The following is a 138,735-nucleotide window of genomic DNA, read 5'->3' as shown; positions in this document are numbered from 1 at the left end:
CGGGGGGGGGGGAACATAAGAGACTCCTAAATATAGAAACAAACAGAGGGTTGCTGAAGGGGTTGTGGGAGGAGGGATGGGCTAAACGGGTAAGGAACATTAATGAAGATACTTGTTGGGATGAGCACTGGGTGTTATACATAGGGGATGAATCACTGGAATCTACTCCTGAAATCATTGTTGCACTATATGCTAACTTGGATGTAAAGTAAAAAATGAATGAATGAATGAATGAATTTTTAATAAAAGGATTGGATGCTTAACCACATGAGCCACCCAGGTGCCCTGTGTATGTCTTCCTTCGGACAAAGGGACAAAGACTTAATGGTTTCTCTAGAATAGATAACATCTGAGTAAGGACCAGGTGAGAATGACCTGGTGAAGGTACCATAGGCATATTCTATACCACTGGTGCTAAACATCTTAATGCCAAGATCCCTGGTTTCAGGAAGTAAGTGACTTATGATGGACTCGTCCAAAAGGACATAAGCACCAGACTACAGTCCTCAATAAAAACCCCCAGACCCAGAACAAATACGAGACCCACGCTCCTTTCCTTTCCAAGTCTCCTGGATGGTTCATCTATATCTGCTTTCTCTCTCTCTCTTTAATAAACTGCTTTCACCTCCTGCTGGCTCACGTTTGATTTCCATCCTGTGTGAAGTCAAGGACCCTCTTGGCTGGTCCTGCAGGACCCCCTCTGGGTCCTTGGACCTGGCCCGCCTACATCAAAACCTCTTTACAAGCTAAAAGGCACAGGAGTCAGGAAATTATAGTTTCCTCCAATATAGGTCAGGGTTTATAAAGGTAGGGAATAAAGTTGAAAGTAAATGGGCAAATGATTGGCATAGCCATTATCCTTATTTGCCAAGAAATAGCTCTTTAAAAGCATTTCATATTTGCTTAAAACTGCATTAGGTAGTATTCCATTCTGTTACCTTTTTTTAGCTTCCTCCTAAGCAAATTTTGGGAATACACCAACCCCCAGGGTCAGGTCCAGTGACTATCCTTAAAGAATATTGTCTTCCACCCCCACACCCACCAAGACTCAAGCCCATAATTCTCTTGAAGTGTTGTAAAGTACACTGACTCCCTTCCAGGACCATGTACATAACAGGGGCCTGATTTCCTCATGTGCTCCTGAAGACACGCACAACACATTCTTATGCATAGTGAGACTTATGTACTTCAGTTTTCCATATCTGTGGCATGGAATGCTATTACCTATCATACCTTGAAGCCCAGTTTTTGCAAAAGTACCTTAAAAACTGTGAAGTCCTTTTACATACATGACTTGTCATTATCTTTTGATTACTGTTCTTTATTGCTACCCCATGCCACTCCTCTCATCAGGGACAACTTGGTCATTCTGATGTGTTAAAAAACATCATGAATATGTGTCAAAAAAAAGTAGTCAACAAACAGAATAGCCTTTGCTAAATTTCCATGTGATCCCAAGCCAAATCAGCCTTAAGACGTCCTGATACAGAAAATGAATTTAGGGGATGCCTGGGTGGCTCAATCAGTTAAGTGTCTTGTTGAGGGAGCATAAGGCAAGCTGACAGGCCGCAAACCCCAGCCCCCTCCCAGGTAGGATATGTGTGATAGTCCTCAGGCACTCCTGGCTGCCCACAAAGGAAAGGGGGAAAACAAATGGTAAACTGATAGAGATCAGAGTCCTGCAGGACCTAAGTCTCCATCACCCCTCCAAAGAGATGTGGGGAAACAAGGCAGAAGGAAATGGCAGATAGAACTAAGTTTCCTTATACCCTGCAGCCCATTGACAAACTTGAGGCAGGCAGAGTAAAATGTCTCTCCAGGAACTCCCTACTGTCTTAATGCTAATGCTTTTGCTGGAGGGAAAAACAACCTTAGCTTGACAATAGCCAGGCCTCTAGTGTCCTGTAAGTCTTTAGCATATGAAAATCTCACTGGAAACTTCCCTTGGACTTTACCTCCCCCAACTCCATGGTTTGTATTCAGTCTCTCCTCATGGTCCTGGGGCAGCTCTTCCTGCCCACGGGTCCTGTCCCCATGCTTCAATAAAATCACCTTTTTGCACCAAAGATGTATTCAAGAATTCTTTCTTAGTGGGTGATGGGCATTGAGGAGGACACTTGTTGTGATGAGCACTGGGTGTTGTATGTAAGCCAATTTGACAATAAATTATATTTAAAAAAATAAAGTGAGGAAGGCTAAAAAAAAAAAAAGAATTATTTCTTGGCTGTCAGCTCTGGACCCCACGAACCCCATTATCACCCCCCAAAAAACCTCATCAGGACCGACTGATGATTTCAGCTCAGATCATGAATCCAGGGTTGGGGAGTCGAGCCCTGTGTTGGGCTCCGCACTGAGTTTGGAGCCTGCTTAAGATTCTTCCCCTACCCCTAGCTTGCATGCCCTTATTCTCTTTCCCTCTCTGTCTCTCTCTACAAAAAAAATAAAATAAAATAAAATAAAATAAAATAAATTAAATTAAATTAAATTAAATTAAATTAAATTAAATGAACCTGGTCACATGTTAGAGTTCTCAGCCAGCCTGACCACACAGATGCATACAAGTTGGAGTCATCTGCCAAAATATGACAATTGAGGGGTCTACAAGCATGCTTTTGTTATCTCAAAAGCACTCTTAAGCACATTTTATTTTTTTTTCAATATATGAAATTTATTGTCAAATTGGTCTTAAGCACATTTTAAAACAGACACCATTGAGCAAACAGAAAATCTAAGTCAACCCTAAAACAGAATCACAAGCACTGCCCCCTTATGGAATGTACATAGTACAGACATCATCTCATTTTATCCTCACAGTCTCCTCTGAGATAAGTTTTATTATCCCCACTTTACTGATGGGGAAACTGAGGCTCAGAGATCTATAGTATCTTTCTCAAGACCATGCAGCCAGTAAGCAGCAGAGCTAAAAGTTGGACCAATTATAATGCTCTGGCATTCTATCCACTCATGACACTGCATCCTACAATAGAATGTGTCCCCTCATGTCCCCCCATAAATATTTCTTCTCATCATTCTCTAATTTGTCCAACCCAGCCTGACATCTGCTCCTTAGAGGACCCAGACTAAACAGCATCTCTTATTTAGTTCTAGTTCTTTCTCTTGCCTTCCGGTCTCAGGTTCCAGCACTCAGGGTCCCAGCACCCAACTTCAGCATCAGCGCACCTGGGCAATGCACCCATCCCACCCACACCACTACTCCTGGGCCCCCAAATGGGGGAGGGACTAAATGTTTTCCCGATTTGCAATACCTCTCACTGCAAAGCATCAATTCAATCCTCCTTTGCTGCTTGAATGGTCCCTCATCAGAGAAGAAAAAGAATGTTATAAATCTACTGCTGCTAAGGTGTAAATATTAACAGCTTAATGTGCTCTCTCTCCAGGGAGCCTGCATTTTAAAGAGGCCAAATCGAGAGGGCAATCACTTAACCCAAAGAAATGAATAAATCTACAGATATTTCTTGAGTACGCAAGTCAGGGAGCTCAAGAGAAGCTGAATTCAAATTTAAAGAGTGTAGCTCCCAGATGGAATTTAAATAATGGTGCCCCTTGGCTGGGAGAGCTTTTCCTCTCCGAGCAACTTACCCTGCTCAACAACACTTTGAGGCCTTCTAGATAAAACCTTCTCTCCCCACAAAAGTTGCATTTTGTTTAAAGGTTGACCCAGACAAGATCTTGTTCCTGCAGGGGATAGAGGAGTTTCAATTCAGCCCGAGACCATCCAAGCTCCAGCAGGCGAGGACTGTCGGCATGATTCTCTACTCTTGTCTTCCCCTGGTTCCTTCAAGTTACAGCCTTTCAGTTACAACAAGCTGGAGAACTCTACCGTGCCATGTTTTTATCAGAGGGGACTCCATCCTCCGTCTTACAAAGCACTAGCCAGGCTCTTCACTGAGCACCTAGGGCAGGCTGTTTCATTTACATAGGCTTGCTCCCCTGAACAGAAGAAAACAAGCAATACCGTCAGCTTCCTAAAAGCTGAGTGAAGAATAAGTTAATACTTTCTAAGTACTTTAAAATATACGACAGGGTAACTGACCTCCTATTGTTGGCTGGAAGGTGTCATGGGTGCTTGAATATTAAAACAAAATAAATACCTCAAAGCACTTAACATGGTGAATAACCATGCAGTCATTCAAATGAATGCCCTCAGTGTAGAGTCTCCAAAGTCAAGCAGATTACATGCATACCGACCTCTTTTTTCACTCCCAAAAAAAGAGAACAAAAATGCTCTCACCCATGCACATACATATAAAAGCAACAACAAAATCATGTAATACGTGGGGCACCTGGGTGGCTCAATTCGTTCAGCATCCGACTTCAGCTTAGGTCATTGATAAAGTTTTGGGGGGATGCTGGGGTTCATGGGGTCTGGAGCCGACAGCCGAAAAAGAATTCTTGAAGACGTCTTTGGTGCAAAAAGGTGATTTTATTAAAGCACAGGGACAGCACCCTTGGGCAGGAAGAGGTGCACGGCAAGTGACCATTTTATGGAGTTAGGAGAAATAAAGTCAAGAGGGAGTTTCCAAAGACACTTTCACAAGCTAGAGACTTACTGGAGGCCTAGCTATTGTCACATTGAGGTTGTTTTTCCCTCTAGCAAAGTGTTAACATTAAAACAGTAGAGAATTCTTGGACTTTAGGCCATTGATGGAATTGCCTTTTTCCTGTAAAATGGGTGAAACTCTTACTTGTTTTTTGTCCTCTCCTGTTTTGGGGTAGCCAGGAGTGTCCAAGGAATACCATACGTGTCCCACCTGGGATGGGGGTGGGGGGTGCTGTTAGCCTGTACTTTCCCTCAGTATGCCTCACACTCCCTCATCAGTGATGATCTCAAGGTCTGTGGGTTCCGGCCCAACATCAGGCTCTGCATTGACAGTTCAGAGCCTGCTTGGGATTCTCTCTCTCTCCGCCCCCCCTTCTCTGCCCCTCCCCCACTTGTGTGCATGTGCTCTTTTTCTCTCTCAAAATAAATGAGTGAATTAAAAAAAAAATCCATGTAATGCAAAGTTAATGCATCATTATTTTTCTGCATTTTAAACACAAAAGTCTAGAAACTTGCAGTTATTATACGTCAAGGTCTCTGGCTCCAGGCCAGCTAGCAGCTGATGGACAATGGCCCCCAAGTTATTAATCTGCAGACCTGCTTCCACTTCAGTCATCAGCTTACCATGGGACACTAACAAAGGCATTCATCCAACCCGTGTCTGCATTTTCCCATCTATAAAAGTAAAACAATGCATTCAAATGATTTTGTGTTGGCCATTAGCTTCACAGGAAGGTTGTGAATATTCATGGGATGTGCCTCAAAATTCTTTCTTACTCTTAGAGGAAAAATCCCACTGTGAATCAAAGACATTCCAAAAACAGAGGGATGTCATGTCTCCTGAAATAACTCGCCCTGAGTTATCAGAGTGAGACTGCTGAAGAACATTGGTGGATCAGAAAGGACATTCCAACCAAGAGAGAAGGAACTGAACCAAGAAAAGGCTGAAGCTGGTGACTATGTCCCTTCCAGTGATGGGATCCAGGGCTGCAGCAGCCTGGGCATCAGACAGTTTTAAGTAGCCTTATTCAAAAGCAAATAGGCTGCACCTTCCCTCCCCCACCCCTTCTACTCTAAAGGAGAGTTACTTCAAAACACAATCTCCTCAATACCAGAAAGTTCCTCCAGAGGGCTATAGGTGTAGATCAATCATCACCTCCTCCTGAGAGTCTTCTCTGATCACAACTGTCCCTTCTCTAGTTCCCCCATTAGATGCCCCTGTCTATGATCCAGTGAGACCTTTTATATTGCACTGTAAATACTGCCCTACTCCTATGTCTTCCTGTAAACCATGTGTTCCTTGAGGCTAGAAGTTATAGGGAAGGAAAAATAATTCTCCCTCTACCTCTCTGAGTTTTTTGTCTGAAACTCTTCCAATAAAAAAAACAGGTTAATGGGGCACCAGGGTGGCTCAGTCAGTTGAGTGTCCAATTCTTGATTTTGGCTCAGGTCATGATCTCAAAGTCTGTGGGATTAAGTCTCACAACAGGTCCCATGCTGACAGGGTAGAGCCTTCTTGGGATTCTCTCTCTCTCCCTCTCTCTCTGCTCCTCTCCCAACTATTTCTTTCTCTCTCTTTCAAAATAAATAAATAAACTTAAGAGAAGATTAATAACAGAAAACAAATAGACATTGATTAAAATGTATATCCCATATTTACATGACAGATACACATAGGGAAAAATGAGTAACTCAAAGGGGAGGCTTAGAGTTCAAGCTTAAAAAAAAAAATCTTAATAAGAAAAGGGGAGGGGCACCTGGGTGGCTCAGTTGGTTAAACATCTGACTTCAGTTCAGGTCATGATCTCATGATTCATGTGTTCAAACCCTGCATCAGGCGCTCTGTTGTCAGCACAGAGCCCGCTTCGGATCCTGTCTCTCTCTCTCTCTCTCTCTCTCTCTCTCTCTGCCCCTCCCCCTCCCCCACTCTCTCCCCCACTCTGTCTCTCAAAAATAAATAAACATTTTAAAAAATAAGAAACGGGGAGAGGGTATATATAGGCAACTTAGAGGAGAGTGAATGGTTTTTAGGAAAGATGAATGGGCCCTCAGAAAAGTAGATAGGAGGTGTGATAGTTTGTGACAAAGTTTGTCTGGCTGCGGTGTTCATTTCCAGTCTCCTCTCCTGTGATAAGAGACAATCTTCCCTGGTTGATAAAACTCTTAAGAGGGTATGTATGACAACTGAGTTCTTTTTTGGAGGATCTGTCTTGGGGCAGATAAAGGATGTTCGTAGAAAGTCCCTTCCTGCATTTGCCACTTTTCAAGTACCTACAGCTTAACATACATAATCGATATGCCAAAGTAACATATTTTGGAGTGGCATATTTTGTGGTAACATAACCTTCAAGGTTATGTTATGTCTTTAACAGGGGCCTAGCACAATTCCTGGCACATAGTAAGTGCTCAGTAAATGTCTAATGGATAAGTGAATGAATGGAATTACAAAGGGAGATAAATTACAGTTATGCCCTTAAACTGCTCAAAACCTAGAAAGGTGGACAAGACTAGAAACCAAAGATTTAGGACAAAGCAGAATATTAAAAGGTGCAATTAAAACTCTATATGAATTTAAAAGAAGACGGGCACCTGGGTGGCTCAGTCAGTAAAGCATCCGACTGACTCAGGTCATGACCTCACAGTTAGTGAGTTCGAGCCCCACGTCAGGCTCTGTGCTGACAGCTCAGAGCCTGGAGCCTGCTTTGGATTCTGTTTCTCCCTATCTTGCTGCCCCTCCCTCACTCATGCTCTATCTCTCAAAGATAAATAGACATTAAAAAAATTTTTTTAAAGAAGAAACCATTCCAGGAGGAAAGGAAAAACATGAGGCTTTAAACAGGATCTTAAACAAGGAATGACATCCAAGAAGAGACAGGACCTCTGCAGTCTTTACTGGGCTCCCAAGGCCCCCAACCATATCTCCTACAAGTCCCTCACTCCCTTCACACTAGCCATACTGACCTTCACTTTTCTCTCAAGCTCACCAGCAATTCTCTACCTCAGGGCATTTGCGCCTATAATTCCTTCTGTTTGGAGTGTTCTTCCTGCAGATACTTGACTGGTGAACTTCCTCACTTCCTTCACATCTTTGCTTCAGTGTTACTTCTCTAACCACTCTGCTCTAAACTGAAACCCACCATACCCCATCCCTGCTACCAATGCTTTTATCCTTCCCTGCTTCGATTTGCCTTTTTTTTTTTTTTTTAATGATAGGTCTTATTAAGCATACGCTAAAGCAACTTTTTAAACTGACTAATTGTAAACTCGGGCCCAAGTTTTATTTCAACTCACCACAGGGAAAAGACTCCTGAGAAAGCCAATTCCCAGATTTTTTTCTTGTTAGACACGTTTCTAGCATGGGGAAAGTGGTTAGATAATATTGTTAGACTAGGTACAACAAAAGATGTCTGGTTAAAAGTTATTAGGACTGTCACAAGACAGATGATTAGCTGAGCTGAAAAATCTAACTTCCCAAAAGGGAACCTTAATCTCATTCAAGTGTAGTGACATAAGTAGCATATTTAACACTCAGAGCAGACCATTTTTTCTCTCTCCTCCTTACAGTAGAATTCGTTTTAGGAATAATCATGAAATTAGCAATAATAATGGCCAGAGGAGAATCAGAAACTGTGGACATTTTCTATCATTGATCCTTCTACACACATGCATGCCAGTAATAAAATTTAACAATGAACAAAGAAAAAAAATAAATATCACAGTACAAAAAAGGAATAAAAGCAATGGGTTGATAATTTTCATCGTATTTATTCTCTTTTTTGGAAAAAAAGAGAAATAGTATGCCTACATGATGTTTGCCTCAGAAATGAATACATTTCGGTTTAATAACAAATAATAATTTTCTAAGAATGAGACAGGTGTTGGAAATCACCCCGAATGCAGTGATGGCCAATCTGCAGGTGAGAAGCATGGCCATCAACCCTCCCCTTCTGCATGTCTGCCAGGGGACTGACCTGGGCTTTCCGTCAGTCAGTGACTAAGACCAAAGCACAGGACTCTTCCCTCAACACTTTGGGTCACCACACAATAAAGATGAAAGACGGGGGGAAAAATAAGAATTTTCTAAAAACAAATTTCTGTTTTAAAGATATTATTCAAATGCAGTAGAATATCTCATGTATGAACTGAAATTTTCACTTACCAAGCAAAAATATGCCACTTCACTATTCACACTCTGTTTCATTGTTTTAAATTGCAAACACAGATAAAATCTTCAAGTGGTCATAAGGAATGACAGAATTGCTGTTTACATCAAATCTACTATTTACATGCAAACACAGATACTAAGCTGGGGATAGAGGACATGTACTGAAGCAAACCCTAATAATAGTGCATTTACTTTGCCAGGGGCAGGGGAGAACACTTTATTTGTAGGAATTATCTACATGGATTTTCCTGTACAATGCAATATTTATTAAATAGGCAATGCACATGTGCTACTTGGTGTTTACATGTATATTGAAATTGAACAGTAACCATAACAATTGTTTAGAAATTAGATCAACAAAAGGTTTTCTCAAAGAAGAATACTCTGTTACTGGCATTGTTTAAAAGTACCAGTCTATGGTGACAATTACAAGAAGACCAACTTTGTGTCAGTTTCATCACTATTTTGTTACTCTCAAGCCCTTTTTGCTGGCACTGGGGTGGATATTCCCATTGTCTTCCCCTTGCTAGGCCTCAGCTCTCATCTAACAAAGTATTCTGGAAGCATTTTAGCAGAAATCCAAAAAGTTGGGTTTCGGATAATTCTCTTTCTCATGTAATAGGTAATTTACTTAATTATTTTGTTTATTGCTTATCTCCTCCATAAGGGCAGGGATACATGTCTGTTTTACTCATTGTTATATTCCAAACATCTAGAACAGCATCTGGCGCATGGGAAGTACCCGACATTTATTTGATTAAATTGAAAAATCTTCACTAATTCTCAGCTATCATTAATTTATGGATAGATTCTCATCTGTGTTGAATGAACTGTCTTTTTCTCCAAAGAGCAATGTCCACGACCCAACAAGCTGCTCCCTCAGTTTTTGCAGTATCACAATTAAGAATTCTTGTTCCCAATCACATAAGCCCCGTGTCCCTTCCCAGAACTGTGGAGCTGTGCCTGCTAATTCTCCAAGTTCGTTCTGAGGACACTAATTCTGGGAGGTAGTAATGCTGGTCTGCAGGAGGAGACAGGAGAAAAAGACCCTGGGATCAAATCAGTTTAGGAAGTTTTTTATTAAACAAAATTAAGGAAACATCATTTTGTTTTCGTTTTTTTCCACTGCAACACATTTCAGGGCTTATGCTATATTGTCATTGTGACTCTCCAGCATTATAAGCAGGATTTCCAAAACTTATGCGATCATAATTGTGAAAATTTCTGAAAAATTCTGTACTTTAGTAAAGTGATCTCCTGACCTCCTAGCACTGTGGACTCTTACTCCAAACATGAATATGATCAAAGTGGCTGCCCCACGGGACAGCTGTGAGAAGAAACGAATCCACAGGCAGTACATTGAACCATTGAACACTGACTGATGCATGATCAACATGCAGTGAATGTTAGCTATTGGTCATATAATTTTGTGTGCAGTTACCTTAATCTGAGGAACTCAGTATTTTTCTTACTCCATTTTATAAATGGACAAACCAAGGCAGAGAGAGAAAAAAATTGGCTTGGAAAAAAACAAAAACAAAACCACCAAAAAACCATTGCCAGTAAGATGACTTTAAGCAATAGTAAGGCAATGAAAATCACAAACAATGACAATATAGTTTGTCCTCAAATTTAACATAGTACTTTATAGTCACGTTTATCGCCCTAATATTCCCGTCAAACCCAGGGAAATATGACAGAATGCCAGGGTAAACAGGGTCATCTTCTTTGGAGTATCCATTGTGCGTCAGGATTTGGGGATAAAGATGTGAACTACTTTAATAATTTTAAATATATGTACCTTTTATTTTTTTATTTTTTTAATGTTTATTTATTTTTGAGAGAGACACAGAGCATCAGTGGAGGAGGAGCAGAGAGAGAGAAGGAGACACAGAATGCAAAGCAGCCTCCAGGCTCTGAGCTATCAGCACAGAGCCCTACTCAGGGCTCGAACCCACGAAGGGTGAGATCATGACCTGAGCCGAAGTTGGACGCTTAACCGACTGAGCCACCCAGGCGCCCCAAATATATGTACCTTTTAAATGGAACTATTTCAGAATTGAATGCAATTTAATTTAAAGAAAAGAAATTTTTTAAAAAAACATGAACATTCAAAGAAATATTTCCTGCCTGCAGGAGGCAGCATTGAGCAAAACCTCAGCGCCCTTGAGCCCTCTTTCTCCTTCCTCTGACAGGAGGGGTACTTTGACAGCCGCCCTCAGATGCACTGCCCAGTACTGAGCCCTATGTGTAAACGAAGCAAAGAGAAAAGAACATATGCTATCAAATGTGATTCACAATTCAAATACGTTTTGGTGTCTTATTCTTTTCACACTCTGAGAAACCATCTGATAATGTGCTTGTTTTGTAAAAGAGTAAAACTCTTCAGATAATATAAAGATTTTATAGCTGCTGCACAGATTTAATAAGCAAAAGACTTGCTAGCATGAACCAAGTTCAAGCCAAACCACTGTACAATTTAATTCAACACAATATCCCTCTGTTTAAAGTGCATGTAATTGCCAATTTATATAGTCACCAAGACCAAAGGTTTGCTAAATAGAGTTTTGCAAACAAACACAGTATGGAAAGTTTTATCCCCAAGTACCTTACACCAAGAATGAATGAAGCTAATCATTAATCAATCACGCATCTAATTCATTCCCAGGACTTCTTTGAACTGTACAATTATATCAATGAATAAAATCAAACCCACCTATGTTAGTATTCCTCTAGACCTTATCACCATAAAGTTTTAAAAAATCTTCACAAGCTCAACACAACATGTAAAATGAAAATGACATTATCTTAAATGGTATTAGATCATTGTTTCCCTCCTTTATAAAGATTTCCTTTATGAAGAGTTATTCTTAAATAGCACTGACCTTTCTGAAACTTTATCCAAGTGCTCTCTTATACTTAAAGAAGTTTTAATTTAATGCCTGAACAATATAGTGCTTTTTTGTGGGTGGGTGTGTATCTCAATTAAGTACATCATACTATAAAAATCCATCTGGCAACTTTCCTTTTGCATCTAGTTGTGATTTTTGAGATGCATAATGCTGCATACCGATAAATCTATTGGCACTGACTGGAAGAGAATATTCAACATTCATGACAGAGGTTTTTTCTGGGGAACTGGAGAGAAGAATGAGACAACAGGCAAGTGAACTTTGTAATTTTATTTGAAGTAAATCTGACAAAATGGCAACAATTGCTAATTGTGTATGAGGTATACCTGGGTGATTTCCTTGTGCTTTTCTGCCATTTTTTAATCTCTCAAAACTAAGTAAATATATTAAGGGTTTGAAAATATATTCCTATTCTCTCACTTAAATAAACAAAAACAAATCTTCTTTTTATAAGAAAATCTCGGTTTATTGCTAAAAAAAAAAAAAAGAAAAAAAGAAAATCTGGGTTTAAAAGATGGCAGAGTCCTTGATTTTGCTCCTTCCTTCTCTCCTTCCTTCCATTCCTTCAGAAACTACCTTTTTTTAAGGGCTTGCTCTATGGCAGGCACTGTCCTAGATGCTGGGGATATAATGGTGAAAAAAAGAAGATCCATCCTCAGCATTGACACTCATAAAAGAGTGGGTAGACAGACAATGAAGAAATTAAAGAAATAATTGCCTGGTACCTTACAAAGTGATAAATACTATGGAAAGTAATAGATACAGAGGATTAGGAGTGGGAGTAGTCAGGAAGGTGTCACTACAAAGGTAACATCTGAGTAGGCTGAAGGAAGAGATGGTGTGAGTCAGGTGGCTATCTAGGGTTCAAAACATTGCAGGCAGAAGAGAAAGCAAGTGCAAAGTCCCTGAGGTAGGATCACGCATGGAGTGCTCAAAAACTGGTGAGGAGGCCAGCATGGCTGGAGTACAGTAAGCAAGGGGTGTGTAGCAAGAAATAATATCAAATGTGTAATACAAGGGATGGGGAGAGGTGGCTAGAAGGAAGCCCAGGTGGATAGGAAATTATAAAGTTGGCTCTAATGTCTATGTCCATGCTAACTCAAAGTGTGATCAGCAGATCGGCAACAGCATCCTCACCTGGAAGCTTATAAGAAATGCAAATTCTTGGGGCACCTGGGTGGCTCTGTCGGATAAGCATCCGACTTCAGCTCAGGTCATGATCTCACAGTCCGTGAGTTCGAGCCCCGCATCGGGCTCTGTGCTGTCAGTTCAGAGCCTGGAGCCTGCTTCGGATTCTGTGTCTCCCTCTCTCTCTGCCCCTCCCCCACTCATGCTCTATCTCCCTCTATCAAAAAATGAATAAATGTTAAAAAAAAGAAAGAAATGCAAATTCTTGGAAGTCACCCAGATCTACTGAATCAAATCTGTGGGGGTATTTGAACTCTCCATGTGATTCTCATTTCCTCTAAACCTTGAGAAACATTCTGCAATAAAAAGAAGAACCCGCCAATCTTAGCTTCAAAACTCCTGAAAATTCAATTCTGTCCCTTAGGAATCATCTAACAATAGACTAATTGCACAATCTGTCCAGGCTTCAGCTTCCTCATCTGTAAAGCAGACAAATTCATGTCTGCCTCCCCTTTAATCAAGAGACTTCCTTTAAATTTTTTTTAATCAAATTTGATGGTGAATGTTAAAGAAATGTGACTGCAAATCTTTTGACAGATGTGAGTCTTTATTATTATGAACATGAGCCCCCAAGCCCATCTGCCCTCAGGGGTTTGCTCTTTCCTGTGCCCCCATCCCCATGTTGTTGAGCTAGTTAAGATGTGTGTGTGAAAGGCCTACAGTGAATCTGGCCTGGTTTTGTTCCACTTGGCAAGGAACCTCAACATTTGAGACTGCAGCTGGTGTGGTGCCATTATGATGTATATGGTACCTGGCCTCATTTTGGCAGGCAAGACCGACTCAGCCAAGCATTTCAGACTAGGATAATGGGACGACAGAGATGCTGTGGGATGCTTAGCTCAAAATGCTTCCATCACTCTCTCTACCCCAAAGTATTTGTTACGTTTTATGCAAACAACACTTGTTTGCTGAGAGTTGGTATATGCAGTGGGGAAAACCCTGGGATTTGGAGTCAAAAGAGAAGGGCTCAAGCCCCCAGTTTGACTATGCATAAGCTAGATGACCCCGAGAGCGTACATCACCATGCTAGCCTGCCTTCCTTCTCTGCCCTCCAAGTTGGTGGGAGGTTAAGCAGGATGTCGTGCATGAAACTTCTCTGTAAAAAATAAAGCAGCACTTAGGAGAATAGGACATTGTTATCATATCCAGTTTCCCAGTCAGCAAGTTGATAAACATTCAATGAATATGTACTGAGACCGGAACAAGCCTGGATCTGTGCTAGGCTCCAGGACACAATGAGTAAGACAGAATAAAATCACACCCCATGTGGCACTTACATCCTAGTATGGGAACAGAGAGAAGACAGGGCACCACAAATTAAAAAAATATAGTTTGTCAAATGGTGGTAAGTGCATTAGAGAAAACTAAAGAAGAAAAATGAGCAGAGGGAACATTGAGGGGAGGGGGTTACAATCCAGAGAAAGGGTGACTGGGAAGCCTTCCTCAGCAAGAAGGACAATTTGACCAAAACGCAAAGGAGGGGATGAAGTCCACCTGCCAACTTGTTGATACCAATTTCGGATATACTTGGTCGTTACACAACTGTGATCCAGAATATTTGCAGAATTGTCCTTATTTGTTAATATTTCTACCCTCTTATATCATTTTTGGGGCAGTTAGCCAAGTGCCACCCGTGCCACGGGTAACACAAAGGCGCAAACTCAAGCCACATGAGCACCTTATCTGAGAACACGTTGTGTACTGGGGTGTCTGGGACAGTGCCCAGTTGTTGAATGAGCTCCTCTTCGGTCAACCCCAGGATCCAGCAACCTTCCCTCAATGTTAGCATAGACATCACATACTCCATAGACTAGAGATAAATTCCATGTCTACCTTGTTTTTATTGTTAATATCATTGTTTTCATTTTATCATTAGCTTTCATTTGCATCTTGCACAGGCTTAATATTTTGCAGTTTTAATGAGTAGAGGAACAATTATTGTTTCACAGAAGAAAGGACTACAGCACTTTCATGTAGTAAAGGAGGGACAGACATTCCTTACAGAATACATGGATTCTTAGGTGCATTTTTAGATTCAACAACAGTGGACTCCAGAAACCTCATGTGAAATGGCAATATTAAATGCACTACATAATCAAGTGAGAAAATGCTTCTGCTTTCCAGTGGCAGATGTGGAGATGGGGATTAGGAGACCTGGAAATATGAGCATCTGAAAAAAGGTGGAAGGGAGTGTGGGAGTGGATCCCAAGAGATGAGGGGCTGCCAAAGTTGAAGAGGCAAGACAGCAAATGGGAATTCCCTGGGCCAGAATGGGCAGGGAGTTTAAGACCAGTGAAAATAAACATTTCATTTTATTTCTTTTAAATGTTTATTTATTTTGAGAGAGAGAGAGAGAGAGAGAGAGAAGGAGCAGGGGAGGGGCAGAGAGAGAGGGAGAGAGAACCCTAAGCAGGATTCTTGATGTCAGTGCAGAGCCTGACATAGGGCTCAATCTCACAAACCAAGAGATCATGACCTGAGCGAAAATCAAAGTCAGATGCCCGACAGACTGAGCCATGCAGGTGGCCTCCTTTTTAAAAATATTTCATTTTAAATATATTTCCTATCTCATGCTCTAGCTCTGCTCCATTATTTAAACCTTCTGTAAAATCTGAAGGCATGTGGTATTATCTTTAGGGGAAGAAGGAGAAAGGACCACATCTGCAACAGCAACTATGGAAAGCAAGATGGCAACCAAAGTCTTAGCAGGGACCAGAGTTGAAAGCCAGAGACAACCAGGCAAATGTGAGCTCCCAGTAACCACGCCCAAGAGAATCCTAGGAAACGTGAGAAAGGAGTTGGTCTTGCCTCAACCGAAAAGATGGTGGCTTAAGTCATTTTGTGTTTACCTTAAAGTTAAGGTAGGTCTCAGATAACTAGAGGTTATGGGGACTAGAATCTCACTGCACACCTCTAGAGGGCATTATTCACATCACAGTCTGCGTCCAAGATGGCAGCCTTGTTGGGGACACTCATACATCATACATCATCTCCTCTAATCTTCACAACACTCCTGGAAGAAAGGCATTATTATCCCTGCCTTAGAGATGAGGAAACTGACACCCTGAAGAAACATCATTTGTCCAAGTTATCATGTGTCTAATAATTAGGTGAAATCAGTAATGACATTCAGCTTATTCCAACCTCCAAATCCTGTCTAATTCCATATATCCCCTGCTTCCATGAAATGATGACTACCAGAGGGTCCTTTCCATACAGTGCCTTGCTGCCACTTTAGAACCACACTCCTCCACCTAAAGTAGAGCAGCAAAGACAAAACAAACAAACAAACAAACAAACAAAAACAAAAACAAAAAACACTAATTTTTAAGCACAGCACCCTGGGTAATGCAAATTTGTGCAAATGTGTGCACATAGATCTGAATAAATAACAGAAGTGCAGAAGAGTTAATACGTAAAAGGAAATTGTAGCATATGAAACACCTCACTTGCTTCTTTCGCCTTATTCCTAAATCTAAACATCATTCCACTTTAAATACATAAAGCAGTTTCCTAAGACAACTCTAAAGGATCAGCATATTCTCCTCTTTTCCTCTCCCCTGCAAATGCAACTTATTTTAAAAGTCACTGAGGCGTTAGACTGACCTTAGCCAATCAACTTCCAGCACCAGAGGAGTTCTGAAAGCACGTCAAGTCTTATTTCCCTGGAGATTTCCCCCTTTTCCATTATCTTCCTCTCTCACCAATAACATCCTGATATCTTCCATTTCACTCACAATCAGAACATCTGGCTCTGCCCACCTCCATACCAAGCCTTCTCTGCATTTCCATTTTCTTGGTTACATCTTCATTTTCATGCAGTCGTTAGACCCTTCTCTATGTGACTCAACCTTCAATCAGACAAACTTTTCTCTGCTTCTTTGATGTCGTGACTCCAGGGGAAATCAAGTGGCTACAGAGAAGTATTTTACAGTTTGTTGCTCTAATTAACCAACAAGAATTTAGGTTTGTGACAAGTTGATTTCTTAGGATAAATCATATCATGTCACTCTGCTGGACACTGTGACCCTGTTCCTGGAGAAGCTTGTCAGGAGTGAGGAGACTTCACCAAAGAAAGACAGGGGGCACTATTAGTGGTAACTGAAAAGGGGGCATCCCTTCTCCTTCCTAGGCTAGCTCCTGGTTATTCCTAGCCACTCAAATAAAAATATGAGATCTTCCAGAAACTCTGATGCCTGTTTTTTGGGGGCACGGTGGGGGGATCTGTTTTTGATGGTGTAAGCTTCCCCAGTTCATATTTACAACAACAAAAATTTTTAAGGAAGTAACTGGACAAGGATAAAAAAAGCTGTTTTTCTTTCCTTTCATACAACTGTTTTTGACAATTCAGGTATTTCTCTGCTGTAATAATCCAACCCATGAAACTCCACCTACACCATGGGGACATTTCTGCAGGGGCTGTCACCTTGATCACCTGCACAGATCTTTTCTACTTTAGTTCAAGTTGACAGAGGAGTTATTATATCCCTTCTCTGGCTATTCTTCAATGGAACTGCATAGAGAAAGATACAAGAAGCACTTTGGAGGCTGAGAGAGTTCCTGTCTCCCAAATTTACTAGCTTTCCATTCTGTGAGATGCAATGACCTTGAAGCTAAGCAGGCGTCCTGGTAGGTGGATCTGTTAGGAACCAAAATCCTTGAGACAAAAAGGAAACGTATGGGTTCATGTCAGTAAAAAGCTACAAGAAATGGCAAGGCTAAATTCAGGTGCTCCAAAACTGGAGCCTCTTGAGGCACCTGAGTGGTTCAGTCAGTTAAGCGTCTAACTCTTGATCTCAGCTCAGGTCATAATCTCATGGTTCTTGAGATCAAGCCCTCCATTGGGTGCTGCACTGACAGCGTGGAGCCTGCTTGGGATTCTCTCTCTCTCTCTCTCTCTCTCTCTCTCTCTCTCCTCAAAAGAAAGAAATAAAAACTTTAAACAAAAAGAAAAAGAAAGAAAGAAAAGAAAGCTGCCTCTTTCAATGCCATCCCCCTGCACTGCATGGCAAGCAGGCTGCCAGCAGCTCCACATCCATTTTCTATTGTCCCGTAAAGCCTACTGGAAGGCGGGATTCCTCCAAGAAGCTCACAAGCAAATCTTAGGATTGTACGTCATTGCCATGACCCTAGGGGGTAAAATAGATAGAGCACAAGCCCACTCAGGAGCTGACAGTGAGGGTATAGACAGAACCGCATAAACTGTGAGTCACGGGAGAAATGGTCGCAAATGAGATCAAGGTGTTGTTAGCAGAAAAAAAGCGAGCAAGCACTGGACAAAGACAATAATTCCCTATAGGGAGATGAACGAAGGTGGACCCTCAGCCCATCCACAAGCATTTTACTCATTTCCAGCTGACCCTAGAATTTGTCAAGTTTCCCACACTCAGTGTTTTGGAGGATCTGCACAATCAGATGGTAAAGAGAGGAAGGAAACAGTGGACGCTAACCCAGCTGTGCTAGAAAAGGATGGATTTTCCTTGTTGAGGGGTATGATCACACACCCTGGACCAAAGCCCACCGCCATCCCTAGAAAACTGAGTGAACGACTATTCTTCCTCTTCTAGCCCACCTTCCTCACCCTAAGGCTGCAGAATAGGACCTTTTTTTGCTCCTTTCTTTTCCCTCCCAAGTGGTCCTTGATGATCACCTAAATCTAACATTCTTTTAATGTAAATCCCCTCTTTACTGATGGTAGGCCAACAAGACCACAGGTAAGCTCAGCTACACCAATAGCTAACTGAATTTTAAACTCAGAACCCTATAATAAACATCCAAAACCAGTCATGTCAAAACAAATTCTTAAATACAGCACCACCGGAGCAAAGATCAAAATTCAACTGATAAGCCAGAAGTCTCTCTGCATACAACTGGGGGAAGCAGAAAGAAACACTTCAGTTTGCTCCAGATGTTATGCCTCCTTATAGATGATTTTATGTTCCACACTCTGTGGGGGACGGCCCCAATGTCCACCACTTACTCAGTAAAAAAGAACCAAAATATAATTCCAACTATATACTTGTTGAATAGTTATTAAGAGACCCAAAGCCTAGATTGACAGAAAATAGATTTGGCAATTATGGTGAATGCTTCAGGTACCTTCGACAGTCATGAAGGAAGAGATATTTTGGGGGTGCTCAAGGTGATCCAGGAAGTTCTGTCACACAATATGGGATGGATGTCAGTGTTATTAGTTATATCTGATAGGATCCATTGGTTACAAACTATTGAAATTCACTCTGGCTAGCTCAACCAAAATGGGGATTTATCGCAAAGCTACAGCGTGGCTCACAGAATTGAAAGAGTAGCTTAAAAATGGATGCAGAAGGGGCAAAAGTAAAGGTTGCTCCAGGGATCAAGGCAGCAGCAGCAAATTGATATCCTGACAGGGTACAGCTCGGATAAATCATCTCCAGCTGCTTTTCCATCCAGGTACCATTCTGCCATAGTTTAGTGTCTCAAGAGAAAAACTGGCCCAGATTGGGTCACACATCATTGCCTGGCTAGAGCAGGTGGCAGTACAGAGAAGGGGTAGAAGCCACCCTGATTGACTATTTCACCAAGGCTGCACCCAATGTGCGGAAGGTAATTCCGCATGCCATCAGGGAGCTAACTATTTAGCTACAGAAAAGGGCCATGGTGCTTAGTAGACAAAGAAGAGAGAGAGAAGAGGAGGGAGGGAGAAAGAGAAAGAGAGGAGAAAGGGAAGAAGGGAGGAGAAAAGGAGAAAATGAAAAGGGAGGGAGGGGCAGAAAGAAAAGGGACAGAGGAGAGAAGAGAGGAGAAAACAAACTCTCCACCATACTGTAGTCATTATTCCTGCATATCATCTCTCTGTGTTTTTTACACCTCTGTAACATAGTCATAATACCAACTTCCCAAAGTATTGCAGAATTAAATGAGATCATGTCTGGCATGTAGTAAGAACTCTATGAATGCTGGCTCTTTTTAGATTGTTATTATTATCCCTGACGCATGAAGTTCAATCCCCAAGTGAGCAAAGCCTTGGAGGAGGAGGGAATTGGGGAAGGCGTGTGGAAGGGAGGCACTCTGAGCAGGAGCACTGAGGCAGGAATGCACACAGAGTATATGGGGAAGCAGGGGGATGGTGAGCTGGCTTCAGGAAAGGGGTGACCAGGGGGCCAGAATCCTTTGCCCTTCAAAGTGATGGATGCTGTTGAGCATTTTTGCCTGCATCTAAACTCTCTGGGTGATCTTATGGGCTTCCAGAGCCATCAGGCCACGCATGATGAAAACGCTAGCTGAATCAGCCTTTGCCTAAAATGGCTCCATTGTGTCACGGTCAACAGAATGACTTGGGAGTCAAAGTTCCGCTTGAATCCCAGCCCCACCTCTAAATGGCTGTGCATCCTTGGGGAAATTGCCAAATCTCCTTTGTCCTCAGTTTCCTCAACTGTCAAATGGAACAGTAGGAGTACCCTTCTCATGGGTTATTGAGACAGTTAAATGGGATAATGCAGATGTTCTATTAGCCATAATGACTAGATCATCCCTCGTTATGAAGAAGCCAGGAAGCCCTGGCCAACCCTTAGAATGGAGCAAGGATAGATGAATGACACACATCTAACACCCACCCCTAGGAACTCTAAGTGCCACTGAATTTGCTGTGCTTCCACTTGTGACCCTTCAATTTGCCTTCAGGTCAGTTCACCACACATTTATTACCTTCCATAAGTCAGACGCAGGCTGGGTACTGGGGATACAAGCATGAGCAAGACATACTCTTTGCCCTCAGGTAGCTCTTATTCTTATAGAGTAGTATGTAAATGAAGAATTATAAAAGCATTCTAAGTATTCAGACAGAAATCCGGGGAAATCCAGAGGAGGGGCAAACATTAGGCCCAATTTGAGAAGCTCCACCAGAGGCAATGACCCCTGAGCTGAGTGCCAAGGTAAGAATGAAAGTTGGCCAGGAACAAACGTGGGGAAAAGATGTTCCAGGCAAGAGAAGCAAAGGTCAAGGCACAGAGGAGTGAAACTGCATGGGGTCTAGGGAATCACAAGCAGTTAAGCATTGTGTCAAGTGCAAAGCACTGCATACGGAGCCCGGGGAGATGGGACACTCATTCCTGAAGTCACTTTTATGCCACAAAGAGATATGTCCCTTAGCATCTCTGGCTCATATTTCTCATTGCTTTCCCTCCATTCAGTACACTCAGTGACCTGCTTCATGGCATTTAAACACAGCACATGTGTTCCCGCCACATGGCCTTCGCCTTTGCCATCAGCTCCTTCTTCCCACAAAATAGGCATGTCTGGCCCCTTCTCATTAAGGTCCAAGTTCAAGGGCCATCTCCTAAGAGAGACCTTCTCTAACTACCCTGTCTACTCCTTCTCTTTTCCACCAGTCACTCAAGTACCTGATCCTGGGTTTTCATACTTCCTTATTCCTATTTAAAATTCTTACTTGTTTGTTTGACATCTGACCTCCCCCGTATCATTAGAATGAAAGCTCCATGAGATATTTGACCTATTTTAGGTACAACTCTAGCACCTACATCAGAATCTAGTATACTGGAAGCATTCACTAAATACTTGTTGTGCCTGACAGATGCCATACCAAGGAACATCAGGTAGGGCTTCAGAGCCCGGACCCCAAGATCGAAATGCTTGGATTTAAATCCCTCTCTACCATTCACAGCCATGTGACTTTAGACAAGTCACTGAACCGCTCTACAGCTTAGTTTCCTTTCTGTAAATGGACGTAATTATCGCATCTACTTTATAAGAGTGCTAGGAGGACCACGTAAAATGCTCAGCCCAGCACGGTGTCTGAAACATAGTAAATGCTCAATAAAGTTTGGGCATGTATTTTATATGAAAAGCCACTTAAGGAGCTATTATCAAAAAGACATGGGAAACCATCTGCTCCTCCCAAATAACCACTAAATTCTAGATAACCTTAACTTACTTAAAATAGTCAAGCAATCAATCATCCAAGATGACAGTGAAGCAACGGAAGGAGATGCAAATGCAGTGTCTTCAAAATGGAAAAACTCAGGAGTGCCAAGGCACAGATGGGACGTAAGTTGACAGGATGCTGCCTAACCTGGAAGTGGGGTATTTATCCACAAGGTCTGAATCTGCATTTTCGGCAGGCATTGTAATGCATAGGTGAAGACTCAGGCCAGGTCCCAGATGACCGACATCCCAGATACATCCAATGAGCAGGTACACACTTCATCAGAGAGGTACAGCCTCTGTAACTGTCCATTAATATACCTTCCCCCTGCCACACCAGCACAAGCTCCCAGGTCTGTCACGCTTGGCTTCCGCCTAAGTCTGCTCCAAATGATGCCAATCACAGTCCCACACTGCCCGGCAATCCCTTCCGCCCAGGTGACCTAAAGGAAACCTCCAGCAGAGTAGAGGTATTATCAGAGTCGAAATGAGCTCTCGATTTGCTCTGTTCTTAGACACCAATTACTCACAACTCAGAGTCAATTTTGGCCAGGGGGGAAAGAAGGGATATTTGAGGGAAGAACCCTGAAATAAATACAGCTTCCAACGAAGCAAGCTGTCCTAGTAGACACTATGTCCCTATTCTGGTCCATCAGCTACACAGACTGCCAACTAGCTAGCCTATTCTACACACAAACATATGCATATACATAATAACAGTGCATTTCTGATGGGCATTTCTCGGCAAGCAAGTGTATTATTAAAAAATAGAGATTTGGGTTGCGGTGAAATGGGAAGGGGGAGGCATCCCCATCAGCCTGCTACGTTTTCATTGCTAGTATCAGCTGCTCTGTTCCATCCTAAAAGGGAACTGCTCTCTTCCCCATCATCATGTCATTTTTATTATGCCAACAAATGATAAGGCAAAAACCCATCATCACAAACCAACCTGTGAAAAACCAACTAACAATATGAAGTTGAAAATGAAGAAGAAAGTCTTGCATTTCCTTTTACCTATAGGGAGAAAAATGATGAAGCCCAAGGAAAGCCCCCATCACCATTCAGCAGTCCATCTTACTTTAAAATATACAGCACACAGACTGAACAGGAAGATTTCTGCTATGCACGGCAATTGTTCCATTTTCTGTATTTCATAACCTGCAATTTTGAAGCCATGCTTGGTACACACGCTTGTAAAATAGTCATATCAGATAAAAGCAGAGGGATGCTAAACTATTGGAAAATAAATCAAATTCTCAGCAAGCAGTTATATCCATCATGTTGCAGCAAGCACACGTATAGTTTAAGTTCTGCGCGCACAGTCTATCCATTGTAATGATTTGGGGTCAGGATCCTGCCACATGCATTTAGCATTCACTAAGAAGTAAGCCCAGGAGTGTAGCAGGAAAGAGTGCGGAGCTATAGCTCATGGTCCTGGAAGTTGCCCTCAGTGCATTTGTTTGAGTACAAACATTGTATCTAAGTAGCAAGGCAGAGAAGAATTAACACATGCATAGAACTTGACCATTTACAAGGTGCTTACATGAGCAGTATCTCACTTGATCCTTAAAAGAACCTCAGGAGACAAATGGAAAAAAGCATTCATGTGTTATAGCAGCAAAAGACATTTGGAAACATCTATAAAATGTTGAGAAAAAATTCTGAAAACCCATCCACATCCACTCCCCTTCAAAACTGGGAGGGAGGTGTGGGAAGGATATATTTCAGCAACATCTTGCCCTGGATTCAACATATTCACGTGTGACATCGATGAATATTTCATGACTTTGACTTTTCTCCTTGTAGTACAAATAGCTAGTTTATTAAATTAATTAAATAAGGCTAGTTTATTAGACAATCACACAAGAATCTGTGATGCCTCATTTAAGCACCAAATATGAAAATTACTCAGGGAGAGGAACCAAAGCTTAGAAAATACCATTAAACAAAAGAACTGCACATCACACAATGCCCTATTATGAGGTCTTGAAAACTATTTCATAGTGTTCTAATGTAAAAAGTAGAGACATTGAAAAGCCATAGGTTTACTTTCATAAAAAACGAAACATAAAGCTTCAAATTCCAAGTATGAATATCACAGTAAAGCCTCATGACCTCATCTAAACCTAAGTATTGCCCAAAGGCCCTATCTCTAAATACCATCATATTGGAGGTTAGGGCTTCAACATACAGATGGGGCGGGGGAAGGCAGGGGACACGTTGAGTCCATAGCAGCCCTATTTCCAATTCTTGATGTACATCCTCTTCAGGACCTTCAGGGCTTAACAGGAATTCTTTTACTGATACCTATCATACCTCATCTCTTAAATTTATATATAAAGCCGAAGAGTTGACCTGGTCATAGCTGAGGCTATGTAAGAATAGTGCTGCTAGTACCCTCATATAAAAAGATCAAAAAACAAAAGCTGACATATTAAAGAGCCCATATAATAAACCCTTTTAATGATCCTGAAAACCCCTTTCAGGTGTTCTTCTAAAGGTTTAAAAATTCTTTGCTACTTAAAATCATTTTTCCCAATATGTAGCAATTAATATAAATAAATATTGGTTTATTTATCTTTCAATCTTTATATTTTTAGTCTTATTTGCTATTTTAGTAATTGTTTTCTTCTCTACTTTTCAATATAAATGTACGGTATTTCAGCTGCATTACAGATGAAAAGAGTTGTATGGAAAACTCACCATATTTATGTGGGAAAAGTGCTTTCAGAGTTCCAAATAAGCATTTAAAAAATAAATACATAAATTTGTAGGGAAGAAATAATCGGTAAATTGAAGACTATCCCATAGATGACATCCCATTTACCAACATAATATGTAAGATTTGAGGCAATATAATAACATTCAGAAAAATGTATTTTCAAATTTAATGAAACACAGGAAGATAAAGCCAAGAATCAGATGATAGCAAGTACCAATGTATAACTACTGATTATCTATGAAAGTGGAAAACTTTATTGCAATACCAGGGTTGCCAAATATGAATTGAAGAATAAATCTGTCTACCTTATTAGAAAAGTTGGCACTTGCTCCAAACAACTTAAAAAAAAAAAAAGTGTTCTAGAGCCAACAGTATTTCTGTGGCATTTAGAAACCAAGAAGAACAATCAACCAAAATGAAATCAACCAGAGATATCTAGAGATGACTTTCCCCTAAAGAGTAGATGTCATCTGCTCGGAATCCCCCAGTTCTCAGTCTGAAACTGTAAGGCAATTCCAATCTCTTATAGTCGTGAGCAGAAGTTCCCCTGCCCAGAGTTAGCCAAGATATGTCATATATATCAGGTCCTGATGAAGAGGATGTTCAAATCTATTACTGTTTCCACACCCTACTCCTTCCAACCCCACCTTCAACTTCTAAAAAACTAGCGGATCTAAGGCTATCTTTGGTGGAAGTGCCCAGCATTGTTCAACAAATGCTACATGACCTACATGATCACTACCCACCATGTCTTCTATTTCTACAAAGTTCATCTCCAACCTCTCCAAAGAAGCAGACCCAGGGCATGGGCACCATGAACTGAATCTTTCCAGGATTCTGATGAATTTTTGTCTCCCATTTTGAAATCCTCTTTCCTAAAAACCTCAAGTATAAATCAAACAAGATCACTGAACTGGGAAGAAAACAAGTTAAAGGGAAACTCCTGGATATAGGACAGACAGGAGATACCTAAATCATTTGAAAGCCCCCCTGCACTTCCACCTTCCTGGAACTTTTGATCCATTATTTAAGAGGGTGAGAATCACTCATCACTGTCCTTTTTAAAAAGACATGAGAAGATGGTAAGGTTAATGACATTAATAAGGTAGTTTATATAGCAACTTTAGTCTAATGAGTTCTAGATTCATATTACAAGTGCTTGGATTCTAGAATTTTTGCTTTATTAAATGTACCCTCTTTGTAGTTTTTTTTTTCCCATTCAAATGTGAGGTATTATGCCTACACACTTAAAAATACGCCATATAAATTATGTTAAAACTCATAGTAAGTATCTGTACTGGAAGGAAAAATCTGTTCTCCGAGAATGTAATGCCTGAAACTTAGTAGAGACTCAGTATATACATCTCAAAGAAATGAATGAAACGTTACTCATTGTGAATGTACTAAACTAATGCCATGTCCATGTACATTATTCCATCACCTAGGTATTGTTCTTATTTTATGAATGAGGAAAGAGTTACTTGCCCAAGGACACAGAGCTGATAAATGGTTATAGGGAGACACTATGAGTGGCTGGGAAGTTGGCACAGGGTCAGTGTCCATGAACCTAGGTTCTCGTTCTGGCCATGCCAACAATATTCTGTGACCTTGTGTATGGTTCTTAACTCATCTTGTCCTCAGTTTCCCTAGCTACGGTTCTCTTGCAGTTCTCAAATACTACAATTCTATAAATGCATGCCATCCTGCACCTGCATTTCAGTTAAAGATCCTTTCAGACAAGTGGCTGGATGAAATTCTCCCAGATGTGATGTAAAACCACGCGGTTCTTCTATCGTGCAACACTCTTCATATTAGTCATGCCTTGAGTGCACTACCTCGATTTTCTAATCCATGCAAGTGCTTAATTTGTTGTATGTAATTTGTTCCCTTTCAAGTTAATATCCCTGTATTATAAAAATCAATAAACACACATTGAAAATAATTACAAAGATATAAACCTCTTACTTTGCAAAAATACGTGGTAATGCATGCATTTTTCTACTCAGCAACATTTACTACGTGTTAAAATGATGCTCTATGCAATCTTAGGCAGAAGAAAATGTTTCCTAGGGAAATTTCAAACATCTACACGAAAAAAGAGAATACACATAATCAACATAACGATCTTAAGAATGGAATCAACAGAAATAAAATCACCTCCTTTGGTTCTTCTGGGAGAATAGCTAGTTAAAGATAAAAATCAATGCTAGCAAGAGGGGTGGCTTCGTTAGCCAGCATCAACTTACTGCTGTTCAGTGGGCACATTTGTTTATGGCTTTGCTACAAAAGCATTGCAGGATCAATGAAGTTGTTTGGGGGCCCTGGATTTCTTACTCTGTAGGATTACTAGCGCCAACCCCATGCAGGCTAGCAAGGTAGGCAGCTGGGCAACACAGGCCCACATGGTGGAAGCTTGTGTCCTGGGCTCTGACCACCGTGTCCAAAGAAACTTTGAAGTCAGACTTCAGTGGATTCAGGCATTGGGATTCAGCTTTTTACACAGTGTGCTTCATAAGACACTCATTCAGGTCAATTAAATTTCAGGAATATTGCATCTCTATTCTCTTTTTGAAGGGTCACGAGGCACATTAGCATATTAAAGTTTCTAAGAAGTTGTAAAGATATATGCTTAAATTGGATTAGGTCACAATCTCCGAGTTTATTTGCCAATAGAAGCCCCTCCACCTCAATATCTATGAACACCTTACAGAGCATTCTAGGGAGCACATTCTCTTTAGCCACTTCTCGAGCTGCTGATTCTCTAACGTGAAGACTCAACAAGAGAAGGAAGAGGGACCCCATTCGTGGATCACCTACAGTGGGCCTAGCTTTGCTCGCTGGGCTTTGCACGCACGATTTCCTTTAATCTTCACACAATCCTATGAAATAATACTTTATTATCCCCACCTGACAAATAAGGGAACTGAAAATTATAGGTAAAACTAAGAAAGATGCTCACAAATAAGGTTAAAAAATCAGGTTATAAATATGTATTTATAAATATATACATATATTCCATATATCTAATGTAAAGATTGTTATCTAGTACTTTATAGGGATTTATTTTTAGTTAAAAAAAACATTAGGGGCACCTGGGTGTCTCAGCCAGCTAAGCATACGAGTCTTAACTTCGGCTCAGGTCACGATCTGGCATTTATGAGTTCAGCCTTGCATCAGACTTTGTGCTGATGGTGGAAGCCTGCGTGGGATTCTGTCTCCCTCTCTCTCTGCCCCTCCCCTGTTTGCTCTCTGTCTCTTTCTCTCAAAACAAATAAAAACAAACTTTAAAAAAATTAAAAATAACATTAGCTGCCAACATTTAAAACCCAAGGATATTTCAAATTTAAGAAAAAAATCAGAACTTTTAGCAATGAGAGGCTACTTCCTCTGTGTAATGTTCTGTTGATGTAAAGTAGTAGCTGCCCCTTTAGGCTGATGTAAAGAGGCCCCCAATCTCCACTTTCCTCAAATCCCACCTGCTGACTTGACTCACATATATGAGCTGTCGCACCTATACAAACATTCAAGTATGTGACACTTGGTCTAGAATGATCTACACCAAAATGTTCTTTAGTAAAAAGTACTGTGACTGGTCCTAGGTTACAACCAATCACAATAGCCCTTACCTTCTCAAAACATACTCCAGCAGGAAAGACAGACAATTAAACAAGGAATTTCATAATTGCTTGGAAAGTATTAAAAGATAAGAAAATGAAGGGGGACCTTAGGAGCTCAAGATAGGAGCACACAGAGGAAGTGGTTTTTAAGCAGAGAACTGAAAGATTAATAGGCATTGTCTAGGAAAACAAAAAGGAGGTAAAGACAATTACAGGAAGACCTCATCAGTAAACACCTACTGAGCAACTTCTATGAGCTGATAATCATGTGGGGAGATAAGGCCACCAGACCATCAAGAAAGATGAGCACATGGTTCATACAGGTTAATAATTTGAGCTGGGTCCTGAGGCAAGGAGGTGTTCTTTTTTTTTTTTTTTTTTTTTTAGTGTTTATTTATTTTTGAGAGAGAGAGAGTGAGACAGAGTGCGAACAGAGGAGGGGCAGAGAGAGAGAGAGAGAGAGAGAGAGAGAGAAAGAGACAGAATCCGAAGAAGGCTCCAGGCTCTGAGCTGTCAGCACAGAGCCGGATGTGGGGCTTGAACCCACAAAACATGAGATCATGACCTGAGTTGGAGTCGGGTGCTTAACCGACTGAGCCACCCAGGTGCCCCAGGGAGGTGTTCTTTTTAACAAAGTCACTGAGACTGGCAGGAAGAAGGCTGAGAAAACAACATGATATGGTCATAAGAGCAGAGTATCCTCAGGCACTGCAAACTCTGGTCCCCAACATGCATGGGATCCCTGTATACAAGCCCCACATCCATAGGGAGCTGGCATGAGCTGAACTTGCATAGAAGGAATGTGTTAACTGAGCATATATGGGGGAGGTCAATGGCCGTGGGAACAGGTAGACCAGGGAGGTTTGATATGTCAGCAACGGATATGTCTGTCCCACCACAGTCCTGAAAAGTTGGATCATCAGATCTGTTAGTCTTGCCAGGACTTATCTTCTCAACCAAAAATAAGGTTTGGGTCTTATGACCACTTGAAATGTTTCAGGAAATATGCCCAGCAATTTAAATTTATATATATACACACATATACATAATTTTACTTGTATATTTGTATATCTATTCAAATGCTTATATATTTGTATGTGTTCTCATTTAATCCAATTTAATTACAAAATAAGTAATTAGGTAGAAATTAGTATCTCATTTTATAGAAGACATAACTGAGACTCACTGGTTATACATTTTTTTTTTTTTTTTTTTTTTGAGAGAGAGAGAGAAGAGCGGGAGACGGGGCAGAGGGAGACAGAATCTTAAGCATGCTCCACACTCAGCATGGAGCCTGATGCAGGGCTCAATCCCACATCCCTGGGATCCTGACCAGAGCCAAAATCAACAGTCAGGAGCTCAACCGAGTAAGCCACCCAGGTGCCCCTCACTGGTAACATACATCTTACTGAATGTTACACAACAGTAGTAGTAAATGGAGGAGCCAGGACTGAACTTAGACACTCCAACCCCAAAGCTCACATCCTAAGTTGGGGTTTTGCAAACTATAGGTTAAGACCCATTACTGGGTCATAACATCTACTTAGGGGTTTGCAATAAGTGTTTTTAAGTGAAATAAAATAGAATAAACTATCATGCTTCACACTAAGTATTATTTCATGAAGTTTTTATTTCTGATTGATGTGCCTACTAGGTCCCAATGTAAAATTATTTCTTACTATATATCATGGTTGAAAGAGTTTTAAAGCCATTGTTCTAAGATCTTATAAAGGTATATAAGAAGCAAGTCAAATCTACTTTTACATTTAGTAATTGACCCTTTTTGAAAGGATAAAATTACCCAAAATGAGGTCTGCTCTGAAAAATTGGTGGATTTATGATCACTCAGTAGAGGAGGAGGGTGGAGATAAAGATTTAGGAATTATATTCATTGGAATAGGAGGTTATGGTGTGGTAACAAACACTTAGCTTAAAATCACAAAGGTTTGCTTCTCAAAATCATGACATGCCCAGGTGCTCTGTGTCATACTCACCAGGGCCTTTAGCTGAAGGAGGCTATGCCTAAAAAAGGACTTTCACAATCCCATTGTGACTGAGGAGGAAATGTGGCAATAAGGTATTGGGTTTCAAGCTTCCACACTGAAATTACACATGTCACTTCTTGCATTTTATTAGCAAACAAAGCCCTGTCATCACAGCTAATTTCAAAAGGGCAGCAAGTACATCCTGCCATATATCTGGGAAGCAGAAACCCAAAATATTGGATGACCAACACTGATGACTGCCATAGGAATCATAGTCATGTATACAACAGGTGAAGCTATGAGGATGAATGAGATCTTCTACTCCCAGGGAGGAAGAAAATTATAAAACACATTTTAATAATATCACCCCTATACTCATATTTCCAAAGCACCTACTGGTAGCTTAAACTCACGATGTCCTGGGGCTCCTGGGTGGCTCAGTCGGTTGAGCATCCGACTTTGGCTCAGGTCATGATCTCGCGGTCTGTGAGTTCGAGCCCTGCTTCGGGCTCTGTGCTGACAGCTCGGAGCCTGGAGCCTGCTTCAGATTCTGTGTCTCCCTCTCTCTCTGCCTCTCCCCTGCTCATGCTCTGTCTCTCTCTCTGTCAAAAATAAATAAAACATTAAAAATTTTTTTTAAATAAATAAACTCACGATGTCCTAAATCAAACTCATTATCCTCCTTACAAAGTGAGTTCCTTTAGGCTTCCATTTTGATTAATATCACTACTATTCACTTAGTTGCCCAAATGAGTCACCTTGGAGTCACCTTCAACTCCTCCTTCACCTTCACTCGCATAGCAAATCAATCACAGCTCTGCCTTCAATAAATATCTCACAAATCCACCCTTACTTCTCTATTCCCTCTCTATTTTTCTTTTCATTTTTTTTCTTTTTGGAATTTCCCAAATATCTTTTCTTGAAAATTCTCCCTATTGTGGAAAAACCCAGGTAAAGACACAACTAAAGAAGAAAACATTTAGAGAAACCTTAAGAAAAATGGGGAAAGAGGAACAAGTGTCAGGGATATGTATATAGCTACCCTGCCTCAAAAGAAAGTCGCCCTTTAGAGTTCTTCTCCCTGCCTCTAACTTGGAAGGTTTATACTTTTTGTTTTATTTTGTTTTTTATAAATTTATTTATTTTTGAGAGAGAGAGCACACAAGTGGGTAGGGGCAGAGACAGGGGAACAGAAAATCTGAAGTAGGCTCTGCACTGTCAGCAGAGAGCCCGATGAAAGGCTCAAACTCACACACTGTGAGATCATGACCTGAGCTGAAGTTGGACGCTTAAATGACTGAGCCGCCCCCCAGAAGGTTTATAGTTTTAGAGAGAGAGCCTGATTCCTCGCACAGAATAGTTTATAGTGTTCCAGGAGTTGAAATTGTGAGACTGCATAAAATCTCCAAGGGAGAAAATGGTGAAAAAGAACAGAAAGATAAAGAGTAAACTTTGGGATGTGCATATACTGATGAGTAAGGAATGAAAAGAAAGCAAAGTCAGAGAAAGACAGTAAAGAAATGGGCAGAAGAGTGGGAGAAGTAGGAGAATGAAGTGTGCACCAAAAGAAAGATAATCAACTGCTAAATGCAGGTACAGTCCAGGAAGAAGACCACCCCCAAGAATTTTTGACTTCGTCATTGAGTGGTTGTATCCTTAGAGTCAACAGATGCAGTGGGAGTATGAAAAGAGGAGCTCGACCCCAGGCAGCAAGAAGTAAGGGGATGGTCCTGTGGCAGCAAAGGTAGCATCCTCCACCAAAAATTTGCTAGTGAGGTCAGAGAGAAAGTTCCATGAGACGACGAAACCAAAGGAAGATGTTGTCCAAGGTAAGGAAGACATGAACATTATGATTTTTTTTGACCAAGTGGAAAGAGAGAAGAGGATAGATCGAAAAAGGTAGAGAGAAAGGATAACTAAAGGAAAAGTATCCATTTCCTCTAGTCTACCCAACCCCAACCTAACCCCATTGGTAGAATAGCAGCTAAGGAGGGATAAAGGAGTATTTTTATCACTCCATTTTTTTTTCTGCCATTGCCCTTTAAATGTACCCATTACTTCACATAAAATTTTTTCACATAATAACTTTAAAAAAAGACTCGTCCATATTGATGAGAGAATTTTCTAAGTGGTATTTTTGGTAAGGTTTCCAACCTTGCCCTCCTCCCTCCAAAAAACTCCACTCTTTTATGAAGATATAGTTTGAAGTAATATTATTAGCTAGCATTTATTTCATCCTTATCATGTGTCAAAACTCTTGCTGATTGTCAATACAAATTTATGAAGTAGTTACCACTTCCATTTCCTGAATGAGAACACTGAGGTCAGGGTAGTTAAGTAATTTGCGAGGGTAATATTTACTCCACTATCTAGGGCTTTCATCCACTCTGGTACAATGACTAAGTTAGCAATTCATCATCATACAGAAGAGCTAATAAAAACTTTGGAATTCTACCGCTTTTAAAATACTAAAAAAATCAAGAGGAAGGTATATAGTTTATTTTCTTCTTTTCCTAGCCATTGCGATGAGAATCAAATACAAGTTACAGTGTTTGTATTCATCTTCCACCAGCAATCGATGAGATTCCCTACAACTTCCTCAACACTGTGTGTCATCAAACATATGGATTTTTGCCAGTCTGTAGGTTAAAATGTGTCATCTCAGAGCAGACTTAATTTGCATTTTTCTGTGCATGAAGTCTAGGATTTTTTTTATACATTGAAAAGCCACTGGGATTTCTTTTTCTGTAATCTACATGTATCTTTTTTTCCATTTTCTGCTATATTATTGGCCTGTTTCCTATCCATTTCTTACCCGTATATATTAGAGTGATTAACCCTTTAGAAGTTGAAAATTTTGGGGACGCCTGGGTGGCTCAGTCAGTTAAAACTCTGACTCTTGATTTCACCTCAGGTCATGATCTCACAGTTCCTGAGATCGAGCCTCCGGTCATGCTCTGCGCTGACAGTGTGGAGCCTGCTTGAGACTCTATCTCTCTCCCTCTCTCTGCCTCTCCCTCACTCCCTCTCTTTCTCTCTCTCTCTCTCTTTCTCTGAAAATAAATTAAAAAAAAAAGAAGTTGAAAATGTTTGCAGTTTATATTGTCTTTTGACTTTGATTATGGTGTTTTTTACGTGCAAAAGTTTGTGTGTGTGTGTGTGTGTGTGTGTGTGTGTGTGTGTGTGTTTTAGTGTAGTTGTATTTATCATGCTCTTCTTTTAGATTTTACATTATTGTCAGAAAGATTTCCCACTCTAAGGACTTAAGGGAATTTCCTTCGCCTCCATGTTTTCTCCCAGTACTGTCAAGACTTTGTTCCTTAACTTAAATCTTTGATGCATTTGGAATATATTCTACCATAATGGTTGAGAAGATCTTTTTTTTTTCAGATGTTTATAGAGTTGGCCCAACACTAATTTTTGAATAATCTACTTTCACCATGTACTAAATTCCAATATATATTGAGGTCTATTTTTGTGTATATTTGACTACTTCTAGATTCTCTACTTTGTTTCATTAATCGGTTTCTATTCATTTACCTGGCACATGGTTTCATCTACTTAAGCTTTAAAATATGATTTGATACATGGCATTACCTGTCTCGTTTTCCTCCCACCAGGTCCACCACCATACCCTTCCTTCTCAGCATTTTGTTGGCTATTCTTAATTTTCAGTGCAAATTTCGTAATTGAACCACCTAGTTTCAAAAAACCGAATTCTTATTTTTATTAGAATTAGCTCAGAAAAAAAATGACATCTTTATGATGTTAAGCATTTCTATTGATTTGTTCAAGGTTTGCCAGTAGAATTCTTTTGTGTTCCTAGGGAGTGTTTTAAAGTTTGTTGTTACTCTTACTGTTGTTTAAATAGGTCATTTAGGGGAGCCTGGGTGGCGCAGTCGGTTAAGCGTCCGGCTTCAGCCAGGTCATGATCTCACGGTCCGTGAGTTCGAGCCCCGCGTCAGGCTCTGGGCTGATGGCTCGGAGCCTGGAGCCTGTTTCCGATTCTGTGTCTCCCTCTCTCTCTGCCCCTCCCCTGTTCATGCTTTGTCTCTCTCTGTCCCAAAAAATAAATAAAAACGTGGAAAAAAAATTAAAAAAAAATAAGTAAATAGGTCATTTAAACATGTATTCTTAGGTATTTAATATTATGAGTCACTACTATATCTAGGGTATTTTTCCCCATCCTATCTTCTGTTCGTATATGAAAGCTATCAATTTCTTTGTACTAATTTTGTTCCCACTAATTACCAAATTCTCTATTTGTAGCATTTTTTTCAACTAATTCTCTTGAGAATTTCAGGTAAAAGATTACATATTATCTACAAATAATGATGTTTTTATTTCCTTCTTTTCAGGTACCTGCTTTGGCTAGTACTTCTCAAGCAATGTTAAGTAATATTAGCAATAGCAGACATCCTTAACTTTTACTTGTCTTTAAAAGGAATGTCTCTGTTTTTGCCAGTCAACTTGATTCTGGCATTTCCATTGAGCCAAATACATTTTATCACATTAAGAAAATATTCATCTATCCCTATATTATTGGGATAAATATTTATAACGACTCTATTAGACTAAAATTTGAATCCTTTAACACTGTGGCAGATTTGAAACATGGGCACAAATTCTTTGACACTCCTTCCTCTAGAGAAGTGGGGTGTCTCTGCTTTCTGCCTTGAGTCTGTGTGGACTGGTACTTCAGCCAGTAGACCACAGCAGAAGTGATGCTACATGACTCTAGGGCTACTTCATAAAGGGCCATGCAGCTTTCTCCTTTTTTCTGGGAACACTTGCTCTTAGATTGCCAGTGTAAGAAGTCTGGTGATCCCGAAGCCACCATGCTGCGAGGAAGCCCAGGCAATATGGAGATATCACACTTTGGGGCTCTGGTTGAGTTCCAGCTGAACCCAGGCTTTAGTCGTCTCAGTCCATGCACCAACCATGTGAGTGAAGAATCTCCCAGATGTGTCTAGCCCCCAGCCATTCAGATGAGGCCCCAGATACTATGCAGCAAAGTCACCTGTGCTGTTTTCTTACTCTCCCTCTTTCTTTTTCCTACTCATTTCTCTCTCCCCTTCATCACCCACTGGCATATTATTAATTTTCTGTTATCTTTGTACTGATAAATAAACTTTTCACTTTTATTACTTTATCTCTCAGCTTTAAATAAAATAATTTGTCAGTTATTCCCCATGAGGACTCAGCAAACTTATTCTGCATTTCAGTACGTCTTTCATATTTTCCTTTGACTCCCACCTCTCTTCTGTGTTCTTCTATTTCTGCTTTGTGGTCTTCATTCATCAAGGTAATTGCTTCATTGAGTATATTTTTATTTTAATTCATGGAAAATTGTGAGGACAAGATTTTTATCTACTTAGGAGTGTTCTCCATCTGCTGGTTAGTTTTGTTGCTTTTTCCCACATTTTTTCATCACAGGATCTTTCTAGCAATGCATTTAAAAAAAAAACAAACAAACAACTTTTCATCAGTGAATGAGTTACAATTTCCCAAATCAGCCATTTTCAAGAAGTTCTTTTACTAGGGAGGGGCCAGGGTAGCCTTCCAGGCTCCATTCTCCTTCACTGCTGCCCTAGAATTAGGCTGTTCCCTGCCAATACAGCTCATCTTCAGATTCTTTATTAAGCCCTTTACTGTATTTCTCAAAGCAGGAGAGGAGCACTCCCACACCAGCCTTGCTAACCTGAATTCCTCTGCAATTTTGTTAACATTAGCACTTCGAGTGAGCCCTGCCCCTTCAGGAAGAGTACTTTTTGCTGGCACCCCCTGTGTTCCACCATCCCCGGGATGTCTCACCATCTGGGCTGCTTCTTTTTGTTTCCTCCTCTACAGCTACTACACAGTGTCAGCTTCTCTTGGCAGCTCTAACAGGTGTTGCCGAGTCTGTGGTTTATATTTGTCTCCTGGTTGAAAATGACAGGGGCTCTTCCTTTTCTGTTTTTTTTTTCTTTCTTTTCCTTTTGTATGATCCCTAAGACAAGAAGGGGGGAAGTGCTGTCATGCAGCCTCATGCATACCAGGAGTCTGACAACATTATTAGGGATATACTCTTCTCTTGAGAAGCTTTATGCTTCCCATTTTATCATGGTTGACTTTGGTTTTGTTACTCTGATTTTAATGAATTTACCCTCGATAAAAATAGTTCACTTTCTTCTCACTCACAGTGTGTATAAAACTTGTTTAGTCCATCAGAGGCTTTCTTAGCTAGAGTAAACCATCTCATCTGGGAAAGCATAAAAATAATGTAAAGGGAATGATAAGCCCAGATGCAATAGAATTCTTCCACTCAGTCAATCCTGAAATGGAAGCAGGATTATTGCAAACCAACTTATGATGCCTTACCAGCTGCTGAATTGGATCCCGCTTTAACTCTGCAAGATGACAGGATGAACTTATTTTCTTTCATGTAATGAAACCAGGATCTTTCATGGTCAGTAAGAGTGTGGAAGCATCTGGATTCATTGACTGCAACAGACCTTAATAGCGTGTAACTCGCTGGGGGAAAATTGTGTGTATCATATTGTCATTTTGCATCTGTTACTCTGATTAGGATCATTGTAATACATTCAAATTCATTAATGGTGGCTACTTTGGATCCCTAAATAATTAATGGAATCCTAGGTGTCTCCCTGAGCAACAACCCAATGGCACTGAGTATTAGGCAGTGCTGTGAGCTCTGAATAAACAGCTCTGACATGGCTGCATCTGTTTCACCAGGCACCTCCTCTTGCACCAGCTTTCTTAGCCAAGCCTGCAAAAAGGTGCAGAGCCAAGAGTAGAAATCAAAGGACAGAGTAAAGCAGTCCTCGTGCATCATTGTGGTTTTAAATGTAGGATACTAGGGGCGGCTGGTGAAGCATTTCTTGGTTTCGGCTCAAGTCATGATCTCATGGTTCATGAGTTCAAGCCCCGTGTCAGGCTCTGTGCTGACAGTGCAGAGCCTGCTTGGGATTCTCCGTCTTCCTCTGTCTCTGCCCCTCCCCCATTCACTTTCTCTCACTCTCTCTCAAAATAAAGAAATAAACATTTAAAAAATAAAAGATAAGTGCATGATGCCAGGACCCAAGTCATCCGGTGACTCAGAATCTCTGGATGGTGGTGCCTGGGAATCAGCATCTTAATAGCCACCCGAGTGATTCTTGTGTGCCCTAAAGACTAAGAAGATCTGGATAGAGACCTCTTGCTCAGGGGAAAAAAAAAAGGTTAGCAAGATGGGGAAAATATGAATTTTCCTTACCCCAATGCCTAATAGCATTTCAAGGCTTGAAGGAATTTCTCCTACTTCCTACTTACAAAAAATCTCTGCCTACTCTGCCTGATTTTGTTTGCTCTGCCCAGTTCAGCATGTACTCTGAGGATGAACATTTGACCACATGTGAAGCAAAAATGTTAATATTCTGAGATATTTCTGAGAGCAACTTTAAAGGCATAAAAAGGAAAAGCCAATTTATTAGACCACGATTAAAAACGCGCACGCAATTAACTATGAAAGTGCTTGTTTCCCAATATCCCGAGGACAACGATTCTTGGCAGATTTTTCAATTTATCTGCATTTCATCAAAGTAGAAGACTATACACATAAACGGCAGTGGCATATCCTGGGGCATTGCAGAGGTCATGAAAGATCTATAATCCACACAAATTGCAAACATTAATAAAGATAATACCCTAGTCAGGAACTGTGGAGCTAATGTGTGTTTGTAAATGTCTCAGAGACTAGATGGAAAGAGGAGGAAGACAGAGAGAAATGAAAGTAGAAAGTGAAGGGTACCTGGATGGCTCAGGTGGTTAAGCCTCCGACTTTGATTTTGGCTCAGGTCATGATCTCATGGTTCTTGAGTTCGAGTGTCACATTGGGCTCTCTGCTGTCAGTGCAGAGTCCACTTCTGATCCTCTGTCCCTGTCTCTCTGCCCCTGCCCCTGCTTGCGTGCTCTTGCTCTCCCTCTCAAAAATAAACATTAAAAAATTAAAAAAAAAAGAAAGAAAAAGAAAGAAAGTAGAAAGCAAAGGTGGGGGAGGGGAGGAGAAGAACAGATCAAGGAACTCCGAAGCAATTTACACACCAGAAATCACAGTCATCCTGTGGAAGGAAGCCAGCATAGGTCGGCCTTCTTCAAGGCTGCACTTCCAGACGCCCTCTAGAAAGTATCCATAGATGAGCTCAGTGGCCCCACTCAAGGTAACCACTAGAAAATTAAACAATTAGCAGTATATCAAAGTAGCCAAAAGGAGCCAGAAAAATTCTCGCCAACTCCAGATGTCTAAGTCACTACTCACACAGCAAAATGTCATGAGCACATGAAGCTAATACATGGCAGGCAAGAGACATCATTTGCAAATGGAAATGAGTATTGAGAGAAGAACAAATTTTAGCAAAATGGTACTCGTTAGCCACCATTTGTCAGGCCTTAATAAGTGTCACGCATTAATTTATTTAAATTTAATCCTCTCCGCAAACTTTCCAGAGTACACTCATTTTACTGAGGAGAAAACCAAATATGTGGTAAGGACATTCATCTTGTGACTAGTGGAGCCAGCTGTACAATCTACCTCCAAAGTCCATGCTTTTACCCACAATCCTACAGAGGCTGGATCCTACACAATCCTACTGAGGCTGGATCCCTTCAGTGAGTTACGCTTGAAAATTGCCCTTCTGGTAAGATACACAGGAGGGAGAGGCTCCATCTTTGGGTCTACATTCATTTTGCCTAGATGAGAGATGCTGAGAGATCTAGGGACACTAACTAGCTTTGGACATAGGCAGCACAGCTGACATTATGGATGAGAGCTGAGACAGGAAATGAAGAACTTCTGGGTCCATCAGACTGCTAACTTACATGTAGTTAGTAGATAGTCATTAAATAAATTACTTAATTTTTACTTTGCCAACCTGTATTCCCACTGTTAAACATAATATTGCCTGTCACATAGTAAATGCCCCATAAATTCATGATGAATGAATCAGTAAATACATGAACTGCTAAATGAATGAATAGGTTTATAAAGAACTAAGCATAGCCATACTTATCTGTAGGAAATCCTGGCACACAGACCAAAGCACCAGCCCTACTATCACCAGTTGTATTTGTAGACATTGGCCCCTAAGCTCTACACGAGTATAGTCACTGTCCGAGCTGCTTATGTAACAGACTGTGCCAAAAGCAGTAATAAATGAGACCAAATAAATGAGGTCATTAGCATTCCCAGGCTATGACACACACCACCAGGGTTTTTGTCCATGGACATTCTTTTTTAGCATTTCCTTGCGCTGCCCTTTTACAGAAGAATCAATCTGGACTTTTAATCATTTGCTCTTTGACCTAAAGCGTATGGATTTACAGCATCCTTTTCAGGGCCATGGGATCTTTATCTTGGATTTTCCCAGTTTAAAAATCAATCTTAACTAATCAGAGCTAATTAGAGATCAACAAAAGCTTCCAATCTCTATCTAGGACCTGTGAAAGTATTTTAAAACCTAGACAATTTCTAACTGAGTTGAAGTTCATTTTATGGGCAAGTATAGGAAGGACCCATATTTAGCAAATAGATTCTTCAGTTGTACAACTTTCAATTAACAGATGCCTTAATGACGGAAAGAAAAGGAGGAAAAGAAGTTAGACCTCCAAAGTTTGAAACATGTTTTCACCACTATTAGGTGTGACCTTGAACAAATCACTAGGTCACACTAGATCTATTTGCCCCACTGAGACATGAAGTGTTGAGCTCTCTGCTAGTTCTACAAACACCCAAGTGTCATTTATTATAGTGCCTTGTTTATCAACAAGATGGTGAATTATTTAAGGATGTGAAGTAAACTTTCTTCTTCCATCTCTCCCATTGCTTCCAGAACAGTTCAACACAAAAAGCTAATTATTTGGTCAACTGGATTGTAGTAAATCAAGGTCCCGCATGTTTGCCTAGCAAGAATATGAAAACTTTGCCAAATTTATGTAAAGAAAGCACTTCAGTAATCAGAATATACTGCAGTTGGGGGGATTTTTCTTTTTTATTTCTCACACATGTCATCGTGTGTGTGTGTGTGTGTGTATATGTGTGTGTGTGTGTGTGTGTGTGTGTGTGTGTGTGTGTGTGTGTTTAAGACAATCCATGCTTCTTTCACTCTTGGTTAAAAATTTTAAGGGTATTCATGATTTCCCCAAGTGAAATTTCCATTGAAAATGGAAAATACTCAATTTCTGTTTGCACTAAATGGTTTAAAATGCATGACAATTAACAAATGAGTCACAAGCAGCCTCTTCCTGTATCTAATGCACTGCAAGCCAGATTCATCAATTACAGCAAGGATACAATATTCACTTTAGCAAACATCCAGGTTTCTTAGGCTTCGTGCCTGTTTGTTTATTTGCCTTCTATTCTCTTTCTACGTGCTCTATTCATAAATTGTCTCCAGCAAATTATAGCAAAGGTGTCTCTCTTCTCTATTGCCACTTTGCAATCTATACCTAACTGCAGGGTAACAGCAATGGAAGCCATAACTAACAGCACCAACTCCAGCCTTCTAAATCTGCAACTACAGCTTGGGAAGAATCTTGTATCGGGGTGTTACATGCTAGATTTGATGTGGATGTTGTAGTCTGAAGCGAAAATTATTTCTACAGCTGGAATATAACATTTGCATAAGTTACAATTAAAAGGGAAAATATAATTACAAATTTTCAACTTAATTTGAATGGTTTGTAAAATGCTCATTTGGCATAGGCAACAGCTTGCAGGCAAACAGAACACAGTCTCAGAGTTGTGTCCTTTGTCTGAGTAGCAGTGGTGAACTCATTCTGAAGGGTTTGCTTTAACCCCTGAATCCCAACATAACCAGCAGTGAGAACCTAAGGTACAGGGCACTGTTTGCTTTCAAAACAGGATTGCAACATACACAGCAATTCACAAATATTTGCATCTTTTAATTGTTTCTAAAACAGAAGTGGCAAGTGGCATCGAACAGGAATGTTATTTCTCTTGTGGAGTGAATGAGCAGTGGAATTTTAACTAGTTTCATTTCCTTTCAGCTCTCAGATCTGAAATCTGTGGTCACATCTCCTGTACAATGTGTTCTTCATATCACAGTCTCTTTAATGGCTCCTGTTTCTGATTTTCTCCCCTCCTTAATTACATGTCTTTTACTTGTAGCTACTTCATGCTGAAGGCATGTCATTCTTCCCAGACGCAGACTCGGCTAGGTGTCCGTGCACTGAGTCCGTCTGTTCGTTTGTTTTCAGGGTTCCTTTCTAAGAAGCAAAGGAACCCTTTTATTATCCTCAAACGTGAGAATCAAAATTTTCATAAAATACTTTGTACAGCATGTGCACTTGAAATCCTGCGTCCCCAAAGTCATGATAACCGTGATTATTATGGAACATGCATTGTGTCGCATCAATAGTTTTGAAAAACGAGAGAAAAAGGAGAAAATTATTCCATTCAGTCTTTCTCAGGGAAAAAAAATGCATCCAAAAAGACATATGAACAGGAAAAATTGCTATTATTATGAATTACACAATTAAGTATGCTTTTCTATGTTTTTGATCCTTCTTTTCATAGCAATCTTCCAAATAATGAGACACCAGAACATACTCTTGGAAAAAAACAAATTATAAAAACCTATCCTTTGTTCTATTTGCCCTGGAAACTGAAAAAGAAATTCTATGGCAAAAAGAAAATATAAAGTAATAACATAACCTTATTTTATCTTTTTCCTGAGAAACCACAAAGGCGCCGGGTTGATTCAGAGTATTGTTAAGTAGCATGATTTTTTTTTTTAATCACAGAAACCCTGTCTATTTATGGGATAACAAATGCAGGACAGTGAGAGGGCCACCACACCACCTTCAGGACAATGCGCCGCTACTTGGAATGACTGGCTGAAACTAACAAGCAAATTACCTAAATGATGTTCTGGTGCATCATCATCTTCTGTGCCCCAGACTTGGAATAATTTTATCACTCCAAACTAGGGTACAAAATGAAAAATACATATGCATATATATTTTATTTATGTTGATTACACATATATTTTATTTATATTGAAAAAAATTCTAGGATTTTAATAAATTTTATACTGGGACCTGTAGGCTCCTGGCAATCTAGTCCAATAGCTTTCCCATTTCTTTTCTTCTTGGTGCATAAACCCTAAGTTTATATCCAAAGTCATAAGCCAGAAGCAGACCATTTACCATAATGAATGGTATTTCCCAAATGGTAGAACATTTACTGCTGGGGAGATAATTTTAGTTGCCACATATCCAAATATTTTCATTGTTACCTATTTTTTAAAAAATATAACATCACATTATACTTTTGATTTCACCAATTTTATTACTTAGAATTGCTCCCTTTTAAATTGATTTGAAGATGGGGTGCCTAGGTGGCTAAGTCGGTTAAGAGCCCGACTTCAGCTCAAATCATAATCTCATGATTCATGAGTTCCAGCCCCACGTCAAGCTCTTTGCTGACAGCTTGGAGCCTGGAGCCTGCTTTGGATTCTGTGTCTCCCTCTCTCTCCCCTGACCTCTCCTGCTCGTGCGTTGTCTCTCTCTCTGTCTCTCTCTCTCTCTCAAAAATAAATAAACATTTAAAAAAATTAAGTTGATTTAAAGAAAAATGTGGAGAAAAATATCACAGATGGTATGCAGGCATAGCAAAGTCATGAAAGAGTTATAGAAATGACTTATGTTTAAGAAACAGTATTCTAGAAAATCACTTCTCTATCAGGGCTGAGTTCTTAATTATAAAAAAAACTAATGTTTGTTTATTTTTGAGAAAGAGAGAGCATGAGCAGGGGAGAGGCAGAGAGACAGGGAGACACAGAATCTGAAGGAGGCTCCAGGCTCCGAGCTGTCAACACAGAGCTCAACATGGGGCTTGAACTCACAAGTCTCAAAATCATGACCTGAACTGCAGTTGGACTCTTAACTGACTGAGCCACCCAGGTGCCCCTGAATTCTTAGGTTTTTTTTTAAATTAAAAGGGCATTTCTCAAAAAAATTTTCAAGGAAAATGAACACCTCAAGAAAGAATAAACTATTTTAATGTTTACTTTTCTCCTGGATTCATGGAAAACACTTCTCAAAAAGAGTAAAACCACTACAGCATAGTGATTTGCCTTGAACACGGAGAGTAGATTGGGAGCAAGCACTCTCAGGAAGATTCAGGAATTTTTCCAGAAGGCATCTCACAAGAAGCCAAGAGAGGCAGGGATTAAAAAGAGTGTTGGCGAGGGGCACCTGGGTGGCTCAGTCGGTTGAGCGTCAGACTTCGGCTCAGGTCATGATCTCACAGTTCTTGAGTTCGGCCAGCACTGGACTCTGTGCTGACAGCTCAGAGCCTGCAGCCTGCTTCCGATTATGTGTTTTCCTCTCTCTCTGCCCCTCCCCTACACGCGCTCTGTTTCTGTCTGCCTCTCAAAAATAAAGAAAACTAATAAAAAAAAATTTTTTTTAAAAAGAGTGTTGGCTAAGTTGCAGACAAGGTACAGGTTATTCCTAGTAGCTCAGCAGGTGACATCAGGGCAGGATTGGGGTGATGCCACCCATGAAGGAGACCCTGGGTGGAGTCCCAGAGGCGGAAGCAAATGAAAGTGCCTGAATTGCCAGCCATCCTTCTCTCCCCATGCTCCATGCCACTCCACATCTTATGCTTTCCCTCCGGCCCTCTCCCTTCTCCTGTCTTTCATCAACTGAAATGACAATGGGGGCATGGAAATCTAGCTTTCATTATTTACTGTCTTTCTATAAAGTTTTTCATTTTTTCTTCTGAATTTTAAATGTAGATGACTTTAAAGTTTTATATTTCCAGTTCTCCAAAAAGACTAGAATTAGTCTAAAAATAGTCCTAAGTTGGTTTCCACTTATAAATGGTTCCAGGATATATATTTTATATGATTCAGTGCTCCTCCCACCCCCAACATTGAAAATAGAGCAATAATTACAGCTGAAGCAAATGGACCCTTTTCCTCCTCTTGGTGGGAAGAGTATACATGTAATATAAGAATAATTAATGGACTGGAAGAAGACAAAGACCTTCAGACGGATGCTTCTGAGAACCACTGTATTTTGGTGTTCTTTGTAGTAATTTGAAGAAGTCATGCGATTTCAAATGGTAATCAAGGGAAATCTAGAGTAATTCACTATGAAGAGAAAACAGACCATTCTTAAAATGTTTCTTTACACCATTTTCTATATGAGCTGTACCTCCTAGAGTAAATGTTAGAATGAATGGATGGGATAGAGCTGGTCTTTTCCCATCAAATTCTTCAGAGCACTGCAGTAGTTGGAGGCTGGGGTGAGGAGCTGTAGGGTAAGGAGAAAGACACTATTTGACAAGCTCTTGGGACTGCACTATCCCCTCTGACCACTGTAACTCCACTGTTACCTGTCTGATAGATGGGAATCAAAAAAAATGGTCCTTTTTTTCTTTTAAATAAAAGGGTGCCCCTGTTTTTAAAACTTGGAAAATCATGGGAATAGAAAAATTCATGTTCCCGGATTGACCCTGGAAAAACAGAACCAATTATAAGGATGGTGAATGTTTCTTCAGACTGATCATTTCTTTTTAATTCCTCAAAGGCTCATTAAGTTAGATCCTGCTCCTCTGTGACCTTAGAAATCATTTCCCACTCTCCATACCCCTTACTCTTTGTGGGGTGGAAGGGACACATAGATTAGATTGATGGGGTTATTCTCCCTACCGTTTTATGTAAATTTGCCAAAGAAATAAGATACCTGTTCTGACAAGAGTCAGGCAAGTCTAAATATTTCTTACAGACAGAGTTGACAAAATTCAAAAGTAGTTTGGTTACAAGAGACTCATTAATTTCAAATGGGCATTTGATTCCCAAAGGGAAGACAAACTTCATCAGTTGGAGCATTGTGATGTCACAGAGGAACTTCATTAGTGCACCACTTAGAAGGGAGCCATGAGAGTAAGTAAAATGAAATGTAAATAAATGCCTAATTAGGTGTCCATGAAAAACTGAAGAGTCTCCAAAGTTGTTAGAGATGACTGTACTTGGAAGGCAGCTTCTTAGACTAAGAATCAGTGCTTTCATAACCTTCACAGAGGAGGCTGGAAGATTCCGCAGAGGTCTCCAGAAGACTGGTTAACTTGGATGAAACCATTGAAGACAATCAGGTATGACATCATTCCCATGGTTGAGGTCCTCTGGAGCAGAAGTTCTAGAACTTCTTAGGGCCATTCTAGTAGAATAGAATACTCAGAAATCACCCCCACTTCTGCTGAGGGTGGGGTGGGAACAGGCACAGGGAGAGGAAACTTTATCACAAGGAATGAGCAAAATGGAACTGATTTTGATAAAGGCATTGTAAGTATTCAGTTAACAGAACCATGAAGATACGATCTTGTCTCAACCAATATTATAAAAGTCCACAGACCAAGCAGATCAAGTAGACTTTAAACCATAAATTGAAACCTTCTACTCAACAGGAACACTAGAGAGCTCTTTTCTCTAGCACTCAGGCATTAAAGCTGTTGCTACTTCTCCCGTCTTTCCACCCCATACTTGCCTACAAAATAACGTCCAAATTTCTTAGCATGCATCAAGGCCCTTTAAGATCCACCCCATTCTCCTTTCCCCAGCTTACCTCTCACCATGTCTTAACCTGTTCCCTTATACATCATGCAGTCTGTACTCGGTCTAGTTATACCCTTTTATCCAAAGTCTCTGAGTGGCAAAATCATATTCATCTTTCAGAATCCAGTTCAAATTACACTTCCTTCCCTAAAGAGTTCATGATTTCTCCTTTGTGTGTTACAGACACATTTCAAGCGTCTACTTTAGCACTTATCTGATCAAGGGTATCAGGAGGGCAGTTCTCCCTCGGCTTATGGTTAGATACATCTGCACAGATCTAGAAGACAATGGTTTGCACGCAGGAATTGTGTGCATAGGGCACTGAGAGGGCTAACTGAGTAGGTAACAAGCCCCAGGATGACAGGGGAAGGGAGAATTGGAGTAGTGTGGTGTTGGTCTCCTGTATCTGTCCCTAGCCTACCCCCACAGACATATGCCTGGGTCATATAGACTGGGATTGAGAGTGTGAATTCTAAAGCTCTGCGTCTGGATTCAAATTTCACTTCTGTTACATACTAGTTGCCTTGAATGAGTCAGTTAACCTCTCTAGCTTCAGGGGAGATGGTAATAATAGTGCTTCTGCCTCATGGTTCTGTCATGAGAATTATACAAGTTAATGAATACAAAGCTCCCCAACAGTGCTTGTCACACAATAAGCATCATATAGTAAGCATCACCTATTATACTTAGGAAGAGAGATGACAGTTAAGTAAAAAACTGAAAATCCTATAAGGCCTTAGGGCACCTGCAGCACTAACTTGGAACCACTAAGTTGAAAGAAAACAAAAATAGGTGTTCTTCCCAACTCCACCACTGGCCAGAAGCAGCATGGCGCTTTGAAGTGGTGGCATCTATTGGGACTGGCAATAGAGGGCTCCAATGCTTGACGGGGGCAGCTGTGCTCAGAGGGGTCGATTCTCAGCAGAGACAGAAGCAGTGCCCATCAGGAGCAATGGCCATCACTGTGTGGCCTTTGTCATACCCAGAGGTGATGTTGCAAGACATCCAAGGTGTCGGGTGAGTGCAGAGCAATGTAAGTGATAGAGGAGCCTGGTTCAAGTGAAGCCACCCAGTGGACACGGCAACTGTCAACAAAGACAGGGATGGCAGCATAAGAAGGGTCAGGACTCCGTGGACCCCACGAGGTGAGACATCAGACTTACCCACACGGAAATATTTTCTGGGTCACCCAAAAATACTTGGGAGGAGGGCTTTTGCCAGGGTGCAGAGGTCCTCTAGGGTGCAATGTGATCAATTCCTCAAATTATCATCGGTGTGGCTTTATTTTTACAGAAAGGGAATACTGAGACACCATTAAAAGCACAAGCTTTGGTTTCAGACAGACTTGTGCTTCAACTGAAAGTATTTACTAAGTATCTATTCTATGCCCCAGGCTCTGCTCTGGTCGGTGGAAATACCACAGTGAACAAGGCAAATAGGATTCCTCCTCACATAGAGCTACCTTAGAGAGGGGACACAGACAAATAACAAGAAAACAAATTAATGGGATCTTGCCTGTTTAGGAGCCATGAAGGCAATAAAATAGATGATATGGTGTACAGATTGGGTGGAGAGAGCTGCTTACATATGGCAGCCAAGTAAAGTCTCTCCATCACAGTGAGGGCTAATAGCCAGGAAGAGGCAGCTCAGGGAAGATCTGGGGACAGAGTGTGGGACCCTAAGATAGGGAGACTTGGCATATTAGAGGAACATAAAGAGGGATAGTAAGTCCGAGGGCGCCTGGGTGGCTCAGTCGGTTAAGCATCTGACTTTAGCTCAGGTCATGATCTCACTGCTCCTGAGTTCGAGCCCCACATGGGGCTCGGTTGCTGACAGCTCAGAGCCTGGAACCTGTTTCAGATTCTAGGTCTCCCTCTCTCTCCATCTCTCCCTGACTCGTTCTCTCTCTCTCTCTCTCAAAAAGTAACAAACATTAAAAAATTAAAAAAAAAAAAAAAAAGGATAGTAAGTCCAAAACAAGGGTCAGCAAACTACGGTGTGAGGGCCAAATCCAGCTGGCTACCTGTTTATGTAAATAAAGTTTTATTAGAACACAGCCCACACTCATTTGTTGTCTCTAGCTGTTTTTGTGCTATAATAGCAGAGTTGAGTGCTATAATAGTAGAAATGAATAGTTGCCAGAGAGGCTGAATGGCCTGCAAAACCTGTAAGATTTAATATCTGGCCCTTTACACAATGTGTGCCAATCTCTGGACTAAAGCCTAGTGAACAAGCTGGGTGAAAGCCGTAGGAACTGAAGTTTAAGGGGTGCCGGGAGGCAGCAAACTGCAGGGTACCACAGACCATGGCAGAGAAGTCAGCTTATATTCCACACATGATGGAAAGCTCCTGAAAGGGTCCAAGCAAGGGAGACATGTGATCTGATTCACGTTCTCTACTGTGGGAGCTGCCCAGAGAGGGACTGCAGGGGCAAAGTGGCAGCAGGGAAGCCAGTTATGAGGATGCTATCCGTGCAGATGGGGACTAGTAGTCAAGATGTATTGGCTCAGGTATAGAACAAGCATGAGAATCCCAACTCGGCTGTATAACCACACACAAGTTACTCCAACGCTTTCAGCCTCAGTTTCTTGTCAGTAAAACCCTCAGACTACTATTGTGTGGGTTAAATTACAAACGCACCTGAGGTATCTGTCAAAAAGTAAGTGTTCAGTGGATGTTAGCCATTATTGTTCTCTTGTTGAGTCATTGTTGTTGACTGGTGAGGCCCATGGAGCACTGGGTCCCAGCATGGGCCTCTCCGTGCTGGGTAGTGTGGCACGCTTCTCTCCCTGACTAGACCTGTAAGTACCCTGGAAACCAGGAAGCTTTTATTCATCTTTATATCCCCCAAACTGTGCCTGGCACATGGTAGATGTTTAATAAATATTTATTGATTAAACTATCAAGGCATTTTTGTTTTTTTTTGAAAAAAGGAAAGGTATTATTCATTCTGCCATTTTCACCAGACATGTTTTGTTTTCAGGGTTGAGGTGGTATATTTTGATGGCACAGACTATTCTGCAGATACAGAGGTAGTTGTCTCTATGGGGAGCTAGTACCTAGTGCCCACTCTGGTGCAAAGGGAAACTCAGATACTGCTCCCCATGAACCCCTAACACGACAAAATATGTCAATGATGGTAATTATATATGAAATCTGGACTAAAAAGTCACCATACCCAAGAAATTCACACATATCAGACACCATCTACGTATCAAAAATCTCAGCCACAAAGTGGACCCAATAAGAGTCAAAATATATTGTTCTTAGTGTCAGGTTGTTTTCAGACTTTTGCTTCAAAACAGTTGGACATTGTGATGCTTTGTCCAGCCACATCAAAGGGAGTCTCTACTTTATATCATTGTCTCGTTTCTTTTATTGATTCATTATCCTGCCTAGAAAACTAAAAGGACCGCTCCCCAAATTGAAATTTCAGAATTTTTTGTCAATTTTCTTATTCTCTGACACACCATGACCAAGAAAGACTGGAAATCTACCCTTCACAAGGAGTTAATTTTCTCATCATAAAATGATCCATACTGTCTAAACAACTGTTTCAAATGAAATTAAGTATGATAGACACATTTGCAAATGGCATATGATATCCATAAAGTAGTTGCATACTTTGTGACATTTTTATTTTTCAAAAAAGAGGTTTTAATGCAGAAGGGTTGTACAATACAGAATTATAAAACCCTGGAAGGGCCAACTCAAATGACATGTTACTAGGTGTATATCATCTGTGTATTCACAGTGCTATATGTGTCCTTCCTGTGCATTTATCACTATATCAAAAACATTAATTAGAATTTTTTTTAAATCAAAGTAAGACTGAGAAAAATGTCTCAGTAGTAGTCACCAAATCTAGCAGTCCTATGCAAACTTAGTAATTTAGCCAACAAACTCCAAAAGTACAGGAAACTTAAAAGAAGAAAAAGATTTAAAACAACACAATATTAAAGATGAGAATCCCCTACAATAGTGAAGGAAAAGGTGGAAATCCTTGAAACATCAGTGAGCAGCCATGAGGAGGTAGTTGTGTGTGTGTGTGTGTGTGTGTGTGTGTGTGTGTGTATGTGTGTGTGTGTGTGTGTGTGTGTGTGTGTGTGTTTAACAGGAAGCCTGGCACCTCACAAATAACGTATGTTGCATATTATGTGGCAGTTGCTATAGTAACAACCTTTATTTTCTGAAACAGTACACAGATGTGTACAACATACTAACTTGCTGGTTATAAATTACGGCTTTTCCCATAGTTCAATAACTTAAGAATTCTACGTTTTTGAAATCTCAGAAGTTCTGTTGTTATTCAATTTCTTTTATGAGATAATTTTCCTGGTACTTTCAAAATGAGAGCATTCTGAGACAGGCTGAGAGAAAGAAGGGATGAGAAAATGGGGGATATCAGAGAGTAACAACAGACTGAGGACTGTTTCCTATGGAGTCTGGATGGAACCCACTGACTGAAATGAGAACATTATTTTAATGAATTAGGCATCATGTACAATAGTGATGAGAAAGAAGTTGCTAGCAAAATGATGTTACAAATAAAGTTATGAATTGATTTTTTATTACAAGGTGCCATATTTATAGTTTTAAAATAAACGGAGATTATTTCTTAGAAATGTCACAAACATTAATATAATTTTATAAGCTACAACAGTGTGGGGGAGTGAATTAGCCTGGTTACCTGACTTCAAATGAAGTTTTTTTGAATCTTCATTCAAGGCCTGAGTCTGGGAAAAAATGTAGATTCCTATTTCCATAAGAGATTAGCATCCCTTTGTCAGGTTACAAAACAGAAGACAGATTTTTACTGGGTGGGATATTTTTCTTTTCATATTTTAACCTTAATCAACAAATATTTATCACGTGCTTTGTACATGCAGGGAGCTAACTATCTGTGCCTAGATGTGCATAGATACGTGTAGAAACACAAATTATAGAAAAATTGAGTTCTGTAGATGGTTCTTTTCTGATTCTAAATATTTACATATGTTTTCCATGTGCTGGATCTGAACATTTTCTTTAATAGACAGTTCACACTGTAGAGTTTTAAACCTTGTCAAACAGAGCAATCTCTGTACGATTTGTCAGGCTAAAGTTTATTACCTGGGAAACACATTTGAAAATAAGGTTATATAGTTAACATTTATAGTTAAAAGCCAACTTTCTACAATTTTAGATAGGTAAGTAGGTAGGTAGGTAGGTAGGTAGGTAGGTAGATAAATAGACAGATATAGATATAAAGAAGGGTGCAAGGATCCTCATATAGAAAGTAAAAAAAGACCCCTGATTGAGAAAGTCCAGACCTTACAATGCTACTAAATTTACCTAACAAACACCAAACACTCAGAAATGCTATTTCAAGTGACAACACAGTCACATTCAAATGAAAAATTGTCTTATAGCTGCAATGGCACAGGATGAGAAACACTGAACACAGTGCAGATAAGAACAAATCATTTTGAAAAGCTTGCACCAGTAAGTGGCTGTTAAAATTTTTGCTAATGCTTTCCACACACACACACACACACACACTCCTTCCCGTATCATTCTGAGATATATTAAAAACAGGACCATGACTAATCCATTCAAGTCCTTACGTTATCAGAGAGAAAAGAGAGAGAGAGGGAGAGTTAAGTTATCACCTGATGGGGGCTTAGAGCCTAGAACTGGGAACCCAAAAGAAAAAGAGTACTTCACTGGTAGATGCATTTTAAAAGTATTACTTAAATTACATTTAAGTCATCAGACAATTATGAACTTTCTTCTCTTTTATATTTATATGGCATATTTATTGAATTGCACAGTATGCTTTTACAATAAAGTGCTTTTTACGTTGCCGCCTTTGTTCATCCAAAATAAAACTGACAGTTATCCTTTTATAAGCTATTCCGAGAACATTTTCTCTTCTTTGAAGCTGATTGATGCACTACTTTAAATGTTCCTGCAAATATCTTTTCAATTCAAGTTTTTGCATAATGTAATAAGAAGATAAAAGAATTCTATACTTCAACGAGAGACATTACAAAGCAAGTAGAGACATTATCAAGGGCATTAACATGCTCCTAATAGCAATAAAACCTTTTAACTGTCTGATGTAGAACACGCTCCCACCAAACCACCACATATTATGGTAATTGGCTCCAATTTCTGAATCTTACATTGTAAAGTTACAAAGAGTTAGGTGGAACTGAAAAACAAATCCAGAACACTCATCTTGTTAGCGTTCCCATTATGAAATGTTTGCTTGCTACCTTGAAGGAGAACTGGTTTGGTCTGTGGAGCTGTTCTTTCCCGTGCTATCATATTTTTGCATCCTGTCTCGTTGTTATTCCTACTGACTCTGATATAAATACATATTTTTCCCCCAAATAACCCTTTTCTAACTCCAAAACACCATAGTAATATAAATAGCATTTTTCTCGGAATTTCAGTGTAACAAATGGGTTCTCTGTTCATGCCTGTGTCACATCTCATTCACTTTATGTGTTCTTTCATCACAGGAAGATACAATAGGGGAAAATATTCCATGAGGACGCTTTGATTTTTCTTTACAACACACCACTAAATTACGTGAGTAGCCTTTCCATCGTGGTGGAGAGGAAATATAATTTCAAACTAAAGTTGAGCCCAGTTTCTGTTAAATTAAATAGCAAAGAAAAAAAATAGTTCTTGGCTTTATTCTTCTTAGATGGGGAGCAGGGCAGTAGGGAATTGACACAAGTCGGTCCTTGGTGATTAACCTGCAGTTTACGGTTGTGTTTCCCGGTGACGTGCCCATCACGCAGGAAGCTTCTCGGAGGCTGTGGAGAGCAGCCTGTCTGCTTTGAGAAGTGCAGATCTATCAGGATCCAGAATCGGGCTCTGAAAAAGCTGTCATTTCATGTCTCTAAAACAGCCTCTGATTTAATGTACAAGATGTCAAGAAGTAAAGGACAATAAAATAAAAGCCAAAAAGGAGAACTATTTCAATTAAGAAGCATTTCTATAGCAATTCTTGGAAATCACGTAAAATAAAAACTGTCAGAATCAATCTGTGTTTAAAAGGTTGATTTTTGTGGCGCTTACATAGAAACTGCAAGACAGGAAAAAAATACAAATTATTAACAGAGCAATTGAACCTTAAAAAATTCCTTTCTCACTAGATAGATATTTGGTTATTAAATTTTCCTAAGGGACCTAGGGGAAGCGTTTGTACAGCAGATGCTGGGAGTTGGGAGAGAGAAGGAAAGCAATAAATCCTCATACGGAAAAAAGTAACAAATGTAAGCTGCAGTCCTGTAAGAAGAAGGAGTTTTGTGTATTTCCAAGAATTTAATATTTTGATTGCCGATAATTAGAACACTCATATAAGACTTTAGGAGTTTACCTTTCATTGCCATGATTTTCCAATGGTGTTTGAATGTCCTTTTCAGAGAAAGATAAATATTTCTTCAAGGACTGCCCTATCACCCCAGTAATCAAATATCTTAAAGGTGAACTGAGAAAAAAATCTTTGTGAAATTTGAAGCAACCTTTTAGCTAAGAGTATAATAATAATAAATAAAGAAATAAGCATTGTCAAAAATAAATAAATAAAATTCTTCCTTTGGAAGACATAAATTTTATTTTCATTTCTTTTTAAAAATATGCTATTTAAGAAACATACGTTATAACTCCAACCTACTCCTGTCCTTAGAATTTTTATGATGTTATGCTTTTTATTCCATATTTTCTGTTAGGAGAGAGATTGGGCAGGGAAAGAAGAGGTGAATATACTTGCTGTCCCCCATTGATTTGTACATTTCAGGGGTATGCCCCTTTCCATGGTCTATTTCTGGCTCCTTTATTTAAAAAAAAAAAAAGTTTCTCTGAAGGGAATACTTTACAGAAGAAAATTCACTCCCTTATCATCAAATCAAGAACTTTTCTTAAAGTAACTCTAAGCACAAGCAATAAGAGGAGCAGCCTAAGAACTGCCTCCAATCACAAGAAGAAAAATAACAAAATCAGCTCACTCGTGATTTCCTTAATATACTTAAAAGAGATACAATCCCACTGATGCCTCTAAAAATAAAATGAGGAAAGGGCAACGTTATTGATTCCCTGCAAACCCACGAACGTGTAACTTATTGATAATACTAAACACTGTCTAAGCCTTTAGTGATTTCCAACCAAAAGTCTGCCTCTGAATGAAGGTTTAAATCATCGTATTAATATATTAAGGGGGGAAATTATCATGGGAGACACTTGGAAATTAATTAAAAACTCTGCACTCAGTTTGTTTGTGAGAGGAGATAAATATCACACATGGGAAATGATGCCTGACAACCGCCATAGTTTTCAGATCCAAAATTAGACCCTGACAGCTATGTCTTTGTATGACTCTCCTTGGGGTATAATATGCAGAGATATAGAATGGGAAGATTTCTGATAGAAGTATTTATTACTGACACTTCTGAAACACTCCACGTGTGGCATCAGCAAAGCATGCTCCACCTTAGACAGAAATGTCAGGTTTTCTTCCAAGATTTTCCTTCTATTCCTCTTCCCCCCTTCCCATCCCTCCCTCCCCATCCACCACCACCCCCCCTTCTTCTCCAAAATATGATTTTTTTTTAGAAGTTCAACAGCAGCCCCTGGTGGAACTCAGCAGTTGTTTCAGCCTGAGCACAGTTGTTCAAGAAACTCCATCCCTGCTGTCAATAGACAGAAAAGTATGTCCATGTGCCTATCACCACACCTGCATGCTGTTCCTACAGGTCAGAGATCAGGATAAAACCCTGAATGTACAAAAGCTGTGCTTTGTGATGGTAATTGTAGCCAATTTCAGTAGCTGGAGTTTTGAAAAAAATATATATGTAACAATCAATAAACATCTGTCTCAAATGTCACATTCATTTTATGCATGAAGACCAATAATTAACTGCTCGTGAATAATGCTTACCACAGAGTGCGCCGAAACGAGGAGATCCCTCACACATGAGCCAGCGATCACCATTTTGTTTGGCTTATGTTGTGACAGAATCAGCTTTGTCACTTAGCAAAATGAGCTATACAAAACGACAATTCTATGCAAAGAAGGGATTTCTCTGGGTCACAGCTCCCAAAGTACCACAGAATGCCACTATCTGGCCCCCTCAAAATGGCAAGCTAGACTTAGAAGAAAGCCCACCAAAATGCTCTTCAGAAAGATCATGACTATTCATTTTCCTGCTTAGTTGGCAGCCACGGATTATCATTTGGGGACAAGGAGGAGATGGGAACATCTTTGGGGACGAAGATGGCTCTTTGCCTTAGGCAGGGTAAGTCTGTGCACTTCATAGAGTTGCCTGGTAGAGGCGCTCAAATCCAGCTTCCCTTCCTAGGGAGCCATCTGCCTAGAGGACAGGCACCTGTGTCTTAACACAAAGTCATGGTTCTGTTGCTGAGCCCTGGGCCTTTGGAGCTGCAGAGAGGTTGCCTTTTCCTCATTCACACAAAGGTGTGAGCCATATAGGCTAGAGGTAGCCTTGGTCCTAGACAAGGAAAGAAGAGAATTATATACTGACGAAGTTCACTTTCCTGATTCTCAGGTGTAACAGGGTTGGGGAACATGGTAGGCATTCACCTCCATGAGGCTCGTGTGAGGACAAAGGAACAATGGGTGATTTGCTCAAAATACCCAAAGGTTTACTTGAGTAAATTTACTCACCATCTTTCACTTGTGTGTTTCGACTTTTCACTTCTTACATGATGCAGTTTATTAAAAGGAAACGCAAAGAGAACTTCTAAAGCTTTCAATAGCTTTATGATAAATACTAGAATAGGGGCGCCTGGGTGGCTCAGTAGGTTAAGCGGCCGACTTTGGCTCAGGTCATGATCTCACGGTCCGTGGGTTCGAGCCCCACATCGGGCTCTGTGCTGACAGCTCAGAGCCTGGAGCCTGTTTCAGATTCTGTGTCTCCCTCTCTCTGACCCTGCCCCATTCATGCTCTGTCTCTCTCTGTCTCAAAAATAAATAAATGTTAAAAAAAATTTAAGGGGCGCCTGGGTGGCTCAGTAGGTTAAGCGGCCGACTTCGGCTCAGGTCATGATCTCACGGTCCGTGGGTTCGAGCCCCACATCGGGCTCTGTGCTGACAGCTCAGAGCCTGGAGCCTGTTTCAGATTCTGTGTCTCCCTCTCTCTGACCCTCCCCTGTTCATGCTCTGTCTCTCCCGGTCTCAAAAATAAATAAAATGTTAAAAAAAAAATTTTTTTTTTAAATTTAAAAAAATATTAGAATAATATTCCTATTAAAAAGTGGTTTTTAAATTTTGAAAGCATTATACTTTACATTAGCCCTTCCCTTGCCCCTGAGGCCGCTTACATCTCTTGATTAATCTCATGTGAAACCAAATCAGCGAGCTGATATGTTGAGACCAGAGATAATCCCATGACAGGCTGCCTCCTGAGAACCTCATGGGCACTGTATTTGACACTAGGGAATAAGAGGTATAAAAAGAAATAATACCAGTCTCCAATGAATTACAATCTAGTGGAGGAACTATATCTATCTAGATCATTTTAATATAATGTGGTAGTAGCATGCAGAGTCTTAACAGACAAAGTGAGACCTTTATCTTACTTTCTGTAGGGATGACACTTGCACAAATTCTTAAAGAAAGATTATAAATGAGCTACAGAAAAGAGAGGTAGAGGGCAAGATAGGAGGAGAATCACTAGGACCCAAGGGTAAGGGTGTAAAACTACACAGATCTAAAGAACTTCGGGCAGTTTGATACTGCTAGAACACCAAGTACAAGATGGTAAATAGGAATAGAATGTAGGGAAATGGGTAAGGCCAGTCATGAAGGGCCTGCGTGCCTTCCAAGGGAATTGGGATTGTCCTTTAGGCCATGGAAAGCAATGAAAAGAGTTTTTAAGGAGTTGCTTTTCTGAGAGCGGACTGAGACTGGAGGTTGGAAGACTGGTCAGGGCTTTTTGTGATTGTCCAAGAGAAAGAGGATAGAGACCTGAATCCTGGGGGTGGTAACGGGGTTGGAGAAGAAATGGTAGGTTTCAGAAATAGTCACAGGTGAAAACCGAGAGCAGTTAGTGACTTAGTGGTTATGGGCACCGAGGGGGCTGTCTTGGATAACTCCCAGGGTTTGGGTGTAAGAGACAAAGTAGATTGTGACGTCGTCAAGTGACTTAGAGACTACAGGGGCCAGAATAGGTTTGAGGGGAGAAGAGGACACTCTAAAGTAATACTTCTCAAAATATGTCCTCAAGTACTCTCTACTGACCTCCAGACAGCTGCTTGTAACACTGGTATTAACACTGCCCACAAATGCCATGGCCAGAGAGGACCTCACAGATGAAGTCCAATTGCTTTCAAACTGTGTACCGTGGGGGTGACGGGGGAGGTAGAGCCGGCCGGGATACAGTCTGCCTTCCCTGATTCAACCCAAGAGAGTCTACTCTTCCTATTGTATATATTAGAATTCTTCAGAAGATTTGGTTTGAAAAAGGAAAACCACAGTTTGGAAACCACTTCCTTTTACAGAGAGGAAACTGAGGCCCACAGAGGTTAGAATAACTTGTCTGCAGACACAAGTTTATAGCAGAGGCTGAGCTACACCTCGGGCACCTAGTTTACCCATGTCAATCCTGCTATGCTGTGGTTTCCTGCATGAAGTAATTGTTTACTTTTGCTATGTCTTAGAAAATGGGCAGAAACCTCCTCATCTCCACCATGCAGTGAGCAGTTTCCTTGGGTTTATTCTTTCAATAAACGTTTATTGAACATCTTCTGCATGCCAAGACCTCTTTTACCGAGACTACCTGAGCGTTTCTGTTTGGACCCCTGGCTGTAGTTGTTGACTCTTTGGTAGACTTCTAATGATGCCCCATTAATATTCCACCATGACTGGATACAGTAAGATCCAGGATTAGGAATACTGGGGGACTATTTTAGTCCCAAGTAAACAGTATTATTATCAAAGGCATGAGTTTCCTAATTCACTGGGGGATATAGCTAACTTATATTTTTTTAATTTAATTTTTCAAAATACATTTTTTAAAAAATCCATGAAGCTCCTAACATACAATAAAGTGCTATTCATAATTTTTTTAAGGAATTGCTTCTCAGATGTCACATTCATCTTTCCATACACAGTCCACGGCTCACTGGAAATAATGCCCCAACATTCAATAAGCTTAACTTTATGAAACTTAGAACTGATATCTGAAGTAATTACAGGATAAATTGCTTTCAAAAAGTGAGAATTCAGACCAATAAACTTGATAACCCTTCTTCCCCATCATATAACTCAACAGCTGCTTGTCCCAATAAGGTAGTTCCTAAAACAAGGAAAAGCACATCCTTATTCAACCTATAGAAACAAATAGAGACACATGTTAGCTGAGGGACAATGGTAGCCTATTGATATCTCGAGACCATTCCATCTTGGGAATCTTGTCCCAAATTCCTACAAGGGAGGAGCAGGCTGCTTGTCTGTCAGGTGTGTGAGTGAGGGTAGGAAACAGGACGCAGGTGGGGGAAGACCTCCTGCTTGAGAATTTCCAGAGTTGAGATTCGCACAGGTCTTTCTAGAAAGATTATATAACATCTGAACTACAGAAAGGAATCCATTGCTCTGTCTCTCCTGTTGGGGAATCCATTCGTCATATTTTTATTTTTTTTTAATGTTTTTTTATATTTGAAAGAGAGACACAGAGCATGAGCAGGGGAGGGGCAGAAAGACAAGACAGAATATGAAGCAGGCTCCAGGCTCCAAGCTGTCAGCACAGAGGCCAACGCGAGACTCAAACCCACAAACCACGAGATCATGACCTGAGTCCAAGTTAGATGCTTAACCAACTGAGCCACCAAGGTGCCCCCATTCTTCATCTTTTTAAATTCCTTAAAAGAAGGGACCAGGGAATTGGTCTTTCTTCAACTGTCCCTATGTTACATCACTACCACACCCCAATCAATCCTTCATTTTCTTTCTGTGCTCTATTTGCAGGTAATTTTTAAAACCAGAAACTCTGTGTATACCAACATACAGACAACCCAGTTAGTTCATAAAGGGCATTAAGAGTACACTTATCTTAATGAGCACTGAAAAATGTATACAATTGTTGAATCATTATATTGCACACCCGAAACTAATATAACACTATATGTTAATTATATTTGAATAAAAGATAAAAACAAAGAGCAGTTGAGGAATTGGGGTTTACAGGCAATCTGATAAAGGAATGATAGAGTAAAACTGTCACATTAGGTACAAAACTGGTTAATGTCCTCAGGGTAATTAATTAAATCTTTGAGATTATTTTTTTCCATCAGACAGAAATTTACAAGTTAATGGTGTGACCTCACAGTGCCTGGGCTCTACTCAAATAGTAAACGGCAAAGACAAGCATAAGTATATTCTCCTGGAGATTTTCAATATGGGGGTGAGCCTCTAAAATATAAATAAAAAATAGGGGTGCGTGGGTGGCTCAGTCGGTTGGGCGTCCAACTTCAGCTCAGGTCATGATCTCACGGTTCATGGGTTCAAGCCCCACTTCGGCTCTGTGCTGACAGCTCAGAGCCTGGAGCCTGCTTCAGATTCTGTATCTCACTCTCTCTCTGCCCCTCCCCCACCAATGCTCTGTCTTTCTGTCTCTCAAAAATGAATAAACATTAAAAAAATTTTTTTAATAAATAAAAAATAAAACCAAGTGACTGGAGGTAAGTTGCAAGTAAGATAGAAAGGGAAAGAAAGAAAAAAATCCAAGATAATAGATCAAAAAAAATTCAAGTCTCACCTGTTCAACCCCATTTCCTTAAAGATGAAAAACCCAAAGTCAAGTGACTCATCTAAGATTATCTCACCCCACTGTTTTTACATAGTAGAACGGTTGAAGGTAGGAGGCAAATAAGCAAAAACAGTTTAAAAATTCAAACAAAAGCTTAATTGGCTCCACAGGTCCCCATTTATACCAGCCTCCTTTACACTGTAAAGTGTGCTGGTGAATGGGCACACTGACTCTTGAGGGAGCAAGCATTTTTTATCACTTGTCCCCATTGCCCTGGCACTGTCCCTCTCCTTTGTACAAGTAAATCCAGAGTTAATGTTCTTTTGAGATGATCATGTTTTTGGTATTTTGTTCTAATGTCCTAAAAAAATCTTTCTTTAGAGCAAGTTCTTTCATCCACTCACCTAAAGTTAATTGGACGCTTACTATGCACCAGCCTCAGACAGTAGTGAGAGAGAAGTGACTACTTCTGCTCTCTTGTTTATCTGCCCACAGCTTTGTCACTGTGTGTCACGATGTAGGAGCCGCATGTCTTCGCCAAATCCAATAAATTTATTTATCCATGAGCTTTTTTATACTAATAGGTTTAAAATGGTTTGAAAATTCTTTGAAGCTCATCTTCTGTGTAGTAAATAGCAATATTGGCATATTACCTCTATGTTTTTCCTTTGGGTATTCTAGTATCCTCCTTTCTGTGAAATCCTTCCTCTGAAATCCTGCCCTCTAGACTGGCCTTGTCTGAATGCAATGACATTGAGTTCCTAATTAATGAAATTCCACATACCACATGGAGGCTCACTGGGAGCATTTCACAAAATGAAGTGCCTCGGTGAGCTCTCCAAATTCCTCAGAGTCCAATGACTAAAGATGTCCCAGAATGAAGAACTGAATGTGGTTTAGAGACACAAGGTAAATGGGGCACAGAATTTTTTGTCAGGTCCTTACAAGCATTTGATGAAATGCTATTAAAAGATTCAAAACCTTTAACATAACTATGAAAATTACCATAGCCTTACATACCTAGGACTAAAAGAAATTAAGCGGGGCCTAAAATACAGTTGGCCACCTTATTAAATTTAAAAAAAGGAAAATGTGACCCATCTCTGGAAGGCACTACTCCTAAAGGTTAAGAACATGGTTCATCTAAGTATTCCACAAATTTAGCTATTAATACTATTTCTTCTCTGAGCATTTCAACTTACTGCTTATTACTATGATTAAAAGTATTACACAAAGCCTCCAACAAGTCTGTGAAAATTTGCTTTAATTACAATGTTAGATATAATTTTCTTTTTGGAAATAATAATGTATTATATGTAAAAAAAGATTTTTTAATCCTATTTCTGCCTTGCTTGCTTTCCAGCCCTTTTATTAAATTTGGTTATGATGGGGTCAAAAGCCAGAGCAAACATCCTATTAGTTAGCCATATTCTACTGACACCAGGCAAGTCCAACTGGCATGAGAGGTCAACTACAAGTAAAACACTCTAAAGATTTACTTGCAACACATCTTGAAACAATCCATCCCTTTCAAAATGATCCAGCTGCTCTAGAATACCTAAGTGATAAGTATTTTTCCAAGCAATATAAATCAGTAGATTTAATCACACATTTATTGAATATAAATTTTGCACAAAATATTGTGCATGGTATTCCAAGAAAAGTTAGGATACACCATACATATCCCTGTCCTCAAGGAGCCTACTGTTATGAAGTCCATTTCCTCAGAAGATTTTGATTCCATACTTCTTCCCAGCCTAATCTGAATAAAGATGAGGAAAATCATTTTTTTTTCCTAAACTATAAGAAGCATTTGATTCAATCACTACGTCTCATACCATAGCTTAAAGACTATATTTTCCTTTGTGCATTTGATATTTGAGAATAATGAATTCAAAAATTATTGGGGAAAATAGGTCTGTAATTGATCTCCTAGGGAAACTACATGAAATCCCTTCAAAATTCCCACCTGGAGTAGAAGAGAAGTGGATTCAGTTACCCCATTCTGAAACCTTCCCAAGCTTTCTCCACTGGAATTCTAATTAGTAGACCCCTGTAAGCAATTTTAAATATGCTTCATTTAAATACAGGAAGTATTTCCTTGGGCTTTATAATACTTTGGCAGAGCTGATCCTATTTCCTGAGATTAAATAGGAGAAAATTCTTTCCTCTGGAGACTAAACTACATACAGTAAGATCATTCATTATAATTTTCATATAAATTCAAAATATACCACGGGAAGAGTAAATGTCTTCTTCCTAAAAGAGAACACCCTACAAATGCTAAGTGGAGCCATGATTGGTTTTACTCTTGAGTTTTGGCCTTTGTGGGATTAAAGTTCTCCAGGAAGAATTACTGAGGTGATAACTCATTTTGACAATGAAACCAAGTACAAGATAACTAAAACAAAAAACTTAATCCTTTTTCCTAAATAAAAAAAATCTGTCAATATTATTTGCTTCTTCAGAGTTTTGCTTCCATTCATAAAAATAAAGCTGTACCTTTTGTAATCTAATTCTTACTCTGTACCACTTAACACGTAGCAGTAGGGAAATTTCAGAAGCTTAGTATCAAAACCTGTTACTCATATGGCTGATTGGTAAGGGGAGTGGAAAAGGATATGCTTCTAATACTTTTTTATTGTCCAAGAAAACAAAGGGGAGCACTTTTCAATCTCTTGCTATCCTCTTGCAAATTTACATCACCACACTAAATTTGATAGCTAAATATTGTTCTGACAGTGTTGTTGAGACTTGTATGTCAGATTTAGAAATGTTATTGTGGAGACTTACTTTGATGGTGAGATTTTAGAAGCTTATTTTCCTCCTAAACAAATGTATTATAGAGTGATGGATAACAGAGATTCAAAGGATTACAATGAGAGATCAAGGAGTTCACCTGTAATATCTATTGCATTGACAGCCGACTTTATTGAAGTTTCACAATATTAACTGCCTCTCTGTGGACTGGCTTATCCGGCTAGGTGATTATCAATTTATCACCAGTCAAAACACAGATTGCTTCATGTACAGTGTCTGTGGCATAATCATGTACCTTGAATCCGATCAAACTGGAATGATCCAACTCGGATGATTCTTGTAAAAGTGAAGAAGAAACATTAGTTGGGAACTTCTCTAATGAAATGATATCTAATTCAAGGTTTGATAGAACATCTTTCCTGGAGCCTACATCAAGAATGCAGCACTCCAAAAGGAAGTAAAACAAAGCCCAAGTAATAGAATGGAGAGAATGTTAGAAACGATTTACTTCTTTTTGCTGAGCCTTGTTTCTCTAACCACCCTTCAGTCCCACTTCATGGATACTGAGAAGGACTTGACCAGTCTTTAAAATCACCTCCACAGTGGAAGACTTGCACCTTGAAACTCCACTTAGTATTATGAGAACTAACTGAATTACATGTAGGAAATTACCTGGAATAACAAAGGACCAGCACTGAGATGCTTACATTACATCTTTGACTTGTCAATATAGCAAAAGCTTTTAAGAGGTTTACATTTCCACCCTATTTCCTGATCCTATCCTCTAACAAGGTCTAATCTTTCTCCACATATTGAGCTGCAGCAGTAGCCACTCCAATTAATATTTGTTAAATGCAGGAATGGAGAGAGATTTTGGCCTTAGATGTCTGTCTGATCAGGGCAAGAATTAATAGGTACACTAGCAAACACTTATTGACCACTTACTATGTATCAGGTACTAATCTAAGTACTTTTCACATATGAACTCATTTAATTTTCTTAACCACCCTGTGAGGAAAGTACTACTATCTTCCCTGTACTATCAATGAAAAAAGTGATGAATAGAAGTATTAAATAACTTGCCCAAGACGACCGAGCCTACAAGTTGAACCCAGGCAGATGACTCTAGAGCCTTTCAAATTCTGAAACCCAGATTCTATTCAGTCATACACTGATTGGATTGAGTTGCTCTTCTCCTATTCCAGCTGCCTACCATTGTATAAAGTTAACTACCTCTAGAGGAAAATAGCATCATCCAGAGCCTTTACAATTTTTTAAGTGTCTGGCATTCAATAAAAAATTAGCCGATATACCAAAAAGTCAGAAAAAAAGAAAAAGAAAGAAAATAGAAACAGGGCCACAGATAATTCAGATGTTAAAGTTATCAAATACAGATAAATACATTCAAAAGTAGATGACAACATATCTTCACTAGAGAAATGGAATCTATTAAAAAAAATAAGTGGAAATTCTAGAAGTGAAAGGTACAATAATTAAAATCAAGAAGTCAACAGAAGGGTTTACGAGCAGATTAAACACAGGTAAAATGAGTATCAGTACTGTAAGATAGCTCAATAGAAAATATTCAGACCAAATAAGAAAGAAAAAAAAATGGAAATATAGAAAAAAGAGCAAGAGATACTTGGGAGATGACAAAAGTGCAATAGAAGTGCAACTGGAGCTCCAGAAGTACATTAGAGAGGAAATGGGGCCAAATCAATGTTTGAAGACATAATGTCTGAGAATTTTCTAAAATACATGAAAGATCTCAAACCCCAAGTATGATAAATAGAGTATTAGTCACATCATAGTAAAACTGCCAAAAGGCAAAGACAAAGAGTAAACCATAAGAACAGCCAGATGAAAAAGCATATTACCTTCAAAGGAGCTACAACAATGACAACTAAGTTCTGAACAGAAACCATGGAAGCCAGAAGAAAACAAAATAACATCTGGAAGTGCTGAAAGAAATGTTGACAACTTAGTAGTCTATATACAGTAAAAACATCCTTCAAACACAAAGCCATCAAAAAAATAAATAAAAATAAGAGCACTTGTTGTCAGCAGACCCACATTAAAAGAAATACTGAAGGGGTTTTTAGACAGGAGGAAAATGACCCCAGATGGAAAGACAGAAGTGCAGGAAGAAATGAAGAGCAACAGAAAGGTAAATATGAGTATAAATATAAGTGACTATTAGCTACAAAGCAATATTAATATACCTTGGAGTTTAAAATACATACATGATTAAAATGCATGACAGCAGTAATTCTAATAGCCAAAGGGGATAAATGGAATTAATGTGTTATTAAATCTTAGCATTGTCTGGGAAGTGGTAATTCATATTAGACTCTATTAAGTAAAGGATGCATGTTGTTTTACCCAGTAAATATACTCCAAAATATATCCTTACATTAATTACATTAAATGTAAATGGACTAAATACTTCAACTGAATGATAAAGTTTGTTAAAATAAATTAAAAAATCAAAATTCAACTCTACCTTGCTAAATAAGTACTCCGAAATTACAGAGAAAAAATGGAGAGATATGTAAATACTATCATTAAACATAAAAAGGGGCATTTCATAAGAATATTTAAAAGCTAATCTGCCAGATATGAAGATGAAAAAATGATAAAACTAAACAATAATTTAGGGATACTAATACTTATGATAAGACTCTTTAATTTTTTAATTTACATCCAAATTAGTTAGCATATACTGCAACAATGATTTCAGGGTAGATTCCTTAATGCCCCTTATCCATTTAGCCCATCCCCCTCCCAGAACTCCTCCAGTAACCCTCTGTTTGTTTTCCATATTTAAGAGTCTCTTATGTTTTGTCCCCCTCCCTGTTTTTATATTATTTTTGTTTCCCTTCCCTTGTGTTCATCTGTTCTGTCTCTTAAAGTCCTCATATGAGTGAAGTCATATGATATTTGTCCTTCTCTGACTAATTTCGCTTAGCATAATAGCCGCTAGTTCCATCCACATAGTTGCAAATGGCAAGATTTCATTCTTTTTGATTGCTGACTAATACCCCATTGTATATATATACCACACCTTCTTTATCCATTCATCCGTCGATGGACATTTGGGCTCTTTCCATACTTTGGCTATTGTTGATAGTGCTACTATAAACATAGGGGTGCATGTGCCCCTTCGAAACAGCATACCCACATCCCTTGGATAAAGAGTAGTGCAATTGCTGGATCATAGGGTAGTTCTATTTTTAAATTTTTGAGGAAACTCCATAGTGTTTTCCAGAGTGGCTGCACCAGTTTGCATTCCCACCAGCAGTGCAAAAGAGAGCTTCTCTCTCTGCATCCTTGCCAACATCTGTTGTTGCCTGAGTTGTTACTGTTAGCCATTCTGCCAGGTGCGAGGTGGTATCTCATTGTGGTTTTGATTTGTATTTCCCTGATGATGAGTTATGTTGAGCATTTTTTCATGTGTCAGTTGGCCACTGATAAGACTCTTTAAAAGCACAGGCAATTAAAAAATTCAGGACAGTGGCATAAGAGAGAACTAGGCAAGAACATAAATGAGGAGAACAAGGGTATCTTTAAGTCATGTTGTGGATTCACAGACTCTTATTTTTCTATTATTCTTTAAACTATATATTTGAGACATTATTTCTCTTTTGTGTGTATAATTTATCTGACAATAAGAAAACTCTTTAAATAGTAAAAAAAAACTTAATCTACTAGAAAGATGTGACCATTTTAAATTCATAGTCTTTCAAATTAACAGAACTAAATATAGAAAGAGATAAGTCCACAATTATAGTAGGAGACTTCAACAAACTTTCAAAAATTACTCACTGAACAATCAGACTAAATGATGTATTAATTGACTTAATTGATATATGCAAAATTATCTAATAAGGGAACATGAGACATTTACCAAAACTGACCATATTCTGGGACATAGAATGAGTCCCCAAGTCCCCCCATATTTCAAAATATTGAAACCATTAATGTATTCTCAGATTCAGTGGAATTAAGCAAGAAATCAGTAACCAAATGGAAACTAGAATATCGCTCAAATATTTGGAAATCAGTCAAAGAAGAAGTCAAAATAGAAGTCAGAAAATACTTTGAACTAAGAGATTATGAAAACATGACATCAAAACTTGGGAACACAGGATAAGCTTCACTTAGTGGGAAAAATCAATGACAATGGTTACTTTGAGGAGGGAAGATGACTGAGAAATAGTAGAGTAGAGCCTGGTAATATTCTATGTCTTGCTGGAGGAGGTAATTACATGAATGTTGTCCCTTTGAGAAAAATTCACCATGCTCTACACTTATGATTTGGGCATTTTTCTGTATGCATGATTATACTGCAAAATAAGATTTACTTTAAAAATATCAGAAATTATTCCTGACTCTTCTTTTTCTCACACCTCACATTCAGATCATCAACATTTCCTGTCAGTTTCAATTCAAAATTTATCCAGAATCCGGTCATTTCTCACTACCTCCAGCTGCTAATCTTGTATAAACCAACATCATCTCTTTCTTGATTCACCTCCATTTCATGTCTAGTCTTCCTGCTTCTGCCCTTGCTCCCTATTGCCACTTACCAACACAGTCATTAGGGTGAGCTGTTAAAGCCGAATCAAATACGTTACCACTCTCCACAAAATTGTCCAATTGGCTTCTCATTTCACTCACAATAAAAGCCAAATATTTGTCACGACTGTGTGCCTACATCATCTGAACTGCCATCCCATCACTTACTTCATCTCCTACCCCCACATCTTGACCACTCTGTTCTACCCTTACTGCCTCTTTGCTCTTTGCACAACTGCCAGGCACATTCCTGCTCTGCGAGATTTGTACTAATTTCTCCATCTCGCCTGGATGTTTCTTCACCTGGATCCACACAGCTCATTCCCTTACTTCTTCAGATCTCTGTATAAATATAACTTTCATCCCTGACCATTATCATTGCAATTCTTCCCATAAACAACAACTTCCAATCCCTTTTCAGTTAAATTCACCAGATATTTATCCAGTGCCAATATAAGCCAGGTACTTAGGTGCTCATGACAAATAGGCAAACAAAACAAAGATCCCTGCCTTCATGGAGCCTACATTCAAGAAGGAGGAGACAAGGAATAAACATAGATACACCAATTATACAGTGAGTTGAAAGTAAATAAATACTCTGGAAATAATACTGGGACAGGTTAAGCAATGTTTCTCAGACTGTTAAGAGGGGGTGAGAAAGGAGTTTAAATTATAAATAAGGTGTTCTGAGCAAGCTTTATTGAAAGCAATAACATCTGAGCAAAACTTTGGAAGTAAAAGGGAATTAGCTACATGGATATAGGGAGAAGATTGTTGAAAATGGAGAGTAAGTGCAGAAGCCTGAAGTAGGAATGTGCCTGGCATGTTGGCAGGACAGTAAAAAGGCACATATGGTTAGAACAGTGGGTAGGGTGAGCAACTGTCCAAGTCTGCCAGGAACTCAGAAGTTTCCTGAGATGTGTGACTTTCAGGGCATCCAGGACAAATTGAGACGGTTGGTTGGTCACCCTAAAGAGAAAGAGTTGAAAGAGGTGAGGTCAAAGAAGTAATGGGGCTAGATCATGAAGATCTATGAGGGTCATTTTAGGGACCCTGATTTTTAAAATGAGGAAAACAGCACAGCACGTGGGTGGTTCAGTCAGATGACTGATTAAGATGACTCTTGATTTTGGCTCAGATCATGATCTCTGTGTTCATGGGTTCAAGCCCTGTGCTGGGCTCTTTCCTGACAGTGTGGAGCCTGCTTGGGATTCTCTCTCTCCCTCTCTCTCTGACCCTCTCCTGCTCACACACTCTCTCTCTTTCTCTCAAAATAAATAAATAAATAGATATTTAGGGGTGCCTGGGTGGCTCAGTCAGTTAAGCACCTGACTTTTGATTTCGGCTTAGGTCACAATCTCGCAGTTCGTGTGTTCAAGCACTGCGTGGGGCTCTGTGATGACATCACAGACCCTGCTTGAGATTGTGTCTCCCTCTTTCTTTGCCCCTCCCCCACTTGCTCTCTCTATCTCTCTCTAAATAAATAAAAATAAAAATAAATTTTAAAAACAATTTAAAAAATAAATAAATAGGGCTGCCTGGGTGGCTCAGTCAGTTGAATGTCCAACTTCAGCTCAGGTCACAACCTCACAGTTCATGGGCTTGAGCTCCATATTGGGCTTTGCACTGACAGCTCAGAGCCTACTTCAGCTTCTCCGTCTCTATCTCTCTGTCTGTCTCTCTCTGCCTCTCTCTGCCCCTCCCTGCTCATGCTTACTCTCTCTCTCAAAAATAAAAATGTTAAAAAAAATTTTAATAAATAAATAAATGAGGAAAACAGGGAGCCAGTGGAATGTTTAAAAACTCTTTTTATGGTTGTGTTGAAAATGGGGCATAGAAGGACAAGTGTGAAAGAAGGAAAACCATCATGGATGCTATTGCAATAATCCAGGTGAGAGTTGATGGTGGCTTGCACCAATGATTTTTTTTTTTTAATTTTTTTTTCAACGTTTTTTTTTATTTATTTTTGGGACAGAGAGAGACAGAGCATGAACGGGGGAGGGGCAGAGAGAGAGGGAGACACAGAATCTGAAACAGGCTCCAGGCTCCGAGCCATCAGCCCAGAGCCTGATGCGGGGCTCGAACTCACGGACCGCGAGATCGTGACCTGGCTGAAGTCGGACGCTTAACCGACTGCGCCACCCAGGCGCCCCATTGATTTTTTAGTAGAGATGATAACAAGTGGTCAATTCTGGATGTACTCTTAAGGTAGAACAAGTAAAATTTCCTAAAAGATTGGATGAGGAGTGTAACAGAAAGAGGAAGGATAACTTTCCAGGGGTTTGATCCAACCAACTATAAGAACGGAGTCACTATCAGCTGAAATGAGAAAGAATGAACATAGAGCAAGTTTGAAGAGAAAAAAAAAACAGCTCTATGTTAGACATGTTATAAACCCTTTTCTGCCTCATTATCTTCCATAGTTTTTATCCACACTGACATGCTATGTACTTTATTTACTTACTTATTTATTATGTATATTTGCCCACTAGAATATAATCTCCAAGAAGGCAAAGACTTTTGTTTTGTTCACTGCTCTATCACCAGCTTCTAGAATAAATTCATCTACTACATAAGCATTTATAGAGTGCCTCCTGTATGACTGGAACTACGCTAGGCTCTAGGAACGCATCAAAACATATGACATGTTCTTAGGATTGCCAGATAAAATACAGGATGGAAGGCAACATTTGAATGGCATATAAATAATGAATCATTCTTAGTATATATATGTCCCACATTTAAATATGTATGCTCCATAGACAAAAATTCAATTATGGGAAATAGTTATCTGAAAATAAGTTTAACTGGGCATCCTGTATTTTTATTTGCTAAATCTGACAACTCTTATGCTTTCTGAGTATAAGGAACCTAAACAATAATGGGATATATAGAAAAATAAGCAGTCTGTATATAATAACTTTAGGAATCCAGGACACCATGGGAGCATACAGGAAGGGTATCACACATAGACTGTGCATATTGTAACTGAGAGTAGAGTTATCTAGTTGAAAAGTGGAAAAGCATCCCAGGAATATGGAATAATGTAGGCCAAGCTTAGAGGACAAAGAGACCTTGGGACATTTGTGAAGCTGCATGGTTGACCTAGTGTCTTAGATATACCTAGAGAACATAATTGTGTGAGATGGGAATCGGAAGAGTTAACATCTCCAAAAAGCACACGTGGCTGAGCAATTACTCTACCAGAGACCTAGGCAAAGGCCAGCAAACACAGGCACCTGCCACCAGAAGCAAGAGCAGCAAGGGAGACCATCTTCCCATCCACCAAGCAGTTGTGGCAGCAACAATACAGGGTTCTTTTTTTTTTTTTTTTTAATTTGAAAGAGAGAAAGAGAGTGCAAGTCAGAGAGGAGTAGAGGGGGAGAAAGAGAGAATCATCAGCAGGCTTCATGCTCAGCACAGAGCTCAATGCCAGGCTCAATCCCACGATGCTGAGATCATGGCCTGAGCCAAAATCAAGAGTCGGAGGCTCAACAGACTGAGCCACCCAGGCCCCCAACAATAGAGGGCTCTGACATTCACTGCCCACCAGCTGCATTTCACTGGGCTTGACCATCATGACCAAGGACAAAATGGAGGACAATTCTTTTCCAGTCCATCCTTGAGAGACTAACTGTGTTCCCAGTTTCCCCACAGGTAGAAACAGGCAGACAGAACAAAACCTACTTTCATACAAAACAGGTAAACACTCCTGAAAATCTGGAGGAGGGAAGAAATCCCATAGAAAAGGCTGGAATTTCTGTTAGCAAAATGGGCAGAGGTTGGTACCCTTCGTAATCTCTTCTGAATCCACAATCTGGCAACATTTGAGTTCTACAAGAGCATGCATTCTCAGCAGGAGCGATCCAACTCCCAGAGAGGTGAAATTAATTCTTGGAGGTAGGAATATCTTAGATATTATAATGGTATGTTACCCTGCAAAAGGCTATCGTACATAAACAGATCTATAGTATATCTGTGATTCTAAAATTACACCAGAGGATAGGGGAAGAGAGGATGAGAAGACCTTTTAAAAATATCTAAAAAGGCTACTTAGGGATGGCAAGAATGAGAAACAAATTGATAAACACGGAAGTAGAGCAAAGTTCTACCTGAGGGATGGAAACCAGGTTGGTGTGACAGATGTGTTCTTCTGGAAGAAGGGGTAGAGATAGAAAGGAGCAGGAAAGGAAGGTATTCTGGGTGGTGCAAACACCATATGCATAGACTTCCAGAAAAAGTAAAAGGTAAACAACATAAATGCAATAGCATGGTCAAGTAAGATAAGGTCTGGAAAGGCTTTATTGGATTTAGCAATTAGGAGGTCACTGATCATTTAACCTCTTTGTGCTTCAGTTTCAATACTTGTTAAATTAAATTGAAAAATAATCTCCCAGGCAACTTAAAGCTCTAAAGACTCTCATGTGGACTGGGTCTCTTTACACACAGAGACACACACAAAAGACACATCCACACACTTATACACACTCCCAACACACATGCTAATCTCTTTCCTTAATCTAATTTTCTTATCTCTCTGCAGCTGTATTTGCTTTTGAAGAATTCCAGTTCTCTTTGTTTAATGATAACAATACTTTTTAAAAATCAGTTACAAGAGTCTACAGTTCCCTGATAAGCTGAGTTGCTGGGCAATAAACGGGTTAATATTAGTTCCTATAAGCATTCCTAATGCTTTATAAATACCTTTTATAATGCAATAAATTCTTTAGAATGTGGATGCCAGATTTTTATTTCATTTTAAAAAATGATTTGAAAACCCAGATTCATTCCAATGGGGGGGAAAAATGATTTCCACCTAAACTATCATTCATTCATTAAATATTTTCTAAGTGCCTACTATGTATCAAACAGTACAATATGTGTGTGAGAAATCATCAGCGAATAAAGACAAACAGTCCATAGCTTCCAGGAACCCAGAAGGAGGAAAGTAAGGGAATAACTGAGAAGTTGGTAAAGTTAGCACCATGTACTCATGGCTACCATGTGGCCACATGGGTAACACATCCGGACCTTGGACCTGCTCCTGAAAAGAGCTCTGAGGAGAGGTAAAGTATCAATTTACCAAAGAGAAAAATGGCAGCAAAGACAACAGCCACTCTAGAAAGAGGAGTTCATCACCATTTGGAGGCCATAGACCCCTTCTCAGAATCATGTATTTAAATGTCTAACATAAGAGTACAAATGCAGCCAATTACACTGAAGTATGGTTATCATTTTTACAATTTGTGGTATGTGCATTTCTTTCTTAACACATTAAATAACCAGATCCAGCAGCTGTCCCAAGAACAACTATCATTTTGAAGCAGTGATGAGCACAAATGGCCTGCTGAGCTACTTGTAACCCTGTGTTATAAAAATATCTGTGATGTTTATTGATGACAAAGTCACAGACACTATTAATAATTCTGCAGTCTGGTGCCTACATTTATAATTGAACAGAATGTGAAATTTCAGTTAGAGCTTAAGGAAAGTAAAGAATTGTTTTACTATCTAAATCCACAGGCTCTCCTAAATTCCACCCAGGGAACCCTTGGGCTGCAGCCCCCTGTTCTAAGACATGAAGCTCAGTCAGGATTTTCTCCTTCAATAACATAGTTCTGTAGTCACTTGTAGAGCTATCATTCCCTCATTGGGATTTCCCAAAGATGTAGCTTGTCCATTATTTGGGGCACACTGCCATCCCATGGCTCCTCCTGAGGAGTTTAGCATTAATAACATTCACAACAAAGCAGCCTTTTAGGGCATTAGACCAAACCTGCAAATTAATGCACTGGCTCATCACAATTCATTAATCAAACTCAGACCGGATTTAACAACAGATTATTAAAGACTCAAAATTATACCCACAGAAGAAGAAGGGAAAAAAAAAAAAAACAGGCAGCTCCCAGAGGGTCAAATGTAATGTGAATGGTTTTGCATAAAACCATAAACCTGCTATTAAATTAAAAACAGGAAAAATTATGTCCACTGCTTATCTCCAGTCATTTTTTTTTTAAAGGAACGTTACGCTAATTTATTTCTTTGCTCTTCCTGGTTACACAGTAAAAGACTAAAAGGTTACAATGCACTGGTTATTTTGATGTTTGGTTGAGCAACTTACACTAACATGTACTGACTGAGGTAAAGAAATTAATGAAATTACTCCCATAATTCATTACTAATGGAACACTGTCAATGCTTTCAACTGACAGTTCACACACATCTTCGGCAGACAGCGAGACACCTCTTGGAAACTGTAGGGCTCACTCCTTCTGATAATGACCAACAAAGCAGAACTTGGCTGCTTTGTCCTACAATTTCACTGATCTCTCACCTCCATGTGTTTGCTCTTGATGAACAGGTCTGTTCTCTCTGGGAACAAAAGCAGGAAGGGGGGAGCAATGATTGGAATTTTTCTTTCCCTTCAGGGAAGTTAGGTAGACCAGCTGGGGATTCCCAAAGATGTATAAACATTCAGAATGCTGTAATTGGGCAGGACACAGAGCTACAACTGACTTTGCAATGAACTTTTTTAAAGGTTAATATTTTAGAGCAGCAATCATGGATAAAGAGCATAATCCTAATAAGAAGTATGAAAAAAAACTAAAGAACTGTGTGATTTTGTGACATCTTTGCTCTTTCCCCATTAGGACTGAATCATTAGTTCTTTCTGTTTTTGCAGAAACAGAAGCAAAAATTACTAGCACACATGCTGATTAAAGTAGGTAAGTGACATTTCTGGAAATACAAAATGTTTTATTCAATGTAGGTACCTGTTTGATATTTATAGAGTGTTTTGGTCTTACTGTCTGGTTTAAACTCTAAACTGCTCAAGAGAAGTGTCCATGTCTTTGTTATATACGTGAAAATAATTAATAACGTCTCTCTGAAGATAAGCTCCTATACACTGATCATACCAAGTTAGTATAAAATGACACTATGGGTGAGGCAAAATATACCACTGACCATATAATATATGCATAATACAAATTATGTATAATAGAAAAAGGTCCAAAATAGTCAACACATTCAAAACACTTTATAAATACAGGAAGATTCTTTTTTTTTTTTAAGTTTATTTATTTGAGAGAGACAGAACTATGCAAGTCGGGGGTGGGCAGAGAGAGATGAGGAGAGAGAATCCCAAGCAGGCTCCCCACAGTTAGCATGGAGCCTAATGTCGGGGCTCAAACCCATGAAACCGAGACATCATGACCTTACTGAAACCAAGAGGTGGACATTTAACTGATGGAGCCACCCATGCATCCCAATATAGGAAGATTCTAATACAACATGATTTGGGTTGGGATTCTGCTCATATTGTTGTAGTTACATTATATGCAGTAAATACATAGGCCAATTCTGTCATCCCCCTCCTTCAACCCCTGGCACTCTTTCCTGTCTGCTAGGGGTCACAATCCACCTCAACACAGCTGTAATTGTGTTACACTGCAAACAGCTTCCATCAATTGCTTAATGACTTCTTAAAAAGAAATGTATTCACTCTACCCAGACACAGTATCTGGCACATGGTGGGTATTCTCTAAATATTTCTTGAAATGAAAAAACAATACTTCCCCTCCTCTTTCCAAATGAAAACCTACTATGTTAGGACTGTCCTTCCAAAATCAACATAAACAGTACTAATTCCCACCAAGTGTTATCTTAGAGATTAACTGCAATAAGTGCCTCATAAATATCTTGGAATTTTTCATTGAACCTCCAGTCTCACGCAGATGCTTATTACCCTGTCATGTGGTCAAATAGATGCACCAAAAGAGAAAGTTATATCTATTTGGAAACACAATTGTAAAATCCATATCATAGAAACAAGGGCCATCGTAAGCCACCAAGATTAACAAAAATAAAGCCAACCTTAACTTTTGAACAGGAACACTTTGGGCAAAAGGGTACAACTGAGATCCCTTATTTCTCTAAGGTGTGATAAGTGGGTAAATTCTAACAACAGCTACTGTGGATAAAGCCCCTGCTCTGGACCAGGCATCTGTTGCGTGGGTGACATGGAACGACAAGCCCATCAAGTGGACATTAGCATCACTACTTTACTAAGCACTAAGCAGGAAATTCTGAGAGCTTCAGCAGCTCATCCGGAGGTCAAGCTAGGGTGTTGCACAGCCAATGTGTAAAGTCACATCTCTTGCTTCCAAAGTCCTATGACACAACTACTCTATTGCACCGCTCTTCTCTCAGACCCTTTCCCATGTATGCCCTCCACTAGAGCTACTTCCAACCTAAAACAATCACTGAAGGAAAGATCTGGTCTTCAGACATACCTTTATACCAATTCTAGATAACCCACAGATTATAAGTGGCAGAAGAGCAAGGTATTTAGCTGTTGGACTATGGTATCAGATTGCCTAGATTAGCTTCCCAGTCCTCTGACTTCCTTGCGTGGACAATTTTCTTTTCTTCATTGTGCCTTACTTTTCTCATAAATAAAATGGGAGTGCAAATAATGCCAACCTCATGAGGCTGTAGTGATAATTAAATAGATTAGTAAATGTGAAATGCTTTGTGCCTGACATAGAAAGTGCTGAATGGTGTCAGATGCTATCTCCAGCTCTTAACAGCTACAACAGAGTGGAGACTTGGCCACTCACAATTCACTATCTTCACTGACCAGCTTCCAATCACTAGGCTTTACTGAGCATTGAATACAATGCAACCTAGATAACGAAATAGCCTGAAAGTGGTTTTAATGTTAGACCTCAGGCTGTAGATTCTTTGCCATGAAGGACAATTGGGCAATTCCTCCGAAGTCCCAGTGGTAAAATTCAGCACTCCATCCCCCGAGGGAACATTTGGTTCAACCCGAGGACTGAGTGACCTGGATAAGTCTATCTGCATCCACTACTCATGTTCATTTTTAAATTATTTAGTGTTTTACCTCAATCATTTCATCTTTCCGGGCTTTAATTTTTCCAACTTGTGAATACTGAGGGGTAGAGATGAGCAAGTGGTGGTGCAAACAGGAATTAGAAGGGATCTTCACCACAATGCTGTCAGTGAAACCACCAGAGCTTTCAAATCAATATAACTTTTGAAAGTTAAGGAAAGTGGGAGCTGCAACTGAACAAAATTCGTACATCCCAATGTACAAACGTAGAACTTCAGACCCAAGATCACCCAGCCAGTAATTACAATTTTGAGATTTGAACTCACAGCCTACTGTCCTCAGGTGCCTATTTCCACAACTTTAACCTGCTCTTCTAAGGAAAGGAAGAATTCAAACATCCTCTTTCATTGCTATTATTTCTTAGGTATAGCTAATTTTAACATATTACCACTATTAGACTCTCTTAGCTAATTATATAATGATGATGATGATGATGATGATGATGATATATATGAACAGCATAGAAATCTGTAAATTATGAAAACAGCTTGAAACATCATCTTCCATACTGGCTCTGATATACAATAAAGCAAGAATCTGAATATTTTATAATTATTGTTAGAATTGATGCAGTGCTGAGTTAAAAATCACGAGCCATAGTGTCCACACCCACGTAACCTGAATTAGTCCTTTGATAGAAGACATTCACTGAGTGAATGCTGAATAAACATTTGCATTCCCTGCCAAGAGGAAATTGTTAAAAATTACTGTAAGCTTGAGCCAATGAGCTCTGTAGATACTGGTGACAAAGACCCTCTACATCCTTTCCTCCTGGTTGGAAAAACAAAAGGAAGTGAGGTGGTTCACAAGAGAAGATAATGAGAGGGAAGAATACACAGCAGTCTAAGGTAAACAGAATAAGGTATAAAATCCTTCTTCTCCGAGGAACATATCCTTTCATATCCTAAGGTAATCTCCAGGCAAAAATGTCTAAGTGACCGAGACTTTCACCACAAGTCAAAAATCCATATGACCACAGGTGAACTGGGCTGCTGAACCTTATTCTAAACTATATTTTATAAAATCATTCTCTCTGGATCAATAAAATGCAAATGCTGAAGTTATCTTGTTAACCATCAAAATAAAAGGAACCTTGAGAATAACGTTGTCATTCTTAATTAAAACGGGCTTTTTAATTCCTTTAACTAAAGTAGATATTAGTACTGGAAACACTTTGCTAACTAAAGAAAGACTCTACCCATACCCCCAATTAGAGAACACTTCATTTATATATGATGCAGTTTATAACTACTTAGCGGTATGGTTGGGTTAAGTCTCTTTGGCCTACTTTTTAAATGATTAAATACTCTCCATCCAAGTAAATAGATGTCTTCAGAGCCGCATTTTGCATGATAAAACATTCTTTAAATGCATAAACCTTCGCTCAAGATTTAAGAGGGCAAAAAATCTTAGTGACAGTACATTCATTATGTCTTTATTAAGGCCAGACTTTTCCATAGGGTTATGCGTAGCTGAAAATAAGGCTCAGTTTAATAACAAAGCAAGCTTTCCTAGGACTACAAAAATTGTAAAATTTTAATGTTTAATGCATTCCTTAATTATAGAAAACTCTGCAAAGAATAACATCCTTGAAATTTACTATGCAAATGCTCTTAATTTATGACAAATTGCTCTTTCAAATACAAGTATTAAATCTCTATGAGATCGTTGAGGTAATGTACTAATATGCATCACTAAGATCTTAAATTTCTAAGTGGCAATGCTGTTTGTTAGATGCAAACAAGGATTACCTTAATTAAAATATACTATCCCCAGCCTCTCAGCAGATTTAGCTCAGTTTTTATATAGGACAGATTCATTATCTACCTCAAGTTAATAAAAGTCTGACCTACTGTGGTTATTTCCTTTAAAATTTAATTTTAATTACTATTTTGTTAATGGAAATAAAGCACTAAAGAATTGTGAAGATGATCCAAAAGCAATTTTGAAAACTTAATTAAAATACCTCTTGAAAGCTTCAAAAGGAATTTAACACTTACGTGGTTTGATAACTGATGGCCTTACAAATACCGCATTAGATACCAACTCTGTAAAAAAAATCATCAGATGAAACATGCTTTAGAACTATAGCACTTCCTTAGTCTGTATCTTGAACTAATGGTCCAACTAAATAGATATAAACATCAAGCCTTTCATTCAAAATTTTAACATTAGACAAAGGTTCTTAACAAAGAAAATGAGTAACCATTACACAGCGCCTTCACAATACATAAACCTTAAATGCATTCAGAGTTTTTACATAAAACCATCCGGGCTAAATCCAGATAATTTCACAAGTGTTCAGTTTGTCTTCTGATCCTTCGGGACTCGAATATAAAATTAAAAAGGCTGGTAAGAAGTTGTATAAAATTCGGTACCAGAGTTTTATTAGGCGGCTTCCTCTCCAATCTAAATTTCAAAGGTTTACACATATATTATTGATCTTATCTGTGAAAATATTGGTTCAGTAAATAGCCTTTAAACATAACACAATCCATAGATTTTATTGAGATTCACTCCTCATGAAAAAGATAAGAATATGAGAAGCAGGGTATAACAAAGAGCATGCTCCAGGGAAGAAGCACAGACTTTGTGATATTTAAAATATATTTAGCAGCTCTTATATTACAAACCTCACAATGTTATGGTTCATAATGCAATGTGCATTTTTGTACCAGACTATTTGACTACTTCCAGTAAGTAAAATCCCTGCATTCATTAGCAATAATGAATTTTTCTTCTCATAGATCTATTTAATGAAAAAGGCATTTTGCCAGAAACCACCCCCTACCTACCACTATACCATTTCATTTAACATAAAGTCAGGGATCTATTCTTCTAAACATTAGAATTCCAACTCCAGAAATTAAAGAAATTTTACTAAAAATGAAAAATAAATATATGACTAAAATAATTGGATAACAATTAAGCTAAGGTAACACTGAATTTCTGTAATTCTATATTAACCTTGAAATGTGATTTAAATGACCCCAGGGATGCCTAGGTGGCTCAGTTGGTTCAGAGTCTGACTTCAGCTCAGGTCATGATCTCGGAGTTTGTCGAGTTTGAGCCCCACGTTGGGCTCTGTGCTGAGCCTGGAGCCTGCTTCAGATTCTGTATCTCCCTCTCTCTCTTCCCCTCCCCCACTTGCACTCTGTCTGTCTCTCTCTCTCTTAAAAATAAATAAACATGAAAAAACTTTTTTAAAAGAATAAATAAATAAATAAATAAATTCATACCCACAAAAATGGCCTAATTGAACAAGGTAAAAAAAAATCTGTAAAAATACAAATCCATCCTTTGTTATTTTTTTATTTGCCACACAGAAAATCACCAATTTTTGAGTGAGTTATTTTCTAAGAGTTTACTTACATGTCAGTTTTTTAAAACTTAAGATGAATATTACCCTAGAAGCAATAAATAAGGATCAGTTTCATCCTAAAAAAAATCTATAAAAGCCTTAATTTAGCTTTATAGCATAGCTGCAAGACTTGCAATGAAATATAGCAGAAAGCAAAACTGTTTCAATACTAGTAATTAAAGCAAATGGAAAGTTAAATTGAATAAAAGATAGTTTATTATTCTTAAATGCTCTGGGAATAATAGACTTAATTGGAAGAGAAAGCAAATGTAGATGAGACATTTATGAGAATTCTGAACAGGACTTCTGAGCTTTTTCAAGGTCTTTGGAGGTTATTGTCACCAATCCGGTATTAAGTCTTAATTTCATGTGAAAACATAACATGTATTACTTTACGTGGTAAAGGTAAGTTAAAAACAAGTGTTTCTCCCTTTTCTTGTTGCAAGTAATCTCTAATATTCACTTGATTTTCATCAACAATGATAACAGTAATTTTTAACTGATAATTGCAATGGCAAAAGAGGGATGGTGGAAGTTTTCCTGGAGACTCACGCATGCTCATGCACAAGCACACACACATACACATGTACACACACACATGCTCGCGCATGTTGGGACAAAGGTAAGGAGGCGAGAAGGAACAACAGAAAAGTATTAGAAAGAAGGGACGCAGGGTTAATAAGGAAAACTGTACAGAAGAACCTAGGTGGCTCAGTCCATTAAGTGTCTGACTCTTGATTTCAGCAAAAGTCATGATCTCAGGGTCGTGAGACCAAGTCCCACACTTGGCTCTGTGCTGACATTGCAAAGGATGCTTGGGATTCTCTCTCTTCCTCTCTCCCTGCTCCTCCTCTGTTTGCCCATGCACATGAATGCGCTCTCTCTCTCTCTCTCTCAAAATAAATAAACTTAAAAAAAAAAAAAAGGAAGCCTGCAATGAAAGAAAACGGTAACTTATGGTCTGTTGGTTGGAATGTTTTATTTGTTCGGTTTGTTGGCTGTGTGTGTGTGTGTGTGCATAAAACAGTGAAGGAAGAGAGGGAGAGAGGCCAGAGTGATTTCCTGATACCCATCTTTCTATTTAAGTTAGTTTTTTAATCTCGGTACTTTCTTTTGAGAGTAAAATGTACCAAAGTGGCCAATGATGCATATGATTCCTTACATTCAAAATACAATGGTTTTGGGGCGCCTGGGTGGCGCAGTCGGTTAAGCGTCCGACTTCAGCTCAGGTCACGATCTTACGGTCCGTGAGTTCAAGCCCCGCGTCGGGCTCTGGGCTGATGGCTCGGAGCCTGGAGCCTGCTTCCGATTCTGTGTCTCCTTCTCTCTCTGCCCCTCCCCCCTTCATGCTCTGTCTCTCTCTGTCTCAAAAATAAATGTTAAAAAAAAAAATCAAAATACAATGGTTTATAGTTTCTACACTAATAAGCATTGAGAAGCCTTAAATAAATTAAATAAGGCTTAGAAGAATTCAGAGTTTTTGCATAAAACCACAGTGCTATATTAGTACAAACATTTTGTTTGTATTTTGATCCTCTAGGACCTACTCAAATTACCAAGCTGATAATGTACTATATAAAATTCAGTACCAAAGCTATATTAGGCAAAGACCAAAAAACAAACAAACAAAAACCCAACAACAACAACTTAGAGCTTTTAACATGCTCATGTGCATTGGGACTGTCTAAGAATATGTAGTCTGAACTTTTCTCAAGGGGTATCTGCCAGTGTTTGCATTCTGTGAAACATACTCTGGGAAAAGCAGAGTTAGAGTCAGTAATAAGACAAAGATTCCCACGGACACCCCTGTTGTCCAAGACTGTTTTGGAGAATCTAGCCAGTAAAATGGGTTAGTAAAATGGGTTAAAGAAATGTGGCATGCATTAGAACGGGAGAGAGAGCATTATCATTCTTTGCAAATGATATTAGAAAATCTGAGAGAATCAATTAACATCTATTAAAACTAACAAAGAATTTAGAGGAATAACAAGATATGAAAGCAATAATTTTCACTTATACTAACAATCAGTTGGAAAATATAATGGGAAAAAATATTTTACTCATAATATGAATTTAACAGAAAGAAAGAGAGATCACCCAAAAGAAAAATGGGCAAAGAATATTAACAAGCAATTAAGAGAAATATGCAAATAGTCAATTAACATAGGAACAGATGTTCAAACTCAATAATAATCAAAAAATATAAATTAAAACCAGATACCATTTTCCCCTTATGAGCATTGAAATGATTAAAAACGTGGGCAATACCCCATGTTGACATGAAATGTGGAGGGAAAACATACCCTTCTGTGAGTGGTATTACTCAGAGTCCTGACAGGAAATTAAGAGTACACTCAAATTGGGTAATTTGGAGAGCATTTAATAAAAGGGTTATTTATTCATAAGGGTGTCAGGCTGGGTGGAGGGAACCCACAAGAAATAGGGCAGTCTCTAGGGCTAGAAGGAGAAAAACAGAGCTGAGCAGAGAAAACTGTGACCTTAGGTCTGAGAAGACAGCCAGCCCCCAGTAATCCCACAGGAGGAGCCAGGAGAAGTAGTTCCTCCTAATTCTCCTCCTTCCTTCTCATCTCCTGCCAGTGCCCCCATCCCAGACAACTCAGCCCAACCAGAAGCCCAAAGGCTAGGGACCTACACATCCAGATCAGCCTCTCAGAGCTCAATACAGGATAGAAAAGGGTAGAGGGTACACCCCAAGGTGCAACAGAAGATATCTAGCATGTAAGGGTTAGGAAAAGTACAAATTAGGAAAGCCAAATTGAATGACGGTTTGGCAACATTTACACTTACCATAATATTTGTGCAATCATTAAAAAAAAAAGATGACAAAAACAGAAAAATATCAAACCATTAGAAGAGGTTGTCTCTGAGGAAGGTTGGGAAGGAAGCTCAGGGTTGCAGGGTCAGACAGATCTGCGTTTGCATCCTGAGTCTAGCTGCTCAATTAGTATTTTTTTTTTGACTACAAAAAAAAAGGACAGAAAATCAAACTGACCTGATGAAGACAGTTCAGTCTTCATCAAGGCTCACACTGCCAAACCATGGAGAAGCTCGGGATAGGTCTGCCTTCAGAAATACCTGGATCCAGGGACTCAGACCTTATCAAATTTTTCTCTCTCTCTCTGCCTTCCATCCACTGTCCCTTTCCTCCCATAGGCTACCAGCTCTGCTCCCTCTAGTTGGCTTCATTCTCTCAGGTCAGCTGTTCCCACAAGTTCAATCCATAGCCAAATGCAGTGATAAAAGTATATTCTTCAAGCCTCAAGGCTAGAGAGAAAAGAGTTTCCCAGGTACTTCAGTTGAGATTCTTCTACAAAATGCCACTGCGTGGACAAGCGTAGATCACACGGCCAACCATGACTGAATCATATGGCAGGCCACAGGACGAGGGCATGGTGACTGGCCCTTTCTGGAACAAATGCCCCACTCTGTGACTAAAGGACATGAGAATTTTAGGGTGCCTAGCTGGCTCAGTAGTTTAAATGTCTGACTCTTGATTTCGACTCAGGTCATGATCTCACAGCCATGAGGTCAGCCCAAAGGTTCCATGATAATTGTAGAGCCTGGGATTGTCTCTCTCCCTCTCTCTCTCTGCTCCTTCCCCACTTGTGCTCTCTCTCCCTCTCTATTTCTGTCCCCCCACTCTCAAAGTAAATAAGGAAACATTAATTAAAAAAAAAAAAAAAAGGACATGAGAATTTTGATTATCTTTCACCACAACCACATGTTTGGGATAGAAGAACCACAATCTCCCTAAATGAGAAATTTTCTTCCGGACACTAGAAAAGCAAATAAATACTATATAAATGGCAACCTCGGACCCTCAGTTTCCTCATATGTAAAATAAAGGAGATGATGGTGTTCATCTTATTCTTATTTTCTTATTATTCTTTTTATCTCTGTATTTCTATATTATTTCATGTTTTAAAAGAACATTTTGCTTTTAATCATGAATAAGAAATCTGTTTCCATTTCGAGGAAAAAAGGAGAGGCCAACAACATTAATTCAGGAAGAGCTATCAGGTTAAGTTAATTACTAATTACTTAAAATTTGTATTACTTTTATATTGACTCTTCACAAAATACCTACTACTAATAATTACTTGTCTATACCTAATCAAATTTAAATCTCACAAAGACTTCATAAAATTGGTGCAGTCCCCATTTTACTGACAAAATTTAACTCAGAGAATTAAACTAATTTACCCAAGGACACAAAGCCAACAGCTAATAAAACTGCTATGTAAACTCAGATCTGTCTAAAGAAAAGGTCTGCAAACTATAACCTGTGGGCGAAATCCCACCTGCCCCCTGTTTTTTTATTGCCCACAAGCTAAGAATGGTTTTTTCACTTTTGAATTGTGGAAACAAAGGAAGAGAACACTTTATGACACCTACAAATTATGTGAAATTCAAATCTCAGTGTCCATCAGAAATGTTTTATTGGAACACAATCCTGCCCGTTTATGCCAGAGAAGATAGATTTACATCTTCTTGGTGGCTGCTTTGGCACTACGATGGCACAGTAGAGTTGGGAGAGTGATCATGTGGCCCAAGAAGACTAAAATATTCACTATCTGGTTCTTTACAGAAAAAGGTTGGCCAACTCTGGTCTAAATCCCAAACACATTGTCTGTCAAGGACCTCTTACTACCTATCCAGATACTGTCTAAAACTTATTGGATGATGCCGCTAGACGGTCTCTTGCGGCCCAAGCAAGGGTATTTCAATGCAAGAAAATAGGAGAGCATCTGCCAAGTTCATCTTGAGGGATGGAGAACAACAGAGGAGGTAAAAAATGTCTGCTGCCATACCACCCTGACTGACCTGATCTCAGAAGCTATGTAGGGTTGGGCCTGGTTAGTACTTGTATGGGAGGTGAGGTAAAAAATGCACCAAATAATGACATCTGCTTAGGACAGAGGAGGGGAAGGAAACAAGGTTATTGGTTCCCTATGGCACATGGTGTGACCATTCACTTACATAAAATGTTAAGTTGAATTCCTGAACACAGTATCACACATCATTCACAACACCTAGTAGGGTCAGAAAAAAAAATTTTTTTTGAGAGAGAGAGCATGAGTGGGGAAGGGCAGAGAGAGAGGGGGCAGAGGATGCAAAGCAGGATATGTGCCAACAGCAGTGAGCCCTACATGGGGCTTGAACTCACTGTGAGATCATGACCTAAGCCAAAGTTGAGCACTCAACCAACTGAGCCAGCAAGGTACTCCAGAAAACTTTTTTGGTATTAATAAATTTGGAAGCAAATCCTGCATGACATTTTAAGTTTATAAAACTATTCTAAAGCAAAAAAAAAAAAAAAAAAAAAAAATGGAGGACATGGAGTAAAGAATGACCTATTCAAATTCTTAAAATGGAAACTAAAAAACTTTGAATCAGTTTATAAATATCAGAAGCTAGTCTGCTAGTCTGCCTTTCACTATACATAAGCAGTATGGACTGCCAGATTCACAGCAGCCCTAAGGTGTATTCCCTGCTTCATTATACCAGTACTAGATTTATACCATCCTCGGAAAATAGTTATCTACTATTTTCTCAAAAATCTCTGAAGACTATACATATCACTGGTGTTCAGAAAATAATTTCTCATAACCTTTACACTTAAGCTATGTTTCTAATATAATCAAAATATCAACATTAAGAAGAATTTCAATCAGAGACATGGGACAGTAAATCCATGACTTCCTTTTATTTCATCACTGACTTATTGTGTAGCTTAGATGTATATGAATCTTATCTAGGCTCTGGGTTTCTTAATTTATGAATCTAAGCTAATATAGAATGTTTTAAGAACTGGACTTAGAAATTGTATTGGGGTGCCTAGGTGGCTCAGTCAGCTAAGCGTCCAACTCTTGATTTCGGCTCAGGTTATGATCTCACCTGAGAGGAGTTTGAGCCCTGCGTTGGGCTCTGAGCTGACAGCATGGAGCCTGTTTGGGATTCTCTCCTTCTTTCTCTCTTCCTCTCCCTCCTCCCACCCTCTAAAAATCAATAAACTTTTAAAAAAAAAGAAACTGTATGAATTCCCTTATGGTCTCTGACAATAGATATTAAGTAAGTACAGGAGATTCTCATCATGGAATCACTAGACTCTATTTCTCACAGTGAAAAACATGAGTCCCCCTAAGAGAACTAACGAGCCACTAGGCCACAGAAGAGAGTCGTAGGCAAGACAGAATGTGAATGCTAACCACCACTTAATGTCCTAGCGTCTGCCTTCTCTACTTCTGAGCTGTTGTGTATATTAGGTATACCGAAGCCCTTTATGAACTGCTAAGCACTGTAAGATGTGAGTTTCTACTACTGTCCTTGATAATCACCCTTAGGATCGTAAATGCAACTGATTTAGAAACACAATACATTGCCTGGACAGAGCCAGATTATCTTTAAGCAAGTTTCTGATGTCTGCTTAGGGTTAAGTAATCATGGCATATATTTCACATGCAGCATTACCAGTAGGAATTCAATAGGAAAAAGTTGATGGGTTGCAGGAAATAGAGAACATGTTGTTCTAACTAATCACAGTTTCTTTGTCTCATCGGGTTGATAAAACTATGGTGAAGTCTTGATTGGAGGTTGCATATTACCTGGCAGGTTAACCTTTCTTTCAACATGACGGGATTTGGGTTCAAAAGCTGATGACAAAACCAACATGTGTCTAAAACTGATCTTTTCATTTCTACTGTGTAAGCAGGTTGAAACGGCTGTGCCTGTTAATTAACCCCTGAATCCCGTCAAGATAATTGAAGCGTAAACTTAAGATAAGGTTTACATGGCAAAGTAAAGCACTGCGGAGCACCAGCGCTCTTGCGTCTCTCCACCCTGCGCCCTCTTCCGATCTCAGTCTGACAAAAAGCAGACTCGACAAGGCTTCACCCCGATCCACTTCAAAGGAGTGAAGTGTATGCTCCAAAATCGAGTAAAGACGTTAATGCCTCACACCGTATTGTCTAACGTATATTTTTATAGATAGCTGGTCTTACAGAATTTTTTTGCCCTCCTTGCGTGTATTTTTTGCATGGAGAAAGGATAAGCAGATTCCATTGTTGTCTTTTCTCGTTTGGTTAAATGTTGTAGTATTAGGCAAATGATAAGATATCAACCACTTTTATTTAGAAATTATTTTAGTTAGCGACAATGATCTGTTTGGCTTTGTTCAAAATCAGCTCCAGGATGATCCTTCTTACATTTCCATTAACTATGAAATTAAAGAGAGGAGGCAATTTTTAAAAGAGAAATATTGCTTTTAGCCTAAAACCCTAAGTGTTGAGTTTCTGCCTGCAGTGGGTTTTTTCAATTAAATTATAAACCATGGGTAATAGAGATTTATAATGGGAGTGCTGATACAATCTTAACTATAGGGAAACCATCCGACACGCTCTGTGCTGTATATGGCTGGATTATTTGCATTAAATTATCTTTAGGAAATGCAAACAAAACAAAGAAAAATGTAAAGCTTGTCGCATTATTAGCATAAAATCAAAGTCCTTGAATGCATAATTGTTCCATACCCAAAGCATTAACGGATTTTATTCTTCAAGTTCAAAGACCTCCTAATTAATATGCAAAATGGCCTCATTTTATAAGCAAGCTTTTTTTTTTTTTCCTTCTCAGCCAAGTGACAGTTCTTTGCTGGAGGAAAATACTATGAAGTGTAGATAACACTAATATTGAATATAAAAGCCCATTTATCAGTATAGCCAAAAACAATAATAACTATATGTTATTAGAATATTTATATTTCTTCAGTCTATGTATAGGTATAAATTGTATGTTTAACCAAATAATACCTAGATTTGGAACACTAAGCGTACAAAATATAAACAGAACACGATCTTTCTCTACAAAGGTTTACCTATTTGTATAGTTTTTTTAATTATTAAAAAGAAAGAAAATCTAATAGAAAGAAATTATGGACCTAGTAATATAAATGTAAATGATGTGACTCCAATCCAAGTTTACAAAGCAGTCCCACTCCAATTTACATAGCCCCACTAACCAGGATTTGACACAAGAAAAAAGAAGTTTATACAATTTTTTTTAAAGTGTACCAACATATGGATGATTTTCCAGAATTCTGATTTCTCCCTTATTTTTCTAAATAAACATCAGAAAACTATAATCCTTGGAAGTGATTTACTGGGTTATTTTCTTTAATAAATGTCATTCCAGTTTGGACTGTACAGAGTAACGGATTTTTAATCTGAGTATTTATGTAGTTTTAAATAATTTATGCTCTTTTTAGAGTACATGACATATGTTGCAAATCAAACTATAACCACCACAACATTGTCATGTTTTAGAAAATGTAGTAATTTCTCTTAACCAAGAAATAATGTTCCTACAAAAGAGATATGAGGTCTTAAAATACAGTGTAGTCTCTAATGTGTCTCACTCATTTGAGCGATGGGACATCAATCTACAGGACTCAACCTCCAGCTGTCACACCAGGCTCACTACCAGATTAGGAGTAATTCTTCCCTAATAGTCAGTATTCATGAGGCCAATAATGATTAAGAATGCATGTGCCAGGAAGTGTGTTGGGCCCCCCATCAATACCTTTATCCCATTTGGGTTTCACATTTATATTTTGCATTTACATTTATACACATTTATATGTACCAACTGTAACTGCTCCAGCTAGTTTTGAGATTATTCCACTTAGCAGCACATTAAACCCTTGGTCAGAATGTTCAAGATATAAATTCATGCCAAGCACTGTAGGTAAAAAGTTATTTTTCCAAAACTCTGGTAGAGTTAGTGAAGAAAGAAGGATAAACAATTTATTAATGTCTTTTTCAAGTCCTTAACACATACTCAACACTCGATAAGCAATTGAGAATGAATGGTCAGATGACAATATTAAACCATATTCCCACTTTACTCAAAATTAAAATAAGAAATGTTTAGAATTAAAGTTTAAAATTTATATTTTAAAATGGAAGAAATACAGATTACATATTTGCAACTGTACTTTAAATGTGAAAATGGTTCTGCTTACTAAATGCCTCATCAATAGGAGATTCTGCCTTTTTCTTATTAAATAAGTATGCATGGGTTAAAAATGGCATCTATCATACGCTTTTAATGCATTTATCACATGTTCCAAAAAGACTTCATTATTTAAAACTTGTTTAACCAGTACTACAACATAATGGCTGAGTTTTTAAAATTGCTTTTACACTTTTGCCAAGGAAAAAATACCAGCCTTTTTGCTAACTCTATAGACCCAAAGGTTGAAATCAATGTTGTTAATGGCAGGGAAAAATTCCTTGATTATTTTTTGTATTTTTAAATGGAATGTACCAAAGCTTTTCATTTATAAAGCACTTTACAGTTTACCAAGTGTTTTCATACAAGCCACCTTCCTTTAAGGAACTTAGGAGGCTTCCATGAGAAATTACTACCCACAGATCACTACCCATGACAGTTCTATTGGATTTCTAGCTAGTTAAACCACATCTATAATATAGAATTCAATTCCGGGTGCCACATTTTAAGAGGGACTTTGACCAATTAGAATGTAATGAAAGGCAAATGTCCAGGTGAATAGGAGAAGCTGTAATTTTTGATAAATTATTCAAGCAACTTGGGAAGGAAAGAATAAGAAAAGGTATAATATCTGCTTTCAAATATTTGAAGGGCTGTCATGGAGAGAATCGTATACTAATTCTGTGTTGCTCCAGAGGCCAGAACTAGGATAAAAAGCTGGAAGTTAAGGAAGGCAGACTCTGATGCAATGCAAGAAGGAACTTTTTATCCACTTGTGCCGTCCAGTAACAATAACAGCTGCCTCTTAAGGATGATACCAGTCTCTGGAGGTTTTCAAGCAGAAGTTGGATATCTGTCAGAGTTACAACTTTTAAAAATTCCTGCACTGGGTGGGGAGTTGAACTAAAACTCTACGTTTCTGTCCAAGTCTCAGAATTTACTTTTCTAGAGAAGGTGTAATACCCAAATTCAATGTAAAAGATTTTTATTATATGCCCATTATTGTGTGTAAGATGTTTTTAAGGTTTTTAAAAAAATAAGTGTAAGACTCTGTGATATCCAGAGTGCTTACCCCTGACTAAAAAGAATCATTTAGCTGTTTAAAACATACAGTATGTATGAAGCAAGTTTCAGGCATTGGGTCATATATGTTCTATCCATACATAAACAATTGCAATCATAGGAAAACAGCTTTCATTTGTGAAGATACTCTGTGAAGTAACTATGAGTATACATTTAGGGATAATTTTACAAATCAAGAATAAAGGAGATTCTCTCTCCTCTCGAAAGTGCCAGAACAGAATGGAGCAGATATTTCCCTGGAGACTGTAGTTACTGGACAACAATTGTTTGCTTGGCTCCTTGAGGTCTCCTTGCATTATATATTGGACTAAGGAGCTAATATAATTCTCTTCCAAATGAAGATTTACAGATCTATGTCTTAGTCCTGGTTTTGCTACCAGATGTATGAATGCTCTAAGATAAATTACTTACTTCAGTATTCTGCTTTTAAAAAGGTGTGGGGGGGGGGGCGGCAATTGGATTAAACCATCTTTGTAGGGGGAGAGGCCAAGATGGAGGAATAGCATGGAAGTTTTCTTTGTATCTCTTGTCCATGAAATACAGACAGATCAACACTAAACCTTCCTGCACACCTAGAAAACTGACTTGAGGATTAACACAACAATCTGCACAACCTGAACCACAGAACTCAGCAGGTACGCGGTGAAGAGAGGTGAACTGGGAGAGAGAGAAGCTGCGGAGGACAGGGAGCTGTTTTTACTTGCAGAGAGAGGATGGAGACAGGGGGAGAGTATGGGACCCCCCCAAAAAGCAGCTGAAGAGAAAGTGGAAAAGTGTAAACAGTCACAGGGGCTGGGGGAAAAAAAGGGAGAAAGGAGAAAGGAGAGGGTTTAAATTCCATTATGACTCTATAAACAGGGGAAGTGCAGAGTCTGAAATTCCACAGCTCAATACCTGGCAGTGCTCTGGTGGGAAGGCAAATTCCCAGGAGCAGAGAGCAAGGTCTGAGGGGTCCTCAGGCCAAACAAGGAGAGGCAGTTTTCCTGTTGGGAGGACATTTGGTAGAGGCTGTGTGGTCACCCCACAGGCAAAGGTCCCAGTGGACTCTGGAGAACAACCACATTCACTGGTGCCGGAACAAAGACATTAAGGGGGAAGCCTGGTGCCAGATGTGTGTTGTGACTTACTATAATCCCTGAAACGTTGCTACTACATGATTGCATGAATATTTTCTGGGGTGGGCTGGCACCTAGCTGCAGTCTCTGGGCATCAGCAGCAGCCCGGTCCCATGAATGTCCCTGGGGGTGGGTGGGCACTCAGCCATTGCTCAGTGAGACCCTCCCCCAGAGGATCTGGGCGGGCCAAAGCTGCAGTCCCTCAGAAGTGAGGGGTTGGGAAACACAGCTGCATCTGAGATAAAACACAGGAGGGAAGTGCCACCCAGCAACCTGACTGCTTAGTCACGGACAGTGTAAAAGTGGGGAATGAACAAAAGCCAAAGACAAAGGAGGGGTGCACAATTGCTGGTCAGGGAGGACAGAATTCTGCTACTAGAGTCTGGGTAGCTGTGTGATGCCATTTTTACCCCTCCCGCACATGCGCATACGCACCTACAAGTGCCACAACAATCGACACCAGTAAGTTAAGCAGCACCATCTAGTGAGAACAGAGCTGTTACACTAAGCCCTGCCCAACTGGGCCAAGCTCGCTCTTCAGGAACACCGCAAGTCTCTCCGCCTGCTTAATTTATGAACTATAAAGTGCTTCATAGTTTCACTTCTAGGGGAAACCGATATAATTTCAATTGTATTTCAGTTTGTTTGCTGGTCCATCTATTCATTTTTTTTTCTTTTTCTTTTTCTTTTCTTTTCTTTTTCTTGATTATAGAATGAGAAAAAAATATTTTTATTTCCAATTTTTATTACAAACAGTTTTCTTTAATGTTTTTTCTACTATATTTTTTATTTTTTTTTGTAAATTTTTCAAACGCTATTTTACTTACATCATTTCATTTTATTCTATTTCATTGTATTCATTTTTTCAAATTTTCAAACATTTTCCTTTCTTTTTCCTTTTCTTATCTTTTTTCTAGATCTTTTTTCCTTTTCTTATCTTTTTTCTAGATCTTTTTTCTCTGATCTACCAAGCTCCTTTCAACAACCAGTCCAAAACACACTTAGGATCTAGCATCATCTTTTGATTTTTTTGTGTGTATATATGTAGTTTTTAATTTTTTAATTTTATTTTTTTACCTTACTAATTCATTTTCTTCCTTCAAAATGAGGAAACAAAAGAATTCACCCCAAAAGAAAGAGCAGGGGGAAATGACAGCCAGGGAATTAATCAACACAGATACAAGCAAGATATCTGAACCAGAATTTAGAATCATGATAATAAAAATACTAGCTGGGTTGAAAATAGATTAGAATCCCTTTCTGCAGAGATAAAAGTAAAAGCAGTCAGGATGAATTAAAAAAATTCTATAACTGAGCTGCAATCTCAAATGGATGCAACAGCAACAAGGATGGATAAGGCAGAGCAGCAAATCAGTGATATAGAGGACAAACTTATGAAGAATAATGAAGCAGACAAAAAGAGGAAGACTGAGGCAAAAGAGCACGATTTAAGAATTAGAGAAATCAGTGACTCATTAAAAATGAACAACATCAGAATCATAGGGGTCCCAGAAGATGAAGAGAGAGAAAAAGGAGTAGAAGAAGGGTTATGGGAGGAAATCATAGTGGAAAACTTAGTCCTAACATGGGGAAAGATACAGACATCAAATTCCAGGCAGCACAGAGTACTCCCATTAGATTCAACAAAAACTGACCATCAAGAAGGCATATCATAGTCAAATTCACAAAATACTCAGGAAAGGAAAGAATCATGAAAGCAGCAAGGGAAAAAAGTCCTTAACCTACAAGGGAAGATAGATCAGGTTTGCAGCAGACCTATCCACAGAAACTTGGCAGGCCAGGGAAGAGTAGCAGGATATATTCAATATGCTGAATCAGAAAAATATGCAGCCAAGAATTCATTATCCAGCAGTTCTGTCATTCAAAATAGAAGGAGAGATTAAAAGTTCCCCAGACAAACAAAAATTAAAGGAGTTCATGAACACTAAACCACCCCTGTAACAAAATTTAAAGGGGACTCTCTGAAGGGAGAAAAGATGGGGGGAAAAAAAAAGACCAAAAGCAACAAAGACTAGAAAGGACCAGAGAACACCACCAGAAACTCCAACTCTACAGGCGACATAATGGCAACAAATTCATATCTTTCAATACTCACTCTAAATGTCAATGGACTAAATGCTCCAATCAAAAGACACAGGGTAACAGAATGGATAATAAAACAAGATCCATCTATATGCTGTTTACAAGAGACCCACTTTAGGCCTAAAGACACCTTCATTTTGAAGGTAAGGGGATGGAGAACCATCTATCATGTTAATGGTAGATAAGAAAGCCAGAGTAGCCATACTTATATCAGACAATCTAGACTTTAAAATAAAGACTGTAGTAAGAGATGAAGAAGGGCATTATACCATAATTAAGGGGTCTATCCACCAAGAAGACCTAACAATTGTAAATATTTATGCTCCAAATGTGGAGAAACCCAAATATATAAATCAACCTCAAACATAAAGAAACTCATTGATAATTATACCATAATAGTAGGGGACTTCAACACCCCACTTATAACAATGGACAGATCATCTAAACAGAAAATCAACAAGGAAACAATGGCTATGAATGATACATGGGACCAAATGGGCTTAACAGATATATTCAGAACATTTCATCCCAAAGCAGCGGAATACACATTCTTCTCCAGTGCACATGGAAAGTTCTCCAGAATAGATCACATACTGGGACACAAATCAGCCCTCAACAAGTACAAACAGGTCAAAATCATATTATGCATATTTCCAGACCACAATGCTATGAAACTCAAAATCAACCACAAGAAAAAAGTGTGGAAAGATAACAAATACTTGGAGACTAAAGACCTTCCTACTAAAGAATGAATGGGCTAACCAAGAAGTTAAAGAGGAAATTAAAAAGTACAGGGAAGCCAATGAAATGATAATACCACAGCCTAAAACTTCTGGGACGCAGCAAAGGCAGTCATAACAGGGAAATATATAGCAATCCAGGCCTTCCTAAAGAAGGAAGAAAGGTCTCAGATACACAACCTAACCTTACACCTTAAAGAACTGAACAAAAAACAGCAAATAAAACCCAAACCAGCAGAAGACAGAAAATAACAAAGATTAGAGCAGAAATCAATGCTACTGAAACCAAAAAACAAAACAAAACAAAAAGAAAACAAAACCAGGAGAACAGATCAATAAAACCAGAAGCTGGTTCTTTGAAAGAATTAACAAAATTGATAAACCACTATCCAGTTTGATCAAAAAGAAAAAGGAAAGGACTCAAATAAATAAAATCAAGAATGAAAGTGGAGAGATCACAACCAACACAGCAGAAATAAAAACAATGGTAAGAGAATATTATGAGCAACTATATGCCAATAAAATGGGAAGTCTGGAAGAAATGGACAAATTCCTAGAAACATATAAATTGCCAAAACTGAAACAGGAAGAAATAGAAAATGTGAACAGACCCTTAACCAGTAAAGAAATCGAATTTGTAATAAAAAATCTCCCCAAAAAACAAGAGTCCAAGGCCGGAGGGCTTTCCAGGGGTATTCTACCAAATATTTAAGTAAGAGTTAACACTTATTCTTTCAAAGCTGTTTCAAAAAATAGAAATTGAAGGAAAACTTCCAACTCATTTTATGAGGCCAGCATTACCTTGATTCCAAAACCAGACAAAGAACCCACTAAAAAAGAAAACTACAGACCAATATCCCTGATGAACATGAATGCAACAATTCTCAACAAGATACTAGCCAACCAGATCCAACAATAAATTAAAAGAATCCTTCACCTCGACCAAGTGGGATTTATACCTGGGATGCAGGGCTGGTTCAATACCTGCAAAACAATCAATGTGATACATCACATCAATAAAAGAAAGGACAAGAACCACATGATCCTCTCAATAGATGCAGAGTAAACATTTGACAAAATATAGCATCCTTTCTTGATAAAAACCCTCAAGAAAGTAGGGATAGAAGGATCATACCTCAAGATCATAAAAGCCATAAACGAGAGACCCACTGCTAATATCATCCTCAATTGGGAAAAACTGAGAGCTTTCCCCCTAAGGTCAGGAACACTACAGGGATTTGCACTCTTGCCACTGTTTTCAACACAGTACTGGAAGTCCTAACCTCAGCAATCAGACAACACAAAGGAATAAAAGGCATCCAAATCGGCAAGGAGGAAGTCAAACTTTCGGTCTTTGTGGAAGACATGATACCCTATATGGAAAACCCAAACAATTCCATCAAAAAACTGCTAGAACTGATCCATGAATTCAGCAATGTGGTAGGATATAAAATCGATACACAGAAATTGGTTGCATTTCTATACACCAATAATGAAGCAACAGAAAGAAAAATCAAGGAATTGCACCATTTATGATTGCACCACACATGATAAAATACCTAGGAATAAACCTAACCAAGGAGGTGAAAAATCTATACACTGAAAACTATAGAAAGCTTATGAAAGAAATTGAAGAAAACACACAAAAAATGGAAAAGTGTTCCATGCTTACGAATTAGAAGAATTAATATTGTTAAAATGTTGATACTACCCAAAACAATATACATATTCAATGCACTTCCTATCAAAATAACACCAGCAGTCTTCACAGAACTAGGAAAAACAATCCTAAAATTTGTATGGAACCAGAAAAGACCCCGAATAGCCAAAGCAATCTTGAAAAAGAAAACCAAAGCAGTAGGCATCACAATCCCAGACTTCAAGCTGTATTACAAAGCTGTAATCATCAAGACAGTATGGTACTGGCACAAAAAGAGACACTCAGATCAATGGAACAGAATACAGAACCTAGAAATGGACCCACAAACTTATGGCCAACTAATCTTTGACAAAGCAGGGAAGAATATCCATCCGAAGGAATAAAGACAGTCTCTTCAGCAAGTGGTGCCGGAAAAACCGGACAGCGACATGCAGAAGAATGAGCCTGGACCCCTTTCTTACACCATACACAAAAATCAACCCAAAATGGATGAAAGACCTAAACTTAACACAAGAAGCCATCAAAATCCTTGAGGAGAAAGCAGGCAAAAACCTCTTTGATCTTGGCCACAGCAACTTCTTACTCAACATGTCTCCAGAGGCAAGAGAAACAAAAGCAAAAATGAACTACAGGGACCTCATTGAGATAAACAAAACTTCTGCACAGCGATGGAAACACTCAGCAAAACTAAAAGGCAACCGACAGAATGGGAGAAGATATTTGCAAATGATATATCAGATAAAGGGTTAGTATCCAAAACCTATAAAGAACTTATCAAATGCAACACCCAAAAAACAAATAATCCACTGAAGAAATGGGCAAAAGGCATGAATACACACTTCTCCAAAGAAGGCATCCAGATGGCAAACTGACACAAGGAAAAAATGCTCAACATCATTCATCATCAGGGAAATACAAATCCAAACCACAATGAGATACCACCTTACACCTGTCAGAATAGCTAACATTAACAACTCAGGCAACAACAGATGTTGGCGAGGATGCAGAGAAAGAGGATCTCTTTTGCACTGCTGGTGGGAATGCAAGCTGGTGCAGCCACTCTGGAAAACAGTATGGTTTGAGGTTCCTCAAAAAATTAAAAATAGAGCTACCCTATGACCCAGAAATTACACTACTAGGTATCTATCCAAGGGATACAGGTATGCTGTTTTGAAGGGGCACATGCACCCCTATGTTTATAGAAGCACTATCAACAATAGCTAAAGTATGGAAAGAGCCCAAATGTCCATCGACGGATGAATGGATAAAGAAGGTGTGGTGTATATACAAAGGAGTATTACTCAGCAATCAAAAAGAGTGAAATCTTGCCATTTGCAACTATGTGGATGGAACTAGAGGGTATTATGCTAAGTGAAATTAGTCAGAGAAAGACAAATATCATAGGACTTCACTCATATGAGTGCGTTAAGACTTGGAACAGATGAACAAAAGGGAAGGGAAACAAAAATAATATAAAAACAGGGAGGGGGACAAAACATAAGAGACTCTTAAATATGGAGAACAAACAGAGGGTTACTGGAGGGGTTGTGGGAGGGGTGATGGGCTAAATGGGTAAGGGGCATTAAGGAATCTACTCCTGAAATCATTGTTGCACTATATGCTAACTAATTTGGATGTAAATTTAAAAAATAACATTAGAATTTAAAAAAAGAAAGAAATTACTTAGAAAATTACTAAGAAAATTTACTAAGAAAGAAGGTTAGAATGGAAATTAGGAAAACACCTAGTGATCTCTACCAACACTAGCTTTTCTCTCTCTCCAGAGGATATACTACTCTTGGAGGCTAGGGATGAAAGGGGCTTTGGAGGAGGTGTTTTGGGAGAGAGACAGCAGAGCCTGGAGATAAGAAGAACCAACCTGAAAGGAGCAGTGCACGAAAGCGAAGGTCATGTTCAGACCTCCTGCTCCCAGAGGGGGCCCAGGGCTACTCCAGGGAGCCCCAGAAAATGGCACAGGAACACAATCTGTGTTCTCCCATGCAAGTGAGCACCACATCTCACCAATGTGGAAGAACTGTTAGTCGCCCCACCCACTGGTTTCTGGCAAGGCCGCCCAGTGGTTGGATATTAGTGTACGTGAAAGAATGTGCCCCTCTAGGCCGTGAGGCTTGCCAAGATCCTGGGTGAGCAGTCTCCATTATAAGGCCTCTGGACATTCAGAATTCCACCGAAACAGAAATTATGACACTAAATATCAAGATGGGTCCTGCGATCATAGGTTTGATTTGGTTTTGAGTTTTTGAATGTACATTCATAGGCAAAGAAATCAGGCTGTCTAGAATCCAAAGGAGGAGTTGAAATGTCTCTAGTAACACCATTCATATTCGTTTCACATAACTCAGTAAGTGCTGAGCTTCTAATAAGCAAAGTTCTACCCTCAAAAATCTTCTGATATAGTGGGGCACCTGGGTGGCTCAGTAGTTAAGCATCCAGATCTTAGTTTCAGCTTAGGTCATGATCTCACAGTTTCATGGGTTCAAGCCCCGCATAGAGCTCTGCACTGGCAGTGTGGAACCTCCTCGGGTTTCTCTCTCTCCCATTCTCTCTGACCCTCCCCCACACACTCTGTCTCTATCTCTCTCAAAATAAATAAATGAACTTAAGAAAAAAAAAACTTCTGATCTAGTAGTGGGGAAATTAAACGTATATTTAAAACAATAACATAAACTACAGAGTATTCTTAGTAAAAGCAAGGAAGGAGGAAGAGAAGAAAAAGGACTAGCCCCAGTTGAGTTCTACAATGGGTCTCACACTGTGCTAGGTGCATTTGTGCAGGATTTAATCCAGTGACAAGTCTGAGAGGTAAGACAGTGATATTATTCTCATTTTGCACACAGGAAAACTGAAGCTTGCTACAAGAATTCAGACCAAAGATCAATTATTGATCCCAGAATGGGGATCAAACTGTTTATGGAGGGAAACATTCTGAAAACAGAGAAAAATGTCAATAGATAGTGAGTTGGCAGAAGAATGGACAAGAGGCAAGGACATTACAGGAAAAAGGATGAACCTGAGTATATGTAGAAGAAAAAATGAGAAGTATTTAGCCAGTTGAGGTAGATCAAAACAATATGTAGAAGATGAGTGGAAGATAAAAGCAGAAAATAATGGCTTGTGGTCAAATCGAGAAGGCATTTGAAATGGCAGAGTGTAGAGTTTACAACGAACCCAGCAGGAAATGGGAGTGATATGGTTACATGAGGAAGATTTACCTAGTCCAGATCTACCACGTCTTCCCCACAGTTCCAAAACCAAAAGCCCTAAAGATCAAAATGATGGGATGTTATTTTGGTTCTGTTTTGCTAGTTTACTTGGAGACAAAAGCCAGTCTTATCTAAACTCCTTTGGCATTAAAGTTTAACACGAACAATACAAAACCAGTGATACTTTTTATTTATCTTCCTTAAAGTGAATACTCATACATTTCACTGCAGAAAAACAAGGTTTGACTATAGGATGCTTCTCCAGACTCCATTAGGGAGATTTTGTAATATAAAGTATCTTCTCTATATTACCTTTCTTTTTAAAAAAAAAAATTTAATGTTTATTTTTGAGACAAAGACAGAGCATGAGCAGGGGAGAGGGAGAGAGAGGGAGACACAGAATCCAAGGCAGACCCCAGGTTCTGAGCTGTCAGCACAGAGCCCTATGCAGGGTTCGAACCCACAAACAGCAAGATCATGACCTGAGTCGAAGTCGGATGCTTAACCGACTGAGCCACCCAGACGCCCCTCCGTGTTACCTTTCTAAAACTTCAACAATCCAAAAGAAAAATCTGTGGTTCTGAAACATATCTGACCCCGAATTTTATATGAGGGAATATTAACTGTAGCAATGGATAGGATGGGACAGAGGGAGAACAGAGATGAGAATACTAGCTTGGAGACTTCCAATAGTCCTGGCCAGAAAAAAATAAGAACTTGGCATACGGTGTGCCCACGAGAATGGAAAAGATGGGAGAATATAAGAATCAGTAGAAACTAGACGTGACAGCTAACTGGATGCAAGAAAGTGAGGAAGAAGTCGATGCAAACATCCAAGGTTAATCCTAGGAGCCCAGTGACAGTTTCGGTAACAATATCAACAACAAGAAAAATGCAATCGTTTGTTTTAATCATACTAGATTTGATGCGTACAGTTGTGTAGATTGTACAATCCAAAATCTAGATTGTAATGTCAGGCAGAATTAGAAATGGGTGTGTAGAGCTCAGGAAAGAGGTCAGGACCTGAGAGGTGTAAACTTGAGCCTGGGCTACACGGAGGGGATAATGAAAGCTCTGCAAATGGATGAAATTCTCAAGTAATAAAGAAGTGAAAAACTCCATGCATAGAAATTTGGAAACCACTAGCACTTTACAACATAGCTTTCCTGGTTGCATGAAAGGTCTACTGCTGAAGATTAGCAGAGACTAACTGTCCCCCAGTGATGGAGAAGCAGGATTGTCAGACACATCAGAAAAGAACTAGGCTGGAGTTCACACAGAAGGAGCACAATTCTGGAATTTTCTCCTAATAACACTTCAGGGTGTCTGTTGCCAGCAATGTACTAAGCAAACACAAGTTTAGAGCTCTAGAAAGTTGTCCCAAAGCAAGTGAGTTCACTTTTTTAAAAAAAAATCAATACATGTCTTTGAGTCTACGTTTTTTATACTCCTGGGCTAGTAGAAGTGCAACTTTTTGTGGAATTTATTATTGTGGCCAGTTCTGACTCAAAAGGAGCCAGTCAGGCCAAAGAAAACTATAGTTTGTCAGGCTGTTAACTTGTTTTGTAAACAGTATCTTTCTTACCAGTACGACTACAGATTCATATCAGTATCTAATGTTTTGTAGCCAATGGACACGGATACAGTAAGAGACAGCAATGAGTGAAGCAGTTAGGAACTGAAAGCCACATTCCTCCCCTCTAAAAGCAAAGCTACGGATGGCAACTTCCTGAGAGGTGTGAGGGCTAACTGTGTATGTCAACTTGGCTGTGCCACTTTGCCCACATATTTGGTTAAACATCATTCTGGATGGTCCTGTGAGAGTGTTTCAGGGTGAGGTTTGCATTTTAATCGGTGGGCCCTGAGAAAGCAGACTGCCCACCAAAATGTGGGTGGACCTCACCGAATGAGTTGAAAACACAAATAGAACAAAAGCCTGACCTCCCGCAAGCAAGAGGGTATTCTACCAGCAGACTGACGGCCTTCACTGGCTTTTTCCCCGGGGCTCCACACAGGCAGCCTTGGACCTAAACTACAACATCGGCTCTTACTGAACCTCCAGCCTGCAGGCCCACTCTGTAAATGTTTGGTTTACCAGCCTCCATAATCACTTGAGCCAATTCCGTAAAATAAATAAATATATACCCTGTTGGTTCTGTTTCTCTGGAGAACCCTAACTAATAAATACAAGAGGGTATAGAAAAAATAAAGCAACATCACTTCAGGTGATCTGAAGCAATTGAAATCTATGGTCCAGCTTGTTTGGGGAAAAAAAAAAATCTAGTCAAAAACCAAATGGTGGAAAGCAAACTGAGGCATTAGAGTAGCTGAAATGACAAAGTGATCAGAGAAGAAGATTCCATTCCCCAGCTCTTCTCATCTCTTGAGAATTTTTGTACATCAATGGCAGGTTTGCAATCCTCAGACATTTTTGTCTATTTTTCATAATATGGGGGCATTGCCCCTGTTTTTAGTCTCCTTATTTCAAACTCATTTTTGTGCCCTCTGCAATCTATAGTAGTGAAACTTTAAATGTAGTTTTTCATTTATCAAATTCAGACTTGGGTGCACCAACTGACAGACAAATTAAGCTATTGTGCGACAATGCCAGAACTGTTAACATCTTCATTTTCTATCGCTGAATTTGTACAATTATTTGAATGCTACATTTTCCCATTGGTATAAAAATAAGTGGAAAACAGCAAATTGGAGGGTCAAAAATAGTGCTGACAAGCAAAAGTCTCATAAAGCTAGCATCACTGAGGGAAGACGGAGACCATTTGGCGTGCTAAGAGAGGTGGATGCATAGCTTCTGGCACAGAAACCTCAGCCAGTTGAGTCTACTTCAAACAGGCTATGTTCCTTCAGGTTCGTGTCTGCTACACTTACAGGGCCTGCTGACTGGAACTCTCCGCTGCCTACTTTTCTCTGGTTGGTCTCTTTCATTCAGGCACTGGTTCAAATGTCACCCCCTTAGAGAAGATTTCCCTAACCACTCTACTTAAAATAGCCTATTCTTCTGTGCCTCCCTTCCAATTTTTGAATGTGGCTGAGCCTTTATGATGGGAGAAGTTGCCATTCATTACAAAGATTTAAGAATCGCCTTCAATATTTTTCTTATTTACGAAATATATTGTAATAACCGGCATTTTTAAAAGCCAGGCCTACTTTCACAAGAGGAAAAAAAAAAGTAGAAATAATACATTAAATATCCAGCTTAATGAATTACTACAACTGAAATGTCTGAGAAACCAGCACCTGGTCAGGAAGTAGACCATAGCTATTGCTCTCCCTCCTCCACCCTCATCTCCACCCCCACCCCCCAAAAATAATCGCCACGTGCAACACCAACCACAACCCCATCCTTTCCCCCCACAGGTAACTGTAAGCCATATAATAAAAGCCAAGAATGCATCTGTAATTTAGTGCCACTGTGCCTGCTTTTGAACATTTAGAATCATATGGTACGTATTCTTTTGTGTTCACTTCATTTGTTCAGTGTTGCCTTTTTAAGATGAATCCATGTTGCTCTATGTGGCCATACTTCAGTCACTTAGTTTGCTTATAGGATTCCATTGCATGACTATACCACAATTTACTTGTCCGTTCCGCGTTGGTGGAGGTTTTGGGTTGCCACATTTGGGCTATGAAAAATAATACTGTTATGGACATTCTTGTATAGGTAACCTCACACATTTATGCACATGTTTCTGGACGGTACATGCCTAGCAGCAGAAATGCTGGGTTATAGGATATGCAATTGTCAGTTTTTCTAGATTAGATCAAACTCTTCGCTCAAAGTACCTGGGTGGGTTTATACTCCCACCAAAGATGCATCTGTATGGACCTTGCTCCACTTCTTAGTCAACTCTTATTATTAATCATCTTGTAAATTCTTCTAGTGGGGGGCAACTGGGTGGCTCCGTCGGTTAGGTGGCAGACTCTTGATTTCAGCTCAGGTCATGATCTCACAGTTTGTGGGATAGAGCCCTGCTACGGGTTCTGCACTGACACAGGGAAGCCTACTTGGGATTTTCTCTCTCTCTCTCTCTCACTCTGCCCCTCCCCTGCTTGGGTTTTCTCCCTCTCCCTCTCTGTCTCTCTCAAAATAAATAAAACACATTTTAAAAGTCTTTCAATATGAAACAAATAAATAAATTCTTCCAGTGGGTGGCCGGTAGTATCATCGTGGTTTTATTTGCATTCCCTCCCCGATTACCAATGGCATTGAGTACCTTTGCATACTGTTTTCGGCCATTTGGATAGTTTCAGTTGTGAAGTACCTATTCAAGATTCCTTTGCCCATTTTTCTATCCGGTTGTCTATTTTGTTATTAACATTCTGGAAATGAGACCTGTATCAATAAAATGTTAAATGCCTTTCCCCATTCTGTGGCATGCCTTTCCATTATCTTTAATGGTATCTTTTGATGAACATACGTTTTTAATTTTAGTGGAGTCCAATTTACTAATTTTTCCCGTCAAGATTTTGCTTTTGTGTCCTGTTTAACACCAGGATCTGAAGGTGAAGAAAATATGCTACTGTATTTTCTTCTAAAGTATTTTTGCCTTTCACATTTTGGCCTCTAATACATCTGGAATTCATCTTGGTTGTGAAGTAGGGGCAAAATTTAATTTTTTTTTTCCAGTGCAGACACTCAGTTGTTCCAGGACCTTGTTCTGTCCTTTCCAAGCATGATTCCTATAACATCCTCATTTAACTCAACAATTGGGCTTGGCGGAAGCAGATGGGTCTCAGAGAATGGCTGCAGAATATCAAATTTGGGTAGGTAATGACTCCAATTATAATTGTTATTCCAGATGTAGTCTTATCCTTGAGCAAATCAACATAGCCCTGGGTACGTGGTATCTAGCTCTGGATCTGGCAAATACTTTTCCTTGGTATCAATTTGTAAAGACCACTAGAAGTAGTTGGTTTTTGCCTGGCAAGTACAGCCTGACACTTTCACTTCAGGACTATATCTTACTTTAGGACTATGTCAGCTCTCTGGCTCTGTGTCATAATTCAGTATTCAAGGACTTCTTCATTCATGTTAACATCCCTCTGAACATGATGCTGATTGGACCTGGCAAACAGAAAGTAGCAAGTACTCTAAATGCCTTACCAAAAAGAGGGAGATAAAAGCCCATGAAAATTCAGAAGCTCACCAGCATGGTGAAGTTTTTAGGGGTCCAGTGTTCTGAGGCATATCCCAGAATATCCCAAGTTGCTTCACCTTACACTCCTACCGCTAACATACAATGCTTCCTAGGCATGTTTGGATTCTGGAGGCAATATATTTTATATTTTAATGTGATTTTCTGCCCCATTTGATGATTAACCCTTGGAGTTGCCTGTTTTGAGTGGGGCCCAGAGCAAGAAAAGGCTGCAGATCCTAACTGAGTATAAGCTGTCTTGCTGCATGGGCCTTGCAGCCCAGATGACACAATGGAGCCCAATGTAGTTAGAGTACAATAGAACTTAAGGTTTTATATCAAAGCCATGCTCTTTTACATATAGTTATCCTTCTCTTGAAAAAGAGCTCCTAGCTTGCTCCTGGTTCTTCATTGACACTGAACACTTGACTGTGGGACACCAACTGACTATGTGACCTGAGCTACCTGTCATGAACTGGATATTATTTCATCCATGAAGTCATAAATATGGGTATGTACAATGAAGTGATGTGTCCAAGATCAGGCTCCAGCAGATCCTGAAGGCACAGGCAAGCTGCATGACCAAGTGACTCAGATGACCACAGAAACTACTACATAGCTGCTTCTTCCAGGATCATGCCTCCAGCGTCACGGGGAGTACCCATAACTTGTTAGCCGAGGAAGAATGAACTCAGGCTTTCTGAGGATGGTTCTTCAGCATTACCATTCCAGTCTAAAGTGTCTTGGAGAGGTGAAAGTGAAGAGAAAAAAACCTTTTCAGTGGGTAAATCTCTGAGTTGTACTTGTGGTTATATACTTTACCTAGGTAAAGAAATGTCCATGGTGGGACACCTGGGTGGCTCAGTTGGTTAAGCGACCGACTTCGGATCAGGTCATGATCTCACAGTTTGTGGTTTTGAGCCCCACGTCAGGATCTGTGCTGACAGCTCAGAGCCTGGAGCCTGCTTCTGATTCTGTGTCTTCCTCTCTCTCTGCTCCTCCCCCTGCTTTCAGCCTGCCTCTCTCTCTCTCTCTCTCTCCCTCTCTCTCTCTCTCTCAAAAATAAATAAACATTAAAAAATAAAAAAAATAAAAAAAGAAATGTCCATGGTGTAGATCTATTGTATATCATGGGCAATGGCTAATGGATTAGCCAGGGAAATCAGTCACTTTGAAAGAACTAGATCAGAAGACTAATGACAGAGATCTGAGGCAGATATATGTGAATGGACCCCTCAGGATGAGCATAAAATATGAGAATATTTATGTCCCATGTGATGTTTATAAAAGGGCAACCACTGCAGAGAAAGCCTTCACTGATTAAATGGACAGGCTAACTCATTCTGCAGACTTCAGTCATCCTCTTTCCCTAGCACCCCCATGCTTGCTCAGTGGGCTCTAATACAAAGCAAATATGGCAGCAGGGATAGAAGTTATACATGGGCTCAGCAACATAAAATTTCTCTCCCCAATATTGATCTTGCTGTTATCACTGCTGAGTGCCTAACCTGCTATGAACAGAGATCAATGCTGAGCCACCAGTAGGGCCTCATATCCTGGGAGACACTACTGCCTCATGACTAGTTAATTACATTGGATCTCTTCTCTAGTGGAAGGGCCAGCAATTTGTCCTCAGAGAAATACTTATTTCACTTATAAATCAGAAGTTCCTTTCTATAATACTACCAACCACAATATTATAGACATTGTGAGAGCACAATATAATTTCAAAGTGAAAAATTCATTTCACAACAAAAGAAATGTAGCAATGGGCTCATGACTATGAAATGTATAGGCCTTCCATGTGCCAAATTGTCCAGAAGTGGCTAGCTTGATAGAATAATATAATGACCTACAAAAGAGTCAGTTATCTGGCTAGCTAGAAGACAAGACTCTGAAAGTTGACGTGCTATCATACAATATAAAGATGTACTTTGAATCTGTGATCAATATAAGATATTTCTCCCACTGCCAGAATACATGGGTCCAGAAATCAAGGAATTAAAATAAGATGGATTTCTGTATTATACTTATAATCCACTCACAAAATTTTTATTCCCAACTCTGTAAACTTGGGCTATGCTGGTTTGGAGTCTTAGTTCTCATGGAAGGAATGTTTCTACCAGCCACACAAAATGGCTCAAACGAATTAGAAGGTGAGACTGACACCTGAATATATTAGGCTCCTTAGAACACTAAATGAACAAGCAAAGAAAGAGGTTCGCAAAATGGCAGGGGTGATTGATCCAGATTACTACGGGAAAACTGGGTTACTGCTACACCATGGGGTTGACAAGAACTATGTCAAGAGCCCAGGGAATACCTCTTAATATTTTTTGTTCAATAGTCAAAGTTTAAACCCAACTCCTGAAAACGTAGATCCTTCCAAAATGAAGATTTGGCTACCCTACTAGATAGACAGCCTTAACTAGAGAAAGTGCTGACCAAGAGCAAAGAAAAATGGAGTAGAAGGAGAAGTTATAAGTATCAGCTACAGCTTCAAGATCAGTTATAGAAACAAGTATCAAAGTACTCATACAAATTTGCTTCATTGCTTGTTCTGTGTATCTTTGTATATATTAACTGTCTTTCCTTCCCACTTCCCTCAAGTTTTTTCCCTTTCCTTCTCTCAAGTTACATAAGAAAGGTTGGTGGTGGTGAACTTTACAGTTTATCTTCAGGTTACAGAACATCCAGGTGGGATTGTGATTGAACAAGAATTAACACCAGGGGCGCCTGGGTGGCTCAGTCGGTTAAGCATCTGGCTTCGGCTCAAGTCATGATCTCACGGTTTGTGAGTTCAAGCCCCACATCTCTCTCCCTCTGCCCCTCCCCCATGCTCTCTCAAAATATAGAATTAAACTTCAAAAAAAAAGAAAAAGAATTAACACCAGTGAGTCTAATAGTAACTGATGGGACCTTATTTCTCCACTTTTGGGGGGAAAGTTAAAAGTCTTCATTTGTACAGAAAAAAATAGTTAAATCTGATAGAAGCATAAACCTGTACTTGTATAGAAATTTAAATATGGGTAGGGAGTAGGTGTGAATGCTTAAAAGCTAAAAGGCAAGGTTGTGCTGGTTACTTACTATAGGCACACAGGTTTCTCCCCTCTCACTTCACACACACACACACACACACACACACATCCATCCTCCTACATTTTGTGGTTCTCCTGGGGTTGGGTTATTCAAACTACATTTCCCAGACTTCTTTACCAGGTGGATTCCTGTTGAGTTTGCTCAATAGGAGGCACTGCTGGGAACTCTGCAAGTGGTACAGGTTCCAGCACTGTGACGGCTGTTGGCATTTGCTGCAGTGGCAGCAAGTGGCAACTCCAATAGACCAGAGATAGTACCTATCAGCAGCAGTAGCTCTGGGACCAACTACAATAGTCTTTAAAGTGCAGCAGCAGGTAAATGTTTCATAATTTCTAAACGCTGAGTAGATCGCCCTCCCCTCTTTTTCTCTTCTCTGTCACCTAGCTCCACTCCCTCTCCTTTTTGCTCTTTTGGTCTTCTAACCAATTCCTGTTTTAGATTCACTGTTTGAAATACCTAGGCTGGTTTCTGGGTTCCTAACTGCACTTTAACTAATGAACCATTCTTGAATTCTTAATATTTTTCAGTTCTAGAATTTCTATTTGTTTTTTGTTTTGTTGTTTTTCAAATATAAATGTCACCTTGTCAGCATGTCACCTTTTACATTTTCTAATTCCAGTTCCAAGTTTGGCTTTTATCTCCTGGAACATATTAAGCCTGTTTCGTGATCTATGTCTAATAATTCTAGCATGTAGAGTCCCTGTGGTTCTATTTCTATTGTCTATTATTTCTGTTGTTTCTCATTAATAGTATCTTGTCTCTTCATGAGTCCAATTATCTCTGATTATTTGCTGAATACTGAATTTTAAAATTACTTATAAATTTGACACCTAGGATAATGTTATCTTATTCCAAAGAAGACTTAGAGGATATGGGGTATTAGAATCATGGACTACCCTAATCCAAATTCAAAGCTTAAGACATTCTGGACCCAACAGAATCCACAAACTTTAGCTATAGTACTAGGACAACTAGTACTTACTCTTACAGTGCAGTCTTTCAGGGGTCCCAGCCCTTGGCCCCCCATCTTCTATCTTCTGGAAGTCCTAATTAGCTTTTCAGAAGTACCTCAAGCTGAAAAGAAAGCATCAGGGTTTTAGTAAAATCTTCCTCTAGTTAAGAAAATAAAAATATAAGAAGATAAAAAAATATCTTCCTCCAGTTAAGAAAATACCAGAGACTCTTACAGACTTTTTGCACATGATTTTAAATTTTCTTTTATTCAGAGAACATCAAATTAAATTCATATAAATCTCTAACACCGTCAAGGTTAGTTTTGCATTCCAACGTGTATACATTTGTGAAAGACTTAGATGTAAACATCCACAAAAAAAAAATCAAAACCAATACTTTTAAAACATTTTAGCAAATAGAAATGTAATTAATTTGGAGAAAGTCATTACCAACATTCAATTTTGCCTGATTCAAGCTCTTCTCTAGGGGTGGAAGGTCAAATCTGAAGATGAGAGTTTGAAGGAGAACCATAAATTAAATCATGGTGTGGCAAACACTTGAGCACAGAAGAGTCAAGGCAAAATGAAGCACTCGCAGTTCTCTTGTGATAAAATTCAGACCCAGCCTCCTACTACTGCTACTGCTACAACCTTGATGGCAGTAACTTTTAATCCCCTCATTTAGTAAATCAAAGAAAGTGGTAATAACTTCCAGTCTCAAATTTTCAAGCCTATTTTCAGTTTAGCATATCAGTAGCCTAGTGTCTCCTTGCCATACCGTTCCCATAGAACAACCTAACAACATTTACCAGTTCTCCAGGAAAAAAAATCACAAATATCCTTGAATGAGATAAAATGAACTGCAAATCCCCCCTCGTTGGAACCCCATAAAATGATCATTAGGTAGGAATAACTTAATTGTAAGGGTGCCTGAAAAGTGAGACAATCAGACTGAACCACCATGATGCCAGAGCAACACTGTGAAGAAACACTACCGGCATGCTCGAACGTGCCCTCGCTTATGCCTCCCATCGGTTAGGATTTTATAATTATATCACTGTACTTCATAGATCACAGGGAGAGGGATTTGTGTGGCCTTTCCTCCATCACTTGGCCCCTTATTTCAGAAGTACAGTTGGCTTTGTGAACACAAATATCCTTTCTGAAATGTAAATGGCTCCTTACACTTGTTAGAGATTTTAACGCAAGCTTTTATTTTCTGGTGTCTTCTCTTCTTCTTTACTATATAGTAAATATATTTTATTTTATTTTATTTTTTTTTTTTTAACGTTTATTTATTTTTGAGACAGGGAAAGACAGAGCATGAACAGGGGAGGGTCAGAGAGAGGGAGACACAGAATATGAAGCAGGCTCCAGGCTCTGAGCTGTCAGCACAGAGCCCGACGCGGGGCTAGAACTCACGGACCGCAAGATCATGACCTGAGCCGAAGTCGGCCGCCCAACCGACTGAGCCACCCAGGCGCCCCTATAGTAAATATATTTTAAGATTATCATACTTTAACAGATTTCTTAAGAAATAAAATAATGGTATCTTGGGGCGCAGTCGGTGGTTCAGTCAGTTAAGCGTCTGACTTCAGCTCAGGTCATGATCTCGCTGTTTGTGAGTTCAAGCCCCGGGTACGGTTCTGTGCTGACAGCTCAGAGCTTGGAGCCTGCTTCAGATTCTCTGTCTCCCTCTCTCTCTGCCCCTTCTCTGCTCACATTCTCTCTCTCTCCCTCTAAAATGAATAAACATTAAAAAAAATTTTTTTAGTGGTATCTCTATATCATTTCCTCCATCCAACAAGTCAAGTTCATTTTGTGTGAAACAGTTTTCCCCTTGTAAAACCAGAAGGTGAATTTTTCAAAAAAGAATTTTAATTTAAATAGAGTCTGTAGTCCTGTAACTGGCAGGTACTGTGCTATCTGGTACCTCAAAGGAAGCGATCATAAATCAAGTTCTACAGAACCTCTTTGATTTTATTTAAGCTAACAATTCATGCACTTCCACAAAGAAATCAGTGTTATATTTTTCTTAACATTCAACTTAAAACATTAGATATAATAAGCTGAATAGGGGAAAATCGTGATCAAATGCTAAAAATGTAAACATGAAAAAAGTAAACACGAAAACAAACCTTTAAAAAAATTCATTTAATTACAAGAAAATTAGCCAGAAAATTGCACAGTTCCAAACAAATCTGCTATACAAACACAAGGGCTCATTTACCATCATCATCTTATATTTATCTTGCAAATAACATTCCATCTATTGAACCTAGTCTTTGCTGGCAAAAATTAGAATACATGGATGTTTTTACTGTTTAATATTCCATAAACAAAATTGGGTTTTGTTCCTGAAGTTAGAATGGTAGCTATCATTTTGCTTCAGAGAAACTTTAAAATTGTTCCCTTGTGAGGATTTCAATTAGCCATTCCCAAAACCCAATGTGAAACACGAAACAAAACAAAACAAAAAACCATTGCTATCTTACTAAAAGATTCCTGTCTTCCATTTCATTTTACCAGCCCAAGCACAAATTCGGAGAAAAGCTTCTTAAGTCCTGCAGTTTCAAATTCCTTTTGTAACTCATCCAACGATGAATACTCTTTGACTTCAAATGCCAGAAACCTGCATTATACAAGAGAAACTCATGAATATGCCTAGATTTGTCAGAGTATAATTATCGATTCAGTTACTTTTTGTTCTGCAATAGTACTAAATTATACCTTTTGTGTTCTGTCTGTACTTTTGTTTCAAACAGTACACTAATCATTTTCTCTTTGCATTTCTTTCCACTTGAGTCCACATCTACTTTGGAGGTTTTCTGAAGAATCAGGTATTCCTAAATGATAAATCAGTACATTAAAAACAGATGCTACTCTGAATCTCAAAGTCCTAGTTTCAAAGGAGCCATAAATCTGCAGGCTTATTTTCCTAAGTAAAGAGTACCCCCTTTCTGAATCAAGCAATAAGAGGGCTATGGTGTCCTTCTACACTAGGCAGCATAATATGCTGGTGGAAGGATGCAAACTACACAGGTTTAAATCTGGACCATGCAGCCTACTAGATCAGATTCCAGTCTGGCTGCCTACCCCCTCTGTGCCTCAGAGCCTGCTCCAGGACATGGTACTCATAACAGCACCTACCTCATGGGAAGCTGTGATGGTTAAATGAGTTAATACATGCAAAGCACTCAGAGAGGCTGCCACACACAGCTATGGCACAATTAATAGTACCAACTACTGCCATTAATGTCACTACTCCCATGTCTGGAGGAGGTTAACAGGCACACAGCACTTGCCATTCCAAATGGCATGGCATCTATAAATATGTACCTGTAATTCTCCACCCTGATACGCAATCTTAGAAAATTGAACAGAGATATTTACATCAAGTGGCATTTTAGGGAAAGCTAAGAAGAAGAAGAAGAAGAAGAAGAAGAAGAAGAAGAAGAAGAAGAAGAACTCTGTAAAAAGTGTAATTTCTCTACATTAGCAAAGTTCGAGTCAAATGAATAAATACTTGCTAATTGATTGATGGATCCAATCTGCAGAACATCTGCAGAACAGCTGCACTTAGACTAACGTTCCTGAGCTGGCTTAAAGAAAAATCTGAGACTTTCAGGGAAATACGAACACGGAAATTAATTTGTATTCATTTTGTCAGTCAGTAGTTTACTTGAAATATCAAGTTTTGTAGATATACTATAAATCACCTTAAAACACCTGGCTCTTTGGTCAGACCTCAAACCAAGATTTAGATTAAGCTTTAATTATTTGTGGTATCTGTATGCTATAAACCCAGCACTCATCCGGTTAACCAAATACCAATTACGTATTGTGATAAGCGCCCACCCTAAAAAAAGCTAGGTAGTTATTTTACAAATCTTTCAGATTATAGGTTGTGCAAGCTTAATCGGTTATGAATAAATTCAATTGTAAGTATTCTTGACCCAACCTATCTGAAAGCACAAAACCTATTAAGTGATTTGTAGCGCTTTCAAGATATAAAATATAATAAGCAGCTTTCCTTGTCTGGTACCACATAAAACAGGTGAGATGAGTTGAGAATTCGAACTTGGAAAATCTGAAGATGATGATTTTGAAAGCAGCTGCTGAGACAAGTCAGGTGGAAAGCAAAAGTTAGGTGGGTGGTGACAAGCTGACAGCCCTAACGATTCTACTTCCACTAACACTAAATCCTCCTTAGGAAGGACCAGCGCCTCTTTCCAGGTATTAGAGGAGCCAAATTAAAGTGTCAGAATGTGTTTTTAACTGCCAAAAAGTTTAACCTTTCACAGACTACCCACAAATAGACACCGCGCTGTGCCAAAGAATGAAATACAAACACGCACAAACTTTCCGTGCACATTTATAAAGTTAAGGCTCAAAGCTAATTACAAACATTCATGAACCACAGAGATCTTTTTTATAACCCCTTACTTTTGTTATGCGGAATGATTTTTTTTAAGTTTATTTATTTTTTTTGGGAGAGAGAGTAGGAGAGGGGCAGAAATAAAGAGGGACAGAGGACCCAAAGCGGGCTCTGTGCTGACAGCAGACAGCCTGATGCAGGGCTTGAACCCAGGAACTGTGAGATCAAGACCAGAGCCAAAGTCAGACGCTTAACTGACTGAGCTACCCAGGCGCCCCTGGAATGATTTTTCAAATATCATCTACTTATTCAAGCTTTACAAGTTTGTAGATATAATTAGAAGTTAAAGACACTCCTAAGAAGACAGAGATCCATTAACACCATTTTGGCAGAAAATAGCCAAATTCATATTCAACATTAAAATTTCTGGCACCTTGATATTGCTTCGGTCTCCTTGTAGTAAAATTAGTATTATTTTACCCATGAACATCAGTCTTCCTGTCAGTTGTAAATCAGAAGCCCACTTTTCAACAGTTTGGACATATTTGGTCTTTGCTCTCATGTGATCTAAATGCAAAAGAGTCATCCACAGTCCATCATCCACAGTCGTGCCTGTTGCAAAGGTACACTTTTCACGGCCACTTCCAGTTTCTGGTTGGTTGAGGATGTGCCTGAGATTGTGCTGAATCCAGAGAACCAGCTCATGAACCATAGGTTCCGACAAAAGGTTCTCTGCTTGCTTAAGTAACTTCTCTTTCACAGTCATGGACTGGGCCCGGGTCAAGTGTTCCGAGTGAACCGAGATGGCAGGTAGACACGACGGGTAATTTACCGGTAAGTGGAACAGCAATTCTAAAGGTACATCCTCACCCATAAGTCCTTCAGCTTTTGTGAGAATTCTGAACACGGTCCCATCTGTCTCTGGAAAGCACCCAAAAATAATTATTAGCTATACATAATGTGATTTGAATGGAACACTAAGAAGTCAAAATTTGTGTTTCCAGATCTACTTATTTTTCATGAGAAAACTTGAGTTATTTTGCGAAGAGACACATAATACCAAGAGAGCTGTGAATTACAGATGATCTCCTTCAGCCATACATATATACTCATGGATTCATGCATACCAACACCCAGGACTTCTCTGGCATTTACACCGGCTATTGCCCCATTTTTATTCAGATTTCCCAGAGGGTTTCTCATCACAAATTTTTTTCCCACCCAGACCTAGTTATAATTCTGGAAACTCGTAATAAACTCATATGAACATTCAGAGAAACAGTATTGTGTATATACAAAATCAGTAACTAATTAAAAAGTGATACAGTACGTTCAAGGAAGGTCACTTTGGGGCAAATTCAAGTCAAAGCAAACACTGGGATGCTGTGTGGTTGCAGGGGCAGAGAAACCGATGACTGTGCATGATACAGTAACTGCCCGGCCCTGCTCTTTTCTTACTTCAAATATATTAGTATCAGTGCAACATGAAGGTAGCAAGATGAACTAAAATGGGGCAGACATCAATTCAGCCCTTTCTGGCTCCAGAAGGAGGAGGGGGGAAGCACACACAGGATAGGAGATGAAACACTCTGCTCTCTTTCAGATTTGCTCCACTTCACCCCTCTGATGTGTTCCACACCACTTCACCCCACTTTTCAAAAAGTTGATAAAACGTCAGGCTGATTCATTCTGCAGGGGGCAAGCAGCACACAGATCAGAAGAGCAGAGTAGAAGAGAACTGGGTGCAGACGGATCTCTTTGAAGCCGACTTGCCTCTCTCTACCCCTACTTCTTTCTCCACACGCCCTCGTTCCATTCTCCTTCACAAGAGAGGCAGGCAAACCTTTCTCATTTTCATACCTGGACTGCTGCCCCACAGCCTCAACAACTGGAACCTGAATGTGTCTCCCTTAAGAGAACCAAACGGAACATTAAAACGGCTTTCTAGCCATCTGATCCCATTAATACAGAAGCTGTTGTGACAGACATTGATTCATACAGGACCAAACATATCTGCTGCACAGAGGTTTTTGTCGTGTTTGGTTTTTGTTTTTAATAGACTCTTCAGTATCAGCTGCAAAGCACTACTATTTTAAGATACCACCCAGAAACACGAATGGTAACCATTATAAAGATCGTATTAAAGTGATACAGCCAAAATTTGTTGACATAAGAAAAATGTGTACTGTATAAAGAAAAATTCTCTAAATTTTAGTACATTCCTCTACGATCCATCACATTTCTCAAAACCCTTGTTTCTTCCGGCCAGTTCCTCATTTTTAAAATATTTTATTATTAAATAGGGTCCGTATATGTCAGATCAGTACACTTCACTATGTGAAATGGGCATTATAAATACACCTACAGGCAACGTATAACCATTAGGGTGAATAAACTCTCAAGAAAACCTCTAGGGAGCCCAATTTTTCTCTCGAGGGGAAGCTTAACTTTTGAAGATTTTCATACATTCATCAGTCAACAAATATTCACCTAAAATCTGTCTTATGATTCCCATGGTACTGTGAACTTATTTTGTGGTACTTTCATACCAGAATTACTACAGTTGAACCAAATGAACTATTTTCTTCACACTGGAATATCTCAATTTTCTTTTTAGACAACAACCAAGAAGTAATTTTACAAGTTATAAGAAACTTTTTCATTTTACAGTTACACAGCTCTAAGCATTATGTGGCTAGCTCGTCACCATGGGTCTCACAGGTGCAGAAGTCACTGCTACCTGTGCGAGACTGAAAAATGGTCCAACGATGGATGTGTTCTGATCCCCAGAACATGGCAAAAGGGCCTTTGCAGATGTGATTAGGTTAACGACCCCGAGACAGGTGCAAAATATAACACAAGTGTCCTTATAAGAGTAAGGAAGAGGGAGATTGTACCACAGAAGGCAATATAGTCACTGAAGCCAGATGCCATGATGTCACCTTTGAAGACAGAGGAGGACCATGAGCCAAGGGGTGCAAGAAATGCAGCTATAGAAGCTGGAAGAGGCAAAGAAATGGATTCACCCTCAGAGTCCCCAGTGGGAACACAGCCCTGCTGACCACTTGATTTTAGCCCAGTGAAAGTGATTTCAGGCTTCTGACCTCTGGGACTATAAAAGCAAATATGTGTTTTAAGCCAGCACATTTTCAGAAATTTGTTACAGTTGCCACAGGAAACTAATACTATACCTGTGCCCACAAAGCAAGCTTTTCCGTTAGAGCCAGGATCTCTTTCTGACAAAACTCTGAAACCCACAGTGTTCTCCAATCCCTGTCATATAAGTACCCACCTGTTCCTCCCCAGTGCAGATAACCAATTGACAGAAACAAGCAGTCCAGGGAGAAAGTATGAAAAGGCTACTGAGCTGGCCATTCAAATCCTTACCAATTTTCATTTTCCTCTCCTAGTAATTTTCTGCTGGTCCCAGTCAGCAAAAAGAAAAGCAATGGGAGAAATCCTGACTTTTGTCTTAGAAAATTGTAAAATTATTGGGTGTATGTTTAGAAGGAAAATTGCTTTGAGTCATTCAAAAACTGGAAAGGATTAACATTCTTCCTAATTGGTCTTCTTGGTGACAGTGACTCCCTGCCCATTCCCCCCTGCCAACACACACACACACACACACACACACACACACACACACACACACACACTGGGGCTGCAAACTAAAATTACACAAAATGATATTATCGCTGCAGGAAAACGAAAAGCCCAATAACATACACCACTCTGCTGATATAATAAAAGTACATATTCTTTTAAAAACTCGTTTTCTTCCCAAAATTCTAGAAGTATGCATATTACCCCTCCATTTCATATCTGCCTTGGTTTGTACATGCAACTAAACTGGGTGTCTCTCAAGTCAGAATTTTTCATGTAACCACATGTACTGTCAATCTGATTTTTTCGTTAAAAAAAGAGATTCAAAAAACAAAGTTGTCTCTATCTGCTTTAAGATTATTAACAGCTTAGAAACAGCGATTGACAGAAAAATAATCCTGCTCTAAATCTAATGCTAAGCTCTGCCATTCCCTGGCCTCAAAAAACTCGTTATTAAGTTTAACTCACAAATTCATCATTGTCAATAAACACCTATGCCCTAGAAAACTTATGCTTGCCCTAGAAAACCAAAATTTTCCTAAGTCCCAAAACGATTTTAATCTAAAGAACCCACCAAAACATGTAGGTCTTGCCTCTGGTTGAGAATTAACAAATTCCCTAGTCTTTTTTTTTTTTTTTTAAATAAGTCACTCTGCCTTATAATAAGTGTATCAATTTCATAAGTAAAACACAAACTAAAATAGGTTTCAAACCTTATTCTTCCTTACAAATACATGAAAGAAATTATATACCTAACCACACTCCAAACAAGAGAAATTCAAACTAGAAAAACTGAACACGAAATTCCACAGCAATGTTACTTTTAAGGCTTTCCCCTACTTCATAGTCACACAAGAGAAACTTAATAAATGCTGTCCAATAACAGAAGACATCGGAAAGTGTAAACAATCTAACAGAAGTTCTTCAAGATTCATTTAGACTCATTAAGAAACCATATACAACTGGCTTTCCTTATACTTGCTTTTTATTTTTCAATTTTTAAATATCCTCAGAGTAAGACTTTGTTCAGAAAACCGATAAGAGGCCCCCAGTATCCTCTGATACTTCACTGCACAGGGTTTTCTTTCCTCTTGCTCCCAGGCAGCTCACCACAAGCATGCGTCCCCCTTGTGCTTGTTTTTATGTTACAGCTGGGTTTTTAGGTGTTTAAAATGTGGTTAGAGAAAAAAGGAAAAAGGGAAACTAAAAATAAGGGAAGCTAAAAGTGGCAATCCCATCCTTTAGAAGTAAAGTTCAAGGCTGAATTGGTTTTACAGAGGTGAGCTCAGTACTGACAAACAGCAGGAAACAGAGCTGAGCAGATTTAGAGGGGTCAGTGGGTGACAGTCATGATTCATTTTGCAAGAGGGCCCAATCCAATCTGAACATGAGTGTTAGCAGAATACAAAAATTCACTCTGAAGCTACCGTGCAAGCATATTATATGCTATTGAGTCTTACATACCTCCCATTTTACAACTTTTTGATCCGCAAGATAATTTCTAGAAATACAACTTCACATATAATGAGCACCGACTACAGCAATACAATCTGTGACCCTCAAGTATCTCATCAGGAAAATGAGGATTTATAACAGTATCACTCTCCTCTGATCGGTGTGCACGCATATACATGCACAACACTCCCCTTCAGAATCGTTCTGAACAAAAGTTGGGTCATACCCATCTCTTTTCTCTGGGTGCTCATTATTGCTCTTTCACAAGTGTTATCCTTGCTAAGAATTATCTTCCTCACGCAGCAGCCCCATTACTATCAAGGAGTATGATACAGTGCAAGGGTCCATACATTCTGGTGCCAGGTGGCTACTTAACCAGCCTGAGCATCTGTGAACTTCTCGATGCACTTGAAGTATCAGGTACATGGTAGGTGACTCCATTAAATCTGGCACCTGGCCCGACTGCACTGTACAGGGAAGGGCAGAATATTCCTGATTTGGTCTACCCACAGCCCTGCCTAGTAGACAGGAGTGTGAGGGTTTACATAATTCGTACCCGTAAGGGAACAGTTATACCTGATGCCTCTTACTATAAGCTTACTATAACCTTTGTAAAGAGGCCATGTGCTTAACTTCCCTGAAATTCCCAACACAAATTAGGCCAACTTAACTGATTCCAGTGATTCAGCCTCTTCAATCTCAAGGCCTTTTAGTTGACCCTCGGGTTGACAGCCTAACCCTTCCTGGGCTACCTCATACAGGAAGTACAATCCCACCCACAATGTCCCATGATGTTCTCCTGATTCCAGTGGCAAACAAGAAGCAGCATATTTGTGGGGAGGCCAGAAAGGAAGTGATGGTGTTAAGAATATTCTGGTATCAAGCTTATATCCTCCAACCCAAGCTAACAGTGACTATGAGAATGGCAGCCAGCAGCCCACTGTATGTTTATTGTGGTCTGTTAAAGAAGTCCTTACCTTACCCTGAATTCCCAGTTGTGAACATCAAACATCCCTATTTGAGTCATTGAATTGTTCTATTCTCCAACGAACCTTTCAGCAACAAAATGTCCTAAGTTGTTACACTGAATTCTTTTATAATTCAATTACTTATTGATGCCAGAACACTGAATTAAATTAATTAGGAGGCATGGCTTGAAAGTCATGCTCAATTTAACAGCAGATAAAGGGCCCACAGTGTTCTATTAAGAAACTGCTTTCTTTCTATGCTGACTTTTTTGGGTTTTCTCTGACCTGTCGGCAGCATCTTACGCTCAGCCCACTACCATTTCATCCTCTTGGAGGTGTGATGGGAAACCATATGTTCATTTTTCCAGGCTATTCCCAGCTGAGTCATAATGAAGGAACTTAGGAAAACTGATGATCTCTCAAATAGCCTGCCTCAGACAGAAGTAATTACCAATAAAAAGAGGCATGGAGACAGTAAGATGATGAGAAATTATGAATGCTATCCAATAAGAAATGGGATGACAAGAAAACACTACAAGTAAATTCCTTCATATGGATTATAAAGCTCCATTATCCGAATTGCTTCACAGTGTCTGGAACAGAGCAGTGGTCACATGAACACAGGTGACGCAAGGAAGAATAAACGAAAAGGCCCAGCTCTGGCTTCCTGTGTGAAGAGGCCACCAGACGATACCAGGAAACCTTAGTCCTAGATGGCTTTCTCACAACACCCAGACCATTTTTAGACTACCTACTTAAAGGTCAACCAAGTTATGGCCACAAAGGCAATTTTAATAGTTGCTGAAACATAACAGAAGGCTGAATCCCATGCCAAAAAATGTACATAATGTATTTAAAATCTAAATGAAAACTGAAAATTATCTGCGTCACTGCACTTTTTCATAATCTGCAGTTTTGGTTTTTACTTAACAGAAGTCACAGACAGGGACAGAATTAGCTTTAACTATCATCAAAAAATAGCCAAAAGAACCTTTCTAGACTGTAAGCTCCTAGAGGGCACGGGCGGTGTCTTTGAAACCTTGTCAGTGTTTACAGGGAATAAGCACACGTGAGCTGATGGTTCGAGTCCCCAAGAGCAACAGACAGCCACCTTTCAGTGGACTAGAAAAAAGCAAAAAAGCAATCAACTTGGAAACACGACCGAGAAAACGTTTGGATAGAGCACTGGGCGAATTCAAAAATTCATTTCACATTTACTGACTACCGTATGCCTGGCACTGTCCTGGGGCCCTGGAGTTTTGTGATTACGTAACACACAGGGTGCCTGCCATCCCGTAAGCTGGGACATTGAATGCCCAGATGGAGTTAAAACCATGGCGAATGCCCTGAAGGAAATAATGCAGAGCTTGCAAAGCACAAAATGCAATTTGGGGCGGCTGGGTTTAAGCAGAGGGTGTCAGGGTAGGCCTCTTTCCAAGGTGAGATCTAAAGTCGATACGGGCGGCCGGGGAAGCGCGGGGGAGCGCGCTCCGGGAGCAGGGCCCGGCGCTCGGCCGGTGCCAGTGGGGCGGGGCGGGCCGGCGAGCGCTTCGCGCCACTGTTCACGTCGGAGGCGGGGGGCTCCTCACTCTCCCGCCAGCTCCCACACATCTCCGGTCCCGAGGCGGGTCGTTCCGTCCTTCAACTAGCCGGGTCCCCCAGGGCGGGCCCCGGGGCAGGGAGCCCAGTCGTGGTGGTGGGGAGGAAGGGCGCCCGGCCCCTCCGGCGCGGGGTAGTCACCTGAGTGGCTCAGCACTTCCCACTCGCCGGGCCCGCAGAAAATCGCGGCCAGGGCCGAGAGCTCTTCCCGCGCCGACTCCGCCATGGCCACCCCGCCGCCGCTGCCGCCGCCGCCCCTCCCCTTCCGCCGCCGCCGCCGCCCCTCCCTCCATCGGCCCCGAGCGGTGCGGCTGGGCAGCCACTGGGGGGCGCCCCGCGCCTCTCCCGCGCGCTGGACCGCGAGGGGACGGCGGCGGTAGGAGTCCCGCCCACAAGCTCCTGCTAGTTGACTCCCGACGCGAGGCTCGGTCGTTCTGGGCGTACTTTTCCCGGAGGCCTGCGGCGATCGTGCAGCTCACCCGTTGCTTTCCTGACAGAGGGAGGAGGCCTCCCGGCAAAGCCCAAGATCCCCTAGCTTTAGCCCAGGCTAAAGCTTTGAACGCCCACCATTCCCTCCCAGACTTGGCCTTAGGCTGCCTGGGTAGAGAACAGTCTGGGCGAAAGGAACTTTGGCGATTAGGGAGACAAAAATAAGCAGGAAAGTGACCAGCGGGGAGGTGAGCCCTCGTCCGGCTCAGAATTGAAGTAGGTGTTGGGGATATGAGAGGTAACAGAGCAGGTGAGACTCAGTCCGATGAAGCTTGCAGTGACCCTGGCAGCATGGGACTCCCGGAAAAGGCCCCGGGGCAGTAACAACCCCAGATGCTGAGCTGTAACTGGCGCTGGGACTCTGGAACAGGGCTGGATTCCTGGGACCTCTTTCTCTCAACGCGGCAAAAGCAGAGGGCTGGACCTGCCGGTCCTGCCATTCTACGGATGTTACTGGGGTGGTCCTGGATAGGCCTCTTAACGTCTTCACCTTCCCCATTTGTCTCCTGCCTTTACAGGGGATAGCCCAGACTCCTTGGTCTTTGGGGTACAATCAAGTGTGTAAATGTAGCAATCAATGGCTTTTCAGTATTATTCATTTTGTGATATTCGATGCTTACAAAACATGTGACTCTTAAAGCTTAATAATGTAATGATCATCCTTGAATCCAGCACCTCAGTTTAAGAATTTGAGCAATACCAATAGGCTTTTAGAATTATCAATCCCTTTTGTTCCAGTTTTGATTTAGTGAACAAGAAGATTACAGTGATCCTCTGTGATAGTTCTATCAGTCAGCATGTTTGGTTTGTCCTTTTGTTTTTCCAAATAACAATTTAAAATTTTATAGGGCACCTGGGTGGCGCAGTCAGTTAAGCGTCCGGCTTCAGCCAGGTCACGATCTCGCGGTCCGTGAGTTCGAGCCCCGCGTCAGGCTCTGGGCTGATGGCTCAGAGCCTGGAGCCTGTTTCCGATTCTGTGTCTCCCTCTCTCTCTGCCCCTCCCCCGTTCATACTCTGTCTCTCTCTGTCCCAAAAATAAATAAACGTTGAAAAAAAATTAAAAAAAAAATTTTGCAACGCCAAGAAGTAGCTGGTCTAGCTCTTGGAAGTTCCACAATTTTTGTTTGTATCAGAAATAACATTTTGTAAGATAAATCAGAGAATTTAGATGGCTACACAGTGACTCCTGTCACTGACCTACAGAAGTCACAACAAAAGGGACTGGTTTTAGGATTCTTAATCCATGTTACCATCCTCAACATCATTACCACTGTTGCTAAAGAGGGATTTTAAAAAGGAAAGATGCTGACTTCCAAAAACAGAAAGGAAATCTAACCAGATAGACTGCGGGAGAAATGCATTTCACAGGATGCCCTGCCATGGGATTTCCGTGACCCCAAGTAATTAAGAGCACTACCATGCATAGTTGGAAAGACAAAGATCTATTTAAACTCACAATTATCTCTGAGGTGGCCAATTTGTTTAATAATAATTCTTTAAATTTCTGGGGGCGCCTGGGTGGCGCAGTCGGTTAAACGTCCGACTTCAGCCAGGTCACCATCTCGTGGTCCGTGGGTTCGAGCCCCGCGTCGGGCTCTGGGCTGATGGCTCAGAGCCTGGAGCCTGTTTCCGATTCTGTGTCTCCCTCTCTCTCTGCCCCTCCCCCGTTCATGCTCTGTCTCTCTCTGTCCCAAAACTAAATAAAAAACGTTGAAAAAAAAATTTAAAATAAATTTCGAGTTATTTCCAAAATAGCAGCAGTGCAGTAGGTTCATAACTAGTTTCTAAGGAGTTTGGTGAACAAAAGAATAAATTGTTAATTTAAAATATCACTAAGTTATTTAATTTTAAAGTCTAATGTCAGTATTAAAATACAAATATTAGTTATTTGACTTATTAAAAGTGGTCTATAAAAAATCAAATAGTTCGTATCTTTTTTTTTAATTTCCCAAATTCAACGTAAGTGATATGAGTGAAGTAATGTGAACAGCAAGACTCCAGTTGTCAGAAATATTAGGAGACAATCAGGAAGGCTGCTGTCAGGATTCCATGAAATTTATGTAAGAGTACATCAATCTATTCAAAATTTTCTTGTCAATAGGTTTCTTCTTTGCTCTTCCTTTCTCTGTTGATTTCTTAACCTGCTTTTCATCCTCCATTTAGCATGTTTAAATAAAAAAGAAGTCGATGTGAATGTCTTTTAAATTGACACTATCCTAAGGCCCTGAAATCCCATGAATAAGTTTCTACTCTCTGACATTTGGAAGTAATCATCACAGAGAAAGTATAATGTCAGCTTGATATTTCTCACACTATGAAAATATCAGCTACATGTCAAATATCTAAAGCCTACCTTAATGTAATAAATTTTCTTGTATTCACAGGCTACTGAAAATTCTAAATATTTAAATGTGGAATGAATGTCTAGACATGTGGATGAATGTCTAGTTAGATCACTGTCTCTTTCTCTGCCTCTCTCTCTGCCACTTCCTCTCCCTCAAACAGTGTATGGGTGGCTAGAATATTATTTATACATACAACTTTTCTAAATAGTTGTTTTCCCAAGACCATAAGGGGGAGAAGTTTTCAATCTTTCATCTCCAGTTAAAACCACTAGCCCAGGAGATAGTTCCTTTAACTTCTCTTGGAAAACACTTCTATTCACTTTATCGTGAGTAGTGTGTAGATCTAAATATTCTGTATCTGAAATTTTAAGTCAAACCCCACTTGGGCATAGAAGTGGAACACACAATTTTAAGAGTATTAGGAGAGGGGCGCCTGGGCGGTTCAGTCAGTTGAACGTCCAACTTCGGCCCAAGTCATGATCTTGTGGTTTGTGAGTTTGAGCTTTGCATCCGTCCCTCTGCTGTCCTTGTGGAATCTGCCTTGGATCCCGTCTCCCTCTCTCTCTGCCTCTCCCCACCTCTCAAAAATAAACATTAAAAAAAAAAAAGAGTATTAGGAAAGGTTGGTTAAACGTTAGTATCATGTCAAAAAAGCTAAATACTGAAGTAAGGAGACGTGGTAAGGAAAATGATCATAACTATAAGACAAGTAAAAATGCTTTTAAGAACCACCCAGAGGATTGTACACTTGAAACTAATATAACACTGTTAAGAACTAACTGGAATTAAAATAAAAACTTAAAAAGAGAGAGAGAGAGAGAGAGAGAGAGAGAGAGAAACACTTAAAGAACAAAAGAGGCATTAAATGCCAACATGCTAAATGAACCTGAACTTCAGTTAAGTTGTGCTACTGGTTTTGTCTAAAGAATTTCTGTATTTTTCTGTATTTACTTATTTCACAAAACGTTCTTGGGCACACCTGCACTGTTGACTGGTCTGGCCCTACGAGCTGAGTGTTTTGAAATATAGAGATGAAAGCAACAAACCTTGTTCTCAAAGACTTAAGTCTTGGGTTAGCTGGGTAAACACAATGAGCAACAATTACAGGTTCTTTCACCACTTTTCCATATTGGTGCGAAGTTTAGTATCAATAGGTGAAAGCAATGGGTGTACCGCCCACAAGTTCCCAGAGGAGAAATATGTTTGTAACGCTTGGGAACACCGTAGGTTTCCAAAAGTACACAAAGTCAGTTGTGTTAATTGGTCATAGCTCTTTTCATTCTGTTACAGTGTGAAAGTCAACAAATTTATTTTTCACCAAGATAACAAAATAAGAGCAAATAAAATCCATGAGAATTTGACCGTGACTCTTATACCATTTTGTGGCAAGATCTGCCTCTGCCATGTCCAGATAATCTGTACTTAACTCCAAAAGATTGGTTACACTCTGCCTATGAAAAACACGCTTGATTCTTTTTTTTTTTTTAATTTTTTTTTTCAACGTTTATTTATTTTTGGGACAGAGAGAGACAGAGCATGAATGGGGGAGAGGCAGAGAGGGAGGGAGACACAGAATCGGAAGCAGGCTGCAGGCTCTGAGCCATCAGCCCAGAGCCCGACGCGGGGCTCGAACTCACGGACCGCGAGATCGTGACCTGGCTGAAGTCGGACGCTTAACCGACTGCGCCACCCAGGCGCCCCGCTTCATCTGCTTTTTAAGCAACAGAGAGACCTGAGACTTCATTTGGAAATAATATGCGATCTGAGATTTGCTTCAAAATAATGTAGGAAGATGGGGAGAAGCTACAGTGTGGATGTGGCTGAGTTGACCATAGATTAATAATTGGTGAGGCGGAGTTTTGGTGCAGAAGGATTCGGTATTTTATTCTGTCTACTCTCGTGTATTTTATATTCGCTACAATAACAGTTAATTTCTAAAATGTATTCAATAGAAAATACGTCAGATATTTGAGTTTTGCATACTGCTCATAAGGAAAAAAAGAACAGAAAAGAAAGGGAGGAAATGGGAGGGAAGGGAAAAGAAAAGAAGATAACAGGTTCTAAAGTTCATACATGTGTTCACATACATGTGTTCAACAAATGTGTGGCTTAGGATTCATTCCTAAGAAAAAGCATAAAACCTGAAACTTCAGTGCCCTTAACAAGAGACAAGTGGTTTTGTCTTAAAGGTTCAAGAGGAGGGAGGCAGGCAGTGCTGGGGTACCCCACAGCGTAGGGACCTACTGTCTTTCCCTTCGGTGGCCCTACCCTGCACAGCTTCGATCCCCTGTGCATGCCGTGCTGTGCTGCAGGGCGGCCATCGGAACTCCAAGCACCAAGTCTATATCTGGGCAGGAGAATAGGATTCTGTCCAATCTATTTGACTAGAATCTAGTTCCATGACCACTCCCAGCAAAAAGAGAGGTTGGAAAATGTCATTTTTACTGAGAGGCCATGTATCAGGCGAAAAGTAGAGGAAGAAATGAACCATTATTATTATTATTCCTTCCTTATTATGGAGAAAGGGAAAATATTGGGAGGCAGCTGGCAGTCCCCACCACATCAAGTGGAGTTTTAGTCAAGAGATTAAGTCGTCACACACATAATTTACCCTTTTTCCATCCCTTGACTGCGACCACCCCTCACTGTCTGTCTCATTGTCTCGTTTTATTTTTCCCATAACATTTACCATTATATGAAATCAACTTGTTTATTTGTTTACATGTGTCTCGTGGTTGCTCCACAGAAAACAGGATCGGTGCCCCACCAGCACCACCAAAGTGGTTCAGATATACAAAGTGATGAGGACACACATGCACCAGGAGGGTCTGAAAGGGTTTATTGCTCACATGCTGAGGCTTTCTGGGAAGAGCAGGGCAATTCAAAATGGCCTAACTGAAGGCAGGGACAAATGGCTCTGCTGTTCACTGTGGTTAGGGGGTGGGTCTGGGGTTAGAATTCTCCTGTGCCTCCCTGGGGTTTCTGTGGCCTGAACAAGGGAGGGAGTGCCCAGACTTTCTTACCCAGTTGTCTGGAGGTGGAACAGAAGAGAAAAGGGAGGGCTGGGGCTTGAAAGCTGTCAGCAGCCAGACATCAAAAACAGAGTCCGACCCGCTGATTGTCTGTCTCCATGAGAATTTTGATTTCCATGAAGCTCGGGGCCTTATCAGTCTTGTTCACCTCTGTACCCTCCATGCCTAAAAGAATGCCTAGCAAATTAGGAATTCAGTGAGTATTCGTGATACAAATAAGCTCACTGCAAAGTGTATAAACTCTTTATACAATTTCTTATTCAACAGAGTTATGGAGCACCTACTATATGCTAGTGACTTTAGGAGCTCTCAGGCATTCCCTGACTGAATAAGACGCAGTCACTGTCCTCCAGAAGCTCCAAATGTAGTTTGGGAGAGGCACCAACCTTTCCTGGGACCAGGCGATAAACGTCCTGCCAGGTAAACTGAGAGCTTTCAGAGAAGTCCGAGGAGTCCTGGTTTGGCCATCATGTTAGACATTCTCCAACATAGGCTACAAGGAGGAAAGTTGGAGTACAAAATGGCTGGAAGATAAAACTTTACTTTCATTCAGTAAGCATTTATTGAGCTCATTACGATGTGCCTAGTATTATGCCAGGTCCCACGGAAATGGTTTTTGACACAGACCTCTCAGAAGTTGTAGTGGAGTACAGGTGATAGGTTTTGAGAGGTAAGTCATTTGGTAATCTGCAGTCTGTTGAAATCATGGGAGTAGGTGAGATTCTCTGCCTGCATCTCAAGAATTTCATAATGACAGTGATGTATTTCCCAGCAATTGGAACAGAGAAGCATTGGTTTGCTAGTGTTTCTAACACAATCTGGATCAAGACAATAGTCCCTTTGTGGTAGGGTTTCTGTATTTCCCTACTGTTTTCACTTTTCTGTTTTGTTCTATTTTCTATGGAGAGACAAATCAAGTCAAGAAAGCAGGAAAAAAAAATTCCTTTGTGGCACCTTTATCACTTGGAAGGGACCCTTTTAAGGGTCTCCCTTAGAAATACACAAACGATCTTAGAATAGGAAGGTTGAGCTGGAATACTTGGTCTATTGTTTCAGATAAAAATCCTGCTCTATTTATGTGATTCTCATTGCTGTTTGAAACCTTAATTGGCCAGTAATTTCTTCACTGATAGCTTCTTTAGTTTTAAAAGGAACTTTATACTTTAAGGAGAAGCATAGCCAGGGTTCCTACTATTGGGATCATATTACCAAATACTTCGTCCTGTTTCCTCTCTCTTTCTCATAAGATACTTTCCCACCTCTTTGCCTGGTAAATTCTTACCCATTCTTTACATCTCAATTGCACCCCTCCCTCTCCTCCCTCTAAGTCTGAGTTGAGGGCCCACCACTTATCGTATTTACACACTTCCGAGACTGCATTGTAATTGCTCACGTGTCTGTAACTCCAGTAGAGAATGACTTTCATGAGATGAGTAATAGACACTGTGCTTGTCCTAGCTCTGTGGACAGTGATTAACTCTTTGCTGGGTGGACAACTTATGAGCCCTGACTCTGTCCAAAATTGTCTTTGGTTCTGGTCTGGCTATTCTATCTTTGGTTGTATCTCCAACATTGGCACAGTGGCTGGCATTAAAAGGCATGCAATATTTGTGGAATAAACCAAGAATGAGTGAACCCAGAGTTAGAGTGTCAAAGTAAATAGACTGTAGTTCATTTTTTCTTATTCTACTCCGATTTCCACCAGATTTTATTAGCCCTTGAACATGTAAATACACATCAACAATTAGGCAAGCAGATTATTACCTGTGTCTTTACTGGGATTACATTCAGAGTGATGAGGTAACGGGCAATAAAGAGTGGATTATTCCTACTAATACCCAACAGTTTCATACAGGAAAGTGAATGGGAGAAGTATATTATCACCTTTATAGTAATTCTATGTTTGAGTAATAGTTTCCCACAGTTGCCACTTCACTTTATCATATGCAAAGAAAAAATAAATTTTAAAGTAATTATCACAGCTAATATACAATATAAAGCTTTGAGACTGCTGGGCTGTCTGGAATTCATAGGGTAGGTAAAACTATATAGTGTTTATGTCCTGAACTGAAATGGGACACTACATGGTACCTGATCCAGCCTGGCTAAAAATATATCATATTTCCACCTATGTGTGTGACTAGGGTATGTATTTTATTTACTACTCAGTTAATATTAATCATTTAAAAAATAACAAAGTCACTTGAAGACAGGCTAGTTGTATATAACAACATAGATGTAGTAATTAAAATTAAGTTACTAAACAGATTTTTTACCCTATAACTCATGATCACTTAAGAAGTTTCTTTTTTTCTTTTCTTTTCTTTCTTTCTTTCTTTCTTTCTTTCTTTCTTTCTTTCTTTCTTTCTTTCTTTCCCTTCCTTCCTTCCTTCCTTCCTTCCTTCCTTCCTTCCTTCCTTCTTTCTTTTCTTTTCTTTTCTTTTCTTTTCTTTTCTTTCCTTTTCTTTTCTTTTTCAACAATATTTTGTTGACCATGATTTTGTTGACCGTGATGGTTTTGTTGACCGTGAGTTAAGTTAAAAGACCATGTTGAAGGGGACCAGAGCTAATGATTGGGGAGGGGCCCAGGGAACTTTTCTGTCATAATAGAAATGTTCTCTTTTTTTTTCTTTTTCTTTTTTATGTTTATTTATTTATTTTGAGAGAGACAGAAACAGCACAAGTGGAGGAGGGGCAGAGAGAGGAAGAGAGAGAGAATCCCAAGCAGCGCAGCACCCAGTGTGGGGCTCAAACCCACAAAGCTGCGAGATCATGACCCGAGCTGAAACCAAGAGTAGGACGCCCAACCGACCGAGCCACCCAGGTGCCCCGGAAATGTTCTATTTCTTGATTGGGGTGCTGGTTACATGAGTTTATGCCTTTTAACTGTACCTTTTTAGACCTATGCATTTTATTTTATATATAGTATATCTCAGTTAAAAAAAAAAAGAGTACTGGGGGAAGAAGACAGGTTAGTAAATTCATAATACTTTTATAAGATTCTTTTTTTTTCCTGAGTTTGAGCTGAGTATGCCCTCAACTTGAAAACCGAACGAAGTTGTTCTTTTAAAAATCTTTAAGCCTTGCTGCTGCTTGATCTTTATAAGAACAAATCATGACAAGAAAAAGCTGCAGGTTTCAAGTGTCTTCAAATGGCACCAGCTTGTCTCCATGAGTAGGATGCTAATAGAACTGAAGAAAACCATTCCTGCACTTAGGGCAAGTTGTTTTTAGCCTAAAATTCAGCCTATCATTCCCTGTTGGTGTACAAAAAAGAAAATGTGATTGATAAAAGTACCCTTCATTTTATATGGACTAAAGAGGAATTATTCAAATATTTTTTAATGTGCTGAGCAAGCTCACTATTTCAAATAATTTTATAGAGACATTTTTTTCTAAGTGAGGGACCTGTAATGACATGGGCTATCTACCATTTGTACCTCAATTCTTAGATGCACATACTTTTCACATTTTAACAACTCTGAAGATGAGAATTTTAATACCACTGATGGCACTTTGCATTGGCTATTGGCCAGGCAGCCGACATCGATATGGCTTGCACATGCATTAATTTGGATGTTTTCCTTGATCCCACGATTTCTGACGAGATCATGAAAGCAGCAGTCTCAGAACTTGCAGAATGGCAGGATGGTATTAACAATTTGGGAAAAACTCTAGAACACTAGTGTTAGTGGAAGTGACTTCTTTAAAAGAAATGCATCTCACTGATGCTCTTGATGGAATAAAGGATGATACATGTGGAAAAACACAAGCATGGATGCCTCTGACTTGATATGTTGATTCACAGTCATCAGACACAGAATGTGAAGGAGTTTCAGGAATATTTTAACCGGTTTTTTGCTTATAGTTTCCTTTTTATGTATACACAATAATGGTATTTGATAATGTGTCTAAATAGGTCTAAAAAAGCTTTCTCAAGAAGTATAAAGAAAAATTCTAAGTGATTAGAAAGTGAGCTGTAGTATAGTTGGCAGCATATCTTATTTTTTAATGGTGCATAAAATAATGGCTTATCTTACAAGTGATGGCATCTTAGATGCCATTAAAGCTGATCTTTGCAACTTTTGTATGTTAGCTTTTCAGCCAGGGAGAGATGAAAGAGCAGGCAGGAAAGAATATTAAATCTATAACAATAATACTATTTATTGAGTAGCTACTATAGGCCAGTGTTACGCTAAGTGCCTTATGTATATCAATACATGTAATTCTCCCCAAAAAGTCTGAGAGAGAGTTATTGCTGAACTGACTTCTGTCTGTTCAGAGCCATTAAATAGGTAAATTTGCAAAGCTGAATTTGAACTTAGTTTTGATTGACCCCCAAAGCTCTTGATCTTTGTATAGTAACTTCTTCGCCTACCTCTCCCCCATAACAGCACTCCAACTAGTCATTTTTTAAAAGTAATCTCTACACCCAGGAGCACCTGGGTGGTTCAGTCGGTTGGGCGTCCGACTTCAGCTCAGGTCATGATCTCTCTATCTGTGAGTTCGAGCCCCGCGTTGGGCTTTGTGCTGACAGCTCAGAGCCTGGAGCCTGCTTCGGATTCTGTGTCTCCCTCTCTCTCTGCCCCTCCCCTGCTCATGCTCTGTCTCTCTCTCTGTGTCAAAAATAAACATTAAAAAAATTTTTTTTAATAAAAATAATCTCTACACCCAACATGGGGCTCAACCTACAACCCTGAGATCAAGAGTCACATGCTCTATCAACTGAGCCAGCCAGGAGCCCCAGCACTCCAACTAGTCTTAAGGGTTAACTTGCTTCAAGTTTATGCACTCCTTGCTTGCTTGCACTCCTTGGTCTATAGCGGAACTAACTTCCCTTCCTTGAGATTTGCAGACCACTGGCCTTGAGGAGTGAAGGACCAGACTTTGCCAGAAAATAAGGTCTGACTACATTTGTCTGACGACAGCTGTCATGGCTGCCACCAACTCTGTTCAGGGTCAGGTCAACATACAACTCACTGCCTGGGCACCTGCTTCTCCTGCCAGTAGTCCCCCTCCCTTTTTCCATGCCTTCCCCCTTTAAAACCCTCTGGCTGGGGTGCTTGGGTGGCTTAGTCAGTTAAGCGCCTCCGACTCCTGATTTCAACTCAGGTCATGATCTCATGGTTCAGTTCATGAGTTCGAGCCCCACGTTGGGCTCTGCACTGACAGTGGGGAGCCTGCTTAGGATATTATCTCTCTCTCTCCCCACCCTCGCTCCCTCTCTCCCCTTTCTCAAAAATAAATAAATAAAACTTAAAAAAAAAAAAAAAAGCCTTCTGTCTTCCCCCAGACTGGGAATATTGTCTTGGTAACGTAAGTCCACTATCTTCTCAAGTTGCCAGCTTCCTGAATAAAACAATCTTTCCTTTTCCATCATCACTTCTCTCTCAAGTATTGATTTTGGAACCACAAGCACCCAAACCTGAGTTCAGAACCAGTTCTCTGTTCAGTTTGTAATTGTAGAGTAACACCTCTACTCCACCATTCCCAGAAGTTCCAAGTGGAAGCTTAAAGAAGAGAGAGAGAGAATGAGAGTCTAGCAGCATTCAGTTCTGTTCAGGCTGTTCTTGAAAACAACTTTATCTTGATTTGGCAATGCAGCTCTTCTTCGATTGTGTGAGATACCCCAGAATCCTAACATCCTTAACACCCTTTCTTTGCCTTAGCGGGTTCTTTTTGGGATTGTATCCCCTGCAACAGAAAGCACACTACTGTAACAATTCACAGTTTTAATACATTTACACATTTTACTAGTGATAATAAAATATTCCTTCTAACACACCTTCAACCCAAAGTCTGAGCCTTACTGACTTACTTGAGCCCGCATAGGAATGTTTCAGTTACAGCCTGAGACCCCAGAGGCACCTGATTCTTATTGGACTTAAACTAGAGTAGCGCTCCCTTATCTGTTTTGCTTCCCGCAGTTTCACTTACTTGGGTCAACCGCTGTGGACAAGCGATGATCCTCCTTCTGACGAATCATCAGGAGGTCAGTAATCACCCCATCACCCGTCTAGGTCACTCATCTCACCGCATGTCCTCACGCAGGCATCTGGTCATCTCACATCATCACAGGAAGGGTGAGTCCCACACCGCAAGGTATTTTGAGGGAGAGAGACCACATTCACATAACTTTTATTACAGTTATAGCATTATAATTGTTCTAGCATTATTGGCTTGTTAAATTTTTTTAATGTTTATTTATTTTTGAGAGAGAGAGAGAGAGAGAGTGTGTGTGTGTGTGAGAGAGAGAGAGAGAGAGAGAGCTGGGGAGGGGCAGAGAGAGAGGGAGACACAGAATCCAAAGCAGGCTCCAGGCTCTGAGCTGTGATCACAGAGCCTGACTCAGGGCTCAAACTCAAGCACCGTGAGATCATGACTTGAGCTGAAGTCAAAAGCTTAACTAACTGAGCCACTCAGGTGCCCCATATCATTATTGTTTTTAATCTCTTCTTGTACCTAATTTATACATTAATTTTTTTAATTTTATTCTTTATTTTTAAATTTTACATCCAAATTAGTTAGCATATAGTGCAACAATGATTTCAGGAGTGGATTCCTTAGTGCCCCTTACCCATTTAGCCCATCCCCCCTCCCACAACCCCTCCAGTAACCCTCAGTTTATTCTCCATATTTATGAGTCTCTTCTGTTTTGTCCCCCTCCCTGTTTTTATATTATTTTTGTTTCCCTTCCCTTATGTTCATCTGTTTTGTCTCTTAAAGTCCTCATATGAGTGAAGTCATATGATTTTTGTCTTTCTCTGACTAATTTCACTTAGCATAATACCCTCCAGTTCCATCCACGTAGTTGCAAATGGCAAGATTTCATTCTTTTTGATTGCTGACTAATAGTCCACTGTATGTGTGTGTGTGTATATATATATATATATATATATATATATATATATATATATATACCACATCTTCTTTATCCATTCATCCATCGATGGACATTTGGGGTCTTTCCATACTTTGGCTATTATTGGTAGTGCTGCTATAAACATAGGGGTGCATGTGTCCCTTCAAAACAGCACACCTGTATCCCATGGATAAATGCCTAGTAGTGCAATTGCTGGGCCTAAATTAAATTTTATCATAGAAACGCCTGTGTGGGAAAAAACATGGTATATACAGGGTTCAGTGTTACCCACGTTTTCAGGTGTCTGCCCGCAGATAATGGGGGACCTCTGTATGCCCTAATCAGCACAGCGAGGGGTGGAGGAGGGAGCAGGGAAATCCAGCTCAAAGAACACAGGACCCCAAAAGGGCTCAGTTTCTCTCAGAGTAGCATTCTGTTTCACCACAAGCTCCTTAACTCTGAGAACTCAATTTCCCCAACTGTAAAAAGATGCAAATTACAAGATGATTTCTAAGAACTTCTCTGGTTTTTAAAATTCTTGGCTCCTGCACCAATTAAAGACATCCAGATATTGCATGAGTCACACTATACGTAAGTAAATCCAGTGGCTTTCATGGCCAGTTCCACCCCCCAATTTCTTTGATAATATGTATTTTTTTCTAGAATTCAGATTCAATATTTCAAGTGATATGCTTAACAAGATTAAATTAAGACAGTTACGCTCAGTGGTAAGAATTTTTTTTAACTATAAAATATTAATGGATGATATAGAAGAATAAAATGATGTTAAAAACCTTATCTCCAGGAACTATCTGAAGATACTTTTTTTTACCACAAGACTCGTGACTCATGGAAGGAAAACCGCCAAGTTCTGGAATGGTGCACTGATTTCTCATTCTTACCCCAGAATAGTGGCATACATCCTTGAAACGGAAGTCGGATCTTTAACATCAGGCAATAAGAAGGAGGCTGAGTTGTCCTTGCTTTTCCATATGCACTATTGATTTCAAATTTTAATACCAAAACAGAGTAGATAATTACTTTTTTCCCCAAAATGATGACCTTTAAAAACATATATTAGTAAATGATTTACAATTATTAAAATGTGTGTATTCAATCTTAGGTAACCGATACAGTTTTACAAATAAAAAACTGAATGCTTTGGCCAAAATGTTGACTTGGAAAAACAAAACATGGAATGTGATTGGACAATTCTGATATTATTAAGTATTTCTTCCAAAAGCACTAGGAAATTTTTTTCAACAGAAGTGGAATTGATTCAATAAACTGCCTTCAGTTTACAATGTATTTGAGGAGACACCCCTGTGATGTCTTGTAATCACCTGGCGCAGCTATTTCCTAACTCAGTATTAAATATGGCTTGGAATTTTTCATGGCTTTCTATGATATCTAACTTGCTTATACTCGGGAAATTATTCAGGGACTGGTTTCCCTCCTGTGTTCATTGCTTGGGGTAACATTTTAACAAAAGGAAATCAAGGAAAAGAACAAAACTATCTTTACTGAATACTCATTATGTCCACTGCCCGCAATGTTCACACCAACAGACAGAACCTCAGGTGTGAGTACAGGCATGTGTGTCCACCTGTCTGTGCTCACACTGGGAAGGGCTTCCCAGCATGCCTTGCTGATTTAGGCAAAGCAAGAATACCTTCTGCAAGAGCAAGGTTTCCCTTTCAAAATCCATCACGGTGAACCAATCCCTGGCTCCACACCTCCGGATCCCCAGGAATCAAGGCATCTTAATTATTTACATGTAGTGAGGGCAGGCCCAGATGACACTGCTAGTTCCAACAGTACATAAATTAATGGCTGTGAGGGCCAGCGGGAAGCTGACTCTGCGTGTCTCCCCAATAGCTGACAGCAGAGATGTTCAACATACTTAACACTAATGCAGCCTGGGCCCTGACCAATCTAATGAACATGAGGCATAAATATATATAAATATAGGTCATAAATACATCTTGAAATATATTATCTTCAGTCATCTGTGGAATTTAAGAAACAAAACAAATGAGAACAGGGAAAAAGAGAAAGAGAAGCAAACCAAGAAACAGACTAACTATAGAGAGCAAACTGAGGGTTACCAGAGGGGATGTGGGTTGGGGGATGGGTGAAATAGGTGATGGGCATTAAGGAGTGCTCTTCTCTTAATGAGCACTGAGTGTTGTATGCAAGCGTTGAATCACCATATCGTATACCTGAAATGAATATTACACTGTATATTAACTAACTGGAATTTATTGTTTTTTAATTTTTTTTTTTGGAATGTTTACTTATTTTTGAAAGAGAGAGAGAGTGCGAGTAGAGGAGGGGTAGAGGTGCCCTTAACTAACTGGAATTTAAATAAAAAATTAAATATATATATATATATTTCATATATATGTGTGTATGTATACACACACACACACACACACACACATATATATACACACACACACACACAGACAGAAACTTAATCCTCAAAAATTTTGTTATGTAGGGATTATTCTTTTTCTAATTCATAGGTGAGGAAATGGAGGTTTGCTGACAGAAGCAGTGGGTCACAACTGGTAAGTGGTAGAGTGTAGATGAAGTACGGCTGCTTACTGTACCAGTTTTACTCTGTAGTTTCTCTTTCATTATCAATGCTAATTATCAGGACATGAAACTCGGTAACTTGAATTTTTTAAACAGTCTTATGTATGCAGAAACTAGAAAATTTTAAATGACAGAAGTGTTGATAACAGTATTTCAACTTCATGTTATTCAAATCACTCAGTTTTAAGTCAGTCCCATTAAATGACTTTTTTTCTTGGTCTGTGGAAATTTTAACGGCTAGCAGAAATATGTGAGTAAGACGCTTTCAGTATTATTTTTGTGAGGCTCTTCTTCAAGCTCTCAATTTCTGCTATGTCAGTATGTTAATCTGTATTGAAAAATATGAATCAAATAGCTAACTTCCTGGATGAACTTTATCCTACGAGTTTAATCTCAGTAAGGAAGGCAAGAAGTCATCGAGTCTTTCACAGGGGGACTAAGAATTGACTTATCTGGGAGAGAAGAGACAAAGTTCTTATTCAGAAAAACTCCCAATAATTTATGTAAATACTCCACCCTCAAGGAAGTGGAACCTGGCCCCTGACTCCTTAAGAGGGGGCTTTGCATAGTGACTTCCATCCAAACAGGACAGTATGGAAGGGGAGGGAGGGAAGTAACTTTACAGTGGAGAAATTTGACAAATATTACCTTGGCCAGGTGATCAAGCTTAACATCATTAGTGATGAGTCATGTCGATGGTATGTACCTTTGATATGATGTGATTAAAATGACATTCTGAGGTCTTCCTCTCAGAGACCCATAACCCCAGTCTAATTAGGAGAAAAGCACCAGACAAAACCCAGTCAAGGGACATTCCACAAAAAATACCTGGGCAGTACTCCTCAAAACTGTCAAGGTCATGGAGTGCCTGGCTAGCTCAGTCGGTAGAACATGAGACTCTGGATCTCACGGGCATAAATTCAAGCCCCACGTTGGGTGTGGAGCCTAGTTCAAAAAAAAAAAACAAACCACCTGTCAAGGTCATCTAAAACTAGGAAACTCTGAGACATTGTCAGAGCCAAGAGGAGCCCACAGGGATATGATGACTAAATGTTATGTATCCTGAATGGGATCCTGTAACAAGAAACACCAGGTCTTAGTTAACTCAAAATCCCTAAAGAAGCAGATAATAAAAGTGAGGCTGGAATTCCTTGAAGCTGCCTTTATTCTGAGAAAGGCTAGCTCCAATATCACCTCCCCACAGACACACATACATACATACAAAATCATCCCTTCTCACTTCCTTTTCACAGCCAAGGTTCTTATAAGGAATGTGCAGACTTAGTCTCTTCACCCTCATTCATTTTTCAAACCAGTGCAATCATGTGTCCACCCAACAATGACTCAAAGACCAAATCCTTCTTAGTCTCCACTTATGTAACCTGATAAAGACTGAAATTATTAATCACTCACCTCTATAAAACTCCTGATTTCCTTACCACAGTCTCTCTTGTTCTCCTCTTAAACTTTTCTTCTCCTTTGCTAATATAGCAGGATATCTATCCTCCACTATTTTTATTTTTGCCTTTTTAAACTTGATAGAACTTCAGCTTCTGGATCTGGAGAAGGATCACTTGAGTAACCCTCTTAGTTATGCAAATATAGGGTGAGTGGACACCTAACATTCTGGAATAAGGGACTTTTTTTTTTTTTTTTTTGGTCTTAACAAAACCTGTCTCTCCCATTGGTGTGCTGAGCTGGTCATTGGGGAGGAGATGACTCAGTCCCTGTTAGAAACCTAGGGCCTTCTTGCAGAGAAGATATCAGGGCCCCATACTCCAATCTCCATGATTCAAGTGTAGAAAAACCTGTGAAGGGTCCATCAAGGAATTGTGACCAAAGTCTGCTAGAAGAAGAATTGACCAAGGATTCCAAGAGCTGAACGCACCAGGAAAAGAGATATATGTCAACACAAAGACTCTGCTCTCTGCAGGGGCCTGGGGGTGGTAGCCTACTAAGAACTATCTCTGATTGCCACAGTTCTGTGGGATCTGGGAATGCAAGCCCCCATAGCCACGAAAGCCAGGCAATCAGGTGGTGGGTAGCAGTCACAAGAACCAGGGCACCAGACAAAAACCAGGGTACCAGATGCATGTAACCCTCCCCTCCAGGAGAGAGTTGCACTCTGGAGCACAGCACAGGGAGAGTGTGAAGATAGTGCTGACCCTCTGAAGTCTCTGGAAGGAATTACAGTTAGCCACTAGATGGGTGTTTAATTAGAAGCCTCCTTCCCCACAGGCTGCAGCCATGATGATTAGCTAAGAAGCCTCCTTCACAGAAAGACCAAGCTCCTGGGTCTGTTGAGTCTTGCTGTGCTCTGGGGGTAGTACTGTTTAAGAATCCTTTCTCTCTTTATTACAGTCCTGTGGGACCTGTGAGCACAAGCCCCCCAGGCCACCAGAGCCAGGTGATATAGAAGTGCCATGGTGGCAGAAAGGGGTATGAGCTCCTTTCTGGGTGACACCAATAATTATAATCCCATGGGAGCAAGAACACAAGCTCCGCTGACTTCCAGAGCCAGGTAGCCAAGGCATCCCCCAGGCTGCAGCCGCAAAAAAGCTCCCTTCCAGAAGATGCGAGTGCTCTGGAGCATGGCAAAGGGATAGGGCAAAGGTGGTACCTGCTAGAGTCCATCCCAGAGGATGCTCCAGCAGGCTCCTACATGTGTGTGTTAAGTTAGGTGACTGACCTTCAAGCAGATGCTTTCATATGAGCCTTCTTCGCTTTAAGCCTGGGTGCGATCAGCTGCCTCTGAGCTGGGCCGGGCGGGGCTGGCCCTTTAAGAGCTATTTCTTATATCACTTCAGTCTTGTAGGCATTGAGACATGAGTCCCATTGGTTTCCAAAGTTAGATGTTCTGGGGGCTCATTTCTCCTGTGCAGATCTTAAAAGTTAAATTGACTGATATGGGGTATAAACCCCTTGTTTTTTGGAGTGAAGAGGTTTCCAGGCTTTGAATTTTGTCCTGGTTGTGGGTCAACATGCTGACGAGGGATTTATGGTGAGATTGTGTCCCAGCCTTTCTTATCTGCTTCAGTGTGGTTTTCTTCTCATTTGCCCAAAATGTAGTCATCACTCAGTCACACTTTAGGTTCTTTAAAGAGGAGTTGTTCCGGACAGAGGGGAAGAAGATGGCGGCGTAAGAGGACGCTGGGCTCACTGCGCGTCCTGCTGATCACTTAGATTCCACCTACACCTGCCTAAATAACCCAGAAAACCACCAGAGGATTAGCAGAACGGAGTCTCCGGAGCCAAGCGCAGACAAGAGGCCCACGGAAGAGGGTAGGAAGGGCGGCGAGGCGGTGCGCGCTCCACGGACTGGCGGGAGGGAGCCGGGGTGGAGGGGCAGCCTGCCGGCCAAGCAGAGCCCCCGAGTCTGGCTGGCAAAAGCGGAGGGGCTGGACGGAGTGTGTTCCGACAGTAAGCGCGACTTAGCGTCTGGGAGGTCATAAGTTAACAGCTCTGCTCAGAAAGCGGGAAGGCTGGAGGACAAAGGGAGGGAGAGTTGCTGAGCCCCCGGAGGGCAGAGCTCAGCTTGACGGGGAACAAAGGCGCTCGCCAGCGCCATCTCCCTCGCCCATCCCCCAGCCAAAATCCCAAAGGGAACCGGTTCCTGCCAGGGAACTTGCTCGCTCCTCGCAAACACCCAACTATGTGCTTCTGCGGAGCCAAATCTCCCGCAGCGGATCTGACTCCCTCCTGCTGCCACAGGGCCCCTCCTGAAGTGGATCACCTAAGGAGAAGCGAGCTAAGCCTGCCCCTCCTGTCCCCGTGCGCCTTGCCTACCCACCCCAGCTAATACGCCAGATCCCTAGCACCACAAGCCTGGCAGTGTGCAAGTAGCCCAGACGGGCCACCCCACCCCACAGTGAATCCCGCCCCTAGGAGAGGGAAAGAGAAGGCACACACCAGTCTGACTGTGGCCCCAGCGGTGGGCTGGGGGCAGACATCAGGACTGACTGCGGCCCCGCCCACCAACTCCAGTTATACACCACAGCACAGGGGAAGTGCCCTGCAGGTCCTCACCACGCCAGGGACTATCCAAAATGACCAAGCGGAAGAATTCCCCTCAGAAGAATCTCCAGGAAATAACAACAGCTAATGAGCTGATCAAAAAGGACTTAAATAATATAACAGAAAGTGAATTTAGAATAATAGTCATAAAATTAATC

The 138,735-nt window shown here is 39.9% G+C and overlaps 1 protein-coding gene and 1 long non-coding RNA gene across 8 annotated transcripts; one reads left to right on the top strand and one right to left on the bottom strand.

The window, feature by feature from the left end:
- Positions 1-40,989: 40,989 nt before the first annotated feature.
- RWDD3 (RWD domain containing 3) lies at positions 40,990-131,338 on the bottom strand. Of its 7 annotated transcripts, XR_005788774.1 has the most exons (8): positions 119,376-119,484; positions 112,043-112,530; positions 109,962-110,077; positions 109,727-109,863; positions 107,261-107,352; positions 77,708-77,755; positions 41,987-42,053; positions 40,990-41,334 (listed from the first exon to the last, which is right to left on the bottom strand). XR_005788774.1 is itself a non-coding variant. In XM_040471050.1 (4 exons), exons 1-4 carry the CDS (start codon positions 131,084-131,086, stop codon positions 109,749-109,751), a joined length of 768 nt encoding a protein of 255 aa, XP_040326984.1. In that variant the 5' UTR covers positions 131,087-131,338; the 3' UTR covers positions 109,191-109,748. The 7 variants fall into 7 exon arrangements, 4 of the variants coding, with proteins under 4 accessions (XP_040326984.1, XP_040326983.1, XP_040326985.1 ...); XR_005788773.1 differs by lacking the exon at positions 41,987-42,053; XR_005788775.1 differs by lacking the exons at positions 41,987-42,053; positions 77,708-77,755.
- Positions 44,724-52,731, top strand: LOC121027522 (uncharacterized). The gene is made up of 2 exons (XR_005788780.1): positions 44,724-45,232; positions 52,202-52,731. It is a non-coding gene; the product is annotated as an uncharacterized LOC121027522 (long non-coding RNA).
- Positions 131,339-138,735: the final 7,397 nt, after the last annotated feature.

This window comes from Herpailurus yagouaroundi, unplaced genomic scaffold (assembly GCF_014898765.1).
Source record: "Herpailurus yagouaroundi ecotype Mexico unplaced genomic scaffold, PumYag 77, whole genome shotgun sequence".
NCBI classification, from domain to species: domain Eukaryota; kingdom Metazoa; phylum Chordata; class Mammalia; order Carnivora; family Felidae; genus Herpailurus; species Herpailurus yagouaroundi.
The sequence above is the reverse complement of the archived record's forward strand: the minus strand, read 5'-3'. Positions and strand labels throughout refer to the sequence as shown.

Bases quoted from the DNA above. Each gene is read 5' to 3' on its own strand.
- RWDD3 (XM_040471049.1), bottom strand. From the start codon at position 119,460: ATGGCGGAGTCGGCGCGGGAAGAGCTCTCGGCCCTGGCCGCGATTTTC. The intron at 112,531-119,375 runs GTGACTACCCCG...GGTGCTTTCCAG, and splicing joins GGAAGTGCTGAGCCACTCAG to AGACAGATGGGACCGTGTTC. The intron at 109,864-109,961 runs GTATAATTTAGT...TGTATAATGCAG, and splicing joins GTACAGACAGAACACAAAAG to GTTTCTGGCATTTGAAGTCA.